Raw genomic sequence first — 125,919 nt, forward strand, 5'->3', positions numbered from 1 at the left:
TCACCCCCTGGTTATTCCCAGCTAATGGATTGAAATTCACGAGGCTCATCCAGGTCCCTCTCTAATAAAATGTCGAGACAGGTCATGCGTTTTGTAGTCCATTATGGATCTGGATTTGGAGAACAAAGTGAAATCCTGTTCGGCATGTCAATCTAACCAGACGATGGCACCACCAGCAGCATTCCATACTTGGGAATGGCCTGATCCTCCTTTGTCAAGAAGAACTCATGTGGATTTTGTCGGTCCTTTCATGGGTCACATGTTTTTAGTCATCGTGGGTGCACATTATAAGTGGTTAGAAGTATACATCATGACAGCGCCCAGTACCATAGAGAAGCTGCACCAAGTCTTTGCAACTCAATGGGCTACCAGATTGTCTTGTTTCTGATAATGGTACAACTTTCATGAGCGAGTCGTTCTAAGAGTTTATGCAAAGGAATGGAATATACCATGTACATAATCATCCAGCTTCAAATGGTTTGGAAGAGCGAGCTGTTCAGACATTGAAGGAAGGATTGAAGAGGAGGACAGGCGATACTTTAGGGACCAAGCTCTTGTGGTTCTTATTTCAATATCGCATCACAACACAAACAACTACGGGACTCACACCAGCTAAATTATTGATGGGTAAAAGACCAAAGTCTCACCTGGATCTGCTACATCCAGATGTCAAAACAAAAATGGGAAGGAAACAAGAAAAGCAGAAGTAGAGAAATGATCATCATGCTAAAGAGAGACCTTTTAACCCGAATGATTGTGTTTATATCAGGAATTTTGACAGAAACCAGCATTGGCCACCTTGATTTAATCTTAACTAATGTGGTCCAGTATGTTTGGTAGTGAAATTAAACAATGGAAAAGTTGGTGACAAACACAAAGATCATATTTGTCTACACCATGGCTCGGAAGAATTAAAAGTTCCACATAACAGAATAGAAGAAAATGCCGGAAGTCATTCCTCTTTTACCAGGATTTCTAAGGGACTCTACTTCAGAAGTGGCACTCATGCACAGATGCTCAACCTATTCCTGCGCTCACAAGTTCAGTTGAACTAAGTCAAGCATCACCAGAGTTGATGCCGTCACCAGAGCTACCACGCAGATCACGGCGCAATCGCAAAGCTCCTGAAAGACTGATGTATAATTAAAGCATTAGTTTCATTGTATTTCTGTCTTTAAAGGGGATTAAAATTTCATGGGGGAGCAGGAAGCAGTGTTATAGAGTGTTATTATTGTGCATCTTATTTAAATCCATTGCTAATGTCATCAGTAAGTGCTATGGCATCATTAGTTGTTGTTACCTGTGTATATTTGTATTAACTGTCATTAGTTCTAATTCTATTACTGCTATTTTGATGTTTAACTATCTGCTCCATTTTTGAGTCCATACTGTATCCTAAATTTAATTACTTTTATACATTGAAGAAGTTTAACTTACAACACGTGTTCGACTACTTTGTGGTCAAGTTACCACAGAAGCTATTACTCCACATAAGGAAAACTAGTTGCAAAAGCCAGGCTTTAAAAATCTTACCATTTCCTTGCAATTGGCTTCATAAGCTTCTATCAGATCAAAGATGGCACTTGATGAATGTGCCTGGAAAGATGTCAAGAATTTTGGAAACAGGCTGGCTGAAGCTGTCAAAAACAGAAGGGTACAAAACTTGGAAGGTCTTAGTAGATTTTGAATGATAATCTCGATACAAATTATATTGTTGCTGCCACCAAATATCTTCAGATTTTGGCTGTTTTCATTTTCAATGGACAATACTGCTGAAATTTTAACATTCATTGAATACTTTCTTTCATAAATATTGCACTGCTTCCAATTTTAATAAAATGTATTGTTTATTGTAGAAATCAGATAGAATTCAGCTGTTCTAGTCTGTTCTTACTTAAAAATAAAAATTGTTCACAGAAACTGGGTGCCACTGGCAAAGCGGCATTTATTGCCCATTGTCAATTATCCCTGGGAAGGTGGTGGTGTGCATATTATCAAAACGGTGAGTGCAGAGCTCTTGAGATTCAGAGATTGGTGTGCTTACTGTATGACTCACAAAACGCAACTGCAAGTAATTAAGGCAGCTAATTGAATATTGTTAATGAATATAAAAGTAGAGCATATATACTTCAGTAGTACAGGACACAGACAGGAGTACTGTGTACAGTATTGGTCTCCTTATTGAAGGATGTAAATGTATTAGAAGTTCAGAGAAGGTTTGCCAGACTAATATCTGGAATGGACAGGTCACCTTATAGGGAAAGGTTGGACAGGCTGGGCTTGTAGTGCTGTAGTTTAGAAGGGTAAGAGGCAACTTGATTTAAACGTTTAAGATCCTGAAGGGTACTGACATGGTGGATTTGGAGAAGATGTTTCCTCTTGAGGGAGGAGTATAAAATTTGGGGCCATTGTTTAAAAATAAGTTGCTGATTTAAGGCAGAAATGAGGAGAAATTATTTTTCTCAGGAGGGGCGAGTGTCTATGGAACTCTTCCTCAAAAGGCAATGGAAGCAGGATCTATGGATATGTTTTAAGACAGATGTAGACAGATCCTTGATAAACAACAGGTGAAAGGTAGGCAAGGGGTTACAATCAGGTCCACCATGATCCTATCAAATGGCGGAGAAGATTCAAGAGGCCGAGTGGCCCTCCCCTAATTGTTGTTTCATTTTTTGTATTCTTTCATGGGATGTGGGCATCACTAGCAAAGTCAGCATTTGCTGTCCATTCCTAACTATCCTTGAACTGAGTGGCTTAACTAGGCCATTTCAGAGGGCAGTTAAAAATTAACCACATTACAGTGAAACTGGCATTACATGTAGGTCAAACCAGGTAACAGTAGTAGATTTCCTTCCCTATAGGGCATTAGTGAACCAGACAGGTTTTATAAGAGTTGATAATAATAATATTTATTAGTGTCACAAGTAGGCTTACATTAACACTGCAATGAAGTTACTGTGAAAATACCATAGTCGCCACATTCTGGCACCTGATTGGGAACACAGAGGGAGAATTCAGGATGTCCAATTCACCTATTAGCACGTCTTTCGGGGCTTGTGGGAGGAAACCCACGTAGACACGGGGAGAATGTGCAGATTCCGCATAGACCGCGACCCAAGCGGCAATCATACCTGGGACCCTGGCGCTGTGAAGCAACAGAGCTAACTTAATAGTTTCATGTTCACCGTTACTGAGGCTAGCTTTCAATTCTAGATTTATGAATTGAGTTTAAATTCCATTAGCTGCCATGTAGAATTTCAGCACATGTCCTCGGAGCATTAGTCTTGGCCTCTGGATTACCATTCCAGTGGCATTACCACAACACTAGCGTCTCCTCTTGGTTTTAAAATCATGCACCAGCACCTTTTCCAGATAAATAGATAATTGAAATATGCAAGTTAGGCAAAACCCGTCAATTCTGAAGGTTCTTCAACCTTTTGTATTAAATAGAGTTTTAAGACCCCCCCCCCCCCCCCCCCCCCAAGTACATTTGTACCTTGTTACAACGATCACAAGATTAGCATGATTGCTTCGGCTCTAATTTTCCACCGATCATGAAACAGCACCATATGTGAAGTGAGTTGGTAAACTAGTAATCAGTGTATAATCCTAATTAATCTTTAGCCCCTCAGGACTTACCAAGCATTAAAATGCATCGTGCAAACATGCTGAAGCATTACATACACATAAACTCTGGATCGATACAATGAGAGTATCTTACACATTGGGAATCCGGTGCGATGGGGCGGCACAGTGATGCAGTGGTTAGCACTGCTGTTTCACGGCACCGAGGACCCAGGTTCGCTCCCGGATCCGGGTGACTGTCGTGTGGAGTTTGCACATTTCTTCCCCCCCCCCCCCCCCCCCCCCCCCGTCTAAGTGGGTCTCACCCCACAACCCAAAGACGTGCAGCGTAGGTGGATTCGCCATGCTAAATTGCCCCTTAATTGGAAAAAGAGCAATTAGGTACTCTAAATTTATTTTTCAAAAAAGGGAATCTGGTACGGTACAGTGAATATAAAGTACTCCTGATAACATTGCTATCGCAGTAACTCAAGATCCAATTCTCAAGGCTGACCTAATGTTCCCTCCCTACCAAGCCAATGGTAGGTTGAGACTAATGAAACTCATTTTACTTGGGTCCCATAAAATAAAAATTTTCATTGCCCAGACCCCACCTTGATGCTTCAATGCTTACATGCAAATTTACGGCCAAGCTTATTGCTTACCAGTCAAGCCTGGATCATCCTCCCTTAACAAGACTGCACTAAGAGTTACATCCTCTGAGAAATTTCCTAATGAATCAACTGGTGATTTCAAGCTAATTCTGTGGCGGCGTGACAAAACAGGTGCATCAGCCTCATCTGCTTCTTCTTGGATATATTGCTAGAAAAAAAAGTTATAAAGAGTCAAACTAACAACACATTTTAAATTATCTTTCTCGTTGACTGGCAAAGGGAATCTGGCATTTTTGATCGGTAAAAAGGAGTATCGATTATAGATTTAAAAACAACCCAGTTTGAAAACCATTTTAAAATGGATTCTGTCCTAAACTACAGAGCTGAATTAATCTCATATCAACTTAAAAACGACATAGCTTACATAAAAATCTGCAAGCACACAGAATTTGTTTGAAACATTTGCAAAAGTACTGAACAGTGCAACAATTTCATCACGGTCAAATTAACACCCAGAGTTAACATGAATCTGCCATTGTTCAAAATGTGATTATAACAGTCAGCAAATACATACCTAATGATAAGCTTACATTCCAACACACAGAAGGAATCAAAATATGCAACATAGTCAAGCCTAAGTTGCACATTGATGATTGACAACTAATCATCGAATCAAATGTATTGAAGACTCATCCAAACCAATCAGCATGTAGGAACAGATTGACTCAGATTGATAACAAATTCCTTAAAGATAGTGGTCCGGGCAGCCAGCTTCACTCATGAATCACCCTATACTATTTGCTTGACTATCTACTACCTTTATTTCGTATTTTCATATTTCGACTCTAACTCTAGTCTGCGCAGCTGTTTTGCTTTGAGCAAGAAGCCATTACTGTATTTTCAAAGTTCAAGTCGTTTGTAAGCTACTAAGTTTACAAAGAACAAAGAAAAGTACAGCACAGGAACAGGCCCTTTGGCCTTCTAAGCCTGCTCAGACCATGCTGCCCGTCTAAATAAAATCTTCCACACTTCCGGGGTCCATATCCCTCTATTCCATCCTATTCATGTATTTGTCAAGGTGCCCCTTAAACGTCACTATCGTCCCTGCTTCCACCACCTCCTCCGGCAGCGAGTTCCAGGCACCCACTACCCTTGCCTCGTACATCTCCTCTAAACCTTGCCCCTCGCACCTTAAACCTTTGCTTCCTAGTAATTGACCCCTCTACCCTGGGAAAAAGTTTCTTGACTATCCACTCTGTCTATGCCCCTCCTAATTGTGTAGACCTCTATCAGGTCGCCCCTCAACCTCCTTAGTTCCAGTGAGAACAAACCAAGTTTATCCAACCTCTCCTCATAGCCAATGCCCTCCAGACCAGCCAACATCCTGGTAAATCTCTTCTGCACCCTCTCTAAAAGTTGCCTCTCTTTAATTATATCTCGGAAAAGTCTTCTGCTGGCAGGGGCTTTCTTGAGAACATTTGATTTTTAACCACAAGACGATTTCAAACTCTCAATTATAATCAATAGACACACAATAAAGATTTCATTTCGCACCAGAGACTGAATTGATCTCTCCTTGCATCGTCTGTACTGAGTAACACTACACTCTGTAGGCTTCACCCGATGTCTATATATTTGTTTATTTATCTATGTCCTTGGTTTTTCATATACGGAACTATCTATTGGACTGTATGCAGAACAATATTTTCCACTGTACCTCGGTACACATGACAAATCCAAATCATGATAAATTCCCAGCTTTATAAATGATTCACTGGTATATTTTTCTTTTAAGGATCAATACAATACAGCAAATAGATTTGTTTTTATAAACATTGAATACGTAATATTGCATCCATTTTCATTCTTGACTTTGTTTCAAAGAAAAATATTTAATAAAATTACAAAGTAATATTGATTTCTTACCAGAGGGAGCTCTGGTACTGAAGGTGACAGTAGAGAGGGTCTGATTGATCCCAAGATAGAAGATACATCGGTTTGTTTCAGAGGACAGACTCTGGTTTGTGGTGTATCTGTAATACAAGTCAGAAATTAATTTAAAACAACAAACACTAATGTTTGCATTTGACATTCTCTCTACACTTGAATTTATGTAATTTTGTGGTGCAATGATTAACATCAGGATGCGATGTGCAAAATTTGTGATTTATGTCAAGAGTGTCAGTCAGGACCAGCAGCGAGGGTGCCGAAATATACACAGGCAATCACAGCCTTACAGGACAGCATTTGCAATTAAAAAATGGAGACAAACAATGCCCAGGATAACAATCAAGAAATGGAAGAGGCCATTGTCAGATTGAAAGCAAATCATTTCACTCCCACAAACCTATTATGCAGAATACACATATTTTCTACAGTCTTCTGAAAGACAATATCAAGTCTCTGCATTACAATTACTGTACACAATTATCAGCCCAGCAGAGGCCATATGCTGTGGCCTTTGTCTATTTAATAACATTAAGTTGTAAGTGATATTTTTAGTGGGAAGAAACAATAAAGGAAGAAACAATAAATGTTGTCCATAAGCATGGGGGGGATGGGAGGAAAAACCTTTTTACTCCAGAGGGTGGTGCCTCTTCTGCACAGTATTTTCTGTGATACAAACAGTGCCAATTTGAGCCTCAGTGGTCTGGATGTTCAGAATTTGCTCCCTGCATGTGTAATAAAACCACTTGAACATTGCAGTATCTGGAGTGCGAAAGTGGCCAGAATTGAAGATTACAAAGCTAAAGAGAGATGCAGAAGGTCTCAGCAGGTCTGGCAACATCTGTAGGGAGAGAAAGGCTAGCGTGAGAGGCATCAGCTATAACGATCAATTTGATCCTTTCACCCAGGTCTGGAAATCTGAGCATACGTTCTTGTAAACTTAATTTCCTCAATGTATTATTTTCTTTTAATACTTTCCCAACAGCAACATATTTCAGCATGGTGCTCAATTCTAATAGATCATAGCAAGCATCCAGTCTAGTTTGTGTGCATAGCCAATTTAATTGTCCAATTAAGCTTAATTGGTCTGCTTCTTCCTTGGTTGCAGGGTCTTGAGATGAAATGTCAAATCAGGAGTCGATTAATATTCTCTGGCAGGACTTTTGGATTTAGAGATATTGAGCACGATTTACACGAATGGGGACAGAATCACGCAGCTCAATGAGCTGGGTGTCTCCTGCCGCTCGGAGCGACGAGAAACAAATCTCTATTTAACGTTCAACCGGGTAGATTGGGGGCTTCAGTGTGGAACGCGGGGGCTGAGGCCGCACCTAGTCCCCTTCCCTGCACCGAGGAGCTCCGCTCACCGGAACTCCTCTCGAGCTCGACACAACTGGCCCCTCTCCCACAAGCACGACACCATAAAGGAGTCCGCAAACACCCTCCCACAGCAGAACAGGGCACCCTCCCTGGGCCCATCCCCGGCACGTGAAATATGCCAGTTTGGCATCAGCAATGCCAGGGTGCCACTCTACCCAGAGAAAATGCACCCGGAGGGGGGTCCTCAGATCCCCTGGGAGACCCCCATGAGTGCCGTTCCATCTGGCCCCGATTTGTGGAGAACCAGCACTGAACTGCGCTCGCCAGATCCCTCGCCTGGTTAGGTCTCAGGAAGGTATGTTAGTGAGACTAGATTTTCCAGAAAGTGATCCCGCCACAATGAGCAGGATTCACATTACGACGTCTCTCAAGATCACGTTAGATCTCACGAGGTGTGGCAAGCCTGGTAGATCCCGGAAGTGGGATCTACTGGCCGTGCCGCACTGTCTTTTGGGCGCAACACCCACGGTAGATCCCACCCATTAAGTTTCCCAAAGTCCTGGGTGGGGTGTAAATTTTGGAGGAAAATGCGAAAATGGAGAATAAAAGTATGTATTAAAAAAAAGTTTCCCAAAATCCAACAATATATACTTGAAAGCTCCAACGGTCCAGTTTCCAATTTTGAATTCCTTTATAATTTTATCTAACTCAAATGCTGCAGAAACCCCCACAGAAAATCACCTGCATGCATTAAGAAATGCCTGCTAGCTTTCTTTCATCAAGCCAATAAATTATTGCTGCATCCACTATCACACAAGGACAACCATATTTTAGTTGGATGGATCCAACTGAAAAACACCATACCATGGCTGCACTGTTAACACTTACTTGGACTCTATAATTTCTCCTCTATCTCCAGCTTCATTTCGAAGCTTTAAGAATATGGGCCATTTGGAAGTACTTTCTCCCTCTCTCTAAATGTCGGAAAGACCAAGGAACTGATCATCGACTTCAGGAAGCGTAGCACGGCATACTCCCGCCTGCATCAATGGCTCCGAATGGAGATGGTCGATAGCTTTAAGTTCCTGGGGGTCACCATCACCAACAGTCTGTCCTGGTCCACTCACATTGATGCAACAGACAAGAAAGCCCAACAACATCTCTACCTCCAACGGAAGCTTAAGAAATTTGGTATGTCTGCATTGACTCTCACAAACTTCTACAGATGTGCGATAGACAGCATCCTATCCGGATGCATCAGCCTGGTATGGCAACTGCTCGGTCCAAGATTGCAAGAAACTGCAAGTGTGGTGACCTCAGCGCAACATAAGAACATAAGAACTAGGAGCAGGAGTAGGCCACTTGGCCCCTCGAGCCTGCTCCGCCATTCAATTAGATCATGGCTGATCCTTTGTGGACTCGGCTCCACTTTCCGGCCTGAACACCATAACCCTTAATCCCTTTATTCTTCCAAAAACAATCTTTATCTTAAAAACATTTAATGAAGGAGCCTCAACTGCTTCACTGGGCAAGGAATTCCATAGATTCACAACCCTTTGGGTGAAGAAGTTCCTCCTAAACTCAGTCCTAAATCCACTTCCCCTTATTTTGAGGCTATGTCCCCTAGTTCTGCTTTCACCCGCCAGTGGAAACAACCTGCCCGCATCTATCCTAACTATTCCCTTCATAATTTTATATGTTTCTATAAGATCCCCCCGCATCCTTCTAAATTCCAACAGGTACAGTCCCAGTCTACTCAATCTCTCCTCGTAATCCAACCCCTTCAGCTCTGGGATTAACCTAGTAAATCTCCTCTGCACACCCTCCAGCGCCAGTACGTCCTTTCTCAGGTAATCATCATATAAGCTTGCCATCCCCACATTGATTCTGTATGCACCTCCCGCTGCTTCAGAAAGGCAGACAGCATTATCAGAGACCCCTCCCATCCAGGCATTGCTTTCTTCCAGACCCTTCCATCAGGCAGAAGGTACAGAGGTCTGAAGGCCCACATATCCAGACATAGGAACAGCTTCTTCCCTACAGCTACAACACTTCTCAACGACTCCCCCTCGGACTGATCTGTTCCCTGTAAGAACACTATTCATGATGCCCTATGCTGCTCTTGCTCATGTATTTGCTTTGTTTGGCCCCTTGTTCTGCACTGTAACCAATCATTGTTTGTCGATGTACCATTTGTTAATGTTCTTTTTGTCTACTATGTACGTACTGTGTACGTTCCCCCAGCCGCAGAAAAATACTTTTCACTGCACTTCGGCACATGTGACAATAAATCAAATCAAACATACCTATCTATGGGATAACACCGGCTGTCCTTTACCTGGCACCTCAGTGTAAACAACAAACTCTCAAACTGTCACATTCTTTTTGTTTTGCCTCCTTTATCAATTTACCATTTAAATTGTCCATAACCGACTTCTTGCGTCACTCCTCACCTGTTCTTTGGCCCTTGTTCCAGTTACTACCTCCCCCAAGAGATCTCCTATCCCTATCTGGACTACTATTACTCAACCAGCCCCTCCTGTGACTAGACTTCCTCTCAAGTTTGTGATCTTCCCCTTTGGGCTTTAATCACCAGTAGACCCACTGTCTGAACTTACACCAAATTCCCTGGCTTTCCACATTTTCACTTCCTTCTGCAAATCCAGAGATCGGATACTGCTGCCCCTGGTCTTGTACGCTCCACCAGTTTTGGTATTTTCCTCTGGCCTTCCCTACCCTTCATACGAAGGTGGCTTCCCTCCACTCAGTGGCCCCTTCTGGTATTTGTTTCATCCTAGTTCCAACTTTCAGTAATTGAGCTTTGTAATAAAAGTTAATCGTCAGTCACCATCACCTCGTGCGTTCTCCTTGGCAGCACCTCTACCAACCAATGAGGGCTTTCTTCTTGTACAGTATTAATTGTTGTTTTCCACTCTTGTCTGTTTTCTTGCAAAGTGTCCTGACGAGTGCAAGAAAAAAGCTCTGAGGTGTCGCTGTTTTCATAAATACTACCAAATGACTATAAGTAGAGCTGTCATATTCTTTGATTTTACTTTGTCTTCCTTAAAGAATCCATATAACATTTTAGCAAGTCAACTCCACATACTGTGGATGCGCACCCACTATCCCGAACTGTGCAATTGAACAAAATATTTGACCAAGATGCTCATAACCAGACTGATACCTCTGATGACCAATCGGATTCCTTCTGATTGGTCAGTATCTTGCCCCTTTCCTTCCATGTCATGTGTTGTTTCAAAAACACTGTTTTTCATTTTTGGGCAATTCCATGCATAATGATACTTAGATTCGCCACAGCTATCCCTCTCTGTCTTTTTGGTAAAGATGTAACCCGTGTCCATACATTGACTTGATTTTCCGTTTCACAAAACGGGGGGGGGGGGGGGGGGGGGGGGGGGGGGGGGGGGGGGGGGGGGGGGCAATATTAGCCTTCTGTCTGGAAGTAAATGTTAAGTCTCCAACTTAACCTTTCAGGCAATTATCCTTTGTTACCAAATGTCAGTGGAATTCCCATACCTGGTTGTGAAGACGCAAACTAGGATCCTTTGAAGAATGTTTATTGCTTGTCACAGAGCTTAGTTATCCACTCGAACCAGTGGTAACTGACTCTTTGTATACACATCCAAGTAATATTAACTAATCAATATCCAAGGTCTGTTCATGTTATTCCGGTAAACATCCATCAGCAGAACCCATTAGATTAACATGAGAAACGTTTTCAGGCATTTGTGTCTACAAAGTACAATGGGCCTGTATATAATTATTGCAACTTAGGGTTTTTAACTAAAACTGATGCAAAATGGGAAAAGGCTGGCTTTGTGATACGTTAAATACCATATACATAGTTTCATAGTATTTACAGTGCAGAAGGAGGCCATTCGGCCCATCGAGTCTGCACAGGCTCTTGGAAAGAGCACCCTACTTCAGCCCACACCTTCACCCTATCCCTGTAACCCTGCAACCCCATCTAACCTAAGGGTAATTTAGCACGGTCAATCCACCTAACTTGCACATCTTTGGACTGTGGGAGGAAACCGGAGCACCCGGAGGAAACGCACGCAGACATGGGGAGAACATGCAGACTCTGCACAGACAGTGACCCAAGCGGGAATCAAACCTGGGACTCTGGCGCTGTGAAGCCATAGTGCTAACCACTATGCTCCATGCTGCCATTAGGAAATAGCAACCAAACTCACAATCACATGTACTACACCATTATGAGGCTGTTAACGAAGGTGAAAGGAAAGAGTTGTATTGTTCAATGCAACAAACATTGCACACACAAAATTAATTGAAACATTCAAACAAGGAAAATATGAAGACTGAATATTTTAGGATCTTGGAGAAATACAGCACGATCTCCATCTTAAACAAGAAACGAACCTTACTGGCAAACAGATTCAATTATCTTAATCAATACTTACAGAACTCATGGAACACGACAGCAGTTGCTCGAGTAGCCTGTAGCAGATGTATACTGGAAGCACCTTTAGAACGTTTCAAAGGTGCTGGGGAATGAGTTAAGGAAAGTTGGATCTGACAGTTCACACATTTTTTTCCAGAGCCCTTATCAAGTACTTGTTCAACATTATCAGTCATTTTAAATTATAACAAATGATATTTAAACTGTCAAACTTCAAAACTGCCCCATGTCCCTACATTAATACTTTTGAAAGCCATGAACAGCTATGCAATTATTCATTACCTCAAAAGCTGAATTGAATCGACAGCACAGAAACACGCCCAACTGCTCTAAGATGGTCCCTACGTTCAACATCAGCTCCCTCATCTAATTGTAATAATAATAATCGCTATTGTCACAAGTATGCTTCAACTAAGTTACTGTGAAAAGCCCCTAGTCGCCACATTCCAGCACCTGTTCGAGGAGGCCGGTATGGGAATTGAACCCACGCTGCTGGTCTTGTTCTGCATTATAGCTGTCTTAGCCCACTGTGCTAAATCAGCATATCCTCCGAATCCTTTCACCCATATGTACTTATTTAATTTCCCATTGAATGCATCTATACTATTTGTCTCGATTACTCCTTGTGGTAACAAATTCTATAGCGTTGCTGTTTTTTGGGCAGAGCTCCTCCTGAATTAGCTACTGGATTTATTGGTGACCATTTTGTATTTATGACCTCTGGTTTTGAACTCCCCTGCATAGGTAAAATTTTCTCCATGCTGATGCACGATCAATTGCACAAACACGAGAGTTGAATACAACTGAGGCTTTATTACACTAAGATGTGTGGTCTCCTACATCATGGCGAAATGGCTGCTGGACAGGGAGCACACATATTTATACTCCGCCTACTGGGCGGAGCCAGCAGGCAGGGACTACCCCCTACCTGTAGTACAGGGCCGTACCATACATACCCTAATATATATATATATAGCAGTGGTTACTACCACATTCACCCCCTGTTAAAATCGAGTCCGGCGGGGGTGGTGGAGAACAGCACAAGTTTAACATACAAAGAAAAAAATTACAGGTTTAGCCGGTCCGGAGCTTTGATCTGACATTGGGAGCGACGCAGTGGTGGCGGCGATTCTGGCGTCGGTCGGGTCCTTGGTGACTCCGGGAGCGTGCCAAGATCCTCTTCATCTTTGGGCGTGGCAGGGGAGGACGGATGGTCCTGGGGGGGGGGGTTGCTGCTGGGTGCGCCATGGGAGGGGAGGGTAGCGCCAGGCTGGGGGGGGGGTGGAACCTTCTGGTGACAGGTCCCCGAGACAGACAGTAACTTGGCGGCTGTCGAAGTAGGCTATGTAGGCATACTGGGGGTTGGCGTGGAGTAACTGCACCCTTGCCACCAACAGGTCCGCCTTGTGGAGTCATACGTGCTTACGGGGGAGTAAGGGTCCTGGAGATGCGAGCCAAGTCGGGAGCAACACCATGAAGGTGGAGTTCCGTATCGGGATGTATGAATCTCTCGGTGCTCCCGGAGTCCAGCAGACAGGAGATCTCGTGCCCATCAATCTTCACGCTTGTGGAGGCGGTTGCTAGATTGTGCGGGCGAGATTGGTCGATCGTGACCGAGGCAAGCTGCGGCTGGTCATCGCTGGTGTCAGACAATGGGGTGCCCGGGTCCTGGAACGATGGTGGTGCCCACATATTGTGGGGGAGACAAGATGGCGGCACCTGACGATCCTGAGGAGGACAAGATGGCGGCGCCCACGGGCTGCACGTGGCAGGGGTTGGAACAAGATGGCGGCGCCCATGACCTGGGATGGGGAAGATGGCAGCGCCCACTGTCCGTACGCCTGGCACACCACAGCGAAGTGCCCCTTTTTGCCGCAGGCCTTGCAACGGGCGCTCCGGGCCGGGCAGTGTTGGCGGGTGTGTTTTGGCTGCCCACAGAAGTAACATCTGGGGGTCCCAGGGTTGGCGCATGGCACAGGCGTAGGGTTGGCTGAGTGGGATCCCCGAGGGGGCTGCCGTCTGCGGGCTCCACGATGCGTACGAGGGGGGGGGGGGCACCGCGCGGCCGGAGGTGTAGGCCTGGATATTGAATGAGGCAACCGTCCTCGATAGCACCAGCTTTTTGGTTGCAGTGAGGCCAAGCGTGGCCCCTCTAAAAGTCGTTGGCGGATGTGATCTGACGCAATCCCCGTAACGAAAGCGTCCCGCATGAGTAAATTCAAGTGTTCCGTGGCCGTGACGGCCTGACAGTCACAGTCTCTGACCAGGGGAATTAGGGCACGCCAGAAATCTTCTATTGACTCACCAGGGAGTTGACTACGAGTTGAGAGGACGTGCTTGGCATAAAGCGTGTTAGTCCGCTGAGCGTAATTCTTTTTCAGTAGCGCCATGGCTTCATCGTAGGTTGACACGTCCTGGATAAGCAGAAAAACGCTGGAGCTCAGACGTGTGTAGAGGATCTGGATCGTCGGAGCTTCCACATTTGGGTCTGGTACCGACCTGATGTAAGCTTCAAAACAAGCTAGCCAGTGTTCAAAGTCCTTTTTGGCGTTGCTTGATTGTGGATCCAGCTGCAGGCGATCCAGCTTGATGCGGAGATCCATCTTGTGAAATCTTTAGTGTAATAAATTGATGCACGATCAATTGCACAAAGACGAGAGTTGAATACAACTGAGGCTTTATTACACTAAGATGTGTGGCCTCCTACAGCAGCTGGCGAAATGGCTGCTGTACGGGGAGCACACATATTTATACTCTGCCGACTGGGCGGAGCCAGCAGGCAGGGACTACCCCCGTACGCGTAGTACAGGGCCTTACCATACATACCCTATTATATACAGAAGTGGTTACTACCACGTGTCTATCCTATCAAACTCTTTCATTATCTTCAGAGCTATCAAGTCATCCCTCAGCCTTCTCTCAAGAAAAGAGCACCAGCTGGTTCATTATTTATTATTGTCTCATTCTGCCATCATCTTTGTTAATCTTTATGCTTTTCCCCCCAAATGCCCAAAGCCTCTTTATAATATGAAAACCCAGACCAAGCGCAGTACTCAAAGTTTATCTCGTAACTTTGCCAATGCAGAGCTAAGCCGCACGTTCGGCAGCTCCCGCTTTCGTAGGACTTGTGGGCTCTTTTAAGGGCCCCAAACGGCGCTGATTCGACGATTTCCGGTGTGTAAAGGGGTCTGGAGCAATACCCCCTGGGATTTATGGTGCGGACCCGGAGTGGGGCGAGGAAAAAAACGGCAGCAGCTCCCCTGGAAAAGCGGGGGAAGGTGGGCAAAATGGCTGCCAGTGGAGCCCCCGAGAAGTGGAGGCAGTGGGCGGAGGAGCAGCAGGCGGCCCTTCTGCGCTACTTTACGGAGCTGAAAGTGGAGTTGCTGGACTCTCTGAAGGTTACGACAAGTAAACTGCTGGAGACCTAGACAACCCAGGATGCAGCGATCCTCGAGTTGCAGCAGCAGGCCTCTGAGCGCGAGGATGTCTCGGCCCTCGTGGGGAAGGTGGAGAAGCACGAGGCGCTCCACAAAAAGTGGCAAGATCGTTTTGAGATGAAGTTTCGGTCAAGGAGGAAGAACTTGCGGATCCTGGGCCTCGCGGAGGTGCTGGAGGGGTTGGACCTGCCGGCTTATGTGGCCGTGATGCTGAACTCGCTGGTGGGGGCAGGATCTTTTCATCTGCCCCTGAAGCTGGAGGGTGCCCACAGATTACTGGCCAGGAGGCCCAAGGCGAATGAACCACCGCGGGCGGTGCTGGTGCGGTTCCATCGGTTCAGTGACCGGGAGTATGTGCTGCGATGGGCCAAGAAGGTGAGGAGCAGCAAGTGGGAGAATTCGGTAGTGCGCATCGACCAGGACTTGAGTGCGGAGGTGGCCAAGCGGAGGGGCGTGTTTAATCGGACGACGGTGGTGTTCCACAGCAGGCAGGTGAATTTCGGCATGCTGCCACCTGCGCGCTTGTGGGTCACCTACAAGGACCGGCATCACTATTTTGAGTCCCCGGAGGAGGCGTGGGCCTTTGTGCAGGCTGAAAAGTTGGACTTGAAATAGGGATTGGGGCACTGTGGGGGTTTTTTGTATCACTGTTTATGCTGTTGCTGGCTATTCTGGTTTTTTTTTTTCTCTGCTTTCGGAGGGTGTTGGTTATGGTTCTGGGTTTTAAGGGGGGGGTGTTGGGGTCTGTGGTTGTTTTCTTTGTTTGTACTGGGTTGGTGGATGGGTTGGGACTGCTATTTGGGAGCTGTGTTGAGGGGGTGGGGTGGGGCAGTGGGAAAGCGCGGGCTGTCCTCTGGTTTCCCGTGCTGCGGGATGAGGGGGGTGGAGCTGGAGGCAAGGGGCGTGGATATCAGTTCCCTTTACCCGTGCTGGAGCGGTGCCAAGGAGCTGCTGCAGGGGGACGACCCAATATCGGGAGGGGTCGGAGTTAGAGCGGGAGCTGCCGGGGTCAGCAGAAGTCAGCTGGCTCACGGGAGTACTATGGGGTGAGGTGAGGTTCTATCGCCATGGGAAACAGGCCGAGTGGGGGGTGCTGGCCACGGGCGAGCAGTCGATGGGCTATGGCTAGTCGGCGGGGAGGGGGGCGGGGTGCCTCCTGATTCGGCTGATCACGTGGAACGCGAGGGGGTTGAATGGGCCGGTTAAGCGGGCCCGGGTGTTTTCACATCTGAAGGGGCTGAAGGCGGACATGGCCATGCTTCAGGAGACTCACCTGAAGGTGGCGGACCAGGTTCGTCTGAGGAAGGGGTGAGTGGGGCAAGTTTTCCATTCAGGGCTCGACGCGAAGAACCAGGGGGTGGTGATCCTGGTGGGGAAGAGGGTGGCGTTTGAGGCGGTGGCTGATAGTGGCGGCAGATATGTGATGGTGAGCGGTAAGCTGCAGGGGGCGAGGGTGGTGTTGGTAAATGTATATGCCCCAAATTGGGATGATGCTGGTTTCATGAGGCGTATGTTGGGCCGCATTCCTGACCTGGAGGCGGGGGGCCTGATCATGGGGGAGGACTTCAATACAGTGCTGGATCCCCCACTGGATCGTTCTAGTTCTAGGACAGGCAAGAGGCAGCCGGCGGCCAAGGTGTTGAGGGGGTTTATGGACCAGATGGGAGGGGTGGATCCCTGGAGGTTTGGGAGGCCAAGGGCTCGGGAGTACTCTTTTTTCTCCCACGTGCACAGGGTTTATTCCCGTATTGATTTTTTTGTCCTGAGTAGGGGGCTGGTCCCGAGGGTGGAGGATGCCGAATATTCAGCTATAGCGATTTCGGACCATGCTCCGCATTGGGCGGATCTGGAGAATGGGGAGGTGCGGGAACAGCGCCTGGACGTGGGGTTGTTGGCTGATGAGGTGGTGTGCAGGAGGGACCGGGGATGCATTGAGAGGTACCTCGAGGCCAATGATACTGGGGAGGTCCGGGTGGGGATGGTGTGGGAGACTCTGAAGGCAGTGATTAGCGGGGAGCTGATTTCCATCCGAGCCCATAGGGAGAGGGGGGAGAGGAGGGAGGGTGAGAGACTGGTGGGGGAGCTGCTGAGTGTAGATAGGAGGTATGTGGATGCCCCGGAGGGATTGTTGGGGGAGCGGCGTAGCCTGCAGGCCAAGTTTGATTTATTGACCACCAGAAAGGCGGAGACACAGTGGAGGAAGGCGCAGGGAGCGGTCTATGAATGTGGAGAGAAGGCGAGCAGGATGCTGGCGCATCAGCTCCGCAAGCGGGACGCGGCTAGGGAGGTTGGAGGAGTGAAGGATAGGGGTGGGAATGTGGTGCGGAAGGGGGTAGAGGTCAATGGGGTCTTCAGGGACTTCTACAGGGAACTGTACCGGTCGGAGACGCTGGTGGTGGTGGTGGTGGTGGTGGGGGGGAATGGAGAGCTTTTTGAACAGGCTGCGATTTCCAAGGGTTTAGGAGGAGCAGGTGGAGGGACTGGAGGCGCCGATCGGGCTGGAGGAGCTGGTTAGAGGGATTGGCCACATGCAGTCAGGGAAGGCGCCAGGACCGGATGGGTTCCCGGTTGAATTTTATAAAAAATATGCGGACCTGTTGGGCCCCCTGCTGGTTCGGACCTTTAACGAGGCATGGGAGGGGGGAGTTTTGCCCCCGACGATGTCACGGGCGCTGATTTCCCTGATCCTGAAGCGAGATAAGGACTCCTTGCAGTGTGGATCATATAGGCCAATTTCACTGTTGAATGTGGATGCCAAGTTGCTGGCGAAGATCTTGGTCACTAGAATAGAGGACTGTGTGCCAGGGGTGATACATGAAGATCAGACGGGTTTTGTGAAGGGGAGGCAGCTGAACACTAACGTGCGAAGGCTGCTAAATGTGATAATGATGCTGGCGGCAGAAGGAGAGGCGGAGATTGTGGTGGCATTAGATGCGGAGAAGGCCTTTGATAGGGTTGAGTGGGGTACTTGTGGGAGGTGTTAGAGGGGTTTGAGTTTGGGGAGGGGTTTATTAAATGGGTAAGGTTGCTGCACGAGGCCCCGATGGTGAGTGTAGTGACAAATGGGAGGAGGTCCGAGTACTTCAGGCTCTACCGTGGGACGAGGCAGGGGTGCCCCCTGTCCCCCTTGCTTTTTGCGTTGGCAATTGAGCCTCTGGCCATGGCGCTCAGGGAGTCGGGAGGTGGAGGGGTCTGGTGCGGGGTGGGGAGGAGCACCGAGTGTCACTTTATGCAGATGACTTGCTGCTGTATGTAGCAGACCTGATGGGGGAATGCAGGAGGTGATGGAGATTCTTGCTGAGTTTGGGAGTTTCTCGGGCTACAAGTTGAACCTGGGCAAGAGCGAGCTGTTTGTTGTACACCCGAGAGATCAGGAGGAGGGGATTGGTAGTATCCCGCTAAAAAGGTCAGTGAGGAGTTTTAGGTACCTGGGGGTTCAGGTGACTAGGAGTTGGGGGACTTTGCATAAGCTTAATTTTACTAGGTTGGTGGAGCAGATAGAGGAGGAGTTTAAAAGGTGGGACATGCTGCCGCTGTCGTTGACGGGTAGAGTACAGTCCGTTAAAATGACGGTGCTCCCGAGGTTTTTGTTTTTGTTCCAGTGCCTCCCCATTTTTATTCCGAGGGCCTTTTTTAGGAGGGTGAACAGCAGCATCACAGGATTTGTTTGGGCGCACGGGACTCCGAGGGTGAGGAGGGTCTTTTTGGAGCGGGGCAGGGATAGAGGGGGGCTGGCGCTGCCCAACCTCTCTGCGTACTATTGGGAGGCTAATGTCTCGATGGTACGCAAGTGGGTAATGGATGGGGAGGGGGTAGCATGGAAACGGATGGAGATGGCGTCCTGTGGAGGCACGAGCCTGAAGGCACTGGTAACGGCGCCGTTGCCACTCCCTCCAACGAGGTACACTAAGAGCCCGGTGATGGCAGCTACCCTCAAGATTTGGGGGCAGTGGAGGCGACACAGGGGGGAAGTGGGGGACTCGGTGGAGGCCCCACTGCGGGGGAACCACCGGTTTGTCCCAGGGAACATTGATGGTGGGTTCCTGGGGTGGCACAGGGTGGGCATAAGGAGGTTGGGAGACCTGTTCATTGACGGGAGGTTTGCGAGCCTGGGTGAGCTGGGGGAGAAGTTTGAGCTCCCCCCGGGGAATATGTTCAGGTACCTTCAGGTCAAGGCGTTTGCTAGGCGGCAGGTGGAGGGGTTCCCTTCGCTGCCCCCGCGGGGGGTAAGGGATAGGGTGCTTTCGGGGGTGTGGGTCGGAGATGGGAGGGTGTCTGACATCTACCAGGTGATGCAGGAGGTGGCGAAGGCGTCGGTAGAGGAGCTGAAGGCTAAGTGGGAAGTGGATCTGGGGGAGCAGACTGAGATGGGGACATGGGTGAACGCCCTGGAGAGGGTGAACTCCTCCTCTTCATGTGCGAGGCTTAGCCTCATCCAGTTCAAGGTACTGCACAGGGCTCATATGTCCGGGACGAGGATGAGCTGGTTTTTTGGGGGTGAGGACAGGTGCATTAGGTTTTCGGGGAGCCCAGCGAACCATGTCCATATGTTTTGGGCATGCCCGGCACTGGGGGAATTCTGGCAGAGGGGGGCGAGGACGGTGTCGAGGGTGGTAGGGTCCAGGGTCAAGCTCGGCTGGGGCTCGCGATATTTGGGGTTGGGGTGGAGCCGGGCGTGCAGGAGGCGAAAGAGGCCGGTGTTTTAGCCTTTGCATCCCTAGTAGCCCAGCGGAGGATCTTGTTGCAATGGAAAGATGCAAGACCCCCAAGCGTGGAGACCTGGATCAATAACATGGCGGGATTCATTAAGCTGGAGAAGGTCAAATTCCCCGAGGGGGTTGGTACAAGGGTTCTTTAGGCGGTGGCAGCCTTTCCTCAACTTTCAGGCTCAACGATAGGGAACTAGGTCAGCAGCAGCAGCAACCCGGGGGGGGGGGGGGGGGGGGCATTGTTTATGTTGAATTTAATTTATTTTGTTGTTCATTGGGTTTGTGGGGGGGTTCGTGATATGCGTTGCTACGGGTCGGGGGGGGGGTGTTTATTATTGGTATTGTTCTGTTGTTATACATTTTTCAAAAATTTCAATACAGATTATTTTTTTTTAAACTTTGCCAATTGTCAATTCTCTCTCTCTCTCCAGAGATGAATTCAAGTACTTTATTTTCCTCGTTTTAAAATTAAAAAGGCCTCATTAGCTTCAATCACTACATTGTGTGATGTGAATGCCATCCTCTTGTTATCTAACCCACTTAGACTACTGCCCAAGCACTAAATGGTCTTTTGATGTTTCCCACCAAATGCAGTGCACTATTGCACTGTAATTTTGCCAATTACACACGCATTCTACAAGTTTATTATGTCTTCTACATTTTCTTACTTTTGGGTTGACGACATGCCAATTTAGTATTGCCTGTAATATTTTAAATTGTACTTGGATTCCCTAATGCGAGTCGTCAACGTAAATTGTAATTTTTGCCATTCTAAGCGGCTACATTTAACTCCTACTTCATTACAATTCGAGCTGACTTTACCACTGGGCAGGTCAGATCTCAGGATGGACCCTGGTTCAATAGGTCACAAAGATAACAGAGATCTTCAGTTAAAATGCAGAAAAGACAAGAAATACATATTTAATGCAGAAAATACAGCTTAAATATTTGAAGTGTAGACCCTTTGCCAACAGGGGCAGAAATTGAAAAGGATATTGTCAGCATTGCTTTTTGATCCACTGCGCCTTAGAGAGGTTTTGCTAACCTCAACATCTCGAACAATAGGAGATAATTCTCCACTAATTTGTCTAAAATAGGGAGAACAAGTATAGAAAGCAATATTAGAACTTTTAAGGAAATTGTAAATGCTCGCATTGTAATAAGAGTCAGAATAATTTTCCGTTCAATAGTTTCCTAATAAACAATTGAACAAAATATGACATTGATCAGTTCTGCAAAGAATGTCTTTCAAATAGTAACTGACACCAATGAAGATCAAATTAAAAACTCCCTCCCATCCAAACCACACTTCCACTGGAACAGATTCCTTTGTCGCTACCACAGGAAACACACCCCATCCCCCAAAGTCTCCCACACCTCTTTCCTCCTGCTCCACCTATCATCCCTTCCCTCCTTCCATTCCCTTGCCATCCCTGTTCTTCCAACCCACCCCCTCCTTTACCCTCCAACCAGCTCCCCCATTTACCCTCCCCCCACCTACCCCATTTTAGCCTCCCTACCCCCTTTTCTCATTTAGCCCCTCGTTTTATCCTCCCCAACGCCACTCCACCCTCACATCCCTTTTAAACTCCTCCCACCTATACCCTCCAACACCCTACCCACCCTCTTTCCCCCTACCCATGCCACTTTTTACCCCCTCCCTCCTTTTACTGTCCCCTTTTAATCTTCTCTGCCCCACTCGTCCCTCCTTTGACCCCCACCTTCTCCCTTTTATCCCCTGCCTCCCCATTAACCCCCACCCCATGTCCCCTATAACCCCTGGCCCTCCCCTACAGCCCCACTCCCTACCCACTCCCCCTACAACCACCTCACCCCCTACCCACTCCCCTATAACCATCCCATCCCCTGCCCACTTCCCCTATAACCACTCCATCCCCTACCCCCTCCCCCTATAACCACCCCACTCTCTGCTCACTTCCCCTATAACCACCCCATTCCCGCCCACTCTTCCCATAACAAACCCATTGCACACTCCCCTATAGCCACCCCTGCCCCCTATAGCCCCTACCCCCTCTCCCTATCACCATCCCCTCTCCCTATAACCACCCTCTCCCTATAACCAGCCCACCCCCACCCACTCCCCTTATTACCACCTCATCCCATGCCCACTCCCCCTATAACCACCCCATCCCCTGCCCACTCCCCCTATAACCACCCCATCCCCTGCCCACCCTCCATAACCACCTCATCTCCTGACCACTCCCCCTATAACCACCCCATCTCCTGACCACACCCCCTATAATCACCCCATCCCTTGCCCACTCCCCCTAGAACCACCCCATCCCCTGCCCACTCCCCCTAGAACCACCCCATCTCCTGCCCACTCCCCCTATAACCACCCCATCCTCTGCCACCCCCTACCCACTCCCCCTATAACCACCCCACCCCTGCCCACTCCCCCATAACCACCCCACCCCTGCCCACTCCCCCTATAACCGCCCCACTCCCCCTATAACCGCCCCACTCCCCCTATAACCAGCCCCCCTCAATAACCACCCCATCCCCTGCCACTCCCCCTATAACCACCCCACCCCCCTTATAACCAGCCCCCCCTCAATAACCACCCCATCCCCTGCCACTCCACCTATAACCACCCCATCCCCTGCCCACCTCCTATAACCACCCCATCCCCTGCCCCCTATAACCACCCCATCCCCTGCCCCCTATAACCACCCCATCCCCTGCCCACTCCCCCTATAACCACCCCACTCCCCTATAACCAGCCCCCCTCAATAACCACCCCATCCCCTGCCACTCCCCCTATAACCACCCCACTCCCCTATAACCAGCCCCCCCTCAATAACCACCCCATCCCCTGCCACTCCACCTATAACCACCCCATCCCCTGCCCACCTCCTATAACCACCCCATCCCCTGCCCCCTCCCCCTATAACCACCCCATCCCCTGCCCACCTCCTATAACCACCCCTTCCCCCTATAACCACCCCTTCCCCTGCCCCCTATAACCACCCCTTCCCCTGCCCCCTATAACCACCCCTTCCCCTGCCCCCTATAACCACCCCTTCCCCTGCCCCCTATAACCACCCCACTCCCACCCACTCCTCGTGTAACCAACCCATTGCCCGCTCCCCTATAGCCACCCGCTGCCCCCTATAGCTCCTACCTCCTCTCCCTATAACCACCCCCTCTTCGTATAACCAGTCCACCCCCTACCCCCCACCCATAACAACCGTCTCTGCCCCCCTCCCCTTTAACCCCGAACTCTCACCTCCTACCCCCCCCCCCGCCCGCCCCGCCCCGCCCCGGTGTAAATTCCTGATCCAGGTCACATTTCGAGTTGGTGCTGAGGCTCAAGCCGCGCTCTCCTACCTATCCATCCAGCTTTTCGACATGATGGCTGCAGGTCAAACACCCCCCCGACCACCCGCAAAACCGGCGGGAACGGAATCCACCGTCTGCCTGCCCGCGCGCACCTCCCAACGGCCGCTTCCCTCACGGCCAAGAGGCAACGGCTCGGCTGCGGGGCTCGGCGCCGGCGGGGGCGCCCTCTGTGGCGGCCGAGCGTATTGACTCATCCAACCTCTTCAATTCCCCTATGGAGCACTCACTTTTAGTCTTCATGGACACATGTTTGAAATACTTCTTTTTGAAGGGATCAGTGGGAGCAGTGTGTAGCATCTACAGATGCCAAGAGAGCAACTTCAAAACCTACCCACATTTATTCTCTACATTAAAAGTAAGGTAACAGATGTCTGGGAACACAACCACTTACAATAATTGCTGGCCTTGCCACTGATGCTCACATCCCATAAACAAATAAAAAGATGGCCCTGTTTTCTACTTGCTGCATTACCTCTTATAGAAAGTCCGTCGGGATCAAGGATGACTTACATCCACTCTAGTTCAGTAGTTTCTGAGTAGGTCAATAAATCAGTTCGCAATGTGCAGACTCTGCCAAATGAGGGGTAGGTGGTATTGGGTGAGAGACAGGTACATGAGTTGTTGGGAGATTTGTGTCCTTTTTCCGACACACTCTTTTACTGTGTATGATGCCTTCCTGAATGAAGCTTCTCCATTTTAGGGGGTGGCATGGGGGCACAGTGGTTAGCACTGCTGCTTCACAGTGCCAGGGCCCCATGTTCAATTCCAGCCTTGCATGACTGTCTGTGTAGAGGTTGCACACTGTGTATTTTCGCTAGAATTTAGAAGGCCAGCAATTATTTCAAGTGGTGTTCCCATACAATTATTTCCACAGGTTGGAGATTCAAAAACTAGGGGGCATAGTCTAAAAATTAGGGCTAGACCATGCAGGAGAGATGTTAGGAAGAATGTCTTCACTCAAAGGGTGGCAAAGGTTTAGAACTCTCTCCCACAAACAGCAGTTGAAGCTAGATCATTTGTCAGTTTTAAATCTGGGATAGGTAGGTTTCTGTTGAGCAAAAAATATTAAGGGATATGGGCCAAAGGCAGGTATATGGAGTTAAACATAAAACAGCCATGATCTCATTGGCAGGCTTGAGGGGCTGAATGGCCTACTCCTGTTCCTATTCAGGGATTCTATGATGTTGGTCACTTACAAGACAAGGACTCCTATGAGTCTGTGGAACTGTTTGTCCTCTTCAGGATGCTTTGAACACATCCCTGAAGCATTTCTGTTGCCCTTCTGGGAGACTCCCACTTTGACTGAGTTCTGGTATACGAGCAACATGTCCTGCTCTGCGGAGCTGAGGTTGTGAGTGATAGCACCTCAATGCTGGAGAATCTTCCAAAGGCACTGTTGGTAGTTCTTTTCTAGTGCTTCGAGTGCTGTAAGTTGACCATGTCTCTCAACAATAGAATAATATAACTTACTGTTAAGTATATTCATATTCAGATTGGTTAGCGATAAAGAGCCGAGCAATATGCTGAGATACTATTCCTGAGATTGACTATTGCAGGGATCAATAGGGTCTTAACGTTCCTCGTCCCATCGGTCTCAGACCTTGTCCTCTCTCCCTCAGCCACCACAATTCTTCTTCTGGTCTCTGCCCAAAGGCAGGTCCAACCCTGGTGCCACGACCTGCACCATAGGTTGGGAAAGGAGGCAAGTCCCAAAGCTACTCCAGCCAGGCTGGGCTCAAATCCAATCTGATCCAGCGAACTGAACCAACTGCGGAGTTTGAGCAGCTACGGCAACATGTACTTTTACATGCATGTTGTAGTTCGGAGCTATGAATTGTGATGGTAGTGCCTGGAATTTTCTTTCCATCATATGGTTGACCAATTATCTCTCCTGCTCTTACTGTGTGCTGTTGGTGTATGTTGGATGGAGTAACAAGTTGATACTCAACCTGGTTGACTGCGTTACGAACACACCTTCCCAGCCACCAGGTCCTGAAGTGGGCCTTGTGGTTGAGAAGCTGGAATGCATCCCACTGCACAACAAGACTTCCCTACAACACTTTACCTCTAGCAAACACATCTTCCCTTCCCTTAAACGCCAGGTAGGCGATGGTATTGAGGAGCCCAGGAAGAGCAGGGTCTGCAGTGGGTATGGGGAGTGGCAGAGAAAAAGGGAGAGGTCTATTGGTTGGCAGAAAACAAAGTGAGGGGCCTAGGGAGGAATAAGAGGGGTTGAGGTTGATAGAAACAGTGGGAGAAAAAAAAACATTGAGACATTATCAAGGAATAACAGTGTAGATTCTCTCAGATGCTGCTTAATATAAGCAATTACAAATCTAAAGAAAGACTTGAAAACGTTTTTGTTATAACGGAAGAAATAATCGGATGATTTGATAGAGATGTTTATAACTATGAAGGAAAGGAATGGCACAGGTTGAAACAGACTCCAGAGACTGAGGGTTCCAGAAAAAGGGAGCATACAAGTAAGATTAAACATAAGAGATTGAGCATAGATAGAAGCTGGGGAAACATTTGACACAGAGGTTGTCAATTTTGAACTGTAATGCCAGATTTATTGAAGCAGAGGCAATCTAAACTTTTAAGAGTAGATTAAAGGGAATAAATATGGGAACAGTGAAGGAAAAGAAGACATATAATTATATAGCACTGTTCAGGGCTCCAGGATGCTGCAAAGCAATTTACCATCAGTCATAGAATATCTACAGTACAGAAGGAGGCCATTCAGCCCATCAAGTCTGCACCGACCCTCTAAAAGAGCACCCCCCCCCCCCCAAGCCCACTCTCCCGCCCATCCCTATAACCCCACCTAACCTTTTGGTCAGTAGGGGGCAATTTTAGCACGGCCAATCCATCTAACCTGCACATCGTTAGACTATGGGAGCAAACCGGAGGACCCGGAGGAAACCCATGCAGACACAGAGAGAATGTGCAGACGCCATACAGACAGTGAGCAAAGGTCAGAATCAAACCTGGGTCCCTGGTGCTGTGAGGCAGCAGTGCTAACCACTGTGCCACCAAGCTGCTCGTCAATGTTGTGTAGTTGTAATGTAGCAAACACCTGCCAGCAGCAATGTGCTAATGCTTTGAAAATCAGTATTTGTGATACTGCTTGAGGGATAAATATTGGCCAACAATACGTAGGGTAACTTCCCTGCTCCTAATCAAAGGAATGCCATGGGATATTTTCAGCTCAGCTAAGAGGACAGAAGGGGCATCAGTTTAACATCTCATGAGAAGTCTGCATCTCCAGCAGCGGCACTGCATTGATGTAGCAGTCTGGATGTTTGTGCTCAAGACCTGTATTGAGATTTGAACCCACAACCTTCCAATTCAAAGAGCAAATGGTGCTACCAACTGAACCTCACCTATGCCCCACGTTGGGCGCTTACTTTTGGGGCAGCACGGTAGCATGGTGGTTAGCATAAATGCTTCACAGCTCCAGGGTCCCAGGTTCGATTCCCAGCTGGGTCACTGTCTGTGTGGAGTCTGCACGTCCTCCCCGTGTGTGCGTGGGTTTCCTCCGGGTGCTCCGGTTTCCTCCCACAGTCCAAAGATGTGCGGGTTAGGTGGATTGGCCATGCTAAATTGCCCGTAGTGTCCTAATAGTAAGGTTAAGGGGGGAGTTGTTGGGTTACGGGTATAGGGTGGATACATGGGTTTGAGTAGGGTTTTCATTGCTTGGCACAACATCGAGGGCCGAAGGGCCTGTTCTGTGCTGTACTGTTCTATGTTCTATGCACATGAGGTGGTAACTACTACTGAAGTACAATCACCAACGTGGATTGATTGAGTCATCAGGTCAGTTTCTGTCGTTGTCATGTCTCCCTACCTATCCATTCCCTTTCTGGAGGGTTGCTCTGTTAAACCCTTGTTCAATTTTCTATCATCGCAATTTCCAAATATTCTTCCACTGACACCTTTCAGCAGAACTTCAATTGATACATCAGCTGTTCCTTCACTTCTCCCTTTGTAATTGTTCAGCATGCCTAACACTCCTTTGTGAATTTGTCATTTATTTTATAATTTTTATAACCTGATATTATGAAGTTCACTGTTGTGTTTTCTACATACTGAACAGCAAGTTCTGATTAGTGGACTACTTCACAGAAAATTGCTGTTCTAGTCAAAAGTGTGATCTTGAGCTCCCTACTGCTTGCATTTTAAATGTCACCTTCCATTTTCAATCTGATTTCTCTGTTTTTGGCCTCCTGCACCATCCTCACCATGTCAAATGCAAGCTTCCATATGTTCCATTGGTAGTATGGAACTAGAATGGATCTGTCATTCTTCTTCAAGTGAACTACAGGTGTCAAGTGGATCCTTCACTGCCCTGATGGGGGAAGATTGTTAGGATCTCTCCTGACGTATGAACTAAAATGTGTTGAAGGCCTTCCTCATCTGTAAATATCTAGTGATCTGGTGGTAATATCAATTCTAACAGTTATACATTTCTTGTTATCCATGGAAACACTTAAATTGAATGGACTGGATTGGATTGGTTTATTGTCACGTGCACCGAGGTACAGTGAAAAGTTTTGTTCTGTGTGCAGCTCAAATAGATCATTCCGTACATGAAAGGAAAATGCACAATAGGGCAAACATAAAATACACAATGTAAATACATTGACACAGACATCAGGTGAAGATGTGTGAAGAGATCAGTCAGTCCATAAGGGTGGCACAGTAGCACAGTGGTTAGCACTGTTACTCCACAGCGCCAGGGTCCCAGGTTCGATTCCCACTTGGTTCACTGTCTGTGCGGAGTCTGCATGTTCTTCCCGTGTCTGCGTGGGTTTCCTCCGGGTGCTCCGGTTTCCTCCCACAAGTCCCAAAAGACATGCTTGTTAGGTGAATTGGACATCCTGAATTCTCCCTCTGTGTACCCGAACAGGCGCCGGAGTGTGGCGACTTGGGACTTTTCACAGTAACTTCATTGCAGTGTTAACGTGAGCCTACTTGTGACAATAATAAAGATTATTATATAAAAGTCCATCAGTCCACAAGAAGGTCGTTTAGGAGTCTGGTAACAATGGGGAAGAAGCTGTTTTTGAATCTGTTTGTGTGTGTTCTCATACTTTTGTATCTCCTGCCTGATATAGGAAGTTGGAAGAGTGAGTAGGCCAGGTGGGAGGTTTGATTATGTTGCCCGCTTTCCCAAGGCAGCGGGAGGTGTAGACAGAGTCACTGGATGGGAGGCGGGTTCATGTGATGGACTGGGTGGTGTTCACGACTCTCTGTAATTTCTTCCGGTCTTGGGATGAGCAGTTGCCGTACCAGGCTGTGATGCAGCCAGATAGGATGCTTTCTATGGTGCACCTGTAAATGTTGCTAAGAATCAATGTGGACATTAGTTTCCTGAGGAAGTATAGACACTGTGCTTTCTTGGTCATAGCATCAACGTTGGTGGACCAGGACAGATTTTTGGTGATGTGCACATCTAGGAATTTAAAACTGTCAACCATCCCCACCGTGACCCCGTTGATGCAGACAGGGTTGTGTACAATGCTAAAGTCAGTGACCAGCTCTTTAGTTTTATTGACATTGAGGGAGAGATTGTTGTTGTTACACCACTCCACAAGGTTCTCTATCTCCCTCCTTTATTCTGTTTCCATCATTCTCTGTTCTTGTTCTGTTTTCTGAATAAATCTATTTATTTCACCTTTCCCTATTGTCTGATTGAGATGGTGGGGTAGATTTTAACTTAGAGACCCCAGCTTAAACAGCTGGAAAATAGCATAATACTCAGCTGACAGCTGCTATTTTTGAAGTTGCATGGTCAGAATGCCTTCATGTTTCAGGTAGTACTGTAGATGACTGCAGTGTGCAAATCATGGTCTTATGAAGTTCATAAGATCCTGAATGCAAATTTTACAGGAAACTAGGCAGTGGACAATGTGCGCACTCCCCCCAGTGTTAGCAAGTGGAACTGCAGAAGGAACACAAGAGATAAGTTAGCTAGTCATTTGGGAGTACAGAACTTGAGTATTGATGAAAAAAGAGACATGCTATTGAAGCTTTTCATCTTGTACTCATCAGGACAGCTGCACAAGATAAACCAACAGTAAAGGGAACTCAATTTATGCTGCACTTGATTGACGTATATAGGATACTGAATGGTCTTGACAAGTGGACTTGGAAAGGATGTTTCATCTCGTGGGGGAGTCCAGACTAGGGAAACTGTTATCAAATTAGGAGTCGCCCTTTTAGGGCTGAGATGAGGCAATTTATTTTCTCCCAGAGGCTTTTGCAACTTTAGAACTCTCTGCCTCAGAAGGGGGTGGAGCCAGGGTCAACGAATATTTTTAAGTTGGAGGTAGCAGGATTCTTGTTGGGAAAGGGAATCAAAGGTTATTGGTGGTAGATGGAAATGTATAATTCGAAATACAAACAGATCAACCATGATCTTATTAAATGCTGGAGTAAACTCAAAGGGCCGAATGGGCTACTTATGCTCTTAATTTGTATGTTCGTATGCACGTGAAAAGAGTAAGGTGAAGTTACCATAGTCCCAGATGGCCACTAGCTGCTTTCCCCTTTGAGGGGGAGAGCTGACTGGTGGTGATTTAACCAGAGGATCACCACACCTCAGGCGAGGGCAAGGTTGAGAAAGCGGAAACTTCATGAAATGAATGAAAATGAAAATGAAATGAAATGAAAATCGCTTATTGTCACGAGTCGGCTTCAATGAAGTTACTGTGAAAAGCCCATAGTCGCCACATTCAGGCGCCTGTTCGGGGAGGCTGGTACGGGAATCGAACCGTGCTGCTGGCCTGCTTGGTCTGCTTTAAAAGCCAGCGATTTAGCTCAGTGAGGACTGATCAGTTTATATGGCAATGCCTCTACCAATGGGAATTCACTTCTCAACCAATCAGCACTCACTTTTCATGCAATATTAATTGTTGCTTCTTTACTGTTGGTTTATCTTGTGTAACTGTCTTGATGAGTGCAAGATGAAAAGCTTCAATGGGATGTCTCTTTTTTCAGCAATTTGTAAGTTCATTATCATAGAATCATAGAATCCCTACATTTGGCCCATCGGGTCAAATTAATTTTGGTGAGGTTAGTAGAAGCAGTCATTTTCCTCTAATCTCCGCAGCTGCTGTTGATACAGTTTCCCTCCACCCAGCGCCTTCCAGGAAGTGTGTTTGGGAGAAATTGCTTAATCAGTATATTCCTGGCTCAACAGGAAGGAGAATTTGCTACACCTGGTTCTGGGGAATGAGATGGATCAAGTGGAACAAGTGTGAGCACTCCTCAGGAACTATGATCATAGTATTGTAAGATTTTGATTAGCTATGGAAAAGGACAAGGAGCAATACAGAGTAAAAATAATTAATTGGGGGAGGGAAAACTTCAATAGAGTGAGAATGGATCTAACCCAGGTAAATGTAATCAAAGACTGGCAGGCAAAACTATAGTGGGACAATGGGCTGAGTTCCCTGTGTGACAAAGAAATAGTCATTTGGTCATACAGATCTTGAGTATCACTGAAAAAAACACATTTGACAAAGCTTTTTTTTCTTGCACAATCAGAACAACTGTAAGAATATCAACGTTAGGGGAAATAACAATTTTATGCTACATGAGAAGAGAGTACTGATTGGTTGGCAAGTGGACTCTGACTGGTCAAGGCTTGCCCTGAGGAATGAACCAGTGAATGGCTATCACTTATTTTGTTGAGCTGAAACAGGTGCAATGTGTGTACAAGTTCTTTCTGTCCGCAAAGAACAGGGCCCTGTGTGTTGATATAGGTAGCTTCCAATACATAAAAATGTGCCACACTTTGAGTCTGATCAACAGTCTTAAATTGGTTTGTCGCCATAACTTTTAGCACATCATGGATTATTTAGCAGACGTTATCCAATCGTGCAATCATTCATAATGTTGGACACTGGGTTTTGAGCTGCTACTATGCAGTAGCAACATGAGTGGCATTCTCCACTAACAGACATTCTGCTCATCACACAAATGAGTAATGTGATATATGAATTGCAGTGCCAGTGTGATGCTGGGTGTCCAGGATGTATGTCCCTAAGACTGGCTGGCGAATCATACCAAACAGCATATCCCAACCGCTCTTTGTAATGGGCAATGAACAGACTGTACTCAACCAGCCCATGCTTGCAAACTCAAATTCTGGGAAGGTTCTATTAAGCAGATACTTAAAAGATTCAAATAGTGTTTCCTATTCACCCATGATGGTGTGCTAGAAAGAGCCTATTTCTCAGTTCTCTATAATAATAATCTTTATTATAGTCACAAGTAGGCATACATTAACATTGCAATAGCACCTGTTGCTGCCAAACCTACTCCTTATTCTTTGCCAGTCACTTCCTAAGCTCCAGAAATGGCATTGTCAGGCTCCCTGAGATTGGCCTGAATTGAGAAGTCACGATGCCTAAAACAGGCCACTACAATGTACAAGGTGAAGCCTAGCGTATGCCACAGGTCCATTCAGATAGCAGACTTTTCTTAAAGGCAGCCAATGGTTTGCTCAATTTCATCTCTGTCCTTATGTGCATCACTATAATTCTGTAAAGAGGTCATCATTGTGAATATAATGGGATGGAATTCCAGTGAGTTTAATTAAATTGAAAATTGGATGGTTTCTATAACAGGCAAACCAATCCGCAAGACCAGTCTCACGCCTGGGGGCCAGTCGAAAATACACCTCATTAAGCTCTGAGACATAAGCATTTAATCATCTTTCCTTGGTTTATATTTATCGTTTCCCTTTAGAACAGTCCTGCAATCAGTTAACCCATGTAACTGGGTTAATTCAAGAATACTTATCATGGTGTGTTGTGTATCTAATCCAAATGTGACATTTTAATTAAACTTGAAAAGTGCTTTTCTTAAAGTCAACCTATTCAAAAAACTTGTGCAAAACTGCTAAAATGTAGTTTTCTGTAAATTTTCTGTAAATGTTTTTTTTGGCAAACTCTTCCACTTAAAGATAACCTGGTCAGTTTACATATGCAGCCTGATCTTTTCTCAGCATATTGTATTACAATTGCAAGTAAGAAGTCCTTAAGTTATTTATTTAAGATTTAGATGGTTTCAACCAAATGCAATTGTGTTTAAGGAAATGCTGCATGTCATTGCAATTGCAAAAAGAACATGTAACATCTAGAATTTCTAAATCTTTCTTTCAAATCTCACTGGGTGACACGGTAGCACAGTGGGTAGCACTGCTGCTTCATAGCTCCAGGGTCCCAAGTACGAATCCAGGCTTGGGTCATTGTCTGTGTGGAGTCTGCACGTTTTCCCTGTGTCTGCGTGGATTTCCTCTAGGTGCTCCGGTTTCCTCCCACAAGTCCCGAAAGACGTGCTGTTAGGTGAATTGGACATTCTGAATTTTCCCTCTCTGTACCCAAACAGGCGCCGGTATGTGGCGACTAGGGGCTTTTAACAGTAACCTCATTGCAGTGTTAATGCAAGCCTACTTGTGACAATAAAGGTTATTACAAAAATATAAGGTGAATTTGTCAAATAAAGCCATGTACCATTCACTTATCATTGGAATCACAATTTATAGAATGTGCATCTTCAAGTCACTCATCAATTCAGTATACATAGTCTTTTAATGTAATGGCATCCAATTGCAACAGAATGGTAATTACAGATTATAGATACAAAATCCTCATACATGAAAATAGTTATGTGCAAAGTAATGAACTTGGATAGTTCAGTGTCAAGAAACAACATGCCTTCAGATTAGTACTCAGAACTACTGAGAACATTATTGCAGGGCAGACAATTCAAAGAAAGCTATTACCAAATGTCAGCAGCAATATCAAATTCAGCCCATTCCTATTATAATGGGCCAAGGTTTAGAGAGCACCAAAGTATATCATGGAGTTCACCTGACTCACAACTTTGAATAGATTTTGGTTATGGGGAGCACAACGGGCCCACTTTACAGATGTGATGCACCAGAGAGCTAAAAGTATTTTTTAACAACAACAATGTTTATTCTATGAATCCAGTTAACATTTTATAAACACACAGTAAACATCATATCAACTACGAACACTTATAATCCCCCCAAAAGATACAGTACTCTATAGATAACCCTTAGTAACTTTCCTAGCACCATCCATAAGCCAAAACACTTTTTAACAAAGACAGTAGGTTTGAATTCTCTACAATCAGGTATTACTTTGAAATCATCAAGTGATCTGAAGGAATTCTTTAGAGAGAGAGAAATACACCTTCTTGTTTGAATGCAGCTCTCCAACTGCAAGCGGAACTAAAACACAGAGTCAAAAAGAGCTTCCAGCTCAAAACGAAAGTAAAAAGCAGAATCACATTCCAGCTCCACCCACACAATGACATCACTGCAATCATTTGATAAAACACACTTTTCTGAAAGGGACTCTCACATGACACTATTTATTATAATAATAATCTTTATGTCACAAGTAGGCATCAGGTTCAATGCGCAGATCAATACCCGCTACCATTGATTGAAGATTTGTTTGTCGGCCTAGCAGTAGGACAGATGTTCAGCAAGATTGACCTCTTGCAGGCTTACCTGCAAATGAATGTTGTGGCTGTATACCAGCAGCTGCTCAGCATTTTAGCACATAAAGGCCTTTTCTGTTATAAGACATAACCTTTTGGAATATACTAATTATTGGCACCAGTGAAAAAGAGCATTTACATAACTTAGAAGCCACATTAAAACGCTTTCAGATGGTCTTCGTGTAAGGAAAGATAAGGGTGATTTCTTTCAACTATCATTGCAATATCTAGGCCATGTAATCGATAGTGGGGGTTTTCACAAAGCACTTAAGATGGAAGCTATAATGAAGGACCAATGAATGTGACACAGTTAAGGTCATTCCTAGGATTAATGAACTACTATTGGAAATTCGTCCCGAATCATCTAGCAACCCTACTCAAACCTTTACAGACCTTATTGTGTGTGAAGTAAGCTTGGCAATGGACACCTGAATGCGAGAATGTATACCAGTCAGCTAAACAAACACTGAAGAAATCAGAAACGTTGTTACATTTCAACCCAAGGTTACCAATGCAACTTGCCTGTGATGCTTAGCTATACGGAGTTGGAGTGGCGGTGTCACACATACTACCTTCACAGGAAGAAAGACCAATAGCTGTTGTGCCACATACCTTAACAAGTGCTGAATCAAACTCAGTTGGAGAAGGAAGCACTGGGTTTTACTTTTGGTGTGAGAAAATTTCACCAGTACCTCTATGGTCGTCACTTCACGTTGACAGATCACACGCCCTTAACAGCTATTTTTGGTCCACATAAAAGTACTTCTTCGTTGACAGCAAATAAACTCCAGCGTTGGTCTTTGATTCTATCCCCACATTCATACGGGATCAAATACCGACAGTCAGAGCATTGTCATGTTTGCTTTTGCCTGTTGGTGAGATAGCACCTAGTCACGCAAATATTTTCTATTGTGCGCAAATAGAACACACTCCAGTGACTGCAGTTCAAATTCAAGGACCAGAAATTATGGCGAAGGTACTGGATATAGGGTTAAAAGGGAGGCTAATGGGAAAGCATCCTGAATTGAAGCTGTGTATTTCTAGGAAACTAGAGTTGGCAGACAGTACAAGGTGGATGCCTGTTGTGGCGGATGAGAGTAATAATTCCTCCAAATTTGCGACAAATGATACAGTAGTAGAACAATTACACGAAAGACACCCAGGTATAGTTTGAATGAAGGAACTAGCACGAGCTACTTTTGGTGGCTGGGAATCAATGCCCAGATAGAGGACAAAGCTGGACTGTGCCAGTCATGTGCACCAGTAAGGAACGCACTGCTGTTGTCCCCATTGCATCCATGGGAGTGCCCGAAATTGTCTTGGCAACATCGACATGGGCTTCCTCCTGGCGCTCCAGTTTCCTCCCACAAGTGCTGAAAGACATGCTTGTTAGGTAATTTGGACATTCTGAATTCTCCTTCTGTGTACCCGAACAGGCGCCGGGATGTGGCGACTAGGGGCTTTTCACAGTAACTTCATTGCAGTGTTAATGTAAGCCTACTTGTGACAATAAAGATTATTTTAGATTATTCGATTCTACATATTGACTTTGCAGGTCCAAACGAAGGGCACATGTGCATGGTCGTATTGATGCACATTCCAAGACGTCTGAGGTCGTCCTGATGAAATCAACCACTGTAGAACAAATCACTGAGAAACTTTCTTTTTAAAGTGTTTTTATTGGGTTTTCACATCTTATATTTCACAATTCATAAGTTACATATTACAAATCCGCGCCAAAAAGGAGAAATAATAAATACAAACATCAACACATATATTTATAGGCAATTATCTTCCCTCCCACTGTGGCCGTGAACCCCCTTTAACTGGGATACGCCTATTATAATCCCCCGTATGGCCAGAGCAGTTATTTACTGAAGTCTATTTACAGTTTAGTTTGGGCTTCAACTTGCCTTCGGACCAGTCCCCTGCGGCTTTGTCCCTTGTCCCTCTCGCTATCTTTGCAGGCCTTCACCCCCCCCCCCCCCCCCCTCCCCCTATTCCTTTTCCTCTTTGTCCCGCGGTTCGTTTGTGTCCCCCCTTACTCTCCTGGTCATTGGCTATGAACAGATCTTGGAACAAGTTGGTAACTGGTTTCAATGTCCTATGGAAGCCCTCTTCCAACCCCCGAATGGTAAATGCTATTTTCTTCAACCTCATAAAAGGCCGTCCAGTACCCGACAAGACTGGGGCAAGCGGAGAACATGTGGTTGTGGTTGGCTTCGCCTCCCTGGCATCGTTCACATTTTTCCTCCACCTCAGGAAAGAACCCACTCATTCAGGTTCTGGTTAGGTGCGCTCCGTGCGCCGCCTTCAGCTGTGCTGGGCTCAGCCCTGCGCATGCAGAGGTGAAGTTTGCCTTGCGTGGAGCTTCGACCCAGACTCCTCCCCTATCTATATGCTGAGTTCCTCCTCCCATTTTTTCCTTGTCTCGTCCAAGGGTAGCGTACCTCCTCCAGCATTCCCCTGTACAGGTCCGCAAAGTTTTCCTTCCTTGGGTCGGCCGCACCCAGCAATCCTTCTACTAACGAGTGGTATCTAGGAGTACGCCGTTGTTTCCTTACGGAAGAAGTTTTGGACCTGAATGTATCTCAGGTCATTTCCTTGGTAATTGGAAACTCTCTGTGAGTTCCCTCAGGATCACTGCTCTATCGTCCTTGTACATGTCCCTAACCATTAGTGTCCATTATTGCCGGAGTAAACCTGTGGTTGTTGCAGATGGGGGCCATGGTGGACATTTTGGTCAGTCAGAAGTGTTACCTCCATCCGAAGTAGCGTGACTACTACCACAGGGCTGCTGAAGTTTTTCGCTGGGGGGTGAAGAATAGCTGTGGCTAGGGCTTGGGGGTGGTGTCCCTCTGCAGGAACTCTTCTCCATCTTCACCCACTCTGCTCCAGGGTCCTTCACCCTTCCCCATACTCTTTCTGTCATGGTCGTTCAATGGTAGAACTTCAGGTACTGGAGGACCAGGTCTCCCACGTTTCTTTTATTATGTAGGACCTTCTTTCGGATCCTCGGGTTCTTTCCTTTCTCTCACCCCCACCCCTCCACCCCCACCACCACAAATGCCTTGATTAGTTTGTCAACTGTGTTGAAAAAGGCCTTGGGGATGCAGATCGTGAGGGATCTAAACAGGAAGAGGAACCTGGGCACCACAATCATTTTGATTATCTGTATTCTCCCTGCGAGGGAGTGGGAATGGGCCCACCTCTGCAGGTCCCTTTTGACTTCCTCCACCAGACTCGACACATTCCATTTGTGGATCCGTGTTATTTGGATTCCCAGATAGCGGAATTTGATCTGGGCTTGCTTGAACGGCAGTTCCCCCCCCAGCTCTGGCCCGCCGCTCCGCGGGTCTCCAGTGAGGCGATCTGGTTGCTGTGCTTGGTCACAGCCTTCCCCAGCTCTCTGATCGTTGTGTCCTGTGTCTCTGGATGCCGCTCCGTCTCTTCCAGCACTGCATGAAGTGGGACCAGCGCCTCCGCTACCACCACATCCACCGACGCCATTATTTCTGGTTTGATCGCATCTTTGAGCACTGTGAGCTCCTGTGTTAGGCGGTCCCTCCATTGTGGGGTAGCCCGGCCTATGATGATGGCTCATCCAGTTCAGGTGTGGCCGGATCCTCATCGCCATGTGCTGGCCACCATTCAATCATCGTCTCCAGACTTTTACTGATTACGCCGACTTTTCAGCTCCTCAGGTTGTTGGCTGGCATTCCTCGTACATTGTGGTGGTGTTGGAGGACCACCCCCCCCCCCCCCCCCACCACCACTCCCACCCAGTCTAGCGGTCTATTTTTGGACTACGAGTTCAAGTTCCCAGCTCAGCACATCCCCATTACCAGAAGTCAACCATTGGAAAATCTGACGTGATTTTCGCCAGATTCGCGGCGCAGGAGTTTATGGATTACTTAAAGCTGGATGGCATTCAACTTTTAATTTTAAATGTATACATTTAAAATGAGCACCTTACCCTCCCTCCATGAACGGTTTAGCCGAGTCTTTCAAGCATGTATGAAAGGACCAACATCGCCCTTGGTTTCTTGGTGACGTATTGCAACCCCACACATGCAACTTCACAGTGTCCCAGCTTTATTACTAGCGAAGAGGAATCTGAGAACCACTTTTGATCTACTCATACCGCACAAGATGTCTGAGATAGAGGTAGTAGAGGGCAATCAGCAGTCACAGATTGTGAGAAGGTAATTAGAGAAAAAGCTTGTTTGCACAAGGAGAGCAAGTGTTGCCACGCAGCTATACCACTAATGAGAAGTGGGTTCCTGCAATTGTATTGGGTCAAACCAGTCGAATCTCTTATACTGTACAAACGGGAAAGGAGTGTGGAGATGACATGCAAATCAGCTGTTATCTACACCCATCAATGTGCCGTGCCATTTATGATAGAACCACCTCAAGTGGAAACATCATCAATACAGCCAGATCATGTGACTGTGACTTCTGGTCAATCCCCTAAGGCAGAGATTGCTGAAGAATCCCCTGCTGCCACTAGTCTCCCTTCTGCAAACGAGACGCCCCCCCCCCCCTTCCAGGTAGAGCCATCCACAAACATACCTAAGAATACACCCAAGGTCAAGAACGTAGTGCGCAGGCAACCACTGCAGAATGGACACCCACCAGATCGTCTTTCCTATTGACTATATTACCACTCAGGAATAATGGAATGCCTGCCCTTGTGTAAATTACTAAGTAAAAGTACTCTACCCATTTGTTGTATTAGACCTTCGAAGTAAAGGGGCGGGGGAGGAAGAAATATTATATATGTGTGTTGATATTGTTGTGCTTTGCGTAGTCCCTTTAAGAGTTGAGTCACAAGATGGTCCATTTAGTAAACATCTACTGATTATTGCATTGAACTCATGTGCTTCAGCAATTCCCTTCTTTTATCCTGCAAGTACAAAACACAACAGGAGGCATTCCTGGAGCTTATCTATTATTCGGAGCAGGGCAATGGGGTGGCAAGGACGCAGAAGGTACACTGAGTGGGGAACTTAGAAGACTATCTCAAGAGTGGCTCAGTAGCACTTCAGCAGAGGTGGTTGAGTGCTAAAGGACATAGTTGCTAGACCGGGTCTGCGGCAGATGGTGAGAGTACCAACATACTTGGCCTCATCCTCACTAACCTGCCTGTCACAGATGCATCAGTCCATGACAGCATGGGTAGGAGTAACCTCCACACAGTCCTTCTGGTGACAAAGTGACGTTTCGCATCAAAGACACCTCCATTGTGCTGTGTGGCACTATCACCGTGCTAAATGGGATAGACTTCAAACAAATCCAGCAGCTCAAGATTGATCTTCCACGAGACAGCCATCATCAGCAGCATTGTACTTAACCATAATCTGTAACCTCCTGGCCCGGTATATCCCCCACTCCACCATTACCAACAAGCCAGGGGATCAACCCTGGTTCAATGAAGAGTGCAAGACAGCATGCCAGGAAAAACACCAGGTGTAACTAAAAATGAGGTGTCAACCTGGTGAAAGTACAACACAGGACTACTTGTGTGCCGAGCAGCATAAGCAGCAAGTAATAGACAGAGCCAAGTGATCCCACAAGGAATGCATCAGATCTAAGTTGTCACATCCAGCTGTGAATGGTGGTGGACAATTAAACAACTCACTGGAGGCAGAGGCTCCACAAATATCTCCATCCCTAATGATGGAGGAGCCCAGCACATCTATGTAAAAGACAAGGCTGAGGCATTTGTAACAATCTTCAGTCAGAAGTACCAAGTCTTTGGTCAATTCAATTCACTCCACGTGATCCCAAGAAACAGCTGAAGGCACTGGACACTGCAAAAGCTATGGGCCCTGACAATATTCTGGCAATTGTACTGAAGACTTGTGCTCCAGAACTAGCCAAACCTGTAACCAAGCTACATCTACCCAGCAATGTGGAAATTGGCCAAATAGGTCATGTGTACAAATAGCAGGACAATTTCAATCCGACTAATTAATGTTCCATCAGTCAACTCCCGATCATCAGTAAAATTATGAAAGGAGTCATCAACAGTGCTATCAAGCGGCACTTGCTTTGCAATAACCTGCTCAATGATGCTCAGTTTGGATCAACCAGCACCTGACCTCATTACAGCCTTGGTTCAAACATGGACAAAAGAGCCGAATTCGAGGTGAGAATACCTGCCCTGGGCATCAAGGCTGCATTTGAAGGAGGGTGGTATCGAAGAGTCTGAACAAAAATGGAGTCAATAGGAATCAGCTGGGGGAACCTCTCTGCTGGTTGGAGCCATTCCTGGCACAAAGGAAGTAAGGTTGGGGTGGTGGTTGGAGGTCAGTCATCTCAGGGCATCACTGCAGGAGTTCCTCAGGTTGTATCCTCGGCCCATCATCTTCAGTTGCTTCAATGATCTTCCCTCATAAGGTCAGAAGTGGGGATATTTGCTGATTTTTGCACAATGTTCAGCACCATTCATGACTCCTCAGAAACTGAAGTAGTCAATGTCTAAATGTAGCAATACCTGGACAACTACCAGGTTTGGGATGATAAATGGACAGTAACATTTCACATTACACAAAATGACCATTTCCAATGAGAGAATGTAACCATCACCCCTTGACATTCAATGGCATTACCATCGCTGAATCCCTCACTACCAATATCCTGGGGGTAATCATTAGCCAGAAACTGAACTGGACTAGCCATATGAATACTACAGCCCGGTCAGCGGCTAGGAATCCTCCTGAATTCCAAGGCCTGACCATCTGCATAGCACAAATATGATGAAATACCACTTTTCTGGATGCGTGCAACAATACTCAAGAACTCAACACCATCCAGGACAAGGCAGACCACTTGATTGGCACCCTTTCCACTGTTAGGATATTATCTGTCTGTCCTGTGTTTCCTTTTAATGCCCTTCCTGCTGCCTGTTCTGATCTACATTCTTCTGATAGCTGCCACAAATTTCCTGCACCCTTTGGGATTTTGGTTTAAATTGTAGTCTTTGGACACTGGAAAACCCCCTGTTTTGATGGGCTAGTCTAAAAACATCCCCTTTAGGTTCTGCCACATTTGACAGACTTGGCAAGCAGCCTATCAGTTTATATGGGATTTTCAGCCAGCTCCGTTCATTGCCTGTGGTTGGTGAAGCCAGTCAGAAATTTTCAGGAAAGAAGGCGGGTCTTCTGGAGAGACCTTAAGAATTGGGGTTTAAAGTGGGAGCATTTGTGATTAAGCCACCAGAGTCTTGTACAGGAATCAGGCCAGTACAAAATGCTAAATTCCAGGATCAGATCTGCATTGCTCTCACAGGGAGGTGAAAGCTCCATCTGGTGCTAGAAAGGCAGAAATGCACTGATCTGAGCATCCTGTGTATAGCACGACCTGGTGGCTAGTGACAGGATCTGTACTGATCTGACTACCCCAGACCTAGCTCCATCTAGTAGCTGAAGAGCGTAATCACACCGACCTGGATTTCTTAGGCGAAACACCATCTGGTAGTTGAAGGATAGAATTGCGCCAACCTCAAGTCCCGAAAGATGTGCTTGTTAGGTGGATTGGACATTCTGAATTCTCCCTCTGTGTACTCGGACAGACGCCGGAATGTGGTGACTCGGGGCTTTTCACAGTAACGTCATTGCAGTGTTGGGAGGGGGCCTTTTGGCCCTTTGAGCCTGCTCCGCCATTCATCACGATCATGGCTGATCACCCAACTCAATAGCCTAATCCTGCTTTCTCCCCATAGCCTTTGATCCCATTCTCCCCAAGTGCTATATCCAGCCGCCTCTTGAATATATTCAAAGTTTTAGCATCAACTACTTCCTGTGGTAATGAACTCCACAGGCTCACCACTCTTTGGGTGAAGAAATGTCTCCTTATCTCTGTCCGGAATGGTTTACCCTAAATCCTCAGACTGTGACCCCTGGTTCTAGACACACCCATCATTGATAACATTTTCCCTGCATCTACCCTGTTTAGTCCTGATAGAATTTTATAAGTCTCTATGAGATTCCCCCCCTCATTCTTCTGAACTCCAGCAAGAACAATCCCAATCTAGTCAATCTCTCCTCATATGACAGTCCTGCCATCCCTAGAATCAGTCTGGTAAACCTTCTCTGCACTCCCTTGAGAGCACGAACATCCTTCCTCAGAGGAGACCAAAACTGCACATAATACTCTAAGTGTGGCCTCACCAAGGCCCTGTATAATTGCAGTAACACATTCCTGCTTCTGTACTCGAAACCTCTCGCAATGAAGGCCAACATTCCATGAGCCTTCTTTACCACCTGCTGCACCTGCATGCTGACCTTCAGCGAATGGTGCACAATGACACCCAGGTCCCACTGAACACTCCCCTCTCCCAATTTACAACCATTCAGATAGTAATCTCCCTCCCTGTTTTTGCTTCCAAAGTGAATAACCTCACTTATCCAAATTATACTGCATCTGCCATTGATTTGCCCACTCGCCCAACCTGTCCAGATCTTGCTGTAGGATCCCTGCAACCTCGTCACAATTCACCCTTCCACCTAATTTGGTATCATCTGCAAACTTTGAAATGTTACATTTTGTTCCCTCATCCGAATCATTAATATATAGTGAATAGTTGGGAGTCCCAATAGTGTGGTACCCCACTAGTTACTGCCTGCCAATTTGAAAAGGACCCATTAATCCCTACTCTTTGTTTTCTCTTGCCAACAGTTTTCTATCCACCTCAATACATTTCCCCCAATCCCCTGCGCTTTATTTTGCACAATAATCTATTATGCAGGACTTTGTCAAACGCTTTCTGAAAGTCCAAATATACATCAACCGGCTCCCCCTTATCAACTGTACTAGTTACCTCTTCAAAGAATTCCAACAGATTTGTCAAGCATGATTTTTCCTTCATAAATCCATGCTGACTCTGACTGATCCTGCCACTGCTTTCTAAATGTTCCATTATAAAGTCCTTGATAGGGCAGCACGGTGACCTAGTGGTTAGCACAACCGCCTCACGGCGCTGAGGTCCCAGGTTCAATCCCAGCTCTGGGTCACTGTCCGTGTGGAGTTTGCACATTCTCCCCGTGTCTGCTTGGGTTTCGCCCCCACAACCCAAAGATGTGCAGAGTAGGTGGATTGGCCATGCTAAATTGCCCCTTAATAGAAAAAATAATTGGGTAATCTAAATTTATAAAAAAGAAAAAAAAGAAGTCCTTGATAATGGATTCAAGCATTTTCCCCACTACCTATGTTAGGCTTACTGGTCGATAATTCCCTGCTTTCTCTCCCCCTCCCTTTTTGAATATCCAAGTGATGTGAGCTACCCTCCAATCTGGAGGGACAGTTCTAGAGTCTATAGAATCCCGGACGATGACCACCAATGCAGCCACTATTTCCAGAGCCACCTCCTTAAGCACTCTGGGATGCAGATTCTTAGGCCCTGGAGATTTATCCGTCATCAATCCCATCAATTTTCCCAGCACCATTTCTCTACTAATTTTGATTCCCTCAGTTCTTCCCTCTCACTAAACCTTTCATTCTCCAATATTTCTGGGATCTGATTGGTGTCCTCATTTGTGAAGACAGAACCAAAGTATGTATTCAAAAGCTCAGCCATTTCTTTGTCCCTTATTATGAATTCTTCTGTGTCTTGTCTGTAGGGGGCCTACATTTCTCTTTACCACTCTCTTTCTCTTCACATATCTATAGAAACTCTTAGTGTCAGTCTTTATGTTCCCTGCAAGCTTCCTTTTGTGCTGTACTTTCCCCATCTTAATCAATCCCTACGTCCTTCTTTGCTGAATTCTAAACTGTTCCCAATCCTCAGACCTATTATTTCTCTTGGCTAATCTGTATGCTTCTTCCTTGTATCGGATACTATTTCTAATTTCCTTTTTAAGCCATGGCTTGTCCGTCTTACCCCCTTTGCTTTTGTGCCGGACAGGAATGAACGGTTGCTGTAGTTCTCCCATGCGTTCCTTGAATGTTTGTCATTGTCTATCCAGTCATCCCTTTAAGTAATCCTCCTTGTAAGCCTACTTGTGACACTAATAAAGGTTGTTATTGTTGGGACTTGTCATAACACCACATTCCCTTCTCCACCACTGACCACACAGTAGCAGCGTGCATTACACTGCAGGAACTCACTAAGGCTCCTTAGGTAGCGCGTTCCATATCCACACCCATTTAGAAAGACCAGAGAAGCAGACACTGGAACTCCCAGCTGAGACCATTGTGGGTGTTTCGACACCATATGGTGGACTGCAGCAGTTGAAAAAGGCAGCTCACCACCACCTTCTGAAGAGAAATTAGGGATCGGCAACAGCCACATCTCAGAAATGATTTTAAAAATTTAGTTGCCGGCAGGGCACTTTCCACTTCCTCTTCTGGGTAAGAGCTTGCAAACATCTCTGTTGAGTTTATTAGCAGCTGTTGAAGTACTAAAGTGCCCTTAGTGTCCAAAATTGACCTTAGTATTGGGTGGGGTTACTGGGTTATGGGTATAGGGTACAGGTGTTGGGATTGGGTAGGGTGCTCTTTCCAAGAGCCGGTGCAGACTCGATGGGCCGAATGGCCTCCTTCTGCACTGTAAATTCTATGTAAAGACAACAGTGACACTGTTCTCTCTGAAATTCTTTTGATTAGATCTCATTTTAATCTTCTCTGCTCCAGTTGAAATTTTTCTGTTATCTCAAGTCTCTTCTCATAACTTTACTGTTTGAAACAGTACCCAAGACCGAAGTGAACAACATGGAAATATTGACCACAGCAGTTAGATTCAAAGTGAAATGAGAAAAAGATCAAGTTTAGTACATTCAGAGGGGATCGGGCCAAATAGAAAACTGAGAAAACTGGACTGTCATGGTAAAATAATTCCATTTTGACATTGCTTACATCAGGCTAAAGCAACAGGGAATCTTCCATAATTAAATGAATAGATTACAAAAGAGATATATTCTTATAAAGTAGAAAGGGAGTGCATAGAAGGATGGAACTCTGATCAGGTTAAAACCATACAAACTGAAATGAAAAATATTGATAAAATACAGGCCAACAATACTAAAATAGAATGATCAATATAGAAGGCCAGCGGGGAGGTGAGCAGGGAAATTAGAAAGGGTAAAAGAAAACTTGAAAAAAAAACTAGCTAGTATAAACAGGAGACATCTGAAATTAATAAAAATAGCATAACAGGGAAAAAAAAATCACTCGACCTGAAAGAAACTAGTTGTGGTATGAAAATATAGCAGCAATTTGAAATATCTTCACATTTTACAAATGTTGGGGGAATAAATGTATCAGAGCAGGATGTGGTAGAATTGTTAAAGCTAACTATAGAAAAGGAATTGGTTCAGAGAATTAGCAGAACTTGAAAGCCCGGATCAAGTTGGTATGCATTAGATTATCAGAGGTTAGCAGAGGGTCTGACCACAGTTACTCAAACTGCTCTAGATATAACAATTGCGCCAGGCGAGAGAAAAATAATTAACTTGTTGTGATGAAAGATGCACACCGAAAATGATAATTTCTCAGTTGTCTACATAGGAATAGGGGGAGGCTATTCCATAGCTGATCTGCAACTCTGCTCTCCCTAGAAGTGTTGGTCCTGTAATGCTCAACAATCAAAAAAACACCAATTTCAGTTTTAAAATTTTCAATTTAGCCAACTCTCTTTGGAAGAGGAGTGTTCCAGATCCCCACCAACCCATGTGAAGTATAGCCCTGACCACCCTGATAAGCCCGTAACAGCCTCCCCGAACAGGTGCCGGAATGTGGCGACTAGGGGCTTTTCACAGTAACTTCATTTGAAACCTAGTCGTGACAATAAGCGATTTTCATTTCATTTCATATGCTTGATTCAATTTTTAAGGCTGTGCCTCTTTTTTCTGGACTGTCCCCACCTGAGCAAGTAGTTCTATCTATGCCATTAGATCCTTCATCACCGTAAACATCACAATTACATTGTGCCTGATCTGCCGAATGTTCCAAGCATTTTCTATTAAATATTAAATGATCTTGGCCAACAGAGATCAACTAGGTTGATGTGTAGTAGTATACTTGCATAGGGCTGGGTGAAGACTGGTAGAGACCCTCAAAATCACTGGGTAGAATGGGGCGGCACAGTGGTTAGCACTGCTGCCTCACAGCACCAGGGATCCGGGTTCAATTCTGGCCTTGGGTCACTGTCTGTGTGGAGTTAGTACGTGCTCCCAGTGTCTGCGTGGGTTTCCTCCTACAGCCCAAGGATGTGCAAATAAGTGAATTGGCCATGATAAATTGCCTCGGTGTCTAGCGATGTGCAGGTTAGGTTATAAGGTTACAAGGATCGGGGGGAGTGGGGAAGAGTCGGTGCAGACTCGATGGGCCGAATGGCCTCCTCCACAGTTGTGATTCTATGAGAATCTCACCAATGTTGTTTTTGAAAGTAGACATTTCTGGGTCTCAACCCTAATAATGCCTGTGGACCGCATGTCTGATCTTCCCAGAGAGGCCAATTAACAGGCCGTCTTCACGTTCACCCTCCAATTAAGGATACAGGAAGGCTGTGCAGGTGGAAACTGGCGTGCCCACAGCTGTGGGAGGCCAGCAACCCCACTGGGAGACATGGCGGCTCCCAATATTGGGAAGGAGAACGGAAGAACACAATGTCTAGGGGCTGGTTTAGCTCACTGGGCTAAATCTCTGGCTTTTAAAGCAGACCAGCTGCACGGTTCGATTCCCGTACCAGCCTCCCCAGACAGGCACCGGAATGTGGCGACTAGGGGCTTTTCACAGTAGCTTCATTGAAGCCTACTCGTGACAATAAGCGATTTTCATTTCATTTAAGACTGAATTAAAAAAAATAAAGTTTGGCAACAGCATAACTGCCAGGCCATCATTGGGGAGCCCCACCCCCTGTAGGATGGCCTGCAGCTATGGCCTGCTGATCCCTGTTGCTCCAGGAGATTTAAAATAGCCCCTGGTAGGCAGCACGGTGGCACAGTGATTAGCATTGCTGCCTCACGGCGCCAAGGCCCCACGCTCGATCCCGGCCCTGGGTCACTGTCCCAGTGTTTGCGTAGGTTTTGCCCCCACACCCCAAAGATGTGCAGGGTAGGTGGATTGGCCATGCTAAATTGCCTCTTAATTGGAAAAAATTAATTGGGTACTCTAAATTATTTTTTAAAAAATAGCCCCTGGTATGTTGTCAGGAGACCATCTCTAGGATCCTGCCGGGCTTGTCTTTGGGTTGGGGTGGTTGGGGGGGGTCACCACTTTGTCGCCATGTGAGCACTTCATTGATCCTAATTAGCTTCTCGCCAATGATGTGGGTGCCAATTTAACTCTACACACAGAGGAAGGAATGTTGTCAGGTAGCTGACCAAACATGCAACCTTCAGAAATTTCTCATCCTCCCAGTTCCAAAATCACCCCGTGTGGCTGTTTCGATTCCACCAAGATTTAAAGAATCTGTGAAGTATTAGAGGGGAATTAGAGGGGAGTGGAGAAATGTTTTCACTGAGGGTGATGGACACCTGAAACTCAAGAAACCCCCATTGCCTTTAAAAATACTTTAATATGCACTTAAGGTGCCGTAACCTACATGGCTGTGGACTAAAAGCTTGAAATGGGATTAAACTGATAGCTCTTTTTCAGTGGGCACAGAACAATGGGCCAAATGGCCTCCACCTGTGTTGTAAATTCCCTACGTTTCAATGTAAAGTTAGAGGAGGGTTGGGAATTGTGGAACTCAACTAAGTAACATATAAGAGACCCTCATGAAAATTACAGGCTAAAGCATTGCAAAAAAATGCATGTGGATGATCCCACTTATCCCCCTTTCAAGGTTCTCAGTATCACAGATACCAGTTTCCAACCAGTTCAGTTTACTGCACGCAATAACCAGCACCTCAATGAGCTGGACAACAAAATGCCATGGCCCCTATCGTAGTCCTCACTGCAACGCTGAAGAACTTGCACAAGTAACCATCTACTGGAATGTGGAGGTTGGCTTAAGCATGTCCACGCAACAAGAAAAACCTGAAAAAATATAACTGTTCCGATTTGTGGGCCAACCTGTAAAGGAAGAGTGAATTGGACTGTGTGCCGATGAAATAGTGATGATTTTTATTTACAGTGCCAATGTTTTTTCTTAATATTATAGCAATATTAGCCTCCAGTTGTTTAAGTCGAGAACAAGAATCAATTCTAATGTGGTGAAAACTGAACTTTTAAAATGAGTCTGACCTTCCAGTAATGGACAGTTTCTGTAGGAAATAATCACCTGCTTAATGAGGGAATTTAATTAAAGACATGCAACTGCAAGCGGATTCTTAACTTTCAGGAACACAGGGACAGAACTTGCCCTGCAAAAGGAATACTGCGGGGTAATTACCATCTTTTTAAATCACGGCTTAATCAGACTGGGGAATTTGTTGAAAGATACAGAATCAAAGACATACTTTTGATTGAAGGTTTTACTTGCGGAAAATATTTCCAGAAATCAAGGATCAACAGTAAAGTTACCCCAGCCCATATTTTAAAAAAAAGCAATTCCTTTTGTGTGGCGTTCTAGTATAGGCACAAACTAAGAGCCGCAAATAAACTTTGAACCTTTATATCAATACAACGTGCAAAATATGCAGACTGCTCTAAATAAATAATGCTTTTGAATTATTTTATCTGCTCTTTAAAAGTGTAACAAATCATCAACACAACACACAACCAGACAGGGCAGTCAATGTACACAATGTATTACATTTACAAAAGTTAACGAATACTTTATTTACTTGCAGTTAAAACATGACAAAACATTCAAGTGGCAGATAATCATAATGCAAGCCCTTGCAAGGCAATCCAAAAACTTATTGAACTGATGCAAGGTTATACAAAAAAATTGCACCACTCTATGGAAATTAAGGCTTTTTAAGTTTACATTTGGCCACCTTAAAGCACTTGCAGCATTAAGTTGGTCATTTCAAATACTGTGGCTCAATTCCATACACAATCTTCTATCCAAAAGTTAATGCATACAAAGCGTGAAGGCATTGTTAAATAAATGAGCAGAACCTAGGCCATGTGACCAATTACACGCAAATAAAAATTATTTCTCACATTCACCATCAATACCCACGGTACTCTTCCACCAGGAAACATTTCAACAAAACATTACACGTGAAACATAACCACTAACAGGCAATGTCTAATTTAATGTATATTTGGTACTGATAATTACAAATATGCACAAGCAAGCAGAATTAGTGAGAATCCACAGCTGCAGGAGCATATCAAGAGTGATCTCCAAGAAAACTTGGAAAGTCTTAAAATAAGTATCTTAAAATATATAATTCCTGTTGTAGACCCGCACTGTACAATCCTTTATAAACATTATCCATGTAAACAAAAAGGAAACATACAATGAAAGACTTGACATTTTTCTGAAAATGTTAACAGCTATTTAAAGGCAACATTGTAGACCAAAGACAAAGTATGGTTGAAACAAAAACATACACTTTCTATACATAGAAATCACCGTTTCCACAGGTTTTACTAAAATAAAAACTCAATTATTTTAACAGCTGTTGCAATTATCAGAGCGCAGTTATACACTAAAACAATGATTTTGCATCGCCATTTTAAAAGCTACAAATATCGAAGCAGATTTAGCTGTGCGAAATCGTCTAATCTACAGAGATCTTTGGACTTCCATCTTTATTAAGTTAAAATAGTGGTGCTTTCAGGAAATTACATAACACAATTGCCAAAAAAAGGGAATTACCAATAGTTATTTACCAGTCGAATGCAACATTGGCGAAAGGAGTACTTGCTCCAATGTGATCAGCAGTAACACTGGATGTAGGTCCTAGTTTGAACAGTTGCCTACTATTAGAATGTTTAGAAGTAAAAAATAGCTTTCTGTTCCTGAAATGCTGAAAACATCATAGTAACTTTATGTGCAAAATGACTTGGGAGCTTTCACCCACTTTTTGAAGGGTACCACCACAGGAAAGTCCATTTTTCAGATGTCAATAGGTTTAGTAAAGTGGAATGCTGGCACTGTCAAAATGGAAAATAGTTCATCATATCTGAAAATTTGGGGGGGAAAAAAACAAACTTCAGTTAAATTCATGCTATAATCACCTTTAGTCGAGACTGCTCAAAATTTCTTCTTCACAATTTAAAAATCTTCATAAAAAAGGACGCAAGGCCCAAAAGCCCATCCCTTCGAATCCCATCAACCTCCTCAAAATTTACTTAATTTTTTTTTAACTTCAATCTTTCTTTTCTCCAGAAGGCAATCGAGTTGAACCCATTTATGTTGTGCATTCCTGTGATTATTTACATAATTTTAAAAAAACCTTTGTGCAAAACAAAATCCACCTTAAATAATGTGTTTGTAGGATTTATAACAGTATAAAGCAATGTGAAATCTGTGTCTCAGATACTTTTAGGTATAGGTGATTCAGAGTTGCAAAAAACTTAAATGAAGTTTAAGATTTTGGCAAATTAACTCAACAAAGAGATTACAAAGGTACTTGCTGTATTTAATCCTTAGTTTGTGTTTATTTCTATCAGATTTGGCATGGTAGTATCGTGAATATTACAGTTAGTCTTATTACCCTGAATCTTGGGCACATAGAAACATGCACAGAAAACAGAAGCAGGAGGAGACCATTCGACCCTCCAAGCCTGTTCAGCCATTCATTATGACGATGGCTGATTGTCAAGTTCAATACTCTGATCCCGCCTCCGCCCCCCTCCCATATCCCATGATCCCTTTAGCCCCAAGAGCTATATCTATTTCCTTCTTGAAATTACACAATGTTTTCCCCTCAACTACTTTCTGTGGTAGTGAATTCCACAGATTCACCACTCTCTGGGTGAAGAAAGTTTTCGTCACCTCAGTCCTAAAAGGTTTAACCCTTATCCTCAAAATATGACCCCTTTTTCTGGACTCCCCCACCATCAAGAACAGCCTTTCTGAATCTACCCAGTGTGTGGTGATGTGCACATATGCATCTCTGTATATAATAGACCAATGTATATAACTGTATATAATAGTACCAATGTATATAACTGTATATAATAGTACCAATGTATAAAGCTAATCATCAATACATGTGGAACCAGACACACGTGGAGCCAGATATATATCTTCATCAGGTGACTGACGAGACGCAGAGGGTCGGTAGCAGGATGGACATAGGACAGTTGCATCTCACCGTAGCTCGCAGTAACTTAGATACAATTGTCTGTGCATAGGCTTGTTACTTACCGGTCAACATATTTAAGAATAAACACTTGTTATAACTAAGCACACATCTTCTATGCATGTCTTCATGATCAGGGGAGCCATAGAACACAACACTGTTTAAGGTGTTGCAATTGTATAAGGTGTTAGTGCGGCCACACCTGGAGTATTGTGTTCAGTTTTGGTCTCCTTACTTGAGAAAGGACGTACTGGCGCTGGAGGGTGTGCAGAGGAGATTCACTAGGTTAATCCCAGAGCTGAAGGGGTTGGATTATGAGGAGAGGTTGAGTAGACTGGGACTGTACTCGTTGGAATTTAGACGGATGAGGGGGGATCTTATAGAAACATTTAAAATTATGAAGGGAATAGATAGGATAGATGCGGGCAGGTTGTTTCCACTGGCGGGTGACAGCAGAACTAGGGGGCATAGCCTCAAAATAAGGGGAAGTAGATTTAGGACTGAGTTTAGGAGGAACTTCTTCACCCAAAGGGTTGTGAATCTATGGAATTTCTTGCCCAGTGAAGCAGTTGAGGCTCCTTCATTACATGTTTTTAAGGTAAAGATAGATAGTTTTTTGAAGAATAAAGGGATTAAGGGTTATGGTGTTCGGGCCGGAAAGTGGAGCTGAGTCCACAAAAGATCAGCCATGATCTAATTGAATGGCGGAGCAGGCTCGAGGGGCCAGATGGCCTACTCCTGCTCCTAGTTCCTATGTTCTTAATCCTGTTAGTTTTTTTGAGATCCCCTCACACTCTTCTAAACTCCAATCTCCTTATACGACAGTCTCACCATCCCAGGAATCAGCATGGTAAACCTTCGCTGCACTCTCTCTATATCAAAAATATCCTTCCTCAGTTAAGAACACAAAAACTGCACACAATACTCTCACTATGAGGCCAACATAACATTTACCTTCTTTACTGCCTGCTGCACCTGCGCGCTGAGTAACTGTTACACAAGGATACCAAGGTCTCGCTGAATATCCACCTCTCTCAAGTTACACACATTCAAATAATAATCTGCCTTCCTATTTTTGCTACCAAAGTGGATAACCTCATATTTTCACAATAACTTCATGGCAGTGTTAATGTAAGCCTACGTGTGACAATTATAAAGATTACTATTATTTATCCATGTTATACTGCATCTGCCATGCATATGCCCACTCACTCAACCTGTCCAAATCCGCTGAAGCATCTCTGCATCCTCTTCACAGTTCACCCACCCAACTTTGTATCATCTGCAAATTTGCAGATGCTACATTTAGTTCCCTCGTCCAAATCATTAACATACAATGTGAACAGTCTCAGCACAGACCCCGAGACACTGCCCGCCAATCGGAAAAAGACCTGTTTATTCCAACTTTTTGCTTCCTGTCTGCTAACCAGCATTCTATCCATATCAAGACACTACCCGCAATCCCATTCGCTTTAACTGTACAAGTGGTAGAAGTGGAAGCACAAGAGAATTCAACCAAGGCCACTTTCTTCAGTATAATCTAGTGATGGTTGGTCTTCTCCTTGTAACAGCCTGAAAAATCGCTATCCAAGGACAAAAGTATGGCCACTGGTCTCTGTCATCTAAGAAATTGTACCTCAATACAAATCAAGGCCTTAAGAACAGACTAAAAGTGGTGGAAGAGGGAGAACTGGGAAAATTGAAGTGCTGCGAACAGATCTGTAACTTCACAATTTTTCCAACATTTAATGTTTAGGACTGCACAGGATTTATTTTATGCTTGCATGCAAGTTCAAAAAGTCTTTTGAATTGATACCAGTGAAAATTCCCAGCTTTCTTATTCAGTTTAAGCTGTGGCAATGATAAAATATTTTTTTCCATCATCAGGTTTGGTTAAAATTAAATGAACAGCCTTCAGCTAGATTGAATTATTTGTCACAGAAAAAAAAACAGGTCCGCAATTTCCAAAAGAGAATGTTCACGTTTATTAAACAAGAACAACTTTTCAAATATATGTAGCTAATACCATAGTGCAAAGTACTCGCTCTCTTTTCTCTCCCCCTTCCCCAAAACTAACAGGTCGAAAGGTCACATGCAATCAGTTTACCTGGCTTGAAGTTAGAATTGATCTGTATTAAAGCAGCTGGCATTTTGAGGTTTTCGGAGGCCTTCCATAAACTGGAGATTTCCTGTTGATTTGTCGGACCAGATCATAGAAAATCTGTAATTTACAATAATTTTAATAACTCAATGAGATCTATAATTTTCACGCTGTCTCTGAGAGCAGAAGTGTTTTTTTAAGTATACACGTTATAGAAAACAATCCAAACCGTAGCAAAATTTCAGACCACAAACATGTCAATTTCCAGACCATGTTTGGTATATTAATATAGTCACGCTGTTGAATTGGCTACATACCATCTATTGACGTATACTACCCGATGGATAATACTAGTGCCATTCAAGCTCAGATCCTTTTTTTCCCCACCCAGCAGCTGAAGTTACAGGTATTGTTTGATATTTGTTTTTGAATAAAGTCTTTCTCACAAGCTTTATACTCATTTTGAGGAAACAAAGTCAAACGCTTTCATAGTGCAGTATGGTGGCACTGTGGTTAGCACTCCTACCTCAACACCAGGGACTCCGGTTCAATTCCGGCCTTGGGTGACTGCGTGTGTGGAATTTGCACTTTATTCGGGTGCTCCGATTTTCTCCCACAGCCCACAAATGTGCAGATTAGGTGGATTGTCCCTTGGTGCCCAGGTATGTGAAGATTAGGTGGAGTTACGGGGATAGGGTGGGGTGCCCATTCAGACCAACCAACCATCTAACCCTAACCAACCAGAAATTAATTTCACATACTTTCCAAATGTTCTTCACCCTACAGCAGCAAAATCGAATGCTTTGATGCAAGTTTCAATCATTGTCAATTTGTCTGCTTTCTAATCAAATTAAAAGACTGGATAATTTTCCCATTATAAAAGAAATAAATCATTTAGTGCAACAAATGGTATTAGTGATCAGTGTTTACGTGCATTAGTCTTACCTCATTAACGTTAATTTTTGACTTTGCAGAGGATTCTAGAAAGGCACAGTTACACCACTGTCTTGCTAGATTCTGTCCTTGTTCTTTTCCAACCACTCGTTCTTCCTCCAAGTCACACTTATTACCAACCAAAATCATTGGCACCTGCAAAGGGGAAGATAAATTTCTGTTAGAAGCCGTTACATTTGGTCTGAATTGGTGGGAGGGAGGGAAGAGCAGAAGAGAAAAGATTTTGACATTATATTGGAATTATTTTTCAAGATCTAGTCATAATTTTTGATCATCTTCACTAGTTACTGAAAAAGAGTTAAAACCTTCAGTTTAGTTGAAAGGTAGACAGGCTGCTGGCTGTGAAGAGATATCCAAGGGCACAACAGTTAGTTCTCAGGAAGGGCCACCACAGGTGTTCACTGTCAAAGACTGAAATAACAATGTGGGATCTTTTACCATTTGCTCTGGTGTCAAAGTATCTGGAGATAACGGACGGGAGGTGAGAATTTGTCTATTGGAGCAGCTATTAAACAGCAGAGGTACCCGACAGGGGCGGTTGATTGATGTGCACATGCCAGATAACATATAACTGATATAAATAATTGTAAGACAATATATACGTGCCTATAGTTGTGATTGGACATAGATAACCAATAATAAATGTAAACCGTTGATTGGTATATTTTAATTTGTCGTAACCGAACCCAAATGTACAACTGTCTGTGTAATGCTTCAATCAGGGATCTCGGGTGTGTGCCACTGGTTGGAACACAGGAGTCCTTGCTGTAGCTCAAATGTCCCAGACACCACTATCACCATTCCTAAGTATGTCCTGCCTCACTGGCGTGAGGTGGCGTGGCGGCATACAGTCGGGAGGAAGTTGCCCTGGGAGCCCTCAACATTGACTCTGGACCCCATGAAGTCTCATGGCTTCAGGTTAAACATGGGCAAGGAAACCTCCTGCTGATTACCACGTACTGGCTACCATCAGCTGATGAATCAATACTCCGCCATGTTGAACACCATTTGGAGGAAGCTCTGAGAGTGGCAAGAGCACAGTATATGCTCTGGGTGGGGGACTTCATTGTCCATCAGCAAGAGTGGCTCACTAATACCACCACAGACCGAGCTGGCTGGGTCTTAAGAGGACATAGCTGCTAGACTGGGACTGCAGCAGGTGGTGTGGGAACCAAAAGGGAAAAACACACTTGACCTCATCCTCACCAATCTGCCTCTGCAGATGCATTTGTCCATGACTGTATCGGTAGAAGTGACCACCGCACAGTCCTTGTGGAGACAAAGTCCCATCTTCACATTGAGGAAACTCTCCATCATGTTGTGTGGCACTTCCACCGTGCTAAATGGGATAGACATCAAACAGATCTAGCAACTCAAGACTGGACATCCATGAGGCGCTGTGGGCCATCGGCAGCAGCAGAATTGTATTCAGCCACAATATGAAGCTCAATTGTCCGGCATATCCCCCATTACCACAAAGCCAGGGGATCAGCCTTGGTTCAATGAAGAGTGTAGGAGAGCATGCCAGAAGCTACATTAGGCATACTGAAAAATGAGGTGTCAGCCTGGTGAAGATACAACACAGGACTACTTGTGTGCCAAACGGCATAAGCAGCAAGTAATAGGCAAAAGCTTTTAGTTTAAAAAAAAATAAATTTAGAGTACCAAATTCTTTTTTTCCAATTAAAGGGCAATTTGGCGTGGCTAATTCACCTACCCTGCACATCTTTGGGTTGTGGGGGTGAGGCCCAAGCAGACACTGGGAGAATGTGAAAACACCAAATGGACAGTGACCTGGGGCCCGGATTGAACCCAGTTTCACGGCGCCATGAGGCAGCAGTGCTAACCACTGCACCACCATGCCGCCCCAGGGCTGAATGACCTACGTCTGCTCAAACACCTATTTCTTACATAGCACATTCCCCAAATATTCACCTCCAGCAACTGAATCAATTTCAAAGTCAAGCATTAAGGTTTAGATCGTGTTTTTCATTAGTCACGGATGCTAACGGATAAACCTGAATGCACACAGGCCTCATTAAACCTTTCAGAAACTCATAGCACTTCACTTATAATGAAATATTTAGAAGTGCAGTGACTGTGATGCAAACAACTGGCAGTCACCTTGCACACCAATACCCCACAAACAATAAAGAAATGAATAATCAGTTCAAGATATCAGAAATCCTATTTTTTTTAAAAATAGGTCTTCAACATACAATAAAATTAAGAGTACAGGCAAATAAGGGTCAGTATTTTACATTTACACCCAGTCCAAAAGTGCATAGAATAATACAAGATGTCGAGTGTGCATCCCGACATCATCATACCCTTGCACGATATACTAGTTAGCAGGCATGAGGGAGTCAGAAGCACATCTGCCAACAATCAAGAAACCAATTTAAATTAATAACGGCAATTGATTGATATTTTACGTTGCCCGTCTGTCTTTATGGTTGGCAGGCAGGCCGGTTGGCAAGGCAGCCTTTAAGTTGAAGCTGCAACCTCAACCCAAGACAGGACAAAAGGCAGGACTCAAAATTAACAAATGTATCGGGGGTCTGTGCATGTTTGTGCTATATAGACACTCATGGCATAGTTTTTCCACCGATACATATATATTTTTTATAAACAGGTCAGCAGCTCCCTCAGACAGCTCCACAGCAGGAGCAGAACGGAAATACCATCCCACATGCTCCCTTTCCTGGTATCTGCCACCCTCCCATCCTCCCCAGCTGCACTCAGCCTTTCAGTGCGTTTCATGCTGGATGGCTGTTAATTGGCCAGTCAGCATAATATTGTGTTACAACATTATCTCGAGCAGGAACGGATACCCGCACCGATTACGGGTGTGCCCCAAACGAAAGTGTTTAATTTTGGCTCCTAGATAAAGTTTGAGCCATGGTGAATTAGAATATAGCTCAAATTCTTACTTCAAATTCAGTCAAGTGTGCTATCCACACATTAAGTTATTGAATTTGGATCTAGTAAGTTAAACTTGAGACTACAAAATGACCTATTCTATTTATACTGAAAGGCAGACAGTTTTCATTGAAGCAATTCAGACACTTACGTAGAAATTACAATTTGGAGTTTGCTCTTTTAGAGGTAGAATCAAACACTGCCAAATCCATTATATCCTGTATAAAATTAGTTACATACAATAAATATTATGCACCTTCGAGTGTTATGATTACAATATTGTAGTGTTTGGTCCTTTGTACTTCACGAAGAAAATTAACAAACTCTTCGACTTGTTAAAACCAGAATCTTTTATGGAGTCTGTTGTGGTAAGATAGCAATCTGAACAGAACACGTTATCATGGAGTCTGCTAACTACTCCTCTGGAATTTGCACCTAGCACTGACCATTCACATACATATATATCACCCTCTCAATCTTCTTCTGAAGATGGCCGGATGTGTCTCCCTTCATATCTGAGACAGAGGTCACATAACCTTGGTCTAGAGACAGCATGGTGTGCCTGTACTGCCACCTGCTTGTTGGAGGTCACACACCACCCAACTATGATATAGCCCCCTAATCTGCGATAACCATCGGTTTGCCACTGGGAGGATGGATGGGTGATTCTAAACTTGGCGGAGAGCGAGGATTGAGAGGATGGGGGACCTGTTCTTGGAAGGAAGATTCCCGAGTATGAGGGCGCTGGAAAGGTTTGCATTGGCTGGGGGAAATTAATTCCGATATTTACAAGTATGGGACTTTCTGCAGACGCAGGTACCACCCTTCCCACTCCTGCCGCTAAGGGGGATTCAGGATAGGGTAGTATCTAGAGGATGGATAGGAGAGGGGAGCGTCTCGGACATATATAAAGAGCTTATGGGTTCGGAGGAGCTGAAGCGAAAGTGGGAGGAGGAGCGGGGGGGGGGGGGGGAAGAGATAGAGGGGGGCCTCTGGGCGAACACGTTAGGAAGGGTCAATGCTTCCGCAACATGTGCCAGGCTCAGCCTGATTCAATTTAAGGTTGATCACCGGGCTCACATGACAGTGGCCCGGATGAGCAGGTTCTTTGGGGTGGAGGATAGATGTGCGAAGTGTGCGGGGGGCCAGCGAACCATGTCCATATGTTCTGGGCATGTCCAAAATTGAGGGGATTTTGGCAGGGGTTTGCTGATGCCATGTCCACAGTATTAAATATGAGGATGGCAATGAGTCCAGAGGTGGCGGTTTTTGGGGTATCGCAGGACCCAGGAATCCAGGAGGAGAGAGAGGCGGATGTTCTGGCCTTTGCTTCCCTGGTAGCCCGGAGATGTATATTGCTGGCATGGAGGGACTCAAAGCCACCAAAATAGAAGACCTGGCTTTCAGACATGGCAGGCTTCCTCTGCCTGGAGAAAATTAAGTTTGCCATGAGAGGATCTCTGCTGGGGTTCGCCTGGAGGTGGCAACCATTTGTCGACTTCCATGCGGAGAACTAATCGTCAGCAGAAGGGGGCGGGGGGGGGGGGGGGGGTTTAAGGTTAGCGTAGGTTAAGGGGGTAAGTAAAGGCAAGACCTGTGGGCGAGGGTGGTGGAATTTGTACTATGTTTATATTTTCCTTGTTATGTATATTGTTGATTTTGTTGCTATTAAAATGCCAAAGAATTTGCCAAAAATACCTCAATAAAAAGTTTATTTAAAAAAACTATGATGTAGCCCATAGTTAGTCATATCACAAGTACCATTTTACAATTACTTAACCACACAAGTAAAGCCAGTGATATCAACTTTCAAGTAGACATTCCTGCAAGATAAAGATTACAGAAGGACATTTTACAATGCTACGGTATATTCCCCACCCTCACACCATTATTTTTTAGTGGTACTTTTATCATAACAAGAATATAAGCAATAGGAGAAACTGATCACAGGAGCTTGCTTTGCCATTTAGTATGATCATGGCTGAACTTCTACACGAGTTCCTCTTTCCTTTTCTATTCCTATAACCTTAAGAAGGTTGGGCAAAATTTCAGTCTCGTTCTTGAATCTACTTATTGACTGAGCTTCCACGGCCCTCCAGGGTGCCTCCTCCATTCCCTGACCACCCCCCAGACACCCAATTTCTCTATTTCTTACCCAAGCTTGCAGTCCCCCTTTCAACTTCATTCTTCCTCTCTTCAGCAGGACTCCTACAGTGATATTCTACAATTTCTACAAACACAATTATATTTCATATTTTCAGTTTGGATGCTGTCAAACGTTTAAAAATAGGATGAGTGGCTGTTATAGAAATGATAAGTAAATTATTAAGACCATAAGACATAGGAGTGGAAGTAAGGCCATTCGGCCCATCGAGTCCACTCTGCCATTCAATCATGGCTGATGGGCATTTCAACTCCACCTACCAGCATTCTCCCCGTAGCCCTTAATTCCTCGCGACATCAAGAATTTATCTATCTCTGCCTTGAAGCCATTTAGCGTCCCGACCTCCACTGCACTCCGCGGCAATGAATTCCACAGGCCCACCACTCTCTGGCTGAAGAAATGTCTCCGCATTTCTGTTCTGAATTTACCCCCTCTAATTCTAAGGCTGTGCCCACGGGTCCTCGTCTCTTCGCCTAACGGAAACAGTTTCTTTGCGTCCACCCTTTCTAAGCCATGTATTATCTTGTAAGTTTCTATTAGATCTCCCCTTAACCTTCTAAACTCCAATGAATACAATCCCAGGATCCTCAGCCGTTCATCATATGTTAGACCCGCCATTCCAGGGATCATCCGTGTGAATCTCCGCTGGACACGCTCCAGTGCCAGTATGTCCTTCCTGAGATGTGGGGCCCAAAACTGGACACAGTACTCCAAATGGGGCCTAACCAGAGCCTTATAAAGGCTCAGTAGCACATCGCTGCTTTTATATTCCAACCCTCTTGAGATAAATGACAACATTGCATTCGCTTTCTTAATCACGGATTCCACCTGCATGTTTACCTTTAGGGAATCCTCGACTAGCACTCCCAGATCCCTTTGTACTTTGGCTTTATGAATTTTCTCACCGTTTAGAAAGTAGTCTATGCTTGGATTCTTTTTTCCAAAGTGCAAGACCTCACATTTTCTCACGTTGAATTGCATCAGCCATTTCCTGCACCACTCTCCCAAACTGTCTAGATCCTTCTGCAGCCTCCCCACTTCCTCAGCACTACCTGCCTGACCACCTAACTGCGTATCATCGGCAAACTTCGCTAGAATGCCCCCAGTCCCTTCATCCAGATCATTAATAAATATGGTGAACAGCTGCGGCCCCAACACTGAACCCTGTGGGACACCGCTGGTCACCGGCTGCCATTCCGAAAAAGAACCTTTTATCCCAACTCTCTGCCTTCTGTCAGACAGCCAATCCTCAACCCATGCCAGTAGCTCACCTCGAACACCATGGGCCCTCACCTTACTCAGCAGCCTCCTGTGTGGCACCTTATCAAAGGCCTTTTGGAAATCCAGATAGACCACATCCACTGGGTTTCCCTGGTCTAACCTACTTGTCACCTCCTCAAAGAATTCTAACAGGTTCGTCAGGCACGACCTCCCCTTACTAAATCCATGTTGACTTGTTCTAATCCGACCCTGCTCTTCCAAGAATTTAGAAATCTCATCCTTAACGATCGATTCTAGAATTTTACCAACAACCGAGGTTAGGCTAATTGGCCTATAATTTTCCATCTTTTGTCTTGATCCTTTCTTGAACAAGGGGGTTACAACAGCGATCTTCCAATCGTCCGGGACTTTCCCTGACTCCAGTGATTTTTGAAAGATCTCAACCAACGCTTCCGCTATTTCTTCAGCCACCTCCCTCAGAACTCTAGGATGTAGCCCATCGGGGCCAGGAGATTTGTCAATTTTAAGACCTTTTAGCTTTATTAGCACCATCTCTTTTGTAATGGCAACCATACTCAACTCAGCCCCCTGACCCTTTATAATTTTTGGGATATTACTCATGTCTTCCACTGTGAAGACAGACGCAAAGTACTTATTAAGTTCTCCAGCCATTTCCTCGTCTCCCATCACTAGCCTTCCAGAATCAGTTTGAATTGGTCCAATGTCTACTTTGGCCTGTCGTTTGTTTCTTATGTATTGAAAGAAACTTTTACTATCATTTCTTATATTACTGGCTAGCCTGCCTTCATATTTGATCCTCTCCTTCCTTATTTGTCTCTTTGTTAACCTCTGTTTGTTTTTGTAGCCTTCCCAATCTTCTGATTTCCCAGTGCTTTTGGCCACTTTATAGGATCTCTCTTTTTCTTTGATACATTTCCTGACCTCCTTTGTCAGCCATGGCTGTCTAATCCCTCCCCGGATAATCTTTCTTTTCTTGGGGATGAACCTCTGTACAGTGTCCTCAATTATGCATACAAACTCCTGCCATTTTTGCTCTGCTGTCTTCCCCACTAGGGTCTGCTTCCAGTCGATTTTCGCCAGTTCCTCTCTCATGCCCTCGTAATTACCTTTATTTAACTGTAACACCATTATATCCGATTTTGCCTTCTCTCTTTCAAACTGCAGACTGAACTCAACCATATTATGATCGCTGCTTCCTAAGTGTTCCCTTACTTGAAGATCTTTTATAAAGTCTGGTTCATTACATAGCACTAGGTCCAGAATAGCCTGCTCCCTTAATTATTACTTAAGTGTGACCAAGTTATGCGGGAAGAGAGAAATGTGGCTTTAAATCCATGAGTAACATACATAGCTATAGACAGATATGTTGTGATAGTTCAACTGTTGAAAGAAATGAAGCCACGTTAATCTCAACATGGAATGACCGAAATGATTGAAAACACAAGAGTAAAATGGACACCAAGTTTTCTCAGTAATTTCATTGCAGTGCTGATGTAAGCCTACTTGTGACAATAAAGATTACTATGTTATCGCCTTCCCAAGAAGGGAAAAGGAACACCAAGCTTAATCTTTCCACACTACTGCTTTGGGTTGAAATGATATCCATGAAGCTAGCGGGATTAGGGTTAACAATGAGTGACATGCAGGAAGGAAAATAAAACGAGAATTATGGTTTCTAAATATACATTTTTTTATTTTGCCTCTTGATAAAAATATAGCAGCTGCCTCAGCTTTGTAGTACTGCTGCCAGTATAAGACTTCAGCTGGGTGTAAGGTGTTATTATATGCTTATCCATCGCCTGTTGACAGGCTTTCAAGAAGATTTGTGTGATAACCCTTATTCGCGAGCCACCGATCATTTTAAATCAAGTTAAAATTGTGCGATAGATACATGGGTGATAAAGCAAATGTCATACCTAACAGTGTTACTTCAATTCTGTGTCAAATAGAAGATTGTTTCAGGGTAAACGGGAGTTGTTTAGGCAACAATCTAGTGAGGGCCCTTCCTGTTGATTCCCTTATTTTTCATTTCTTTACTTTTGTTATCATCATTTTGATCCATGTATGCTTAATGGACATATACCTTTATACTTCGAGCAGGGGGAAGAAAGGAACTCAAAATTACAAAAGAGAACACTGCTAACTTTTGAACAACAGAACTCTTCTGAGATCAGTGAGACTCGGTTCAATTGGTTGACTGGTTGCCATTGAATTGGCCAGAAGGCCATATACTGCCCAATACCAGGCAGTGAGTGAATCCTGCCTGAGTGGGATGATTTTCAGAGAGACAGGAAATAACAGTTGGAATGCTGGACACTCAGAGAAAAGGACTCTTCAAGACTCTACAGTGAAAACCTCAAACTGGAAGCCTAGTTTGAAGGAATGTGGCCTATAAGACAACCACCTGAAACAAAGTCTTTTATCCCTTTACTCATTATTTTACCCCCCTCTGTTTGTCTGTCGTGTGTGTGTGTGTGTGTGTGTGTGTGTGTGTGTGTGTGTGTGTGAGTGAGATAGATAGGACATCACAAGTTTAAGTGTGTGTATGTGTGTGGGGGGGGGGGGTCTCCTTTTTCACAATAAGTTATTAATAAACTTAATTGTGTTTACATTTACAAACCTGGTGATTTTAATAATAATAATCACTTAGTCACAAGTAGGTTTCAATGAAGTTACTGTGAAAAGCCCCAAGTCGCCACATTCCGGCGCCTGTTCGGGGAGACTGGAACGGGAATTGAAGCCGCGCTGCTGGTCTTGTTCTGTATTACAAGCCAGCTGTCTTAGCCCACTGGACAAAACTCAAGGTCGGATGAAAGTGAGAAAAGACGAGGTAATGATCAGAGAAGCAAGGGTTAGCACTGAATAGAGTGCACAGAGCTCTGTTAGGAAAGCCAAAACCGTAGACCGTCATGCAGAGGAAATTATAATCTAACTAAACAGTGCTCTAGTCAAGTAGTGTGTTCAATTCTGGTCATCAAGAAATAAAGGAAACAGGATGGCACGTGGTTAGCACTGGGACTACGGTGCTGAGGACCCGGCTTCAAATCCCGGCCCTGGGTCACTGTCCGTGTGGAGTTGGCACCTTCTCCCAGTGTCTGCGTGGGTTTCACTCCAACCACCCAAAAGATGTGCAGGTTAGGTAGATTGGCCACACTAAATTGCCCCTTAATTGGAGAAAAAAAATAATTGGGTACTCTAAATTTGTTAAAAAAAAGAAATAAAGGAAGCAGTCAAGTGCTGAAGGAAATGCATGGGAGAATCATTAGCCTGAACCTTAGTATCAAGTATCTGAGTTGACTCTAGGGGTTTTGGTTTTAAAGCCTGTAAAGGGAATAGCTGAGAGGTGATTTTTAGAGATGGTTAAAGTATGCAAGAAAAAGGTTAAGAAAGAATATAGCTCCATATAAAACATGCAAAATAAGATAAGCGCAAGTATACACGAGTTCAAACTTGTCAACAGTAACTTTAGAACAGATGAGGAGGATGGCGTCCATGCACAGTGAAATCAACACTTGCAATAGATTTCAGAACAGAATGGTGAAGGAAAAACCGTAGTTATTTACTAACTACAACAATGTAGGGTATTTAGGGAGTGTAAGATTTTTCTGCCTTCATGGATTAATTGAAATGGGTCAAAGACCTATCTCCCATAAATATTTAGTCTGGATTTTCTTTCAGAAAACACATTTTAATAACCTCTAATGTGCATTTGAACATGAAACAAAGCAAATTCATTAGATTCAACTCGTCATTATATATACTCTTTGCTAAACAAAGAGAACAAAATAAAATAGATCAATATTTCTTCTACTCTCTTGGAAAATAAATCCAAGAGCTAATTTTTAAATATGTAGAGACTGCAGCTAATTTCTATACACAGGTCATGTAGCAAGCTGAGGGGAATGCCATTTAACCGTTGGGTTTTCTTTGCCAACTAGCCTGATTAGCCATGATAGTTTGCGGTTTCAATTTTCCATATCCTGGCAGCACATTTAATTCCCAAGCATCCGTTCACCTCACTTTTAAACATTTCAATTCATTCAGCAATTCTATCTCGGGTAGTAAAGTCTTCATATTCCTGCACTCACATTCTCTATCCCAAGTCATCAAAAAAGAAAGTGGCTATTTTTCGTCAACTTGTGCCTCGAGCTAGTGTTAACTGGAATCTTAAATCCGTTAGCTCGCCAAGACCCTCAGCACTTCCTCACTTAGACTTTCTCATCTCCCATTCTGAATATCACACACTTTGGGGTTTTTTTTTAAATGGCACTCGTCATTATTCGGCCCATTTGCTCCAAAACTATTTGCTGTTGTTCAACCATACTGGCAGAAAAAGCACTTGTGGTTTAACATCCTTTGACAAGCCTCAATTCTGTTGAGATAAGCAAATGCAGTAAACCACAATCAGACAATTTAATTTCTCAGCACAAATTCCATTTTCTGACAGGCATTTTGACTTCTATAGCACAATTACTGGTTATCATTTGGGTTGGCAAATAATCACACCAATGTTTCGGAGTGCAATATATTTCAATCAGTGTACATTTTGCTGTTGCTCAAGTAGAGGGTGGTGGAGAATCTGGGAATGATGGAGGGCTCAAGTTTAGAGTGAGGCAGGAAGCCCATTTTCAAATACGGATATAGTGCACACTATCTGATTCAGGTACAATCAAAATGTGAGGCAGCTGGGGAGTAAATATATATTATTTGAAAAGACCTGGTTATGTTTATATCAAATGGAGAGTGGCTTGAGGGGGGAACTTCCAGGTGGTGCTGTTCAAATGTGTCTACGCATGTCTTTTTAGACGTTAGTGGCCGTGGGTTTGGAATATGCTGTCTAAGCAGCTTCGGTGAGTTCCTGCAGTGCATCTTGCAGATAGTACACTCTGCTGCCACTGTGCGTCAATGGTATAGGGAGTTAATGTTTGTGATTAGGATGCCAATCAAGCAAGTGATTGCAGATGGCTGTGTCTTGGATAGTACAGTATCAAGTTTAGAGTGCTCTTGGAAATGCACTCTCCAGGCAATTGGGTTAGATAGAACTGGCCGTCAATTGGACCACTGAAAAAATATTCAAGGGGTGTTATGCAAAAGGGAGGGCCTTGTTTATTTGCTTATATCTATCAAGGCATGATGTTCAGCTGAAGTATTTTTATAACCAATATTATCGTATTGCAAACAGACCAAATGCAGAAGGAAACGGAAAGTGCTGGAAGCAGACAGGAATCTGCCAGCATGCAAAGATACATATTAAGTTAATGTAGAATAGGACTCTTCAGCACTTTGTTTTTATTTCAGATTCACAGTATTTGGTTCAATTCATCCACCATCTCCTTATTTTCCATTATTAGTTCCCTGGATAATCACTCCACTTCCCCCCTCACTTCCCCCCTCTCCCCCCCCCTCTCCCCCCCCCCCCCTCCCCCCCCCATTTTTAAATACCTGCAGAATCTCTAACCATCTGATTTGATATTTCTAGCTAGCTTTCCATCGTACTCCAATTTCTCCCTCTTTGTTTAGCTATTCTTTGCTGTTTTTTATATTCTGTCCAATCTTCTAACCTGCCACTAAACTTGCCGTAATTGTACACTTTTTCTTCCAATTTGCTATTGGCTGGGATTTTCTCGCCCCGTCATAGAACATAGAACAGTACAGCACAGAACAGGCCCTTCGGCCCTCGATGTTGTGCCGAGCAATGATCACCCTACTCAAACCCACGTATCCACCCTATACCCGTAACCCAACAACCCCTTAACCTTACTTTTTAGGACACTACGGGCAATTTAGCATGGCCAATCTACCTAACCTGCACATCTTTGGACTGTGGGAGGAAACCGGAGCACCCGGAGGAAACCCACGCACACACGGGGAGGACGTGCAGACTCCGCACAGACAGTGACCCAGCCGGGAACCGAACCTGGGACCCTGGAGCTGTGAAGCATTTATGCTAACCACCATGCTACCGTGCTGCCCCTCATGGCAGGGCATTTGGCAGCTCAGCCAATCAATGAGACTGGGTAATCTGGGCAGCAGGCAGGGCTGGAAAATCGGTCCCATTTTAACTTCCTTAGCTAGCCACAGATAATTATGTTCTTCCCCGAGAATTTCTCTCTCACCATTCACCCCCACAACCCAAAGATGTGCAGGTGAGGTGGATTGGCCACATTAAATTGCCCCTTAAATTGGAAGAAAATAATTGGGCACTCTAAATTTATTATTCTTTTTAAATTATCACTGGAATTCATCTTTGCTGAGTTTTCAGAATATCACCCGAAATGGCTTACATTTGCATCTCTACCGATTTACATAGAACGGTACAGCACAGTACAGGCCCTTCAGCCCACAATGTTGTGCAGACCATTTATCCTAATCTAAGATTAACCTAACCTACACCCCTTCAATTTACTGCTGTCCATATGCCTGTCCAAGAGTCGCTTAAGTGCCCCTATTGACAATGACTCCACCACCTCTGCTGGCAGTGCATTCCACGCACCCACCACTCTGTGTCAAGAACCGACCTCGACATCTCCACTATACCTTTCTCCAATCACCTTAAAATTATGTCCTCTCATGACAGCCATTTCCACCCTGGGGAATAGTCTCTGGCTATCCACTCTATCCATGTCTCACATCACCTGTACACTTATCAAGTCACCTCTCATCCTTCTTCGCTCCAGTGAGAAAAGCCCTAGCTCCCTCAACCTTTCTTCATAAGACATGCCCTCCAGTCCAGGCAGCATCCTGGTAAATCTCCTCTGTACCCTCTCCAAAGCATCCACATCCTTCCTACAATGAGGCGACCAGAACGGGACACAATATTCCAAGTGTGCTCTAACCAGGGTTTTATAAAGCTGCAGCAAAAATTCGCGGCTCTTCAACAGGGGGACTGAGTTTATGACCGCCAACACACCATACACCTTAACAACCTATCAACCTGGGTGGCAAATTTGAGGGATCTATATATGTGGACCCCAAGATCCCTCTGTTCCTCCACACTTCCAAGAATCCTGCCTTTTATCCCATATTCAGCTCTCAAATTTGACCTTCCAAAACAAATTACTTCACATTTATCTAGGTTAAACTCCATCTAACACTTCTCAGCCCAGTTCTGCATCCTGTCAATGTCCTGTTGTAGCCTGCAACAACCCTCAACACTATCTACAACTCGGCTTCCGGTTGCGGCTATGCGGAGCTAAGCCGCACATTCGGCAGCTCCCGCTAGGAACGGACATTTGGGCTCTTTTAAAGGCCCCCAGCGGCATTTGCTCGACGGTTCCTGACGTGGGAAGGTGTCTGCAGCGGATCCCCAGTGGTCTAGGGTCTTGACCAGGAGCGGGGCCAGCAGAATAGCGGTGGCAGCGCCTAAGAAAAAGCGGGCGAAGAGAATCCAGATGGCGGCCGGCGGAGGCCTAGAGGAATGGACACAGTGGGCGCAGGTGCAGCAGGAGACTCTCCCGCGCTGTTTTCAGGAGCTCAAAGTGGAGCTGCTGGACTCGCTGAAGGCGAATACGGACAAGCTGCTGGCGACGCAGACAGCCCAGGGGGTGGAGATCCGGGAGCTCCGACAACAAGCCTCCGAAAGAGAGGATGAGGCCGTGGCCCTCGCGGTAAAGGTGGAGATGCACGAGGCTCTCCACAAGAAGTGGCAGGAGCGGTTTGAGGAGATGGAGAATCGGTCGAGGCGGAAACATTTGCGGATCCTGGGCCTCACGGAGGGGCTGGAAGGGTCAGACCTGGGGGCCTATATGGTCATTTTGTTGAACTCGCTGATGGGAGCTGGGTCTTTCCAGGGGCCCCTGGAGCTGGAGGGGGCCCACAGAATACTGGCCAGGAGGCCCAAACCGAATGAGCCGCCACAGGCGGTGCTGGTGAGGTTCCACCGGTTCGTTGACCGAGAGTGCGTGCTTAGGTGGGCCAAGAAGGAGCGGAGCAGCAAGTGGGAGAACACGGTAGTGCGGATCTACCAGGACTGGAATGCGGAGGTGGCCAAGCGGAGGGCCGGGTACAACTGGCCGAAGGCGGTGCTCCACAGAATGTGTGTGAAGTTTGGCATGTTACAGCCGCACGTCTATGGGTCACCTACAAGGACCGGCACTTTTATTTTGAGTCCCCGGAGGAGGTGTGGGCCTTTGTGCAGGCCGAGAAGTTGGACTCTGACTGAGTGTTGGGGGGTGTAAAGAACTGTGCTAACTTTTGGTGGGAAGGGTCTTTGTTTTATGCTGTTTCATGCTATTTTAAGCTGGTTGCGTGTTGTTTCTAGGGTGGGTGGGGTACTGTCTTTTTTTCCGGGGGCGGGGTCGGGCAGAGGGAAAGCGCGGGCTTTTCCTCTGTTTCCCGCGCTGAGTGTGGATTGGGGCGGGGTCGGAGATGAGAAGTGCGGGCTTTTTCCCGTGCAAGAGCGGGAGGGGGAGGAGGAGGGTCTGGGGAAGGAGGAGCCGCCCGATGTTGGGAGGGGTCGGAGGTGTGGCGGGAGCTGCCGGGGTCAGCAGAAGTTAGCTGGCTCACGGGAGTGCTATGGTGGGAGTAACGGCTGGGAGGGGTCCCAGCCTGGGGGGGGGACACACCAGGTTGCTGCTGAAATGGCCAGGAAGGAGCTGGAGTCTGCAGAGGGGGCCGGGGTGGGGGTTTGCCGCCGTGGGGAACGGGCCGAGCGAGGGGCGTTGGCCTGGGGCGGGCAGGGGATGGATTATGGCTAGTCGGCAGGGGAGGGGGGCAGGGAGCCCTCTGATCCGGCTGATAACTTGGAATGTGAGGGGGCTGAATGGGCTGGTCAAACGGGCCCGGGTGTTTACGCACCTAAAGGGGCTGAAGGCGGACGTGGCTATGCTCCAGGAGACGCACCTGAAGGTGACGGGCTGGGTAGGCCAGGTGTTTCATTCGGGGCTTGATGCAAAAAATCGGGGGGTGGCGATTCTGGTGGGAAAAAGGGTGTCGTTTGAGGCGTCAAAGGTGGTGGCTGACAGTGGAGGGAGGTATGTGATGGTGAGCGGCATGTTGCAAGGGGAGCAGGTGGTGCTGGTGAATGTCTATGCCCCAAATTGGGACGATGCGGGTTTTATGCGGCGCATGTTGGGCCGCATTCCGGATCTAGAGACGGAGGGCTTGATACTGGGGGGGGGACTTTAACGGTGCTAGATCCCCCATTGGATCGATCCATGTCCAGGACGGGCAGGAGGCCCACGGCGGCTAAGGTGTTGAGGGGGTTTATGGACCAGATGGGAGGGGTGGATCCGTGGAGGTTCGCGAGGCCGAGGGCCAGGGAGTATTCATTTTTTCCCCACGTGCATAAGACAGGTGTGCTAGGTGCTCGGGGAGCCCAGCGAATATGTTCTGGGCATGCCCAGCGCTGGGGGAATTTTGGAAGGGGGTAGCAAGGACGGTGTCGAGGGTGGTCAAGCCAGGCTGGGGACTCGCAATCTTTGGGGTTGCAGTGGAACCGGGAGTGCAGGAGGCGAAAGAGGCCGGTGTTCTGGCCTTTGCGTCCCAAGTAGCCCGGGGAGGATTTTGCTTCAATGGAAGGATGCGAGGCCCCCAAGCGTGGAGGCCTGGATCAATGATATGGCGGGGTTCATCAAATTGGAGAAGGTAAAATTTGCCCTGAGGGGATCAGTACAGGGGTTCTTTAGATGGTGGCAGCCTTTCCTCGACTTCCTGGCAGAACGGTAGAAAAATAGGCCGGCAGCAGCCCGGGGGGGGGGGGGGGGGGGTGTTGCTGCGGGGAAGGGAAAGTGTGTATGTGTTTATTGAATATGCCGGGTGCTTATCGGGGGGGGGGGGGGGGGGGGGGGTTTGGGGGTTATTGTGTTATTTCTTTTTGTTGTTGTTAATACGGATTTCTTGCTGTTATTTTATGTTTTTGATATGTTTTTGAAAATCTTAATAAAAATAATTTTAAAAAAAACACCATCTACAACTCCACCAACCTTCGTGTCATCGGCAAACTTACTAACCCACCCTTCCACTTCCTCATCCAAGTCATTTATAAAAACCACAAAGAGCAGAGGTCCCAGAACAGATCCCTGCGGGACGCCATGGTTACCGACCTCCAGGCAGAATACTTTCCATCCACTACAACTCGCTGTCTTCTTTCAGCCAGCCAATTCTGTATCCAATCAAATTTCCCTGTATCCCATGCCCCCTAACTTTCTGAATGAGCCTACCATGGGGAACCTTATCAAATGCCTTACTGAAATCCATATACACCACATCCAATGTCCGACCTTCATCAATGTGTCTCGTCACATCCTTAATGAATTCAATTAGCTTGTGAGGCAAGACCTGCCCCTCACAAAGCCATGCTAACTATCTTTAATCAAATTATGTTTTTCTAAATCATAAATCCTATCTCTCAATCCTTTCCAGTATTTTGCTCACCACAGACTGATTGGTCTGTAATTCCCAGGGATTTCCCTATTCCCTTTCTTGAACTGGGGAACAACATTCGCCTTCCTCCAATCATCTGGTACTATTCCAGTGGCGAGTGAAGATGCAAAGATCATCATCAACGGCGCAGCAATCTCCTCCCGTGCTACCCTAGTAACCTTGGGTATATACCGTCTGGCTCAGGGGACTTAACTATCCTGGAGCTTTTCAAAATTTCCAGCATCCTCCTTCTTAATAGCAACCAGTTTGAACCTATTAACCTGGTTCACGCTGTTCTCACGAGCAACAAGGTCCTTCTCTCTAGTGAATACTGAAGCAAAATATTTATTTAGGGCTTCTCCTACATCGTCAGACTCTGGGCACAAGTTCCCTCCACTATCCCGGATCGGCCCTACTCTCACGCTAATTATCCTCTTATTTCTCACATAAGTGTAGAATGTCTTGGGTTTCCCAGAATCCTTCCCACCAGGGATTTTTCATGCCCCCTTCTACCTCTCCTAAGTCCATTTTTCAGTTCCTTCCTGTCTAGCTTGTAACCCTCTGGAGCCATGCCAGATCCTTGCTTCCTCAACCTTACGCAAGCTTCCTTCTTCCTCTTGACTAGAAGCTCCACTTCTCGTCAGCCAAGGCTCCTTCACCTTACCATTCCTTTCTCGCCTCAGTGGGACAAAACTATCCAGCATTCGCAGCAAGCGCTTCTTAAACAACCCCCACATTATTGTTGTGCATTTCCCCAAGAACATCTGTCCCCATTTATGCTCCACAGCTTCTGTCTAATAGCAGTATATTTTCCCCTCCCCCAATTAAATACCTCCCATACTGTCTGTTCCTATCCCTCTCCATGACTATGGTAAAGGTTAAGGAGTTGTGATCACTGCCACCGAAATGCTTTCCCACCGTAGACATCTGACACCTGGCCTGGTTCGTTGCCGAGCACCAAATCCAATATGGCCTCCCCGCTAGTCGGCCTATCTGCATATTGAGTCAGGAATCCTTTCTGTACACACCTGACAAAATCTGCTCCATCCAAACCATTTGCACTAAGGAGGTTCCAGTCAATATTAGAGAAGTTGAAGTCACCCATGACAACAACCATGTTATTTCTGCACCTTTCCAAGATTTGCTGTCCAATCTGTTCCTCCATCTCTCTGCTGCTATTGGGGGGTGTATAGAAATCTCCCAATTAAGTGACTGCTCCTTTCTTGTTTTTGACTTCCACCCATACTGACTCAGTAGACAAACCCTCCTCGACTACCACCTTTTTTGCAGCTGTGATGCACTCTCTAATTAACAGTGCCATGCCCCCTCCTCTTTTACCTCTCTCCCTATTCTTCTTAAAACATCTAAACCCCGGAGCATCTAACAACTATTTGTGCCCCTGTGAAATCCATACATGTCTCCGAAATGGCCACAACATCATAGTTCCAAGTACTGACCCATGTCCTAAATTCATCTCCCTTATTCCTGATGCTCCTTGCACTGAAACAGACACACTTTAACCCATTCCACTGAGTGCAACTTTTCCCTATCAACTGTCTACCCTTCCTTACAGACTCGCTGCGTACTATTTCTGCCCGTTCAACAGCTACCCTATCCTTTGATCCGTAGCTCTGGCTCCCATCCCCCTACCAAAGAACATAGAACATAGAACAGTACAGCACAGAACAGGCCCTTCGGCCCTCAATGTTGTGCCGAGCCATGATCACCCTACTCAAACCCACGTATTCACCCTATACCCATAACCCAACAACCCCCCCCCCCTTAACCTTACTTTTATTAGGACACTACGGGCAATTTAGCATAGCCAATCCACCTAACCCGCACATCTTTGGACTGTGGGAGGAAACCGGAGCACCCGGAGGAAACCCACGCACACAGGGGGAGGACGTGCAGACTCCACACAGACAGTGACCCAGCCGGGAATCGAACCTGGGACCCTGGAGCTGTGAAGCATTTATGCTAACCACCATGCTACCCTGCTGCTGCTAGAACTCTAGCAAACCTCCCGCCCAGGTTATTGGTGCCCTTCCTGTTTAGGTGCAACACATCCCTCATGTCCCACCTTCCCCAGAAGGCATCCCAACGATCGACGTCCAAAGACGTGCAGGTTCGGTGGATTGGCCATGATAAATTGCCCTTAGTGGCCAAAAAGGTTAGGCGGGTTATTGGGTTACGGGGATAGGGTGGAAGTGGGGGCTTAAGTGGGTCAGTGTAAACTCGATGGGCCGAATGGCCTCCTTCTGCACTGTATGTTCTTTGTTCTATATCTGAAGCCTTCCCTCTTGCACCAGCCCTGCAGCCACGTGTTCAGCTGCAGTCGCTCTCTGTTCCTTGCCTGACTAACATGTGACACCGGTAGCAATCCTGAGATTACTACTCTGCTCGTCCTGCTCTTTGGCTTCCAACCTGACTCCCTAAAATCATTTTTTAAGATCCTCATCCCTTTTCTTAGCTATGTCATTTGTGCCAATGTGCACCACAACTTCTGGTTGCTCCCCCTCCCCCTTACGAATCCTGGAGACTCGATCCGAGACATCCCTGACCCTGGCACCCGGGAGGCAACATACCTTCCGCGAGTCTCGTTCGTGACCACAGAATCTCCTATCCATTCCCCTAACCGTTGAGTCTCCTATCACTATCACTTTTCAGTTCTCCCCCTTCCCTTCTGAGCCACAGAGCCAGGCCACTATGGCCTTCCCCTGGTAGGTCCCCCCGTCCCCCCTCCCCTCCACCCCCCAACAGCATCCAAAGCAGTACACTTGTTTTCAAGGGGAATGGCTCCAAGGAATCCCTGCACTGTCTGCCTGTTCCCTTTCCTTCTCCCGACTGTAACCCAGCTACACTTGGGTGTGCCGACCTCCCTGTAACTCCTCTCTATTAATCTCTCTGCCTCCCAGATGATCCAAAGTTATCTCAACCTAATTTCTCAGTTCACTTTAACCAATGGTCTTCATTCCCTCATAATTGCCATTATTTAAGTTTTAAAAAAACAGCCTCAGGCCCAACCCTACTCTACCTCAAACAGAATGTGAAATTTAAACACGTTATGATCACTGCAACCGAGAGATACCTTTACTATGAAGTAATCAATTAATCCTTCTCAGCTTCAATATCAAGCCAAATGGAGGAAAAGTCCTCTCTGACGCATTCTCATATGAATCTTATGAAAAGCTAACGGATACATTTTAATATCTGGCACCCCAAACCCCTTTGAAGCTTTCTTTTTGTTCCATGTAAAAGAACTGAGCACCCCACTAATTTTCTTTAGATCTTGAGCAAAAAGCAAGCTATGCAGATTTGGTCTTCAGAAATTATTGGGAGTTTAAGGGAGGAGAAGAAATGCTCCATCTGTGAAAATGCATCCCCAGATCTGGTCTATTTTATATAATTTGGCATAAAAACCTGCAAATGTCTTACTAACGTCGTTCGTTTTAGTCATTCTATTACCCTTCGAGTCTAGTGCAGAGGAAATAACCCTAGAATCTGCCCTCTTCCAAGTAGGAAAATACAGATATCTACTTGGTTTGCTTCCAAACTCCTATAACTTTTGTTTGCCAAACTTTAAACACCTCAGCATGTCGAGTTAACAGTGCATCCAGAGCTGTTCGTGTGCATTAATTTCTTTCAGAAACAAATGGTTCAGATTCCTGCCATATTCCCTCTGTTGGTTTCAAAAACTGGGTTTAACATACGTAAATTAAGCAACGCCACTCTCCAAAGGGCTCCCCCGACCCAGCTTTCACTTAGGCCGGAGTTTTATACTGCCCAGGCTCCCCTCTTTAAAGGGAAGCCCCACCCCGTTGCCGGGGAAGTCCACACTCAGCAGAGGTCACTGGGCCCATGCGGGGGTTTAATAGGCTTACATCAGAGAGAGAATTTTTAAAAAATAATTTAGAGGAGCCAATTAATTTCTTTTCCAATTAAGGGGCAATTTAGCATGGCCAATTCACCTACCCTGCACATCTTTGGGTTGTGGGGGCAAGACCCACGCAGACACGGGGAGGTTGTGCAAACTCCACACGGACAGTGACCCAGTGCCAGGATCGAACCTGGGTCTTTGGTGCCGTGAGGCAGCAGTGCTAACCATTGCACCACCGTACCGCCCTCACATTAGAGAGAGAATTGACTGAGTGAAGCGATCAACTTCTACATTAACATACAAGATAAAGTTATGATCCCCGAGCAAAGACGCATCAAATCTCCAAGATTGAAACCTTGAGTAAAAATTCCAGGACAGGCACATGATTAGAAATCACAATACTACCTGTAAAGCGGGAAGTCACTGCATGTAGGACTGTTTTTGACATGAAAAATAGTCAATTCCTGTAGGGCGTGGGTAGCAAAGAAGAGAGTGAACTCTTAATCCTTAGGATGCAGTGTTCTCCACAAATTTAAATACCCAACTTCCTCGCAAACCTAAAGCTTTTGCATGCTGGGTGGGGGCATTCCTAGCTATGGGAAGTTTGTCCATCAAAAGGTTAAGATGACAGCTGAAGTCCTCTCCTATAAAGGAATTAGTCAATGCTAATTCAGCAAAGTCAAGGAAGGTTTGACAAACAAAATCAGGAGAATAATTTTGGGGATCATTGACATCCATGGTAGAAATATTTTCCTCATACAATATCCACTTGATAATCACTTACCTCCCCCTTCTCCTTCACACAGTCCTCCATTTTAAAAGGCACATTTTTATTGACCAACACTGCAACACCCAAGCTACTGGTCGAGAATGGAGGAGGAAAAAAAACACCTACCCCACCCAGTCCTTCTTCAATTTTAGGTGCTAACAGTGGTTAACACTGCTGCCTTAAAGCACCAGGGTTCAATTCCAGCCTTGGGTGACCGGGTAGTTTCCTCCCATAGCCCAAAGATGTGCAGGGTAGGTGGATTGTCATGCTAAACTGCCAATTAAGTGTCCAAAGATGTGATGGTTAGGTTAAGACGTTTTTGGATTGGGGTGGTGAAGTGCTGTTTTGGAGGGTCGGTGCAGACCCAATGGGCCAAATGGCCTCCTTCTGCGTTGTAGGGATTCTATGATTCTACTGCACATTACCAGATCCAGAATAACATGTTGCTCCAAAAAATTATTCCCAAAACAGAGCCCATCTTCTAGGCTACCTTTGCTAATCTCATCACCCCAATCTATATATAGATTAAAACTCACAATTATTGCCATAACTTTGTCACAAATCCCCATTCTTCCTGTTTATTCTGTCCTACATTGCGGTTACTGTTAGTGGCCCATAAATTCCTCCCACAAGTGACTTCCCACCATTACTATTTCTTATCTCTACCCAAACTGATTCTGTATCTTGGTCTTTAGAATGAAGGTCATCTCTCTCTATTGTCATCCTTAATGTATGAAAACGTAGTCTGATAATATCCTCCTCGCAATCATTTTGGGATAGCATCTGGCTTCCACTTGCCAACTCCAAAGCAACATTAAACATGAACCCAGTCCCCACTACTTTGTCAATCTCAGCAGGTATGAAAGCATCTTTGGAGAGAAAAGGGAGCTCACGTTTTGAGTCTAGATGACTCTTTGTCAGAGCCAGAACTGGAAATGTGTCAGATGTATACTAATGGGGGCCTCATCCTCTTTACACGGCACCTTCCCATGCAATCACAGAAGGTGTAACACCTGCCCCTTTACCTCCTCCCCCCTCACCATCTCTGGCCCTAAACACGCTGGTCAAGTGAGGCAGTGCTTCACGTGCACCCCATTGAATCTGGTCTATTGCATTTGTTACGCCCAATGCGGTCTACTCTACATTGGAGACTAAACGCAGACTGGGTGACCGCTTTGCAGAACAGCCCGGTCCGTCCGTAAGCAGGACCCAGACCTTCCTGTGCTGCCATTTCAACTCACCGTCCTGCTTTCACATCCACATGTCCGTTCTTGGCCTGCTGCAACGTTCCAGTAAAGCCCAGCGCAAACTAGAACAATCTTCCGATTAGGTAGGTTACAGCCTTCCGGACTTAACATCGGGTTCAACAACATCAGGCTGCAAACTCTCTCTTCCACCTTCACCCAATTTTTATTTCTGTCAATTTATTTTATTTCTTCCATTGATCTGTTCTTCCCCCACCCCATTTGGGCCAACTGTTCCTAGTTGCCCTTTGACACACTGTTCATCTTTGTTTTACCATTCGCACATTCTAATCTCTTTATGTGCCACTATCAGCGCCCTTCTTAGCCTTAATCACCCCGTTTACATTCCTTTCGTCTTCGCTCCTCGACATCTGTGTCAATCTCCACTTATCGCTGGCCCTCTATCCAGCCCCCACGCACCCCCAACTAGTGTAAATCTGACCCCATTTCCAGTTCTCTGCACCTTTGACAGTCATCCAGTCTCAAAATGTTAGCTCCTTTTTATCTCCACAGATGCTTGTCAGACCAGCTGAGATTGTCCAGTATTTGCCATTTTTGTTTCAAATCCCAGCATCCACAGTAATTTGCTTTTATCCCCACTACTTTGTGTCATTCATCAATTTTACAGTGTAGTACGTAAACAAAGACATTTTTCGGTTTTAGATTAATTTCTTTTAGTATAATCGGAAATAAATTTTGGGTCACAGTAATTTTTTCATCCTTTCTGACTGGGCATTCAGTTATTGGATCTCAAAGAAGCTAACTGAGAAAATTCTGGCTTTGGTTTTCCAGGGAAGGGTTGGTTGCACACTTACATCATCCGTGTCTTTGACTCGAAGAATTTGCTCTCTTAAATCCTGCAAGTCATTAAATGTTGACTGCGCTGTTATCGAATACACTAATGCAAAACCTTGTCCATTCTTCATGTAAAGATCTCGCATTGCGGTAAATTGTTCCTGCAAACAAAATACACCTAAATCAGACCAATACACAAATTGTTATAAATGTTATCACTTTTTAAAATTGTAACTTGATGCAGTAATCGAAAAAGACAAGATTACAGTGTGCTTTTAGCACATAAATGTTAGCATCAATGCTTCACAGCTCCAGGGTCCCAGGTTCGATTCCCGGCTGGGTCACTGTCTGTGTGGAGTCTGCACGTCCTCCCCGTGTGTGCGTGGGTTTCCTCCGGGTGCTCCGGTTTCCTCCCACAGTCCAAAGATGTGCAGGTTAGGTGGATTGGCCATGCTAAATTGCCCGTAGTGTAAGGTTAATGGGGGGATTGTTGGGTTACGGGTATACGGGTTACGTGGGTTTAAGTAGGGTGATCATTGCTCGGCACAACATTGAGGGCCGAAGGGCCTGTTCTGTGCTGTACTGTTCTATGTTCTATGTTCTAAATAAATGCATGTCAAATTGTAAGCTTTTCAGTGATGGTCAGCTCAGGCGGTTTTGGGCTTCCGAACTTTGCAAATATCTTAGCTTGGCCTCCTTAATGATTCAGATTCACCCATGTTTAGAATAATTGCCTTTGGAGCCAGTGTAATTAAAAATTAAATGTTAATCACTTTGTCCAAGAGCAAGATGCTTCAAGTATTATAAATATCACAAATCAAGAATAGTAGATGGGCTCAGAATCGAAAAATACTACACCAGTAGATAGCCCTGTCAATTTTATAATTACTCAATGAATTAAAAGCACCATAACATTCCCAAATGAGACAAATCTATTCAACCCAGAGGGAAATCAATGCCTGCGGTATCAAAAGATTGTGAAATAAAGCAGACAGTATAGTTAATCTAATTGAAAGACCATAAAGTGTTAAATCAAAAGCGATAGGAAAATACATTTAGTTAAAAATGCCTGAAGGAACAGAATTCATGGAAACAAAATCCAAAATGATGGAAGCAAGTAGGAAACAAACTGAATAATGGAAAGAAACAGAGGCCTGAAGGGGTGAAAAATAATAAGAGGATGATGGATTGCATTTTCTGGAAGAGAAAAACGGATTGTCAGAGTTACTATTTTGATGGACATAAACCATACCCCTAATGGATTGCTGGGCCTTGGAACGAGAAAAATTGCTTTCCTCAAAAATATAAGGATCGTAAATAAATTCTGCTCTGCCAGCAATGTCCATGTTCCAAGAACAAATAAGCATATGAATATGTTCATCTTTGCTTGGTAGTACACAGCTCTAGTATGGTGATAAAAGAGACATCGTGCCAAATATCGGCTCGTACTCATCAGGTCAGAATCACAAAAATACGAAATCTCATAAGAACAGCATTTTTACTGCACGAGAAGAGAGTGCTGATTGGTTGGCAAGTGGACTCTGATTGGTTGAGGTGTTGCCATGGAGAATGCACCATGGAATAGTTGTTAGCCATCACAAGACAATAGTTGGAATGTAGTAATAGCTAAAGTAACTCAAGATAAAATACATACACAGGATCTGTTCCACATGTTACACAAAGGCCAAGACAAGAGAATCCAAAACCAGGGGCATAAATACAAAACTATTAATCCATTGCAAAAAAAGGAGATTTTTTTCCACTGTGGTCTGAATGTGGAACTCTGTACCACTGGGTGTGGTTAAACAAATAGAGAAGATGCTTTCGAAAGGAAACCAAATGAGTACATGAGAAATGGAAATAAAGATATATGCTTACAGGCTGAAACAAGGCAGTTGGAAAAGGTGGAGACCAGCAGAGACTTGTTGGGTTGAATGGCTTGTTTCTATAATGTATGTTTCTATATATCTATGTCTTACCGTTCCAGCTGTATCTAGGATTTCAAGCATACATTGTTGTCCATCCACTTCAACTTGCTGCCATAAACAAAACACAGGAGTTGAAACTCTCAGGGATTAGCCCAATTGTTTCTGGCTTTTTTGTTTTAAATGTAGGCAGATTTTTTTTTCATTTATCAGACAGTAAAAAATAATTTGATCAAATTGTGGCAAGTGTCAGATTAGTTAATGCTGTTATCTTACAGTCAAATCTACATTCCACAATATATTCAATGGAAACTTGCAATATTTAAATTAAGTTTAAAAGGCACTATAATAATTATTGTCACAAGTAGGCTTCAATAAAGTTACTGTGAAAAGTCCCTAGTCGTCACATTCCAGCACCTGTTCGGGGAGGCCGGTACGGGAATTGAACCCGCACTGCTGGCCGTGTTCTGCATTACAAGCCAGCTGTTTAGCCCACTGTGCTAAACCAGCCCCTGCGTGTAAAGGATTCCAAAAATTATAGATTTGTTCAACATTGAGCCACAGCAAACTATTACTGGCAGTATTTAGATATTTCCAGCTGTGCAACCGCGCCCATATTCTTGACAAATAATTTATCACTAACTAATGGTTATGGGCGCACAGTAGCATATTGCTTCACAGCTCCAGGGTCCCAGGTTCACTTCCCAGCTTGGGTCACTGTCTGTGTGGAGTTTGCACTTTCTCCCCATGTCTGTGTGGATTTCCTCTGGGTACTCCGGTTTCCTCCCACAGTCCAAAGATATGCAGGTTAGGTGGATTGGCCATGCTAAATAGCCCGTAGTGTCCTAAAAAGTAAGGTTAATGGGAGGGATTGTTGGGTTATGGGTATAGGGTGGATACGTGGGTTTGAGTAGGGTGATCATTGCTCGGCACAAGATCGAGGGCCGAAGGGCCTGTTCTGTGCTGTACTGTTCTACTTCTACTTCTACAGCTTGCACTCGGCAAATTGTCCCACCCGGCTATTTGAAAGAAGCTTATTAAATAACTGGAAGCCATCAAATTTAGATAGTATTTACTGTTTCTGAGCATGTGGCTTTATCATAACCCTAGCTTTGAAGACATTAAGGCTTTTCACTTTATGATAAACTCACCTTTCTGTAGGAGTCCTCTATTGTTGGATCATACTTTTCAACAAATATTCCTTGAACAAACTGTACGGTCTGCAAAACAATGAAATTGACCCAACCTATTAAAACAAATGAGCATACACAAGTGGAACGTCACAGTTTGAGGTCAAATAATAATATTTAGGGAATAGAATTTGAAAAATATGCTCTAGATGAATACATTGGCCGCAATTTAATGGAGAAAAAATAGGGGGTCCTCAAGGCCCCTCACTCCACCTCATAAGGGCAGGACATCCCTGGCCCGATCCCCGGCACAGGCAAAATGCTACCTGGGCACCTTGGCACTGCTAGCTTGGCAGTGCCACCACGGCACTCGTACGAGGCTGACAGTGCCAGTTCTATGTGGCTTCAGCAGTGCCAGAGTACCACCCTGCCCAGGGGCCTCCGGTCACCCTGGGGGCCATTCAGCTAGTCAGATTCATGCTGCCTCTCTGGAAAAGCAACTCAGCTAGTCCCACTCCCTTAATTTTCCCTGTGTAGACCTGCCCTCTTCAGATAATTATCTGATTATCTTTTGAAAGCGGTGATTGAATCTGCCTCTGCCACATTCAGTCAGTACATCCATGATCCTAATTATTTGATATGCAATCTCTCTTCTCTCACCCCCCCCAATCATTTTAAATGGTATCGCTCTAGCTCACAATCCTTCCACAATGGGAACAGTTTCTCCCCATCTTGAGCACCTCTACAAAATCTACTCTCAACCTTCACCAACCTATCTACAGAACTGACTTTTCAATCCCGGAACCATTCTCCTACATCTTTTCTGAACCTTTTCCCAAAGTGTCCAGGATTGGACACAATACACCAGTTGACGACAAACCAGTGTTTCATAAAGGTTCACTGTTGCAGTCTTGTTTTTGTAGTCTATTTATGAAGCCCAGGATACTGTCTGCCTTATTAACTCCTTTCTCAACCTGCACTGCCTCATTCAATAATATGTGCACATACACTCCCAGCTCTTGCCCCCACTTTGGAATTGTATCCTTCATTTTATATTCCTTCCCTCATTCGTCCAAGCTAAATATATCATTTAACACTTCTCTGCATTTTTTTAAATATTCGTTCACAGATATAGGCTTTGCTGGCTAGGCTAACATTTATTTCACATTCCTAATTGCTCTTAAAAAAGTGGTGGTGACCACCTTCTTGAACCATTGCAGTCCATCTGGTGTAGGTGCTGTTTGGAAGGATATTCCAAGATTTTGACCCATCTGACATGCATGCCCACCCACAAGCCTATCCATGTTCTTTTGAAGTCATCCTTCTCACAGTTCACAATAATTCCAGGTTTGTGATCCAATCTCAACCAATGGAGCAGCAAGACAAATAATACTGGCTTACACGTCAGTTTGGGATGCCAGGATCACATTTGAGTGAGAAAGCGGGGGGGAGGGTGCTTATGGATAATCAGTTAGTATTCAGCATTCAGACTTGCAGTCATTGAAGTTAGGAGAGTTGGTAACAGGGGACCCATATTAAAAAAAAAGAGTGGTTAAAAGGAAATTGGAAGCACACATAAATGTGACATAGCATTGTTACAAGACTCACCAAAGCAGACTTTCCGACTCCTCCTGAACCGAGGACCACCAACTTGTACTCGCGCATTGTGCTGCGGTTTCAGTGAATATAGTTTTCAACTGCACCAAAACAAAAATCACAATTGTTAAATAAACGCTGCTGTTCGAATTGAATTGAAGGTCAATTTCAGAACAAAGTAAATGTTATAGTAAGCTAGATACATAAATACATAGATGATAGGAGCAGGAGGAGGCCTTTTGGTCCTTCGAGCCTACTCCGCCATTTATCACGATTGATCATCAACCCAATAGCCTAATGTTGCTTTCTTCTCATAGCCTTTGATCGCATTCGCCCCAACTGCTATATCTAGCCGCCTCTTGACTATATTCAATGTTTTAGCATCAACTACTTCCTGTGGTCATCAATTCCACAGGCTCACCACTCTTTGGGTGAAGAAATGTCTCCTCATCTCTGTCCGAAATAGTTTGAATCTTCAGTTTGTGACCCCTGGTTCTAGATACATCCATCATTGGAAACATTTTCCCTGCATCTACTCTGTCTAGTCCTGTTAGAATTTTATACGTCTCTAGGAGATCCCCCCTCATTCTTCTGAATTCCAGCAAGAACAATCCTAACCTAGTCAATCTCTCCTCAATGTCAGTCTCGCCATCCCTGGAATCAGTCTGGTAAACCTTCGCTGCACTCCCTTAAGAGCAAGAACATCCTTTCTCAGAAAACGAGTCCAAAACTGCACACAATATTCTATGATGTGGAGATGCCGGCGTTGGACTGGGGTGAGCACAGTAAGAAGTCTTACAACACCAGGTTAAAGTCCGACAGGTTTGTTTCAAACACTAGCTTTCGGAGCGCAGCTCCTTCCTCAGGTGAATGGAGAGGTATGTTCCAGAAACATACCTCTCCATTCAAAAGGAGCTGCGCTCCGAAAGCTAATGTTTGAAACAAACCTGTTGGACTTTAACCTGGTGTTGTAAGACTTCTTACAATATTCTAGGTGCAGCCTCACCAAGGCCCTGTATAATTACAGCAACACATCCTTGCTTCTGTACGCGAAACCTCTCTCAATGAAGGCCAACATACCATTCGCCTTCTTTACTGCCTGCTGCACCTACATGCTTACCTTCAGCAACTGGTGCACAAGAACACCCAGGTCCCGCTGCACACTCCTCTCTCCCAATTAACAACCACAGGTAGTAATCTGCCTTCCTGTTTTTGCTTCCAAAGTGAAACTTTGTGCTTCCACACTTACCCAAATTATACTGCACCTGTCACTGATTTGCTCACTCGCCCAATCTGTCCAGATCATGCTGTAGGATCTCTGCATCCTCGTCACAATTCACCCTCCCACCCAACTTGGTATAGTCTGCAAACTTTCAGTTGTCACATTTTTTTTTTTAAATAATTTTTATTGAAATTTTTCGATACAAACATTTACCCCTATTACATTTTAAATTATAACACCACAAGTCCCCCCTGGAAAAACCTCCCCACGCCCTCCCCCGCGCGCACCCCCCCCCCCCCCCCTCCCCCCCCCCCCCCCCCCCCCCTCCGCGCTATCAGTCTAGCAACCAAACCGTTTTTCCCTTTCTGCCGATGGCCTCGGGCAGGTCCTTGCCCGCGACCCCCCCGCTGACGTGCTCCCTTCGTTGCTATCCCCCCCCCCCCCCCCCCCCTCCCTTCCCTCCCCGGGTTGCTGCTGTTTCGGCCTCCGGTTCCTATCTCTGATCCAGAAAGTCAAGGAAGGGCTGCCACCGCCGGAAGAACCCCTGTACCGACCCTCTCAGGGCGAATTTGATTCTTTCCAATTGGATGAAGCTTGCCATGTCGTTTAACCAGGTGTTAACGCTTGGTGGCCTTGTGTCCCTCCACTGAATCAAGATCCTTCTCCGAGCTACCAAGGACGCAAAGGCCAATATTCCGGCCTCCCTTGCCTCCTGTACTCCTGGCTCCACCCCAACCCCAAAAATCGCTAGCCCCCACCCTGGTTTGACCCTGGTTCCCACCACTCTCGATACCGTCCCCGCCACCCCCTCCCAGAACTCTTCCAGTGCCGGACACATCCAGAACATATGTACATGGTTCGCAGGGCTTCCCGAACACCTAACACACCTGTCCTCCCCCCCGAAGAACCGACTCATCCTAGTCCCCGTCATATGGGCTCTGTGCAGCACCTTAAATTGGATGAGGCCCAACCTTGCGCACGACGACGACGAATTGACCCTCTCTAGGGCATCCGCCCATGTCCCATCTTCTATCTGCTCTCCCAGCTCCGCTTCCCACTTGTCTTTCAGCTCCTCTATCGGTACCTCCTCCACCTCCTGCATTATTTTGTAGATGTCCGAGACCTTCCCTTCTCCGACCCAGGCCCCTGACAGCACCCTATCACTCGCCCCTCCATCGGGAAGCAAGGGGAATCCTTCCACCTGTCGTCTGGCAAATGCCTTCACCTGCAGGTATCTAAACGTGTTCCCCGGGGGGAGCTCAAATTTCTCCTCCAGCTCTCCCAGGCTCGCAAACCTCCCCTCTATGAACATATCCCTCAGTTGCCTGATGCCCGCCCTGTGCCAGCTCTGGAATCCCCCGCCAGTGTTCCCCGGGACAAATCTGTGGTTCCCTCTCAGTGGCGCCGCCATCAGACCCCCCACTTCCCCCCTGTGTCGCCTCCACTGCCCCCAGATTTTAAGGGTGGCCGCCACTACCGGACTCGTGGTATACCTTGTGGGGGGGAGCGGCCATGGTGCCGTTACTAGCGCCCCCAGGCTTGTATTGCCGCAGGACGCCCTCTCCATACGTTTCCAAGCTGCCCCCTCCCCCTCCATCACCCACTTGCGCACCATCGATGCGTTCGCCGCCCAGTAGTATCCGGAAAGATTGGGTAGCGCTAATCCTCCACTGTCCCTACTCCGTTCCAAGAAAATCCTTCTCACTCTAGGGGTGCCATGCGCCCACACATAGCCCATAATGCTGCTAGTTACCTTCTTGAAGAAGGCCCTGGGGAGGAAGATGGGCAAGCACTGGAACAGAAACAAGAACCTCGGGAGGACCGTCATTTTGACTGACTGCACCCTCCCTGCTAGCGACAGCGGTACCATGTCCCACCTCTTGAACTCCTCCTCCATCTGCTCCACCAGCCTTGAAAAGTTCAGCTTGTGGAGGGTCCCCCAGTTCCTTGCCACCTGCACCCCCAAGTACCTGAAGCTCTTTACTGCTCTCCTAAAGGGGAGCCGCCCAATTCCCTCCCCCTGATCTCCCGGGTGTATCACAAAGACCTCACTTTTACCCACATTTAATTTATATCCCGAAAAGTCCCCAAACTCCGCTAGTATTTCCATTACCTCCGGCATTCCCCCTTCCGGATCCGCCACATACAACAAATCATCCGCATAGAGTGATACCCGATGCTCCTCCCCTCCCCTTGTCAGTCCTCTCCAACCCCCTGAACCCCTCAGTGCCATCGCCAACGTTTCGATCGCTAATGCAAATAGTAAGGGGGATAGGGGGCATCCCTGCCTGGTACCTCGATGGAGCCCAAAATACTCCGACCTCCTCCCGTTTGTAACCACACTCGCCATCGGGGCCGAATACAGCAGCTTCACCCACTTGATAAATCCCTCCCCAAACCCAAACCGTTCCAGCGTCTCCCACAGGTATTCCCACTCCACCCTATCGAATGCCTTCTCCGCATCCAGTGCTACCACTATCTCAGCCTCCCCCTCCACTGCTGGCATCATAATTACATTCAACAGCCTCCGGACATTTGTATTAAGTTGTCGTCCCTTTACGAAACCCGTCTGGTCCTCATGGATTACCCCTGGCACACAATCCTCTATTCTGGTTGCCAGGACCTTTGCCAACAGTTTGGCATCTACATTCAAGAGGGAGATAGGCCTATAGGACCCGCACTGTACAGGGTCTTTGTCCCGCTTCAGGATCAAGGAGATCAGGGCCTGTGACATTGTCGGGGGCAGAGCCCCCCCCTCTCGCGCCTCATTGAAGGCTCGCACCAGCACTGGACCCACCAAGTCCACATACTTCTTATAAAATTCCACCGGGAACCCATCCGGCCCCGGCGCCTTCCCCGCCTGCATCTGGCCTATCCCTTTAACTAGTTCCTGCAGCTCTATCGGCGCCCCCAGCCCCTCCACCCGTTCCTCCTGGACCTTTGGGAACCTCAATCTATCGAGGAAGTTCTCCATTCCCCCCCTCCTCCTGGGCGGCTCAGACCGGTACAATTCCCTGTAGAAATCCCTGAAGACCCCGTTCACCTCTTGCCCCTTCTGCACTACGTTCCCTCCCTTCTCTCTCACTCCCCCAATCTCTCTGGCTGCATCTCGCTTGCGCAGCTGGTGTGCTAGCACCCTGCTCGCCTTTTCCCCGTACTCATAGACCGCACCCTGTGCCCTTCTCCATTGCGTCTCCGCCTTCCTAGTGGTCAGTAGGTCAAACTGGGCCTGTAAACTGCGCCGCTCCCTCAACAGCCCCTCCTCTGGTGTCTCCGCATATCTCCTGTCCACTTCTATAAGTTCCCCCACCAGTCTCTCCCTCTCCTGCCTCTCCTTCCTTTCTCTGTGTGCCCTTATGGAGATCAGCTCTCCTCTGATCACTGCTTTCAGGGCCTCCCATACTACCCCCACCTTCACCTCGCCCGTGTCGTTCGTGCCCAGATATCTCTCAATGCCCTTCCGGACCCTTCCGCACACCTCATCGTCCGCCAGCAGCCCCACATCCAGGCGCCACAGCGGGCGCTGGTCCCGTGCTTCCCCCAGTTCTACCTCTACCCAGTGTGGTGCATGGTCCGAAATCGCAATGGCTGAGTACTCCGTGTCCTGCACTCTCGAAATCAGCCCCCTGCTCAGTACAAAAAAGTCTATTCTGGAGTACACCCTGTGGACGTGGGAGAAAAAAGAATACTCCCTCGCCCTTGGCCTGCCAAATCTCCAAGGGTCTACCCCCCCCCCATCTGCTCCATGAACCCCCTTAGCACCTCCGCCGCTGCCGGCCTCCTATTCGTCCTGGAACTCGATCCAGCCCAGGGTCGAGCACTGTGTTGAAGTCCCCCCCCATGATCAGGCCTCCTGCCTCCAGACCCGGAATGAGGCCCAACAGGCGCCTCATAAAACCCGCGTCATCCCAATTCGGGGCATATACATTTACCAGCACCACATTCTCTCCCTGCAGCCTACCCTTCACCATCACGTACCTACCCTCCTTATCTGCTACCACCTGCGCCGCCACGAACGACACCCTCTTTCCCACCAAAATCGCCACCCCCCCGGTTCTTTGCGTCCAAGCCTGAGTGGAACACCTGTCCCACCCACCCCCTTCTCAGGCGCACCTGGTCTACTACTCTCAAGTGAGTCTCCTGCAACATTGCCACATCCGCCTGCAGTCCCTTTAGGTGTGAAAAAACCCTTGATCTCTTGACCGGTCCGTTCAGCCCCCTCACATTCCAAGTAATCAACCGGGTCGCGGAGCGACCCGTCCCTTTCCCCTGTCTATTAGCCATGTTCTGTCCCCTGTTCGCCCCGGGTCGACCCTCCCCTTCTGACCCGTTCCCCATGGCGATGGCCCCCCCCCCTCTCTCCTCCCGTTCTTCCCTTCCCGTCCTCAGCCTTTCCAGCAGCAACCCGGTATCCCCCCCTAACCCCCCTTCCCCCCCCTCCCCCCCCCCCCCCCCCCCCCCCGGCTAGGACCCCTCCTAGCCGCAGTGTATCCACCATCGTACTCCCGAGAGTCAGCTGGTTTTCGCTGACCCGGCTGCCCCTGCCACACTCCGACTCCTCCCGATGTGGGGGGGGAGGGGCCTCCCCCCCCCCCCTTGCCATCCCTCTCTGACTCCGCTTCAGCGCGGGAAAAGCCGCCATTGCTGGCCACACCCCACTCTTCTCTCCTCCCCCTTCCTCCGTCCCGCGCGCGGGAAACAGGGGAGATCCCGCGCGCGGGAAACAGGGGAGAGCCCGCGCTTTCGCCCGGCCACACCCTACCCCGCCATCTTCAATTCCACCCTCCGTCCCCATCCACACCGATAACAAAGCCCCCTTAAAACGAGAGGAAGAAAAAAGAGAAAAAGAAAACACGCATAACCCACTTGCTCCCCCCCGTCCCGCCTCCCCAACTTAACAATATAACAATATAAATAACAAATCGCAAATAAATACATAAATACATAACTATGCCTGCATAACTAAATAACTAAATAACTACCCAATAATAACGTACTTAACCAACAGTAACCATAACCCTTAAAGAACAGATCAAAAAACAGTAAAAAAGCCCCCCCTACAACAACAATAATTAAGGGAAGTTGGCAACGGGAAGAGACACACAAAAAGGAACAAAGAAACCCCCCATAACACAAGTTTCAAAGAAACCAAACGATCCATCAACTTTAACCAAGTTCCGACCTGGCCTAAGAAAGACATGGGCCACTTGATCAGTCAAGGGTACTCGGGCGGCCTCGACCGCCGGCGTTCCCAAGTTCTAGTTCAGGTCCAGCTTTTCCTCCCGAACAAAAGTCCATGCCTCCTCTGGGGTCTCAAAGTAATGGTGCTGGTCCTTGTAGGTGACCCACAAGCGCGCTGGCTGCAGCATTCCAAACTTGATCCTTTTTGCGTGCAGCACCGCCTTCGTTCGGTTAAACCGGGCCCGCCGCTTTGCCACCTCCGCACTCCAGTCCTGATATATCCGCACCGTCGAATTCTCCCATTTGCTGCTTTTCTCCCTCTTGGCCCACCTCAGCACTTTCTCCCGATCGCAGAGACGCTGGAACCGCACCAGCACCGCCCTCGGGGGCTCGCTTGCCCTAGGCCGCCTAGCCATGACCCGATATGCTTCTTCCAGCTCCAGGGGCGATGGACCGGCCCCCTCTCCCATCAGGGAGCTCAACATCTCCGCTACATATTTCGGGAGATCAGGCCCCTCCAGGCCTTCTGCTAGGCCCAGGATCCTCAAGTTCTTCCGCCTCATTCGCGTGTCCAGCTCCTCAAAGCGGCTCTGCCATTTCAGGTGGAGTGCCTCGTGCACCTCCACCTTTCCCACGAGGACCGTGGCTTCCTCCTCCCTCACCGCCATCTCCTGCTGCAGCTCTCTTATCGACGCCTCTTGGGTCGCCTGGGCCCCCATCAGCCTTGTGGTCGTCGCGTTCATGGACTCTAAGAGTTCCACTTTCAGCTCCGTAAAACACCGGAGGAGAGCGGCCTGCTGCTCCTCCGCCCATTTTCTCCAATCTTCTAGTGCACCACCGGCCGCCATTTTGGTCCTCTTCCCCCGCTTTTTTTGGGGAGCTGCTGCCGCTTTTTTTGTCGCCCCTCTCCGAGTACCGACCATAAAGTTGGTCTCACTCTCCTCAGGGAGCCTTCCCCCACCGGGATTCGTCTTTACAGTACCGTCGGGGCCCTCCAATCGGCCCTTAAACACCTTTGTCGCAGGAGCTGCCAAATGTGCGACTTAGCTGGTCATAGCCGCAACCGGAAGTCAGTTGTCACATTTTGTTCCCTCAACCAAATCAATATTGTGAATGGCTGGGGTCCCAGCACTGATCCCTGTGGCACCCCACTAGTTACTGCCTGCCAATTTGAGAAGGATTTAGTTTCCTCTCTGCCAACCAGTTTACTATCCAACTCAATACACTTCCCCAATCCCATGCGCTTTAATCTTGCACAATAATCTCTTATGCTGGACTTTGTCAAATGCTACATAGAATGTGCAGCACAGAAACAAGGTATTCAGCTCAACTGGCCCATGCCAGTTCTTAAGCTACACATGAAACCTCCTCAGGCATCTTGCCATCTTACCAGATCAGCACAACTTGTTTCTAACTCTTGAAGGTGTTTATTTAGCTTCCCTTTAAATGCATCTCTATTTTCATTTGAACTACACATTAGTTCCATATTGTAACCATTCAATTGATAAAGAAGCTTCTCCTGAATTCCTCACTGGAATTAATGACTTTAAAAAAAAAAGATGAGGGTGGGTAGTTTGGGTCTTCCCCACAACTGAAACCTCTTCTCCATATTTAACCCATCAAACCTTTTCATGATTGTAACGGCTTGTATCAGACCAAAGAAACAGCCACTGCTAATTCAATCTTTCCCTATTGATATAACCTTTGCAAGACCCGCACAAGTACTTCGCTAAATCTTTTTTACATTATATTTCTCTACTATAAACAGTCAACAAGTTCCAACTGTGTACATATGCTTTCATCACAAAGTAGGTTAGGAACAACGTTCCTCAGAGAACACACACGGCACTTTTGTTTCTGAAAGAAAAGGTAGAGTGTTCAAATCTCCTTTCAGAGATTCAAGTACATAATCTTGGTTTCTCTTCAGTTCAATACTGAGGGAATTCAACACTCAAACTTTTTTTTTGTGAGATGATAAACCAAAGTCTCATCTTTTTGCTCAAGTGGTTCTGAATGACTCATTGCAGTTTTCAAAGAAAAGCAAGGAACTTCTCTCCATGCTGTGGCCAATTCTTTTTTTTAAAATAAATTTAGAGTATCCAATTCATTTTTTCCAATTAAGGGGCAATTTAGCGTGGCCAATCAATCCACCTACCCTGTACATCATTTGGGTTGTGGGGGCGAAACCCACACAAACACGGGGAGAATGCGCAAACTCCACACGGACTGTGGCCAATTCTTAACCAACATTCATTATGATAGATATAGTAATTTGGCTTAATCATTGATATTTGTTCTATCTAAAGCGGGAAATCCTAAAAAAAATTCAACACAAATAGACGGTATGTCACTATATCATCTAATAAAGTTGATGAGAATGAAAAAGCAGCTCCTGCAATCAAAACAGTAGCCCTAAAAACTCAAAAGGCAACACTCAAAAAGAAATTGGACCAATGATATCATCCTTGCAATCATACCTTGCCTATTTTGTTCAATATAATATGAAGACCAAAACTATTAGCAATATTTCAATGATCTAACCAAGGTTCTACATAAGTTTAGCTATTTTTAATTATTTGCTTTTAGAAATGAACACCACTGCTTTCTTTAAAAAACGGTGTCACAAGTTGAGCAACCCTTATCTGAAATTTCGAAAACTGAAAAATTCAGAAATCTGCACCTTTTTTTTCTCCCCCAAGCATCGACGTGATGTCCCTGGGTGAAGCGCAGGTCCCAATGCGGCGCATATGCACAGTTACCAACGCGCACCAGATGCACATTATATTCCGAAAAATTCTGAAATCCGATACACACTCGGCCCAAGCATTTCGGATAAGGGATGCTCAACCTGTATTAACATCTCTACTTTTAGTGATTTGCCTATCTGTATGCTTCAGATCTCTCGGGGGCCTTTACTCCAATTAGACTACTATCCAATGAATGTTATGAAACCAAAGCTTCACTGGTGTATGTCAGCAATTCCAGGTCCTGACAAACCTCAGGACTTCCTGCACATGCCGAAGATCAGATGTTATGTCTGTCATTTGGTGCTCGAGTGAGTAGTTAGGAATCCAGGGGACCGGAATCTCAGGAGACCAGATTGAAACCTTGTGAGATGGCTGTTGCTGATGCCATCCAAGTCCAAGCCCTCATGATCTAAGAAGCCAGAAGGTTGGTGCCTCAATGCTGTGGGCCTTTGAAGCAGTGGTGCTCTGCTTGGCATACCCAAAGAACTGAAATAGTGCTTGCAAGTTGGGATTTTGAGTGCACTCTCGAATCCAGGGGAACAGAATCTCTGGAGAAGAGATCAAAATCCAGTGAGGTGGACTGTTTAAGGAAGCGCCAGAGTTCGAGCAGCTTTTGGAGAGAATTCCAAGGAGATGCGCTCGAAGGTGAAGATTGGAAACCCTCGTGGAAAGAGATGGAGTTTCAGTGAGATTGATTGACAAAATGTTGCTGGCGTCTGGGCAAGTTGCTGAGAAATCCTTGATTCTGTCTTGGTCGCATTTGCCATTTATTGTGTATGTGGTATGTTCGATCACAGTTGGTTTTTCAATTCCCATGTACCTCATACTTACCCTGAATGTCATAGTACAAGATATATTATAACTTATTTTATCTTTCTGACCTTGTATAGTAAAGTTGATTTTCGTTTGTTCAAAACCTGTGGAATCTTCTAGATTTATTCATTTAGTTAAGTGCCTCAACTTTGTCTACATTAAAAATTATTGGTCCATATTCATGTGGAAAGCTATTTATAAACTGAAAAGAAAACTCAAATTCTCAATATAATTTCTCTCTGTACGAGGTTGTTCCAACATTGTCAATGGGAAGAACTGTTGAGGATATGGAGACAAGACAGTTTCATTTTCTACAATAAGAGTAATTTCCTGAAGAAAATCAACATGGGGGCAAGGTTGCACTGTAGGATTCTACAGCATCAGATGTGTTGAAAATTCTGCGGCTGACCTCCAGCTCTGAATGGAAGATGTCCAAGATGTCAGGGGCTGGTTTAGCTCACTCGGCTAAATTGCTGGCTTTTAAAGCAGGCCAGCAGCACGGTTCGATTCCCGTACCAGCCTCCCCCGACAGGCGCCGGAATGTGGCGACTAGGGGCTTTTCACAGTAACTTCATTGAAGCCTACTCGTGACAATAAGCGATTTTTCATTTTTTCAAAGATGTGCAGGTTAGGTGGATTGGCCATGATCAGTGTGCAGGATTACGGGGACAGGGCAGGCAAGTGGACCTAGGTAGAGCGTTCTTTCGTAGGGCCGGTGCAGACTCGATGGGCTAAATGGCCTCCTTCAGAATTGCAGTGATTCTACAATGTGGAGCATTTTCTCTTTGGCTACACTGTAAGGTAGCATGTAAGAGGCTAATTGTGCTTTGTCGTTCAATGTAACATTTCTGCTGAGGACTTCAGCTTACGATTTAGGAGTTCTTGCTGCATCCTTTGAAAAAAATAATCAAGGTTTTCCCTTGAACTCGCCATGCTTAGTCTTCAAGTGTCTTTGAAGTTTTGAGAGTTTTACACTTTTATTGGCCTGTACTTCCCTGCATATTTTTTTTTAAATAAAAGGTATGGCTTTATTAAGTGCCAATGCAAATTAGGATGCGAAGCACATGTGTGTTATATAATATTATATAACACGTGCTTCGCATCCTAATTTGTATTGGCACTATTAATAAAGCCATACCTTAAAAAAACATCTTTGTACTGCTTTGTGCCTAATTTCAGCTTCTTCTTATTGGGCTGTTCACCAGAGGTCCTGGAGCTCACACCAGCATTGCTTTGTCCTGTTGTGGACTATCCTGAGCCACACTCTCCAGCAGGTTTAGTTGAGAGATCCTGGCTTATTTGCGTCTCTGGCCCTCTCTTTCTTATTACACTACGATCCACTTTAAATTTTTCACTTCTATTGCTTGTTGCTGCTACAAAATGGAGGAATCGCAATCGTGTCCAGAGCATGTGACGTCAGTGTTCAGGGTGTGTAACCAGCTCTCTGCCGTCGCTTCAGGCAGGAAGACTGCATCGAATTAACAAAAAAATCTAATCCTGGGTCAGCACGCTGACGTCAGGAGGAGGTGGTGTTTCTCATTAGGCTCTGGGCATGCGCACTGATGAGCAGGCACGCACGCGCAACACACCCGCATTCTGAAAGCTAGTCACAGCCGTCATTTTTAAAGTCGGTCGGAGCCAGCATTTTTAGTAGTCGGCTGCTGCGAACGAGTGCATTAATTCCCGTGGTCGGGAACGCCGTGATTGATGGCTCCACGAGCCTCCCGACACCCACCCGCGAGTCGTGACCCCGATTTTGAAAATGACTGGTTTACATGGATTCCAGCAAAGCCTTTGACAGGATCCCACATGGGAGACTCATTAAGAAGGCAACTGCACATGGGATACAGGGCGATTTGATACGGTTGTTTCATAATTGATTTACGCTAAGAGACAGAGGGTGATGATAGATGGCTGCTTTAGTGTCTGGAAGTGACCAGTGGTGCACCACAGGGATCTGTGCTGGGCCTCCTATTACTTGTTAATTATATAAATGACACAGATGACTATGTGGGGGGTAGTATCAGTAAGTTGCCGGATGACACAAAGATTGGCCAGGTGGTTAACAATCAGGCTGAATATCGTGGGTTACAGGAAGATATCGACGGGATGGTCAAATTGACAGATAAGTTGCAAATGGAATTTAACCCTGAAAAGTGCGAGGTAATTCACTTTAGAATGAGTAATTTGACAAGGAAGTATACTATGAAAGGTCTGACACTGGGAAGTTTGAAGAACAAAGGGACTTTGGCGTGTTTGCCCATAGATCTCGGAAGGCAGGCGGGCAGGTTAATAGGGTGGTGAAAAAGTCATATGGGACACTCGCTTTTATCAATCGGGGCATAGATTACAAAAGCAGGGAGGTCATGATGGAGCTGGACAGAACTTTGGTGAGACCACAGCTGGAGTAGTGTGCAATTCTGGTCGCCACATTATAGGAAGGATGTAATTTACCAGAATGTTGCCTAGGATGGAACATTTAAGTTATAAAGAGAGGTTGAATAGGCTTGGGTTGTTTTCTCTGGAGCAGAGAAGACTGAGGGGTGACTTAATTGAGGTGCACAAGATTATGATGGGCATGGACAGGGTGGAAAGGGAGCAGCTGTTCCCCATAGTTGAAGGGTCAGTTACGAAGGGACAAAAGTTCAAAGTGAGAGGTAGAAGGTATGGGGAGATTTGAGGAAAAACATTTTTTTTACTCAGAAAGTAGTGACGGTCTGGAATGCACTGCCTGCGTGGGTGGTGGAGGCAGGATGCCTCACATCCTTTAAAAAGTACCCGGATGAGTACTTGGCACGTCATAACATTCAAGGCTATGGGTCAAGTGCTGGCAATGAGATTGGGTGGGCAGGGCAGGGCCATTTATGCATTGGTGTAGACCTGATGGCCGAAGGGCCTCTTCTGCACTGTAGTATTCTGTCATTCTGTGACCTCACAGGAGGCAGCGGCTCTACAACTATCCCCATCAATGATAGGAAGGCCAGCATATCAGTGCAAAAAAGGGCTTCAGCATTCGCAACAATCTCTAGCTAGAAGTGTCAAGTGGATTATACATCTCGGTCACCACCTCCTCCTCTTCCTAGGGATGCATGGTGACACAGTGGCTAGCACTGTTGCTTCACAGCGCCAGAGACACAGGTTCAATTCCAGCCCTGGATGACTGTGGAGTTTGCATGTTCTCCCAGTGTCTGCGTGGATTTCCTTCAGGAGCTCCGTTTTCCCCGCACAGTCCAAAAATGTGCAGGGTAGGTGGCTTGGCCATGCTAAATTGCCCCTTAGTGTGCAAATGTTAATTGGGGTTGCAGGGTTATGGGGATGGGATGAGAGACTGGGTGTAGGTAGAGTGTTCTTTCAGAGATTTGATGCAGACTTGATGGGCCGAATGGTCGCCTTCTTCACTGCAGGCTGCAGTGCTGGTATTCTACGAGCACCATTTGTGACTCCACAGACAATGTCCAGGCTTGGACTGACAAGCGGCAAGTACAAATGTTTATGTTATAGGCAATACACAGGAGCATTACAAAGAACAATACAATGCCGAGGCACAAAAGGAGATATTAGGAGGACCAATTAGTCAAAAACACAAAAGCCAATAGTTAGGGGAATGCCGCTATCTGGGGCTGCAGCATGTAAATGAGAAATAAGAGGGAGTGAAGGATAAGGAAACAGTGCAGTATAGTAATAGTAGCTATTGCACGTTTGCTGGCTATATTTAGATAGATTAGAATGGAAGGAGAGGAGAACAGTCTTGCCTTGCTGGGTGATAGCTGAGAGGCATTGGAGCAGGATGATATGGTCAACCACGTCAACGGTTATGGACAGATTGAGAAGTAGGACAAGGGAAAGTTTACCTTTGTCCATCACATAGGATGTTATTTGATAGGAGTTGATTCTGTAGCAGAGGCAGAAATCTAATTGGAGGGATTAAAACATGGAGTTCCAGGAAAGTTGAATAGATTTGAGGGGCGACAACAGCATAATTAAGTATTTGCAGAGGAAAGGGAGTTCTTTTAATTTATAGTACCAGATTCTTTTTTTTTCCAATTAAGGGGCAATTTAACGTGGCCAATCCACCTACCCTGCACATATTTGGGTTGTGGGGTGAGACCCACACAAACACAGGGAGAATGTGCAAACTGCACACGGACAGTGACCCAGGGCCAGGATCGAACCCAGGACCTCAGCGCGTGAGGTAACAGTGCTAACCACTGTCCCACCACGCTGCCCAGGGATTAGTTTCCAAGGATAGTGGGATCAAAGGTTGGTTTCTGGAGGGGATGATGACAAATTAAGATAGGGGAACAATGCCTAAACAGAGAATCATTAACAATATTAGCAAACATGGGGCCCGCTGACGAAGTTGAGTGATCAGCAGTTTAGTGGATTTCATGGACAAGATGCACTCAGAGGGTGTGGGAGATGAGGGGTGGGCGGAGAAAGAGAGAGAGAGGGAGAGAGAAAGAAATGAGAGAAAGATGCAAATTCAGGGCTAGGATGGGGAGGAACATTGGAGGAAGTTTAGTTTGATGAGCGAGAGGATGGGTCACTACAACAAGTGGAATTAGCACCCTAGGTTGGAGAGGGGGAAAGTTGATCACTGTCCTAATTTAGGTTTCCCACTTCCAATTCGATGGCGATGTGTGAGCATCAGGAAGAATGGGTCTGAAGTGGATGTCCACAACAGCCAAAAGGCTTACAAACTCTCAATATTAAGGCTCAGACACAAATAAAGGCCATTTAGATAAGGCATCAGTCCATAACCAAAACCTGAGGAAATATACTCCTAGCAAGACAATGACATTCAGGGCAAATATAAAGAAAGGTTAATATTCTAAAAAAAAAGTTACTCACTTTTAGAAACTCTCCCAAAAAGTGATATATCCAACCCAGAAAGTATTTATTTTAGCTCCTGGCTTACATTTATTGTCTAACATGCACTGTTATAATCACTGAATACAGGACAGCACGGTGGCACAGTGGTTAGCACTGCTGCCTCACACCACTCAGGTCCCAGGTTCGATCCCGGCTCTGGGTCACTGTCCGTGTTGAGTTTGCACGTTCTCCCCGTGTTTGCTTGGGTTTCGCCTCCATAACCCAAAGATGTGCAGGGTAGGTGGATTAGCCACGCTAAATTGCCCCATAATTGGAAAAAATTAATTGGGGACTCTTAAATTTCTTTTAAAAAATAAATAATAATCTCCGCATACAATGCGGTAATTATAGCAAGTGTTTAAGTTGGTTAAAAAAATTAATTTTCAATCATGAGAAAATTTACTTGAATATTAAACTACAATGAGCTACTAGGTTTACCTGTTTGGCAGACAGCAGAAACTCTCTTGCTTCGAAAGTACAATGCAACAATATGGGCACCATTGTCACATTTCATGATTTTAACAGTCTGGTTTCAAGCTTCCTATATTTTAGCTAAGTTCTATGTAAACCAAGTTGGGGAACAATCATTGCTGGGGGAGCTGAGCTGTGCATTAGCCTTGACCAACTCCAAGACTGACCAACTGCTTCATGCAACACTGTTGGAAATCATTTAGCTTTGCTGTAGTTGGCATTTTGTATTGCAGGCAACCACTGGTATCACTGCTTCAGGCTTCTGATAGTATTAGTGCCAGGCACTTGCTGCATGGTTGCATTTAACAGCACAGCATGCTTACCAAACTAAATCCCTCAGCACAAAAAAGAATAGGAGACTGTTAAATCTCCAGGGAATTTAATGTTTTCATCTCACATGCTGACTGAATTGTACACTACAATACAATCAATATTAATTGCTTTCAAATTTACCCCACAGAAACTATATTAATTACACAGATACATGCTAATTAATTACAAATGGTATCACATCTGGGGAGTCAAGACTAAGCTGAGTCTTCAGGTGATGTGGGATCAGATGTCTAGGGATATTTGGACCAAGGCAGTAATAGATTTAGATGTACGCAGCAGCCAAGATCTAAATCACAACATCTTGCATCTTGATTCACCTCAATACCTTGAGTACTCCTGGCCCTCCACTATCATACATTACCATTTTCGATCCCTTTCCACAAAAATAGTATGGTCAGAACCGTCTGTCATATAGTTTTGTGTTCAACAGGACATTAGTAAGAGGGGGTAGGTATTGTGACAATTTTATTCAACACTAAACAACATACTATGCTGAAATATCACTTGATCATCTGAATATACAATGATTGCCCACCACTGGGGCCAATTTAAGAATCAACCATGTTGCTGTGGGCCAGAGCCACATGTGGGCCAAACCAAGTAAACCGGACAGATTTCCTTCCCTAAAGAACATAAGTGAACCAGATAGGTTTTACAACAATTATGTTTTCAAGGTCATCATTAGACTTTAAGTCCAGATTTTTAATTGAATTAAAATTTCACTAGGGCGGCACGATGGCATAGTGTTAGCACCGCTACCGCATGGCGCCGAGGATCCAGGTTTGATCCTAGCCCCGGGTCACTGTCCGTGTGGAGTTTGCACATTCTCCCCGTGTCTGCGTGTGTATCACTCCCACAACCTAAAAGATGTGCAGGGTAGGTTGATTGGCCGCGCTAAATTGCCCCTCAATTGGGACAAAAAAAAAATTGGGTACTCTAAATTTATTTTTAAAAATTCAAATTTCACCATCTACTGTGGCAGGATTCGAACCCCTGGGTCTCTGGATTACCAGTCCAGTGACAATACCAGCTCTTGGTCTGTAACATTGTAGGTAGCAGATAGAACGGTGGAGCAGACCCGATGGGCCGAATGGCCTAATTCTGCCATTTTATGAACCATGAAGCCCCACTGCCTCCGTATAAATTTCTTCAATCCTCCAGTTTTAGTTCGGTGTACAAATTTTAATCCCAGATTGACTTGACCAGATTAAGAGCAAAATTAAAATAAAAAATAAGTGCAATAGATGTTGGAAATCTGAAATAAAAACAAAGTGCTGCAAAAATTCCACAGATTCTGCCAGGCCTGCTGAGAGAGAAACAGAATTAACATTCGAGTCCAATATGACTCTTCGAGCCTGACCAGATTGTTTGCTCATAGTTGCTCCATCTTCTTTCAAGGGTCAAGTTTCTCGTGCGGCATGGATATTTAAGAGAAGCTGAGAGAACTAAATGGCAATTGCGACTGTCATGTAAAAATAAAATTCCAAAACGCAATTATCTGCATTTGAGCCAGAAGTACAAAACCACCATGCTTTGATGGACTGAACTAGCAAAAGACTATGGCATCACTCAAAAAAATCAGCAATTAAATCTGCCTAAAACAGGATTCTACCTCAAAAAGAATCAGAAGCATAGAATTCTGAACTGACATGAAACGGTTAAAAATTTCTAAACTCTAACGTTAGATCATCTTGAAAGGTTTAAAGAAGGCAGCGATAAAACGCTTGGGAATTTCAGACCAAATTTTATTGAAAAAGCTTTTAAAAATACATATCTCCAGAAGTTAATCCCAGATGATTAGAAAAGAACAAAATCGCATCATAGAAAATGGTCAGTCAACGAAGAGACCCCAGACATGACAAAAAAGTGTTAATAATTATGGATAGTTACCATGGAAACGTTTTGTCTGCAGAATAGGAATCTTGCCCACCTTACTTTGGCTGATGAACAATGGAGATATCAAGCTTTTCAAGGGTCCCATTAGACGTCCCTGTTTTTAAAATGAATTTCTGCTTAAGAAGCCAGGGCTGAATTCTCCATCAGTTTGCCGGATTCAATGACTTTTGTGAGAAGCATTGCAACCTACTTTTGCAGGTACAGCTGGTAAACGACAGGAGAATTGACAAATTTGAAAAAATTGAAGCTGATCCTCCAACAAGTAAAGCAAATCTCTGGTGTTCCTCAGTCTGACTGAATCACTGTTAATGACTGAACATCCAAATATCCATAGAATCCCTTCAGTGCAGAAGATGATCATCGGCCCACCCAGTCTGCACCGACTCTCCAAAAGAGAATTCTACCTAGGCCCACTCCCCTGCCCAATCCCCTTCAACATTGAGCAAGGCCAATCCACCTAACATGCACGCCTTTGGGCTGTGGGAGGAAAAACTTGTAAACACGGGGAGAACGTGCAAACTCCACAGACAGCTAACCAAGGCTGGAATTGAACCCAGGTCCCTGATGCCACGAGGTAGCAGTTCTAACCACTGTGCCACTCTATCCTTTGGACCTTTCAACCACCCACACAAAATTTGTGGGGATATGGAGAGTTTAGAACGTGGCAACTTTGCTCCAGATAATCTGACTCAACAGCCTATTTTAAGATGCTCTGAGATTGGACACTTTGTTCATTGAGTGACATAAGTTTGACGTAAAAACATGGGCTGGGCTGGGCAAAACTTGGAGCAGCAAATGCACAATTTAATTCCAAATGCAAACCATTCAAAATAACTGATCTTCACCTTACAGTAAAATATTGGATGTTTACATTTTTCCCTTATCGGTGAAATATAAATGACTTAAAAATAGCCTGGAGCTGTTTGCAAGTGATTCTAAGGAAAGTCCTCCATTGTTACAGTATTTATGTTATCATTTTGTCTGGTCCAAAAATCCTGCTATGTGCAACACAAAATTGCTTTGGCAATCGGTATTAGGGTGTAGCAGGATGCTGGATTGCGCACCAGCTTTCTCCGATGCATTAAACAGAAATTTGTCCTGGCAAGTATCCAACTAGTTATGACATTTCAAATGCTGCAATTTCCTTCCTCCTCACGTTGTTGTAGATTCAAAAATAAGTGACAAAAAAGGGCAAAATTAATCGACCAGCTCATAATTACAAAAAAAGCATTTTCCTAATCAGCGTTAATAATAGAACTTTGTATTTTGTACTGACCCCTCAACAGTTATTTTGTGTCATATAATCATTGGCAGGCAAGTCATCGAAAATGCTCTCCAGTCCCCCACATAGAATAAGATTCCCCCATCGAGAGCCTGACTTCGATTATAGAAAGTCCCGCACTGTCGTAGGAGAGTCTTGTACCAATGTGGCAATGAATTGCTACCGTGCAGAAGGAGGCTATTCGGCCCAATGATCTGCACTGAGGCCCACTACCCCACCCTAGCCCCAGAATTCCACCTAACCTGCACATCTTTTTACACTGAGGGGCAATTTATCATGGCCAATTGACCTAACCTGCACGTCTTCAGACTGTGGGAGGAAACCAGAGTACCCGGAGAAAACACACGCAGACACGGTGAGAAAGAGCTAACTCCACACAGACAGCTACCCAAAGCCGGAATTGAACCCGGGACCCTAGCACTGTCAGGCAGCAGCTCTATAACCACTGTGCCATCGTGCCTCCCAATGGAACAACCCTCTGATCCATTTGGGGGGGGGGGGGGGGGGGTGGAAGAGAGAGAGAGAGAGAAAAGTAAGGGCTTTGTCGTCGCCTCCTCCTCCTCCTCTTCCCCCCCCCCTCCCCCCAAAGTAACTTTACACTGGTGTTCTACAACTACTGATCATCAGTCACAGAAGCCTAGAAACGATCTTGTTGCGGTGCCTCATTATATTCAGCTGTGAAAACTTAGCTCGTGTAGGATCTTCTTTATCTAAAGCACAGATAAATTGTAACACACATTGGGATTTAAATCATCAATTCACAATCAACTGCGGTCCAAAGGCAGGAAACTGCACATAAAAGCAGATAGAACACAGGTGGCATCGGGTACCCCACTAGTCACTGCCAATTGGGGAAAAACCCATTTATTCCAACTTTTTGCTTCCTGTCGGCTAACCAGCTTTCTATCCATCTCAAGACATTACCTGCAATCCCATGTGCTTTAACTTTACATAGTAATCTGCTGTGTGACACCCTGTCAAAGTCTAAATAAACTACATTCATCTAGTCAACTCTACTAGTTGGGCAGCACGATGGCACAGTGGTTAGCACTTCTGCCTCACGGCACTGAGGTCCCAGGTTTGATCCCGGCTCTGGGTCACTGCCCGTGTGGAGTTTGCACATTCTCTCCGTGTTTGTGTTTGTTTCACCCCCACAACCCAAAGATGTGCAGGTTAGGTGGATTGGTCATGCTAAAAATGAATTGGGTACTCTAAAATTTAAATAAACTCTACTAGTTATATCTTCAAGGAATTCCAGTAGATTTGTTAAGCATGATTTTCCTTTTCATAAAATCGATGCTGATTATACCACTGGGAAATCCTTGATAATGGACTCCAGTAACTTCCCTACTACCAACATTAGGCTCATTGGTCTATAGTGCGGTTTCGCTCTACCTCCCTTTTTGAATAGTTCGGTTATATTAGCTACCTTCCAATCTGTTGGAACCGTTCCAGAGTCCAAAGAACAGCTGCAGCTCCGGGGACATTTGAGAAGCTCAATACCATCCAGAACAAAGCACCCCACTTGATTGACATTGCATCCACCACCTTAACAATTCATTCCCTTCACCACAACATTTGCTGTCTTGTGTACCATCTGTAAAATGCATTGGTGCAATTCTCCAAGGTTTCTTTGAAGCACTTCCCAAACCCATGACTTCTACCAATGTGAAGAACAAGGGAAGCAGATGAATCAGAACACCATAATTAGCAACTCTCTTCAAAGGGCACACATGATCCTGATTTGTAAATATATCACAGCAGTTGGGTAAAAATCCTAGAACTCCCTTCCCAATAGCACTGTGGGAAAACCTTCACCCCAAAGTACAGTAATTCAAAGAGGCAACCGACATTACCTTCTCAATAGCACTTGGGAATGGGCAATAAATGTTGGCTGCATCCCATAAATGAATGTTAAAAAGAATAACGTGCATTGAAAGGCAGAATTGCTTTACTGACTGGAGAATGCCCAATGGGAGGCAGCAGCTTAAACAAAATAAGACATCCAATCACTATTTCCAACTGTAGTCCGAGGGCGGCACAGCAACACAGTGGTTAACACTGTTGCTACACAGCGCCAAGGTCCCAGGTTCGATTCCCGCTTGGGTCACAGTCTGCAGTTTGCACCTTCACCCCATGTCTGCGTGTGCTTTCCTCAAATCTTCAAGAAGAAATTCACAAGTAGTGCGAATTGTGAAAACATATTGGCAGGGAGGGGCAGAGAGAAGGAGATCTCTGTCAGAACATCAAACTTTATTTTTAGATCAGGACAATCCGGTATGCAAATAGTCATTTGGTAGTACAGAACTTATGTAGTGCTGCAGAAAGACATGTCAAACCGTTTTGTCTTGCACTCATGTTGATACCAGCATAAGAAGAAAACAACAATTTATACTCGAGAAGAAGAGTGCCAATTGGTTGGCAAATGGACTCTGATTGGTTGAGGCACTGCAGTGGAGAATGCTCCAGTTAATGGTGACTGACCGATATTATCTATTATCAGTCATCAACTGGTACATTCTCCAGAGTCCACTTGCCAGTCAATCTGCATTCCCTTCTCATACAGTATAAATTATTGTTTTCCCCCTTATATTGGTAGAACATAGCACAGTACAGGCCCTTCAGCCCATGATGATGTGCCGACCATTTATCCTAATTTAGGATCAACCTAACCTACACCCCTTCAAATTTACTGCTGTCCATGTGCCTGTCTAAGAGTCGCTTAAATGTCCCTAATGACTCTGACTCCACCACCTCTGTTGGCAGTGCATGTCATACACCCACCACTCTGTGTAAAGAACCTACCTCTTGACATCTCCCCTATACCTTCCTCCAATCACCTTAAAATTATGTCCCTCGTGACAGCCATTTCCACCCTGGGGAAAAGACTCTGGCTATCCACTCTATCCATGTCTCTCATCACCTTGTACACCTCTATCAAGTCACTTCTCTGCCTTCTTCGCTCCAGTGAGAAAAGCCCTAGCTCTCTCAACCTTTCTTGATAAGACGTGCCCTTCAGTCCAGACAGCATCCTGGTAAATCTACTCTGTACCCTCTCCAAAGCATCCACATCCTTCCTATGAGGAAGAATGGAACTGGACACAATATTCCAAGTGTGGTCTAACTAGAATTTTATAAAGCTGCAGCAAAACCTCGTGGTTCTTAAACTCAATCCGCCTGTTAATGAAAGCCTTCTTAACCCTATCAACCTGAGCGGCAACTTTGAGGGATCTATGTACGTGGACCCCAAGATCCTTCTGTTCCTCCACACTTCCCAAGAATCCTGCCTTTAACCCTATATTCAGCATTCAAATTTGACCTTCCAAAATGAATCACTTCACATTTATCAAGGTTGAACTCCATCTGCCACTTCTCAGCCCAGCTCTGCATCCTGTCAATGCCCCGTTGTAACCTGCAACAACCCTCAACACTATCTACAACTCCACCAACCTTCGTGTCATCGGAAAACTTACTAACCCACCCTTCCATTTCCTCATCCAAGTCATTTATAAAAACCACAAAGAGCTGAGGTCCCAGAACAGATCCTTGTGGGACACCACTGGTCACCGACCTCCAGGCAGAATACTTTCCATCCACTACCACTCGCTGTCTTTTCCGGCCAGCCAATTCTGTATCCAGACAGCCAAATTTCCCTGTATCCCATGCCCCCCCAACTTTCAGAATGAGCCTACCATGGGGAACCTTATCAAATGCCTTACTGAAATCCATATACACCACATCCACTGCCCGACCTTCATCAATGTCTCGTCACATCCTCAAATAATTCAATGAGGCTTGTGAGGCATGACCTGCCCCTCACAAAGCTATGCTGACTATCTTTAATCAAACTATGTTTTTCTAAATAATCATAAATCCTATCTCTCAGAATCCTTTCCAATATTTTGCTCACCACAGACGCAAGACCGATAGGTCTGTAATTCCCAGGGATTTTCCTATTCACTTTCTTGAATAGGGGAGCAACATTTGCCTCCCTCCAATCATCCAGTACTACTGCAGTGGAGAGTGAGGACGCAAAGATCATTGCCAATGGTGCAGCAATTTCCTCCCTCGCTTCCCGTAGTATCCTTGGGTATATCCTGTCAGGTCCAGAGGACTTATCTATCCTGATGCTTTCCAAAATTTCCATCGGTCAACCAGTTAGAGTCTATTAACCTGGTTCACACTGTTATCATGGGCAATAAGGTCCCTCTCTCTAGTGCAGGGGTGGGCAAACTTTTCCGTGCAAGGGCCAAATTCAGAAATTCACAATTTTAAAGGGCCGCATAGTATATTAAGTAAAATAATTACTTCACCCGGTTATGATTCTGGGCGCCTCATATAGAACATAGAACACAGAACAGTACAACACAGAACAGGCCCTTCGGCCCTCGATGTTGTGCCGAGCAATGATCACCCTACTCAAGTCCACGTATCCACCCTATACCAGTAAGTAACCCAACAGCCCCCCCCCCATTAACCTTAAAAGAAAAATGAAAAAAAAAAATGTTTAAAAAAATTTTTTTTTTTTTTTTTTAATGACTTGGTGGGCCGCATAAAGACCTTTGGCAGGCCGCATGCGGCCCGCGGGCCGTGGTTTGCCCACCCCTGCTCTAGTGAATACTGAAGCAAAGTATTCATTTAGGGCCTCCCCCATCTCTTCAGACTCGAGGCGCAAGTTCTCTCCACTATCCCTGATCGGCCCTCCCCTCCTCTCACTCTGATCATCCTCTTATTCCCCACATAAGTGTAGAACGCCTTGGGGTTTCCCTAATCCTTCCAGCCAGGGCTTTTTCATGCCCCCTTCTAGCTCTCCTCACTCCATTTTTGAGTTCCTTCCTGGCTAACTTGTAGCCTTCTAGGGCAGAGTCAGATGCTTGCTTTCTCAACCTTACGTAAGCTTCCTTCTTCCTCTTGACTAGAAACTCCACTTCTCCTGTCATCCAAGGCTCCTTCACCTTTCCATTCCTTCCTCGTCTCAGTGGGACAAAACTATTCAGCACTCGCAGCAAGTGCTCCTTAAACAATCCCCACATTACTGTTGTGTATTTCCCAAAGAGCAATTGTTCCCACACTTTATGCTCCTCAGCTCCTGTCCAACAGCAGTATAATTTCCCCTCCCCCAATTAAATACCTTCCCATACTGTGTGTTCCATGACTATGGTAAAGGTCAAGGAGTTGTGGTCACTGTCACCGAAATGCTCTCCCACCGAGACATTTGACACCTGGCCCGTTATGTTGCCGAGCACCAAGCTCAATATGGCCTCCCCCCTAGTCGGCCAATCTACATATTGAGTCAGGAATTCTTCCTGTACACACCTGACAAAATCTGCTCCATCCAAACCATTTGCACTAGGGAGATTCCAGTCAATATTAGGGAAGTTGGAAGTCACCCATGAAAACAACTCTGTTATTTCTGCACCGTTCTAAGATCTGCCGTCCAATCTGTTCCTCCATCTCTCTGCTGCTATTTGAAGGGGGGGGGGGTCGGTCGTCCGAGAGAAAACTCCCAATACAGTGACTGCTCCTTTCTTGTTTCTGACTTCCACCCATACTGACTTAGTACACAAACCCTCCTTAACTACCTCATTTTTTGCAGCCGTGGTGCACTGCTTAATAAACAGTGCCACTCGCCCTCCTCTTTTACCTCCCTCCCTATTCTTCTGAAAACATCTAACCCCGGAACATCTAACAACCATTCCTGCCCCTGTGAAATCCATGTCTCCGAAATGGCCACAACAAAATAGTTCCAAGTACTGATCCATACTCTTAAGTTCATCTCCCTTATTCCTGAAACATGCACACTTTAACCCATTCCACTGAGTGCAACTTTTCCCTATTAACTGTCTATCCTTCCTCACAGACTTGCTGCATACTATTTCTGCCTGTTCAACAGCTACCCTATCCTCTGATCCATAGCTCTGGTTCCCATCCCCCTGCCAAACTAGTTTAAACCCTCCTGAACAGCTCTAGCAAATCTCCCACCCAGGGTATTGGTGCCCCTCCAGTTTAGGTGCAATCCGGCCTTCATGTACAGGTCCCATCTTCCCCAGAGGATATCCCAATGATCCACATATCTGAAGCCTTCCCTCCTGCACCAGCCCTTTGCCACATTTTCAGCTGCACTCGCTCTCTCTTCCTTGCCTCACTTGCACGTGGCATCGATAGCAATCCTGAGATCACTACTCCGCTTGTCCTGCACTTTAGCTTCCAACCTAACTCACCAAAATCACTTTTCAAGATCCTCAACCCTTTTCTTAGCTATGTCGTTGGTGCCTATGTGCACCACGACTTCTGGTTGCTCCCCCTTCCCCTTAAGAATCCTGTAGACTCAATACAAGACATCCCTGGCTCTGGCAATGGGAAGCAACATACCTTCCGGGAGTCTCGCTGGCGACCACAGAATCTTCTATCTATTCCCCTAACCATTGAGTCTCCTATCACTATTGTTTTTCTATTCTCCCCCCCTTCCCTTCTGAGCTACAAAGCCAGAATCAGTGCCAGAGACTTGGCCGCTAGGGCCTTCCCCCGGTAGATCATCCCCCCAACAGAATCCAAAACGGTATACTTGTTTTGAAGGGGAACGGCCACGAGGGATCCCTACACTGTCTGCCCGTTCGTTTTCTTTCCCCTGACTGTAACCCAGCGGATATGCCCTGTACCTTGGGTGTGGCTACCTCCCTGTAACTCTTCTCTATTATCCCCTCTGCCTCCCAGATAATCCAAAATTCATCCAGCTCCAGTTCCCTAACACGGTCTCTGAGGAGCTGGGGTTGGGTGCACTTTCCACAGGTCTAGTCAGCAGGCCACCGGTGGTATCTCTCACCACCCACATCCTACAGGAGGAGCCTCCATCCCCTCTTACCTTACAGAATAGAGCTGCCCTGTGGACCAACTGGAACTCCGCCCTCCGCTCCCAGTCAGCTGCACTCTCTAAACTCCCGGCTCCCTTCACACTCTTTGAGGAAATGTCGGAAATGAAATGAAAGGAGCACCTTACTCCCTCCTCACCTAACTCGCTCAGTCACCAACCTCTCACTATAGCACTCAAATGCACCCAAATTCAGCAGTGTAAACAAAGTCTGCACTGTAGCTTGCTCACCTTTATACTGGTAACCTTGCAAAATGTCCTGATGAGTGCAAGACAAAAAGGTTCAACATGTTTTTTTCAGCAAGTCTGGTAAGTTTCATTAATATCTGGCCAATTCTGAAGCTCAGTCAATAACTGCCATCTCTGAAGTCAAGAGTGGGTATGAAATGAAAAATGAAAATGAAAATTGCTATTGTCACAAGTAGGCTTCAAATGAAGTTACTGTGAAAAGCCCCTAGTTGCCACATTCCGGTGCCTGTTTGGGGAGGCTGGTACGGGAATTGAACCGTGCCACTGGCCTGCCTTGGTCTGCTTTAAAAGCCAGCGATTTAGCCCAGTGTGCTAAACCAGCCCCAAAAATTATGTTTGCATTGGCCGGGAATCGAACCCGGGCTCCCGCGTGGCAGGCGAGAATTCTACCACTGAACAACCAATGCAATATTACGCTATCTTAAAAAGTACTGATCAAAACTGATGAATAATATTGTCTGATAACCACTGAATCTGTCCGCTAACCCTAGTGCAATTTGAGGAAAAACTGGCTGAACAGTGATGTTCTATTAGCATTGAACCGTTCCAGATTGGCCAGCAAATCTTCTGCAATTGAAATACAAAAAGAAAATTCTGAAAACTGACACCACTGAGGCTCAATACTTCCTACTCATTCTGTTTATGGAAATACTGTCACTTCATATTTAGAAGACAACCACCACATTTAATTTATCATGCTTAGTAACTTACAAGTCTTCAGTCCCTTGCATTAGATGTAATGATGCAGCAACTGGGTCCAGACTTCAACGACTTCCACCTACAAAGTTAGAGATTTAAGACAACAATAATGAAATGTATATTAATGTTTGAAAATGTATTCTATAAGTGTAGAGTAATAAAACAATACAAAATTGGATCACTGATTAACTTTCACAATTGTCAAAATATATACTTATCTACATGGTTGGTGAAATCTCCTTTTTCAATATCCAGTATAGACAAATTTAAAAACAAAAGATACAAATATACAGAATCTCTTATTCTGAATAGAAATGGAAAATTCTAGAGAAAGTTCTTGTGGTACAAGTATTTTGGACTGTCTTACACACTTGTTCTTATCAATGAATATCAGCCGTGGGACCCTTCTGGTCAGGATAGCCGTCAGATTTTCTACATATTGGACAATTCATGTCCACTTTTTTCGTCACAAGCAGTGTTAATCCAGCTGCAAGCAACAAATGTGCAGGGATAATTTTCCCATTTCCTTTTAAAGATATAATTTTATTATTATGAACTGTAATTTTGAACTTTGTACGTGCAACAGCTTTGGTGAAAGTCGGTTTTGGGGTGATTTAGACCAATAAAACATTAATATTCTAAAAATGAGATAAAAGCAATTGGTAGCTACATTTAAAGCAGCTCTGACTTCGACATCTTGATCTGAACTAATATCTTCTTAAACAATACTACATCAGTGTTAGCTTTTCTTTCAAGTTAACCCAAAATTTGTTCAGTTTCTAAAATTGAAAGAAATTCAGATGTTTCATCACCATTCTAAAGCAGGAAGATGTGATTAAGCTGCAGCAGTGGCAGTTGTAGACACAACAGGTAAGCCATATATGTTTTCATAAAATGATAAGTTTGCTACCAGTACAGATGATACATGCCTCAACTAATACCGGCACTGGTAAGCTTTAATTCAAAATACCAAACATCCCACTGCCCCACAAGATGTTTGACATTCAATAATTGTGAAAGAATTAAACATTTTTTGATGCATCAAGTTGAGGATATTAGTCTCATGGACAGAAGTAATGGAATTGGTGAAAAGTAACATAAATATAATCCTTCCAATTCAACTTGAAATGCACATTTGCAGTCGCCAATTTTTGTCCCAAGCAAAGTTCTTACTCAAGATAGCAGAAAGCCAAGTAAACTGAACCACCACCTGGAGACCTGTCCTCAAAGATAACCCACAGCATGTTTCAAACAAACACACTTTCAACTGAAAGCACAGGCAACACTAATCCAGAATCTTGATAGCTGTCTGAAAATAGTTTTGTCAAGATTATGTAAACTTGGAAATGAATGCTGTTAATTTTTAATCATCTGTCTGTATCCCTACTTAATTTCTTCAATCAGCACTTGGAGGTTTCAGAGGATAATTTGGCCAAAATATTTGTTTTAAATATAAATTTTGAGCGTACCCAATTCATTTTTTCCAATTAAGGGGCAATTGAGCGTGGCCAATCCGCCTAGCTTGCACATCTTTGGGTTGTGGGGAGCAAAACCCACACAAACACGGGGAGAATGTGCAAACTCCACTCGGACAGTGACCCAGAGCCAGGGTTGAATCTGGGACCTCGGCGCCGTTAGACTGCAGTGCTACCCACTGAGCCACCGTGCTGCCCCCTGGCCAAAATATTTGACTAGACCAATGAATCTAACCTTGTAAGAGAAGAGCAAACACTTTATCACGAAAAAGAGAGTTTGGCTAAAAAACATTATCTGAGGAGTAGTGATGCAAAGCATGTCACCAACATTGTCTTGCTATTACAAAGTGTCAATCCTAAAAGTTAATGTATTTCTGAAGCATTTGTATCAGCTTTATACAAAATTGAGTGATTGAATCCCATGGAGAGTATTGAATTGCTGGATTGTAGCTGGTTTCAAAATCCATTTTCAGAGTTCTTCTTGCAAAGAGCTAGTTTGCTGCGAGTCTAAAAAGATTTGATCAATGCTGACTGCTATTTTGAAAGACAATTTCATGCCTTTGACCAGTTACGGCTCTCAGATTAAAAAAGGTTTTGATGAAAGGTCATCAACATGAAATGTTAAGTCTGTTTCTCTCCCCACAGACGCTGCCTGACTTGCTGAGCATTTCCAGTCTTTCCTGCTGTTATGAGTTCTTTCAGATGTTTCAAAGAGCTTCAAAATACTTTTCATCTCACGCATTTTATTTTTCACATTTATAATTTTCTTGACATCAATCATTATGGAGCGCTTTGAGAGGTTGGTCATTAGACACATCATTCTCCCAGAATGCCTTAATCCACTGCGGTTTGCATACCTCCACAACCAGTCCACAGCAGACGTCATCTCCCTGGCCCTACACTCATCTCTGGAGCATCTCGACAACAAGGACTCCTACGACAGACTCCAATTCATTGACTCCACCTTCAACACCTTAATACCAGCCGAGCTCATATCCAAACTTCAAAACCTAGGAGTTAGCTCCTTCCTCTGCTACTGGATCCTTGACTTCCTGACCCATAGACCACAATCAGTGAAGATAAACAACAACACCTCCTCCACGATAGTTCTCAATACCGGGTTAGTCCGATACTATACTCCCTACACACACGACTGTAGCAAAACGTGGCCCCTACTCCATCTACAAGTTTGCTGATGACAACCATAGTGGGTCAGATCTTGAACAACGATAAGTCAGAGTACAAGAGATAGAGATAGAGAATTTGAAGTGATGTAACGATAACAATCTCTCCCTCAATGTCAATAAAACTAAGGGGCTGGTTATCGACTTCAGGAGGCAAAGTATCATACACACCAGTCTGCACAAATGGTGCCGAGGTGGAGATGGTTGACAGCTTCAAATTCCTAGGTGTGCACATCACCAATCTGTCCTGGTCCACCCACGCTGACGCTAAGACCAAGAAAGCACAACAGCATCTATACTTCCTCAGGAAACTAAGGAAATTCGGCATATCCACACTGACTCTTACCAACACAATAGAAAGCATCCTATCTGACTGCATCACAGCTTGGTATGGCAACTGCTAGACCCAAGACAGTAATCAACTACAGAGAGTTGTGGACATACCCAAGTCCATCACGCGAACCCGCCTCGCATTCATTGATTCTGTCTACACCTGCCTTGGGAAAGCAGGCAACATAACCAAAGACCCTTCCCACCCGGCTTATTCACTCTTCCAACTTCTTCCATCGGGCAGGAGACACAAAAGTCTGAGAACACGCACAAACAGTCTCAAAAACAGCTTCTTCCCCACTTCCTAAATGATCCTCTTTAGGGACTGATCTGATCTCGTCACACATCTTCTCTACATCTTCTGTACTCCTGTATGCTTCATCCGATGCCTGTATCCATGTATTTACATTGTGTATTTATGTATGCCCTATGTTTTTTTTTGATGTATGGAATGATCTGTCTGGACTGTATGCACAATACTTTTCACTGTACCTCAGTACATGTGACAATAAACAAACCGAATCTCCCCCTCACCTCACCCCTGGAAAAGTGACAATCCCTACAACAGCCACCTGGGCACATTAACGCACATTGTGTTTACTTGATTTTCTCAGGCTATAACCCTTCTTTCAATTTCTAGTTGCCTCTTTTGACCCCAACATGACAAAGAAAGGGTGTAACAAAGTAGATTCAAGGCACCAAGGAAACAGAACAAACTCTTTCCTTAACAATGTGCAAGAGCAATTTGAGGTAACTATTTTTCTTGATTTCTTTCCTCCCATTAGGCATTTTATAATTACCTTTTTTGTCTCATAAGTGACCTCTGTATGCGATTATTTAATAATATTCACTACTAGTGTCAAAAGTAGGCATACATAACACTGCAATGAAGCCACTGTGAAAATCTCCTAGTCGCCACACTCCGGCGCCTGTTCGGCTACACCGAGGAAGAATTCAGAATGTCCAATTCACCTAACAAGCACATCTTTCGGGACTTGTAGGAGAAAACCGGAGCACTCGGAGGAAACCCATGCAGACATTGGGAGAACGTACAGACTCCGAATAGACAATGACCCAAGCCGGGAATCGAACCTGGGTGCCTGGAGCGGTGAAGCAACAGTGCTAATTACTGTGCTACCATACATCTTATGCACAATGTTTGAAACTGGTCTCAATATGGGCTAAGCTACTCTGGTTGATTATGCAGATACACATTGCTGGAACTCTGCATTAACCTCACATGAATAAGCAATTCAACCTGACAGCAGATTTGAAAACTCAACATTTTTGTGAACTTACAATGTTATTAGTTCCCTGAATGTCAAGATAAACGCAGGAAGCAAAGCGGAATGTTTATTGCCAGCTGCACTTCTCCAACTCTAAACCACCCAAAGGGAAGTCTCAATCACCTTACCAATAGTTAAGACAAGTGCCAAAACACAAATGTGTGGGGAAATAACATGAGAAAACCCATCATTAAAATACCGTGTAGCAGTACAGCACCAATAGCAGTTTAAATTTTAACCTGGAAGAGAGCAACCACAGTGCCCCTTCAGAACATGTTGCAGAACCCAAAACATCTTCCTCAAAAGGAGTTTGAGAATGCAACTTTTCTTTTCTGATTGCAGGTTAATGTTGTATAATCCCACACAAAATAGCTTCCTCCAGAAATATAACCAAGCCCAAGCATCTCCACACATTTTCAACAGTTGCAGTTGAAATATTGTACATCCACTAGATATGATTCAAACACACACAAACACTGTTTGGAATTGTTTACGGTCTGGCCCTTAGCATCTGTTACAGAAATCTTCTGCCCTAATAAACTGTAACGTTTAGCTCTTTTAAAATACAGTAAAGGTGACCAAAATGATCCCACTTAACACTGAAAACAGGAGATTTGCTATAAAGGCAGGTTTAAGTTTTCATTGATTTTATATCTGGAGAGTTTTCGTTTTAAGAGATTGAATCCAGATGAAATATCATTTTGCCTGCTCAAAACCAGGAAATGCTAACTTCATGTTGCTACATTACGTTCTTGGACATAGAAAATAGGAGGCCATTCAGCCATTTGAACCTTCTCGCCATTCAATGTGATCATGACTGATCCTCAGTCTCAACATCATACTCCCACTATCTCCCTATACCTTTTACTCCCTTTAAGGTCAAGACATGTATTTATTTCTTAAATACATTCAATGACTTGGCCTCCACAATCTTTTGTGGTGGAGATTTCCACAGGTTCACCATCCTCAGTGAAGAAGTTTCTCCTCATTTCAAATCTTAAATGGCCCTGTCAGAAATTCATACGTTTAATTTAGACTCAATGAATACACACCTAGGTCAACCCAATCTCTCCCCATAGGACAATCCTGCCATCACCATCCCAGGAATCAGTCTGGTGAACATTCACTGCACTCCCTCTATGGCAAGCATATATTTTCTTAGTCAAGGAGACCAAAACAATACCCTAGGTGTGGTCTCACCAATGTCTTGTACAGAATCAAGCGTGTCTTACTGCAGCTGTACTTAAATAGTTTTGCAATGAAGGCCAACATACAATTTGCTTCCCTAATTGCTTGCCTAATTGCTGCTTTCAAATGAATGGAGTACAAGGGCACCCAGGTCCCGTTGTACATCAACATTTCCCAATCTATCACCACTCTCCATTCCGTCTTTTCTAACAAAGTGGATAACTTCATATTTATCCACACTATACTACTTTTGCCATGTATTTGCTTACTCACACAACTTGTCTAAATTGCCTTGAACCCTCTTTATTTCCTCCTCACCACTTAATTCCACCCAATGTTGTATCGCCAGCAAACTTGGCAATATTACATTTGATTCCCCTCATCCAAATCATTGATATATATTGTGAAAGCTGGGGTCCAAGCACTGATTCCTTGCAGTACTCCACTGGTCACCTCCTTCAACTCTGAAATAGATCCACCTATTCCTACTCTGTTTCCTGTCTGCTAACCAATTCTCAATCCATGCCAGCCTATTACCAAGTCATGTTAAACTGCCCCTTAGTATCCAAAAAAAGTTAAAGTGGGGTTACTGGGATGAGGGGGGGGGGGGGCATGGCCTGGGTAGGGTACTCTTTCCAAGGGTCAGTGCAGACCTGATGGACTGAATGGCCTCCTTCTGCACTGATTCTATGATGGTACTTTAAAAGTACTAGCAAATTCAATTAAAATTCCTCAAACTTCTGTCAATCCAATAGATTATACATATTCCTGCTGAAACAACCTTTGCTGTTTTCTTCAAGGCTACGGGATTTTCTGCAAATATCCTTTCTCAGGCCCAATTCTGGATCCAAACCCATTCACCCATCCTCGCTGCTCTCACCAATTCTTGGTTTCCTTCGCCCATCCCCACAACACCTCAAATTTAATATTTTTCATTGTTGTATCTAAACTCTCATCTCACTACCTCCAGCTTCCCAACACCAGTAAACTGTCTACCAAAAGAGAAAATGCTGGAAAATCTCAGGAGGTCTGACAGCATCTGTAAGGAGAGCAAAGAGCCAACGTTGAGTCCAGGTGACCCTTTGTCAAAACTGGCTGTCTGCCCATCTTAATCCAGCCTCTTGTACATTAGCTTCTCACCACTGGTGGTCAGGCTACCTACATTCTGGAGTTCTCTCCTGAATTTAATAGTAATAATCTTTATTGTCACAAGTAGGTTTACATTAACACTACAATTAAGTTACTGTGAAAAGCCCCTAGTCATCATATTCCAGCGCCTGTTCGGATACAGAGAGGAAGAATTTAGAATGCCCAATTCACCTAACAAGCACGTCTTTCGGGGCTTGTGGGAGGAAACTGGAGCACCCGGAGGAAACCTACGCAGACACGGGGAGAACATGCAGACTTCTCACAGGAGAGTGGCCCAAGCCAGGAATTGAACCTGGGACCCTGGAGCTGTGAAGCAACTGTGCTAACCACTATGCTACCGTTTGCCCATGTTTTATTGCTTCTCAGCATCTCCTCTAATATACTATCAATTTGTTTTTTTATTAGACTTCTGCCCGATGGCATCAATGACTTGCATTGACTCCATGTCCCATAACACCTCAAAAATAACATTGTCACCCCTTTTAAACCCTTCATAGCTTTGGCCTTTGCACTTTCTACAACCTTGCCGTGCCCCAAATATTTTGCTTTCCTCAGACTTTGACCACTTTTCTTCCCTTTGGTGATTGTGCCTTTAGCTTTCTTGGCATAAATGTATTTAAATAACCTAAAGGACTTCACAAAAGCACAACCAAAAATATATGCTGGGATATTGGTCAAAGAAATCCATCCTTGGAAGACTTTTAAAAAAAGTTGAATTAAGTTGGATGGGGTTATGGGGATAGGTCAGGGGAGTGGGCCTAAGGTAGGGTGCTCTTTTAGAGAGTTGGTGCAGACTTCATTGGCTGAATGGCCTCTTTCTACACTGCACAGAGATTCTATTAAGAGGCTGAGGGATTTAGGTAGGAAATTAAGAGTGTGGTAACCAGGATAACCATTGTTCTTCAGGACAACTTTGTTTGACAAGCTATCACCCCATTACAGAGTCTGTTCGTCAATGGAAAGTTAGTTGCATATAAATGGAATGGCTCTGGTCGTTTGTGTAAATGGGAGTGGGTAATCAAGCAGTCCAAATTACAATTGATAGGTTCCAGTCTGGACATCCCAGAGGAGACCTTGGTTTTGAGGGCTGGTCGGAGCTTAGTAAGAGAATCAATTTGAAACAGGTAAAGAGAGATGGTTGTAAGGAACCATCGAAGTGGTGATGAAAAAACCCAGAGAGGCGGCTTTGGAAAAGGGTTCTAAACGAATGCCCCTATCAGAAGAAAGATTGCTTCCTAAATGCAAATGTTGCCTTTGCCTGAATGTGTAAGTGAAATGAGTGCTATATTTTCATGAAAGTGCTGTTTGATGAGAACTAGTGTGAAAGTTAAGAAACTACATGTAATCTGTTAGCGGTAGAGTTGAAGTTTAAGAGTTTAAATATTGTTTTCTTTCCTTTTGTTTTAATAAAGTTTGTTTATAAAATAACCAAGTCCCAACTCTTATATTCTTACTCACTCTGGTTCAGTATCTTAGCCACTGTTGAGGGCTGAGCAGGCATCCGTAACAACCGTCTCCGCATTTACATCCTTAAATGAGGTAACCACCAATGTTTGCTCCTCGAGAAGTAGTCTCAGATGTTAAGCTAACTGGCTTGGAGGCGCTGATTTTCGGTCTCCTTCCCTTTTTGAATAAAGGAGCTGCATTTGCTATCTTCCAATCTAATGGGACGATCGGCAAAACAAGGGAATTTTGAAAAATTTAAACCATTGCATTAACTATCTCACTACACTTTTCTTAAGAGAATGAACTCCATCAGGATCCAGTGCTTGTCAGCCAGCAGCTCCAACAATTTACTCAGTACCACTTCTTTGGTGATTGTAATGTTTCTGCATTCTGCCCCACCCTTTAATTTCCTGATTGAAAGTTGCTTCTGGGATGTTACATTATCCTCGAGAAGACCGATCCAAAGTATCTCTTCAATTCATCTGCCATCATCTTGTTTTTGATTGTCAATTCTTCAGATTCACTTTCTATAAGGCCCACTTTGTTAACTCTTTTCTTTTTCAAAAATTTATTAAAACTCTGTCTATTTTTACATTTCTGGCCAGCTTTCATTCGTACTAATTTTTCTCATTAATCTTTTGAGTCATCCTTTGCTGCTGTTCCTTATATTCTGTCCAATCTTCTGACCTTCCATCTATCTTTGCACAATTATATGCTTTTCCTTTAGGTTTTATACCCGCTTTAACCTATCGAGTTAATTACGGATGGTAAATCCATCCCTTGGACTTTTTTTTTAATAAACAATTTTATTGAGGTAGTTTTTGGCTTTATAAACAGTTACAGACATCATCAGAAAGAAAGCAAAAAAGGCAAAAATGTGCAAACATCCACGTACTTTCAATACTTCCATCGTAACATATTGCACAAGCCCGCTCCTCTCCCACCCGTACTACCCGCCATATTTTCCCTTCTACTCTACTCTTACCCCCCCCCCACCCCCTGCTGACACTCACTTTCCCGCAAAGAAGTCAATAAATGGTTGCCATCTCCGGGCGAACCCCTGCACAGATCCCCTCAAGGCAAACTTAATTTTTTCCATACCCAGGAAACACGACATGTCCGCAAGCCACCACTCAGTCTTCGGGGGCTTTGAGTCCCTCCACGCCAATAGTATTCGTCGCCGGGCTATCAGGGAAGCAAAGGCCAAAACATCGGCCTCTTTCCCTTGGACTTTTACTCATTGGAATGCATCTATTATGTGTATTCTGCAATAGCGTCATTAATGTTCGCCACTTCCTCTCTTTTGACCAATCCCTTAACGTAACTTGTCAGCTCACTTTAGCCAGTTCTGCTTCATACCCTCATAATTGCTCTTATTTAAGTTGAAAAACAGAGGCTGGGATTCCACCTCTTCTCCTCCCCTCCCTCCCCACCACCCCATGATTGTGCGTTTTCCAATGGTGGAGGGGGCTTTCCATTGGATCTTCTGGTCTGCCAAAATCTATGGCGTCTTGTATGTCTCGCCCGCCCAGCCCCACGGGAACCTGTCATGGGGAGTTGCCTTTGGCTCCAGAACACGCTGTTCTGAAATACCATCCTGGAAACATTCTATGAACTCATCTAGGTTACTTTTACCCATTTGGCTTTTCCAGTCTATGCGTGGATTAAAATCTCCCATGATTATAGCCGTGCCTTTCTGACAAGCTCCCATTATTTCTTCTTTTATGCTCCACCCTACCATTTGGCTATTATTTGGAGGTCTGCACGGGTCCTTAAAAATGAATCACTAAATGTTAGCCTGAAGGTTCAGCAAGCGATTTGGTTGTCAAATGGAATGTTGGAAATTATTGCAAGGGAGTTAGGAATATAAAAGTAGTGACATCTTGCTACAACTGTATAAGGCATGTGAGACCATACCTGAATACAGTTTTGGTTTTCTTAATTGAGGGATATTATTGCATTGGACGCCGTTCAGAGAAGGGTATTCCAGGCCGATTCCTGGGATATGTCGTTGCTGAAGAAAGGTTGAGCATGTTGGACCTATACTCATTGGAGTTTAGATGGATGAAAGGTGATCTTATTAAAATATACATCCCGAGAGAAACTTAATAGATGTCGAGTGGATGTTTCCTAACTAGGCACCAGACCAGGGTTTAAAAATAAGGGGTTTCCCTTTTAAATCTGATACGTGGCGACAGATTTTTGATTAACAAGGGAGTCAAGGGTTATAGGGCAGACAGGAAAGTCGAGCTGGGGCCACAATCAAATCAGCCATGATTTTATCGAATAGCATAGCAGACCTGAGGGGCCTGTATTTCTTAAGATTTTATGATCTTTGAGCTGTCAGGTTGAGAATGAATGTAACAAATGCATTGATGCATTTGTGTTTCAGTGAAGTAGTGATGTTCTGACAATTGCAGTTGATTTACCACCTTTTGCAGAGTATGATATACTCAAATAATTTGCATGTATGTGATGGAGTAATGCATCTCCTACCATTAGAATAAATTCAGAGGGAAGACTTCCGGTGGCGGCGATGACGTAGGAAGCCGCACATTTGGGAGCTCCCGATTCAAACGGACTTTTCGGCTCTTTTTAGAGCCCAAAACGGAGCTTTTTTCGACGTCTCCCGGTGGGAGAAGGTGCACTGATCGACTTTCTCCACATTTCATGACTCGAACTCGGAGTGGAAAGGGGGAAAAAACGGCAGCAGCTCCCCAGAAAAAACGGGGGAAGGATTCCAAGATGACGGCCGGCGGAGCACCAGAGGAGCTGCTCTCCTGCGCTGTTTTTCAGATTTCAAGGCTGAGGTGTTGAGCTCTCTGCAGGAAACTAATAAAAAGCTCTCGGAGATTCAGACGACCCAGGGTGCTGCCATCCAGGCGTTGCAGGCGCAGGCCACTGAACGAGAGGAGGAGGCCGTGGTCCTCGTGAGTAAGGTGGAGGGGCATGAGGCACTCCACAAGAAGTGGCAAGACCGCTTCGAGGAGCTTGATCACCGCATGAGGTGGAAAAATCTGAGGATCTTGGGCCTTGCGGAGGGGCTGGAGGGGTCGGATCTGACAACCTACGTGGCCACGATGCTGAACTCGCTAGTGGGGGCAGGATCTTTCCATCTACCTCTGGAGCTGGAGGGAGCCCACAGAGTACTGGTCAGAAGGCCTAAGGAGAACAAACCCCCGTGTGCGGTGCTGGTGAGGTTCCACCGGTTCAGTGATCGGGAGTGTGTGCTGCACTAGGCCAAGAAGGTGAAGAGCAGCAATTGGGAGAATGGGGGAGTACGGATCTACCAGGATTGGAGTGCGGAGGTGGCTAAGCGGCGATCTGGGTTTAATCGGACGAAAGAGGTGCTCTACAAGAAGATAAAGTTTGGAATGTTGCAGCCTGCACGCCTGTGGGTAACTAATTTGGACCGGCATTATTATTTTGATTCCCCGGAGGAGGCGTGGGCCTTCGTGCGGACGGAGAAACTGGACTTGAACTAGGGGTTGGGGGTTGCGGGGTCGGTTGTAATGCTTTATTGCTGGTTTCTGCTGTTGCTGTGTTCTCTTTTTCTGTACTTTTGTAATTTTGACATGGTTATTCATTGGGGTGTTGTTCTGTTTTTTGTTGGGGGGCATTGTTTGAGTTTTGTATCTTGCGGGGAAGGTTGGGGGGGGGGTTTGTTGTATTCTATATCGGGTTGGGGGTATGGAGTGGGGCTGGTATTTGGGAGCTGCGTCAGAAGGGTGTGGTGGGGCAGTGCAAAAGCGTGGGCTTTCCTCTGGTTTCCCGCGTTGCGGGGCTCGGGGGTGGAGACGATGACGGGGGGGGGGGGGGCTTAACTGGTTCTTTCCCGCGCTGGAGCGGTGCCTAGAGGAGGGACAGGATGGGGGATGATCCCACTTTGGGAGGGGTCGGGTTTGTGGCTGGAGTTTCCGGGGTCAGCAGAAGTTAGCTGACCCACGGAAGTACAATGGAGGACGGTTCGCGGCTAGGAGGGTTCCTAGCCTGGGGGGGGGGGGGGGGGGGGGGGGGGGGGGGAGAATACCGGGTTGCCGCTGGCAGGGTCAGGAAGGAGCTGGTGTGGGCCGGGGGGACAGAGGTGAGGTGTTGTCGCTGTGGGGACTGGGTCGGGCGAGGGGTGCTGGCCTGGGGCGGGCAGTCGACGGGGGAGGGGGGGGCGGGACACCCTCTGATCCGGTTGGTCACCTGGAATGTGAGAGGATTGAATGGGCCGGTGAAGCGGTCGAGGGTACTTGCTCATCTGAGGGGGCTAAAGGCAGATGTGGCAATGCTTCAGGAGACCCACCTGAAGGTGGCGGACCAGGTCCGTCTGAGGAAGGGGTGGGTGGGGCAGGTTTTCCACTCTGGGTTGGATGTGAAGAACCGGGGAGTGGCGATTGGGAAAAAATGTGTCGTTTGAGGCATCTGAGGTGGTGGCGGATAAGGGGGGTAGGTATGTTATGGTTAGGGGCAGGCTACAAGGAGAGAAGGTGGTACTTGCTAGTGTGTATGCCCCAAATTGGGACGATGCGGGCTTTATGAGGCGTACGCTGGGACGGGTCCCGGATCTAGAGGCGGTAGGTCTGATTATGGGGGGGGGGGGGGGGGGGGGGGGGACTTCAATACGGTGTTGGATCCTTCACTGGATCGGTCCAGTTCAAGAACGGGTAGGAGGCCAAGGTCTGAGAGGGTTTATGGACCAGATGGGAGGAGTGGACCCATGGAGGTTTGTGAGGCCGAGGGCACGGGAGTACTCTTTCTTCTCCCACATACATTGGGTTTATTCTCGGATAGACTTCTTCATGGTGAGTAGGGGACTGATTCCGAGAGTGAAGGAGGCCGAATATTCGGCCATTGCAATCCGACCACGCTCCGCATTGGATGGAGTTGGAGATGGTGGAGGTGCGGGACCAGCGCCCGTTGTGGCGGTTGGATGTGGGGTTGTTGGCGGAGGAGGAGGTATGTAGGAGGGTCCGGGCAAGTATTGAGGGGTACCTCGAGGTGAATGATACAGGGGAGGTCCAGGTGGGGATGGTCTGGGAAGCCCTGAAGGCAGTAATTCGTGGGGAGCTGATATCCATCCGGGCACACGGAGAGGAGCGAGAGGGATAGATTGGTGGGGAAGATGCTGGAGGTAGATAGGAGGTACGTGGAGGCACCAGAGGGGGGACTGTTGGGGGAGAGGCGCAGCCTACAGGCTAAATTTGATTTGCTGACCACTAGAAAGGCGGAGGCACACTGGAGGAAGGCACAAGGGGCAGTGTATGAACATGGTGAAAAGGCGAGTAGGATGCTGGCTCATCAGCTCCGCAAGCAGGATGCGGCGAGGGAAATTGCTGGAGTGAGAGACAAGAGTGGGAATGTGGTGCGGAAGGGGGTAGAGGTGAATGAGGTCTTCAAAGGACTTTTACGGGGAACTGTACCGGTCGGAGCCAACGGTGGAGAGAAGGGGAATGGAGAGGTTTTGCGACGGGCTATCTTTCCCGAAGGTGCAGAAGGAGCAGGTGGAGGGGTTGGGGGCGCCGATTGAGCTGGAGGAGCTAGTTAAGGGTATCGGGCAGATGCAGTCAGGGAAGGCGCCGGGGCCAGATGGGTTCCCGGTGGAATTTTATAAAAAGTTTGTGGACCTAGTGGGCCCCTTGCCGGTGCGGACACTTAATGAGGCGTGGGAAGGGGGGACTTTGCTCCCAACCATGTCGCGGGCACTGATTTAGTTAATCTTAAAGAGGGACAAGGTTCATACAGGCCCATATCTCTCCTCAATGTGGATGCCAAGGTGCTGGCAAAAATCCTGGCCACCAGGATAGAGGACTGTGCGCAAGGGGTTGTACACGAGGACCAGACAGGTTTTGTGAAGGGAAGGCAGCTGAACACGAATGTGCGGAGGTTGTTGAATGTCATCATGATGCCGGCGATTGAGGGGGAGGCTGAGATAGCGGTGGCGCTGGATGCGGAGAAGGCCTTCGATAGAGTGGAGTTGGTACTTATGGGAGGTGTTGGGGAGGTTTGGATTTGGTGAAGGGTTTATCAGATGGGTGAGGCTGCTATATGAGGCCCCGATGGCGTGTGTGGCCACGAATGGGAGGAGGTCGGAGTACTTCCGGCTTTACCGAGGGACCAGGCAGGGTTGCCCCCTGTCCCCTTTGTTGTTTGCATTGGCAATCGAGCCGTTGGCGATGGCGTTGAGGGATTCAGGGAGGTGGAGGGGTTTGGTGCGAGGTGGGGAGGAACATAGGGTGTCGTTGTATGCAGATGACCTGCTACTGTATTTGGCGGACCCGGTGGGAGGGATGCCGGGGGTGATGGAGCTGCTAGCTGAGTTTGGGACCTTTTCAGGCTATAAACTAAATCTAGGCAAGAGTGAGGTGTTTGTGGTGCACCCTGGGGACCAGGAGGAAGGAATTGGTAGGCTCCCGCTCAGGAGGGCAGGGGAGAGTTTTAGGTACCTGGGGGTGCAGGTGGCCAGGGACTGGGGGACTCTTCACAAGCATAATTTCACCAGGCATGTGGATCAAATGGAGGAGGAGTTCAAGAGGTGGGACATACTGCCATTGTCGTTGGAGGGGAGGGTGCAGTCCGTCAAAATGACGGTGCTTCCGAGGTTCTTGTTCCTCTTTCAGTGCCTGCCCATCTTCATCCCCAGGGCCTTCTTTAGGAGGGTGACTAGCAGTATTTTGAGCTTTGTGTGGGCACATGGGACTCCGAGAGTGAAGAGGGTTTTCCTGGAGGGAGGAATAGAGGCGGGCTGGCGCTGCCCAACCTTTTGGGGTACTATTGGGCGGCCAATATGTCAATGGTGTGTAAATGGGTGATGGGGGTGGGGTGGAAAAGAATGGAGATGGCGTCTTGCAGAGGTACGAGCCTGGGTGCCTTGGTAACGGCGCCGTTGTCGCTTTCTCCTAAGAGGTATACCATGAGCCCGGTGGTGGCGGCAACCCTAAGAATCTGGGGACAGTGGAGACGGCATAGGAGGGAAAACAGGGGGCTCGATGGAGGCTCCATTAGGTGGAAATCATCGGTTCATCCCGGGGAACACTGATGGGGGATTTAGGGGGTGGCATAGGGTGGGGACCAGTAAACTGAGGGACCTGTTTATTGGCGGGAGGTTTGCGGGCCTGGGGGAACTGGAAGATAAATTTGGGCTCCCCCTAGGGAACATGTTCAGATACTTGCAGGTAAAGGCATTTGCTAGGCGACAGGTAGAGGAGTTCCCTTTGCTGCCCTCGCGGGGGGCGATGGACAGAGTGCTTTCAGGAGTGTGGGTCGGAGAGGGGAAGAAGTCTGACATTTATAAGGTAATGCAGGAGGTGGAGGAGTCGTCAGTGGAGGAGCTGAAGGCTAAATGGGAGTGGGAACTTGGGGAGCAGATGGAGGACGGGACTTGGGCGGATGCCTTGGAGAGAGTCAACTCTTCCTCTTCATGTGCGAGGCTTAGTCTCATCCAATTTAAGGTGCTGCACCGGGCCCACATGTCCGGGACTAGGATGAGTAGGTTCTTTGGGGGGTGAGGACAGGTGCACCAGGTGTTCGGGGAGTCCAGCGAATCATGCCCTTATGTTCTGGGCATGCCCGGCACTGGAAGCATTCTGGAAGGGGGTGGCGGGGACGGTGTAGAGGGTGGTTGGATCCAGGGTCAAACCAGGGTGGGGACTTGCGATTTTTGGAGTTGCAGTGGAGCCAGGAGTGCAGGAGGCGAAAGAGGCCGGTGTCCTGGCCTTTGCGTCCCTAGTAGCCCGGCGGAGGATCTTGATGAAGTGGAAAGATGCGAGGTCCCCAAGTGTGGAGACCTGGATCAGTGACATGGCGGGGTTTATAAAATTGGAGAGGGTCAAATTTGCCCTGAGAGGATCAATACAAGGGTTCTATAAACGGTGGCAGCCTTTTCTGGACTTCCTGGCTCAAAGATTTTTTTTTGGGGGGGGGGGGGGGATGTTCGTTCTGTATTACTGTTTCTATTTTTTTCTATGGGTATGTAACTTAACATTGTGTTAATTTAAGTTGTTAATATGTTTTGTTGTTAATTGAGGATGGGCGAATGTTTATGATTGCTATCATTATTGTTATTGTTTGTATTTTATTACGGTTCGTTTTTATTGTATAAATACAACATTTTTCAATAAAAATTATTTGTTTAAAAAAGAATAAATTCAGAGGGACAGCTCTGTGGCACAGTGGTTAGCATTGCTGCCTCACAGCGCTGAGGTCCCAGTTTCGATCCCGGCTCTGGGTCACTGTCCGTGTGGAGTTTGCACATTCTCCCTGTTTGTGTAGGTTTCGCCCCCACAACCCAAAGATGTGCAGGGTAGATGAATTGGTCACGCTAAATTGACCCTTAATTGGAAAAAAATTAATTGGGTACTCTAAAAATGTTTTTAAAAAGAATACATTCGGGGCATGCTTTGAATATTCTCTACTATTTTTAAAATAAATTTAGGGTACCCAATTCTTTTTCCCCCCTAGTTAAGGGGCAATTTAGCGTGGCCAATTCACCTACCCTGCACATCTTATTGGGTTGTGGGGGTGAGAACCACGCAGACATGGGGAGAACGTGCAATGTCCAAACAGACAGTGACCTAGAGCCGGGATCGAACTCAGGTCCTTGGCACCGAGAGGCAGCAGTGCTAACCACTGTGCCACCGTGCCGCCCCTAATATTCTCCACTATAACTGGATTTACTTCACTATATTGCAGGGTATATAATTTTATACGGGTCACTGAAGATACTTGGAACAGTGTGTGTTGTACATCTTGGGTCACGCTCAGTGGAATTATTTACAATACTTACAAATTGAAAATATGTATCATATATCCTGGAGCGTGTTTTAGGTTGGAGTTAAGATATTTTCAAATTAATCATTTAAAATTTTGGTTATGGTACTGTTTGAGATTCCATGATTGTGTATACAAAATAACCGAACATTTAGTAAATGTATTGTTTATAACACTAAGGGATTCATTTTTGAAATGTATCCAGGGCCACATTGTTGTACTGGGCCAGAACAATATCATTTCACCTCTAGATCCTTTGCTTTAATATATTTCAAAATTCTACAATTT

At 45.7% G+C, this 125,919-nt stretch overlaps 2 protein-coding genes and 1 non-coding gene across 3 annotated transcripts in view; all 3 read right to left on the reverse strand.

The window, feature by feature from the left end:
• nup107 (nucleoporin 107) overlaps window positions 1-23,523 on the reverse strand; it is a 61,206-nt gene extending 37,683 nt beyond the window's left edge. The window contains exons 1-6 of the mRNA XM_038780257.1: window positions 23,387-23,523; window positions 21,032-21,123; window positions 11,891-11,971; window positions 6,105-6,211; window positions 4,230-4,386; window positions 1,534-1,637 (exon numbers count right to left, since the gene is read on the reverse strand). Coding sequence (XP_038636185.1) covers window positions 1,534-1,637; window positions 4,230-4,386; window positions 6,105-6,211; window positions 11,891-11,971; window positions 21,032-21,123; window positions 23,387-23,409 — 564 coding nt within the window. The 5' untranslated portion in view covers window positions 23,410-23,523. The remainder of the gene's footprint in view (window positions 1-1,533; window positions 1,638-4,229; window positions 4,387-6,104; window positions 6,212-11,890; window positions 11,972-21,031; window positions 21,124-23,386) is intronic.
• Window positions 23,524-48,623: 25,100 nt separating this feature from the next.
• On the reverse strand, window positions 48,624-108,898 carry LOC119954893 (ras-related protein Rap-1b). Its single transcript, XM_038780520.1, has 8 exons — window positions 108,832-108,898; window positions 82,199-82,287; window positions 80,612-80,680; window positions 79,515-79,571; window positions 77,556-77,696; window positions 54,149-54,292; window positions 53,210-53,323; window positions 48,624-49,977 (listed from the first exon to the last, which is right to left on the reverse strand). The coding sequence occupies exons 2-7, from the start codon at window positions 82,253-82,255 to the stop codon at window positions 53,237-53,239; spliced, it is 555 nt and encodes a 184-aa protein (XP_038636448.1). The 5' UTR covers window positions 82,256-82,287; window positions 108,832-108,898; the 3' UTR covers window positions 48,624-49,977; window positions 53,210-53,236.
• On the reverse strand, window positions 108,458-108,527 carry trnag-gcc. Its single transcript has one exon. It is a non-coding gene; the product is annotated as a tRNA-Gly (tRNA).
• Window positions 108,899-125,919: the final 17,021 nt, after the last annotated feature.

This window comes from Scyliorhinus canicula, chromosome 20, assembly GCF_902713615.1.
Source record: "Scyliorhinus canicula chromosome 20, sScyCan1.1, whole genome shotgun sequence".
Taxonomy (NCBI): domain Eukaryota; kingdom Metazoa; phylum Chordata; class Chondrichthyes; order Carcharhiniformes; family Scyliorhinidae; genus Scyliorhinus; species Scyliorhinus canicula.

Bases quoted from the DNA above. Each gene is read 5' to 3' on its own strand.
- LOC119954893 (XM_038780520.1), bottom strand. From the start codon at position 82,255: ATGCGCGAGTACAAGTTGGTGGTCCTCGGTTCAGGAGGAGTCGGAAAG. The intron at 79,572-80,611 runs GTGAGTTTATCA...TGTTTATGGCAG, and splicing joins TAGAGGACTCCTACAGAAAG to CAAGTTGAAGTGGATGGACA. The intron at 54,293-77,555 runs GTAAGTGTGCAA...TCCCCTTTGCAG, and splicing joins GAGTCAAAGACACGGATGAT to GTGCCAATGATTTTGGTTGG.